This window comes from Cervus elaphus, chromosome 31 (genome assembly GCF_910594005.1).
Source record: "Cervus elaphus chromosome 31, mCerEla1.1, whole genome shotgun sequence".
Taxonomy (NCBI): domain Eukaryota; kingdom Metazoa; phylum Chordata; class Mammalia; order Artiodactyla; family Cervidae; genus Cervus; species Cervus elaphus.
This window is the reverse complement of record NC_057845.1, coordinates 4,707,021-4,851,199: the sequence shown is the minus strand read 5'-3', so window position 1 is coordinate 4,851,199 and position 144,179 is coordinate 4,707,021. Positions and strand designations below refer to the sequence as shown.

The 144,179-nt window shown below is 47.2% G+C and overlaps 1 protein-coding gene across 2 annotated transcripts; it reads left to right on the top strand.

The window, feature by feature from the left end:
- The first annotated feature begins 110,607 nt into the window (after positions 1–110,607).
- Positions 110,608–114,156, top strand: OLIG2 (oligodendrocyte transcription factor 2). 2 transcript variants are annotated; one of them, XM_043893180.1, is made up of 2 exons: positions 110,608–110,753; positions 111,708–114,156. In XM_043893180.1, exon 2 carries the CDS (start codon positions 111,779–111,781, stop codon positions 112,757–112,759), a length of 981 nt encoding a protein of 326 aa, XP_043749115.1. In that variant the 5' UTR covers positions 110,608–110,753; positions 111,708–111,778; the 3' UTR covers positions 112,760–114,156. The 2 variants fall into 2 exon arrangements, with proteins under 2 accessions (XP_043749115.1, XP_043749114.1); XM_043893179.1 differs by having other exon boundaries at positions 111,705–114,156.
- The last annotated feature ends 30,023 nt before the right edge of the window (positions 114,157–144,179 follow it).

Sequence of the window (144,179 nt, the reverse complement as noted above, 5' to 3'; positions counted from 1 at the left end):
AGGGGATAAAAAACGCTTCTATCAACCACTGCCTAGACTCCAGATACATACCTATTAAGACGAGGAAAAGCAAACAGCAGGCCTGCAGCCAAGAAAGATCTGGCCAACTTACCAAAAGACTCAGTGACTAGACCTGCAATATTCCCAGTTATCTTCTTAGGATAAACTCTCTCAAAACCTACTGTAAGATGTAGTTCTGAACTGGAGACTCTAAGAGAGCATGTAGAGAAAACATTCCCCCCCACCCTGCCAACACACCGCAGAAAGGGAGTGGTGGGTACAAAGCCACTGCAGCTACAACAGAATGAAACAAAAATTAACTAACTCTTGAAGTTATACCAATTCAACAAAACTAGCAATCAGGAGATGAGATCACTTTAGAGAAAATGAAAATAATAGTGCAATCTGAAAATGATTTTTAAAATTACAATGCTGAATTCTTCTAAGAGGTAAAGGCAGAAGTAACAGGGATTCAAAACAACAACAACAACAAAAACTAAGGAGATAAACCAGGCAGAGATGAGAAAAGAATAGATGGGTATGAAAAAGAACCACTTAGAAATCCTGAAAATAAAGCACCTTATCACTAAAATTTACAAAGCCTGATAGAATTGATTAAAGTTTAAATTGGAAGGCTAAAGAGAGACTTGATAGACTGGAAGACCATTATGGAGGAACTTGTCTAGAACAATGAGTGACAAGTTATCTAAATGATCAACAACATGAGTGAGTATTTGACATCAGTATTCTCAGACTAGATTTTTTAAATATAGCTAGATATTGGTTACAGCCCTAAAACAAAATGAGGTAGAAATGTTGAAAATATGAGGAAATAATAAGTTACTACCTATATTAAGGTTCTCCAGAGAAACAGGACCACTGGAATGTAAATGGACAAAAAGATTTATTATAAGGAGCTAGCACACATGATTATGGAGGCTGGTAAGTCTGAAGATCTGCAAAGTGGGTTGGCAAGCTGGAGACACAGGAGAGATAGCAGTATATTTCCAGTCTGAACGCTGGTGGGCTTGAGGTCCAGGAAGAGCTAACATTTCCATTTGAGTCCAAAGACAGGAAAAAGCCAATATCCCAGTTCCAAGACATTAGGCAGGAAGAATTCTTTCTTACTTGGAGAGACTCAGGTTTTTGGTCTATTCATAACTTCAACTGGTTGAACAAGGCCCACCCACACTAGGGAGGGCAATCTGCTTTAAGTCTACCAACTCAAACATTAACCTCATCCAGAAACACTCACATAGACAGACCTGGAGTGATGTGTGACTAAATATCCAGGAATTCTGTTGCCCAGTCACACTGACCTATAAAATGAACCATCATACATGCTCTTGGGTAGACTGACCAAGCACAGAATCCTGGTCAGCCGGGAAATACAGGGAGCAATTGTCCTTTCTTTATGGAAAGAGAGGTGAATGACAGGGATCTCTGCAGATGTCTGGATGTCTGGGTGCTGTCATGGAAAACATGGACCTTGAAACCAGAGAGACCTGGGTAAGACTGTCTCCTCCCACTAGCTGTGTGACCTTGGACCTGTTGCTTAATTCCTCTGGGCCTCAGTTGCCTTATCTCTGAAAAGAGAGCAATAGTAGTGTCTATCTCAAAGGGGTATTGAGAAGATTTTGAAAGAAGATGTAAAATCCTTAGCGAAATACTCAATCTACAAGAGCTCTGCCACGGTCAGCACTGGGGATGTAGACAGCACCCCCACCTCTGGTCATGACCAGATCCATCTTCATCACAAAACAGGGAAGATTGTGCAACAGATGAGCCAGGGCATGCGATCTGATGGACTTGCATCTAAACCCTGCTCTGCCTCCTCTGTCCTAGCTTCAGGAGTTCGAGTTCCCCCTCTACACACTCAGCATTTGCTTCTCATCTACAACCAGAGGGTGACATGTCTATCTCTAGAGCAGATGTTTCTGAACCAGACACCACTTTTCCTCCAGGAGATATTTGGCAGTGTTTGGAGATGCTTTTTGAGTATTGCAGTTGAGTTGGGATTACTACTGGTAACTGACGGGTGGAGCCTAGGAGTGCTCCTCAACATAGGACAGCGCGCCCCCCACCCCTCGCCAACACACAGCAAAGAAAGATCTGGCCCCAGTTGTCAACTGTGCTGAAGTTGAAAAACCCTTAGAGAAAAAACTTAAATGAGATTATCTTTACAAAAGTCTTGACTTAAGAAATAAAAATAAAGGTCATCATCATTAGCATTCTCATCATCACATGAAGTGGGCAGATAGACAGTGGTGGGTTTCTGCCCTGATTCCTTTCCTTCCCCAACCTTTTCCTACAGCTGGGCATTCATTCACTAGGAGAGGAAGTGTGACTGCTGGCAGGCAGCACTCCCCCTGCTCAGCACCTCCTATAAAGACAGCCGGGGGCTGCTGGTCCTATGTACCAAGTTCTGGAATGCAGCATCCAGACAGCCATATCTAGGATGATTCCTGGCTCTCTCTGCAGACCCCCAGCCTCCTGCAGCAACTCAGCTGACCTAGGGAGACCCTCAGGCCAGTCAAGATGCTGCAATTCACCCCAGCCCCCAGATGGCCCTCTTCTCCAAAGGACTCCCACCCACCTCTGAGATGCTTTTGGTGGTGGGGTAGGGGTTGGCTCCTGGGCACAGCCCTCAGCCTCAGCCCTTTGCTGGAATCTTAAAGTGGCTGTTTCCTTATGATCCTGTATGTGCTTGTCGTGGAGGAGGAGACAGCTAGGGAGCAGGCACCGAGGAGCACCGTCCAGGCTTCCCGCAGGACTGCCATGCCCACGCCCTGGACTCAGCCTCCTGAAACTTCCCGGAAGTTCTTCCTCCTGCCTGTCTGCAAGGGAGGCCAGGGGGAAAGACCCAACCACACACCCTCAGGCAAAAAAACCAAACCGAACCAGGGAGCACCTCCAACATACACGTGAGCCCTCCGGCCCTCCCTCCGAGCCCTCCCAGGGAGCCCAGTGTCCCCAGGCTGTCCTCAGCTGGACTCCAAAGGCGGGGACAGCAGACCACACTCACAGCCTCAAGTGCAGCATGGCAGCTTCTCATCTGTTTAGCCACAGTCGAGAAAAGTCTAGTCGCAAAACTCCCCCTGCCCCCATCCAAGGCTGCAGGAGATTTCGCCTTTGAAGTCGTTCCCAACGATAACACTGTAATCGGAACAAAGCCCGCTCTTCTCAGGCGGGATATATTTCCTCCTGGAGAACCCCAACTGGGATTGCCAGGATAGAGCAAGCCGCCCTTCCCAGAATTTGCTTTCCTGGACTGTGATGGGTTGAACCTTTTTTTTTTTTTTCCATGAGAGAACCATAAACACAGAGATACCAAAGAGTTAATTCGCGTTTTTTAAACCTTCCTTCCCAATGCCCGCTCTCATTCCTGCATAAAATCCTCATGTCCAGACATCAAATCAGTAAGCCCTGTTGCCTGTCAGAGAATACAATGTCAGGCCATTAGTATGTTAATAAGTCCGGAGGGCGACAGGTGGCCTACTAGACAGCTCAATTAAGCTGCTCATTAAACACACGCTAACGAACAGCCAGCCAGGGCCTGAGCAGCACCATTCTGTAATGACATGATGTCAGAGTGAACAAATGAGGAAAAATAACAAAAACATTACAGCGGGGACAGACGCCACTAATAAGGACCCCTCACACTACATCAGCCCGCAAATCAATGAGCCACAGGGATCAAAAACTCAACCCAACATTCTCAGGAGACTGAATGGAGCAAGATTTTTTTGGTCAGTACTTAAAAAAAAAAAATCCACCCCCCCCAAACTGAAAATTATTGCGGAATATCCCAAATGAACCACTAAAGAGAAAAAAAGAGAGAGAGCCAAAGTTTGACACAGAGCTAATCGCAAAGTCTGAGAAATTTGTGTTGTTAAGTTTGAATGAAAATCATTTTTTAATGGGATCATCATTTACATTTGATTGACATTTTTTTTTTTTTTAAAACCCACACGTTCATCATTTGCCTGTTCTTCTGCTCGGCCAGCATAAGGGCAGAGCAGAATGTAAGAGAGCAGGAAGCCAAGTTTCTGGGGTGAAGATTCTACTTGTTATCATTTGAAAAGAAGAGATTTCCAGAGGTTGCTGGAGGTTTCTCTCATTTTCAAGCAAGGGGCCTCCTGGATAATGAAAAATCAGATCGCCGCCAGGCAGGGCTCTGACACTGGGAACACAGACTGCTAAACTAACAGGCTGGTTCACCATTAGAAGGTCGTGACCTCAGCTCTGATCTTTGGCAAGTTAGCAGCTGACACCTCCTCTGCGTGTAGACTTCCTCCAGGTACCGCTCCTCTCGAAGGCAGGGATGGTGACCTGAGGGCAGGCAGGAAACCCCTAACCAAGGCTGCCAGGTTTGCTTTTGTGAACTGGAGCAGAGCTCCCTGGAAGCAAAGTCTTTTCCCCGCATCTATAGTCCCGTTCTGCGATGGGCCAGCAAGGCTTGAACCTGCGCGTCTCTCAGTGGGTCGTTGTACCCCCCGACTCTATTTATCTCTCCTATTCATAAATGAAATTAGACTGGCAGGGCCTTAGTATAAGATGCTCGTGGAATCTGCCATTTGGTTGGAAAGACAAAGCTAATATAGTAACTGGAGATAATCTGAATTTAAGAACAAAGTACAGGGTGTTTCCTAGAGGTACACTAAGAATTAAAAACTGGAAGACACCAGCGGTTTGTAAGACTCTGTGTCAATTGCCCCCAAGTCAGTTGGGCCTGAGTGGACTGAGATGATGCAGGGGATGGGGTTCTGCTGGCTCCTCAGACAAGAGCAGGACCAGGAAGTGGACAGGCGGGAGCTATTCCAAGGTGATGCCTTTTTTCACACACACACACTACTATCAATAAAAATAAGCTAGAGTACACCCCCAAATGTGTGTGCATGCTCAGTCGCTTCAGCTGTGTCTGACTCTTTGCGACCCTACGGTCTGTAGCCCACCAGGCTCCTCTCTCCATGGGGTTCCCAGGCAAGAACACTGCAAAGGGTTGTCATGCCCTCCTCCAGGGGATCTTTCCAACCCAGGGATCAAAACTGCATCTCCTGTATCTCCTCCATTTCGAGTGGATTCTTTACCCACTGAGCCACCTGGGAAGCCCAACACCCCAAATATGTGTATTTAATTTACAAATAAGCATCTATTACTGTATTAGTATATTATTAACATATTAAAACAAATAGCAGAACAAAATAATTTTGAATGATGAGATTAAAAATAACAAACAGAAGTCTAAACATTTTTTCTCTACATTTCAGATCATATTGGGCAACTCCTGGGGATGCACACGCCCCGGTAACAGAGACCACTCTTCCAGGTGTGAGGAGGGAGGGGAAAGGATGTCAAAGATAGAGTTTGGAGGCTGCATGTGCATGTGTATGTGTGTGTGTGTGTGTGTGAGGTGTGTGGGGGTGATGGTGATCAGGCCTCATGGAGAAGCAGCAAACAAGAGGTGGGGGGGCATGTGTCCAAGCCTCAGAAGACAACGTGTGTGAAGATAGAGGTGGGGGGCTTGGCGAGTGAGACTGGGGAGCACAGATGTCCCGCTTTTTGTCTCAGTGCTGAGGTCGGTCCTCAGGCTGGGAGGTGTGAGAGCAATCCATCAGACGTTTGTTGAAGTTCCCTCTTTGCTCAAGGAGCTGTGGGGGATACACAAATGAGAACATTTCATGCCTGCCCTCAGGGGGTTTACAGGCAAGTCATTCATTCAACTAACATTTATTCCGGAACTGCTCTTTGCCTGTCTCTTCTCTAGGTACCAGGAGTAATAGCAGATGACCCTGCTTGGTCCCACCCCCCATGTGCTTATGGTTAGATAGGAGAGACAGGGCTATCACCTAACTGACTCCATTTAAGTCAGACTGTGATGGATGTTGCCGCAGAGGTGGGACCACGACTTGTAGCAACATGGGTGAGATTGTGGCAACTTCTGTCTGGGAGAATCATCTGGGCACCAGTAGGGGCTCAGGCAAGTGCCGTCCCACGGAACTTTCTGCAGCAGAGGGAATGTTCTTTGTGCTATCTGATGTGGTAGCCGCATGTGGCTAGAGTTAACTGAGAAACTGGATTTTTAATTTTATCAAATTGACATTTAAACAGTCACACATGGCTTCTTGTTGTTTAGGCACTAAGTCGTGTCCAACTCTTTTGTGACTGTAGCCCGCCAGGCTCCACTGTCCATGCAATTTCCCAGGCAGGAATACTGGAGTGGGTTGCCATTTCCTCCCCCAGGGGATCTTCTTAACCCAGGGATCAAACCTGCATCTCCTGCTTGGCAGGCAGATTCCTTACCACTGAGCCACCAGGAAAGCCCCCACACATGGCTAGTGGCTGCCTTATTCGACAGCACAGTTGCAGAAGGTCATGGGGTGAAATTACTGCAGGTGAGTTTCATGTGGATGTTACATCTTCTTTCTTAAAACTGGTACTTCCCCTTTGTGCAGGGTAGTGACAGCCGAGAAGCTGGGAAAATAGTCTTCCCACAGTAATGCTAAATCCCCAGTGATAGTTACAGGGCCACACACAGGGGTGTACTGATCGATGCTGGCATGGACATATTGATTGGGAAGAAATGCCGAAGTTTAAACTTAGAACATCCTTCCCCCTCTTCTCTTCTGATCTGAGTTCAAATCTCCCTTCCTCTGGCAGTAGTTACCAGGACTTCACATCACCATCTTGGAAAGCGGTGATTTTAGGGAGAGCCCTAAAAGCAGCTACCAGCTTGTCCACCAGGGGGCAGTGCATGTGCCTCAGGCGCACACAGATCAAGGTCTCTTGGACCTTTAAACTACTTGTTTTCCAGAAAAGGGAGAGAACTGCCTCAGTCCAACTTCAGGCTGTTTTCCCTCTCTTCTCTACTGGGCTGAAAGTGAGCCGTGGCCTACTCTTTGTGGGAGACCCCGGTTCGATCTCTGGTCAGGAAGATCCTCTGGAGAATGGAATGACTACCAATCCTGTATTCTTTCTTTTTTTTAGAATTTTTTTTAAACACCAGAACATTTTGTGTCAGTGTGTAGCCAATTAACAATGTTGTAAGTTTCATCTGAACAGGGAAGGGACTCAGACATACATATGCATGTAGCCATTCTCTGTGAAACCCTACTCCCATCCTGCCTGGCACATAACACTGCGCAGAGTGCCATGTCCTATAGAGTAGGTTCCCCTTGATTATCCACTCTAAACATAGCAGTGTGCACATGATGTTTCCTAAGTCCCCACCCCAGTATTCTTGCCTGGAGAATTCCATGGATGGAGGAGCCTGGAGGGCTAAAGTCCATGGGGGTTGCAAAGAGTCAGACATGACTTAGTGACCAAATCACATCAACAATACCAACTCTATCTCAATAAAACTGGAGAAAAAAAAATACGATTCTAATAAAAATCATTCAGAGAACAAATGAAAGCACTTGGAAGAGCTGAAATGAAAATGTCAAGGACAGCACTCAGAATGGGTAGTAAAAACAAAAAGAAAATATAGGAGAGAAGTAATGAAATTATGGGGCCACACCAGAATGTCTAACCCAAATTTGGAAAGCAGATACAGAGACAATGAGAGAAAATTGCCCAAAGAAATAATTCATGAAAACTCAGATATCAAGACCCTGAATTTCCCAATTATATTCAGCGCCACAGATGAATACTGATTCACCAAGACACATCATTGTGCAATTTCATCACACTGAAATAGAGAGAAAATACTGTTTCCAAGGAGGAAAAAGAAAACATGATTTCTGCAAAGGGTTAAGAATTAGAATGGCATTGGACTTTGCAACAATAAGAAGATAGAAGACAGTGGATAAATGCTTCAAAATCCTGAAGAAAAAATATTTCCAAAGGCAAAATTCTATACCCAACAAAACTATTAATTAAATGTGAGGGTGTAATAAATATGTTTTCAGATATACAAGACCTTATTGAAGAAGCTGGGCTTCCCTGGTGGCTCAGTGGTAAACAGTCTGCCAATGCAGGAGAAGGAGGTTAAATCCCTGGTCAGGAAGATTCCCCAGAGAAGGAAATGGCATCCTACCCCAGTATTCCTGCCTGGAAAATCTCATGGACAGGGGAGCCTGGGGGGTCCGTGGAGTCCACGGTCCACGGGGGTCGCAGAGTTGGACACAACTTAGCGACTGAACAACAACAAACTGAAGAAGCTACTGGAGACATTTTTATTTAAAAAGAAGTAAAATTTTTTAAATTTTAAAAAGAAGAAGATGTGGGATCTGGGAAACAGGGACTCCTTCACAAAAGAGAGGTAAAGTTACCTCTAATACATAGTAGACAGAGTTGCCTAGTAGACAGAGAGCGTAACCAATCCAGAAGGTTCTTGAAGAAATTTCTTCAAAAAGATGGATTTAGTGTGTGAGCACATTGAAAGGAGGGGAGAGTTGAGGGATAAATGATTAAAACAGACTAAAAATATAAGGCAACTGTTAACTTCAGGAAAAGCATAAGTTGTTGAGGAACACAAAAGCATAATATATAGAGTTCCACTATTGACAGCATTTACAGAATTATAATAATATAAAAGCTTAAAATTTCAATGAAACTATAGAGGGAGAATGGAGAAAAGGCATCTGTGTGTGTGTGTGTGTGTACATGCATTTTATGTAAAAAGAGTAAAATCCTTTTCTTATGTAGAGGACATCAGCTCCCTAAAACTGAAAAACCAAGAACTAGCAATACCCTGGTGGCTTAGATGGTGAAAAAATTGCCTGTAATGCAGGAGGCCTGGGTTTGATCCCTGGGTTGGGAAGATCTCCTGGAGAAGGGAATGGCAACCCACTCTAGTATTCTTGCTGGAGAATCCCATGGACAGAGGAGCCTGATGGGCTATACAGTTCATGGGGTTGCAAAGAGTTGGACAGGACTGAACGACTAACACTTCAACACATGTTATATAGGATGTAAACATCAAAAGAAACTGTTAAATTGAAAATGATTGCCTAGGATTAGGAATTGGCAGAGGAGAAATGAATCATAAAATGTTATCTACTCAAATTTGGGGCCAGAACACATTAGCAGTGGTTTTCTGTAGGTGTTGGGATTATAATTGTGATTTTTTAAATGCTTTTTTTTTTCATGTATTCCAAATTTTTTACAAAGAACACGTATTCCTTTTATTATTTATTTACTCAGTAATTTGACAAATACTGAATGATTCTATGAGCCTGTCTCTATTCTGGGTACTGGAATACAATGACCAGTAACAAGGCCAGTCCTTCCTTTGGGGAGCTGTTGAAAGTGAGCCTTGGGGACAGAGCAGGTTTTTCTGAGTCTGAATCAGCACGCTGGTCCTGGGAGGGGATCACACCCACCTCCACGCTGTGAGGAGCAGCCCTGGTGAGGCGCCTCCTGCATTTAACTCCCAGTGCTGCAGCACTCCAGCTGTGTGGCCTTAGGCGAGTCCCCTAACCTCTCTGTGCCTCGGTTCCCTCACTTATAAAATAGGTAGAACGATAATCATACCTAGTTCTCGGGGGATATCTGAGCTGTGCGTGTGTGCTCAGTCGTGTCCGTGACCCCATGGACTGTAACCCACCAGGCTCCTCTGTCCACGGAGTTTTCCAGGCGGGAATACTGGAGTGGGTTGCCACTCCCTTCTCCAGGGATCTTCCTGACCCAGGGATTGAACCTGGGTCTTCTACATTGCAGGTGGATTCTTTACCCACTGAGCCACAGAACATTTATGAGAAGAATACTTCTGTGGGTCCCAGGGCCATCATCTTAATCTTGGTATGCCTTTGTGAGGCTCCCATTAATGGAAGAATCTAGGCAAAGGATAGCTTGGATCACTTTATAATGATGGTAATGATTTTATGTGATTAAGATGCTGGAAGTCTGGGATAAGGCAAGACAAAAGGGATAAGATAAGACAGAAGCCAATGATCTGAAAGAGTAGTCTTCACACTTTGATTTTTTTTTTTTAAAAGCTCACCAGTTTATTATTTTTTAAAAGATTGTTTTTTCTTTTTACAGCTCAGTTACAGCTCAGAGTTTTATCTGGCAAACGAAGGATAGTACACCCTTGAGGCGTGAGGGTAGGCCGACCCCAAAGGAGAGGCCTCAGTCTGTCTTGGCGTCCTCTTTTTATATGTTTTGTGTCCTCCACTGCCCTCCTCCCCGCCCCTGCCCCGTCCTGAGTCTGCTGTATGCAAATTGGGCTAGCCAGGAAGGCTGTTTGTTTCACCTGAGGTTCTCACTCTGGTCCGTGGATTTTCTTTTGTTCCATTTTTTCGGACTTTTCCTTTTCTTTGTCTCTTAGTCACCACCATTCTGGACTCCTTTTTCCTATTCTAACTACCTAACATTTCCCCCTCAAGAAATGGGAGGCCCAATTCTTTGGTAACAGGGGTGTCAAGGTCTCTCTGGCTACTTCCTCATGAAGGGGCATTGGGCCTCCCCCTCTTGCTAGTCTCAAGCCTCAGTAAAATATTTTTTAATGTGACCCATTTTTTAAAGTCCTTATTGAATTTGTTACAGGATTGCTTCTGTTTTATGTTTCGGTTTTCTGGCTGTGAGGTATGTGGGATCTTAGCTCTCCAGCTAGGGACTGAACTCCCACCTCCTGCGTTGGAAGGCAGAGTCTTCACCATCGGACTGCCGAGGAAGTCCCGAGAGGAGCTTTCAAGTTACCTGAAACGTACTGAATCCAACACCAGAAGATGGGTCCGAGCACCTCTCCTGGGCTATGCCCCTGGAGCAGTCTGAGACAGTCATGGCTAGTTATGCTCTGGGCAGGAGCATGGGACTTCAGGCTTGGTTTCCTGAGACCACCTGATGCATCTTGTCTGTCGCTCCTTTCAAAAGTGAATGTCATACGCTATGTGTCTTTCTCTGATATCACTCATATATGCAACCTAAAAAAAATGATGCAAATGAACTTATGTACGAAACAGAAATAGACTAGCAGATATAGAAAACAACCTTCTGGTTATCAAAGTGGAAAGTGAAAGTCGCTCAGTCGTGTCCAACTCTTTGCGACGCCATGGATGTAGCCCTCCAGGCGCCTCTGTCCATGGGATTCTCCAGGCGAGAATATTGGAGTGGGTTGCCATGCCCTCCTCCGGGGCGTCTTCCCAACCCAGGGATGGAACCCATGTCTCCTGCATTGCAGGTGGATTCTTTACTGTCTGCGCCACCAGGGGAGTCCCCAAAGTGGAAAGTTTGGGGTTCAGTTAGGAACTTGGGATTAACAGATACACACAACTGTCTGGAGAATAGGTAAACAGCCTGAAAAAGAACATACATACATATATATGCGTGACCGAGTCACTTTGCTGTACATCTGAAACACTCACCTACACTTCAATTTTCACAAAGGAATGTCCCCTCTAAGTGCCCACTGACAGATGAATGGGTAAAGAAGACGTGGCACACACAGACAATGGAATATTGCTGGTGGTGGTTTAATCACTAGGTCGTGACCAACTCTTGCAACCGCGTGGACTGTAGCCCGCCAGGCTCCTCTCTCCATGGGATTTCCCAGACAAGAATACTGGGGTGGGTTTCCTTCTCCAGGGGAGAAGTGGGTTCTCCATTTCCAGACCCAGGGATCGAACCCGGGTGTCCTGCATTGGCAGGTGGATTCTTTACCGCCGAGCCACCTGGGACGCGGGGGAAGCGGGTGAGACCCAGCGGGGAAAACTCCAGGCCCCTTTGCAGGCCCACAGAGAGGACTCTGGCTGCATGAAAGCGCCTGCCTCCTTCTGAAAAAGGATTAGGTGCGACAAAGTGCTTGAGCCCTCAGCTCTTTTGAAAAGAAGCTCAGTCTTAAGTGTTAAGCTCAGATTCCGGGAAACCAGGCCCATGGCCTCCGCAGCTGCTAGCAGCTCCCGCGGGTGGATTTGCACCGGCTCTTGGGGTGGGGGCGGGGGCAGACCAGATGTTTTAAGGGGATTAGTGCCTGAAAGAAAAGTCCAGTCTTCCTGTGTGTCACCCACTGCTCAGGGGCAATTTTTCCATCTAGTGCCACCAAAATTGGAGGGAATGGAAAACAAGAGTTTGCAACTCCTGATTGCATCAAACACCCCAAGCATCAAGTGTCCTATCTGATTAACCCTCACAATGACCATATTACCTCTGTTAACAGCTGAATTGTGTCCCCGCAGATTCCTGGGTTGAACTCCTAACCCCTCAGGGCCTCAGAATGTGACTGTATTTGGACATAGGGCCTTTAAAGACGTAATTAAGTTAAAATGCGGTCATGAGGGTGGGTCCCCAATCCAGTGTGGCTGGAAAGGGAATCAGGACAAGGACGCACGCAGAGGTAAGACAACAGGACACAAGGAGAAGGCAGGCAGCTGTAAACCAAGGTGAGAGGCCTCAGAAGAAGCCAACCCTGCCGACACCTTGACCTTGGACTTCTAGCTTTCAGGACTGTGAGACAATGAATTTCTGTGGTTTAAGTCATTCAGTCAACAGTTTTCATAAAGCAGCCTTAGAAAAGTAATACAACTCCCATTTTACAGATGGGCAAAGCAAGGCTGAGCCAGGTTAAATAACTGCCCAGAGACAGAGTGCTCCTAAGTAACCCACCTTGGGTCCAGGTTTGGTTTCCAGACTTATTTGCAAATTAAACTGTGGGAGCAGTTTTGAAAAAAAAAAAATCAAGAACCACTTTTCTGGGTTAACTAAGAGCTACTTGGGGTGGGCACCTGAAATCTGCATTTCTGACAGATGATTCTAATGCATAGTCTAGTTTGAGAATCAGCTCAGCAGAGAAAGTGCTCACAGGGCATAGCTCCTGATGGAGAACGATTTTCGCATGTGAAACCTCGTTTATGCAAAGCCACTTGACACCCCTGTCCCTTCTCACGATGGGTGTGGTCTGGAGTCTGTGAAGGGACATCAGGAGCTCGAGAGGGCCTCTGCTGGCCTTCAGAGCCTCCTGCTAGAGTCAGGGTCATCCCATCACAGGGCGGAGCCACCACAGGCCTGACAATGCATTCCTGGTGAGCCGGAACCCCCAGCTGGCTTCCGTGCTTGAGGGCGACATTACAGATTATGGTGCCTGCCAGCCCTTTCTCCCCCTGCCTCTGGCTGCCCACCTCCACCTGCATGGGTTCACATCCCTGCTGGAGTCAGCCCTAGCTTCTAGCAGGATCTGTGCTGCCCGCCTTCCAGGCAGCATATACATGTTCCTCGAAAATCGCTGTCCTCCCTAGGAGAACCCCAGTGCAAGTGCTGCATACCCTGGTCTCGACCCTCCCAATGTGCCTCTGAGTCGTTAACATAATTACCAGGTGGTAGGCCAAGCTCCGCCGCTGGGCCTGGACGCAGCTCCTTTGGCTCAGAGCTTGCAGTTGGCTACTTACTTAGGATTTAGAAAATTACCTGGTGCTCCGGGCCCTGACTGACTAAACCTCACAGCCTCATAGTAAAGGGGTTCTGCTCTGCTGAAGTCCTTTAGATTGGAAAGGGCCCTTTGGGTTCTAACTGCAACCCTGAGGGGTATTTTCTCACCGGTGAACGCAGTTCTACCTGCCTCATGGCATTGTGGGTAACTGTATTAGTGACCCACGCCCATGTAACAAAACACCCTAAAACTTAGCAGCTTCACACAGTGACAAACGCTTCTCACCTTGCAGTGCCAGTCGGCCAGGAACTCTGGAGCAGCTTAGCAGCGTGGGTCTGCCTCAGAGTCTCTCACCTGATTGCAGCAAGATGTCAGCTGGGGCTGCAGTCATCTGAAGACTAGACTTGGGCTCGAGGACCTGCTTCCAAGGGGGCCCCTCACATGCCTGGCAAATGATGCTGGTGGTTGGTGGGACATCCTCCCTTTTGGGCTGCCCACAAGCTACCTGGGTGTCCTCAGAGTGTGGCAGCTGGCTCCGGCCAGAGATGGTGAAGGGAGAAGCCTCAAGAACTTTTATGACCTGGCCTCAGATATCACACTGAACTATTCTGGCTACACATTAGGGCTTCCCTGATGGCTCAGTGGTAAAGAACTCACCTGCCAATGCAGGAGACACAGGTTTGATCCCTGGGTCAGGAAGATCCCCTGGAGAAGGAAATGGCACCTGGTCCAGTACTCCTGCCTGGAGAATCCTATGGACAGAGAAGCCTGGTGGGCTATAGTCCATGGGGTCACAAAGAGTTGGACAGACTGAGCAACTGAGCATACACCCACACACGTCAACGTGACTCGTATGGCAGGCCAACACAAGAGTGTGAACTAGGAGGTGGGAGGCCCTGGCAGCTACCACACCACTGAGACGGGCGGGCAAGAGAATTTGCCATCGGGCAGTACAGACAGTCAAGTGATGACGGTGTGGCTACCAAAGGCTGTGCTGGGTGGTGAATGCTTCTGGCCCAGCGGTGAAGAGCCTTACTACCTCCATTTTGAAATCAGCATTTGTGACTGTTTCCATCTGGGGAGAATCCAGGAGAGCAGTGGGTGTCTGATAGGAACAGCTAGACAGTACAGAAAAGGCATAGTATGTCCATCCTGTATCCAGCTACCAGAAAAGAAATCCATAACCATGTACCTGGCTCTAGCACCAACTGGGTCAAATCGCCCAGGTGTGTGCCATTCCTGCAACATTTATGCCCATTTGCTCGCCAAACAAACCTGCCTCTTTGTTTCACAGAGGGATGGGAAGCAAGGGACAGTTTCTGTTAATTTCTACTTCTTTCCTTCTTGAATGTTGATGGAAACAGGCCAATGTCTCAAATGCTTCCTCACCCTCAGTTCAGTTCAGTTCAGTCACTCAGTCGTGTCAGACTCTTTGTGACCCCATGGACTGCAGCACGCTAGGCCTCCCTGTCCATCACCAACTCCCGGAGTTTACCCAAACTCATGTCCTTTGAGTTGGTGATGCCATCCAGCCATCTCATCCTCTGTTGTCCCCTTCTCCTCCTGCCCCCAATCCCTCCCAGCATCAGGGTCTTTTCCAGTGAGTCAACTCTTCGCATGAGGTGGCCAAAGTATTGGAGTTTCAGCTTCAGCATCAGTCCTTCCAATGAACACCCAGGATCTCCTTTAGGATGGACTGGTTGGATCTCCTTGCAGTCCAAGGGACTCTCAAGAGTCTCCTCAGCACCACAGTTCAAAAGCATCATTCTTCAGTGCTCAGCTTTTCTTATAGTCCAACTCTCACATCCATACATGACTACTGGAAAAACCATAGCCTTGACTAGATGGACCTTTGTTGGCAAAGTAATGTCTCTGCTTTTCAATATGCTATCTAGGTTGGTCATAACTTTCCTTCCAAGGAGTACGTGTCTTTTAATTTCATGGCTGCAATCATCATCTGCAGTGATTTTGGAGCCCCCCAAAATAAAGTCTGCCCTGTTTCCACTGTTTCCCCATCTATTTGTCATAAAGTGATGGGACCAGATGCCATGATCTTTGTTTTCTGAATGTTGGGCTTTAAGCTAACTTTTTCACTCTCCTCTTTCACTTTCACGAAAAGGCTCTTCGGTTCTTCACTTTCTGCCATAAGGGTGGTGTCATCTGCATATCTGAGGTTACTGATATTTCTCCCGGCAGTCTTGATTCCAGCTTGTGCTTCTTCCAGCCCAGCATTTCTCATGGTGTACTTTGCATATAAGTTAAATAAGCAGGGTGACAATATACAGCCTTGACGTACTCCTTTTCCTATTTGGAACCAGTCTGTTGTTCCATGTCCAGTTCTAACTGTTGCTTCCTAACCTGCATACAAGTTTCTCAAGAGGCAGGTCAGGTGGTCTGGTATTCCCATATCTTTCAGAATTCTCCACAGTTTATTGTGATCCACACAGTCAAAGGCTTTGGCATAGTCAATAAAGCAGAAATAGATGTTTTTCTGGAACTCTATTGCTTTTTCGGTGACCCAGCGGATGTTTGCAATTTGATCTCTGGTTCCTCTGCCTTTTCTAAAACCAGCTTGAACATCTGAGAGTTGACAGTTCACATATTGCTGAAGCCTGGCTTGGAGAATCTTAAGCATTACTTTACTAGCATGTGAGATGAGTGCAATTGTGCGGTAGTTTGAGCATTCTTTGGCATTGCCTTTCTTTGGGATTGGAATGAAAACTGACCTTTTCCAGTCCTGTGGCCACTGCTGAGTTTTCCAAATTTGCTGCCATATTGAATGCAGCACTTTCACAGCATCATCTTTTAGGATTTTAAATAGCTCAACTGGAATCCCATCACCCTCACTAGCATTGTTTGTAGTGATGCTTCCTAAGGCCCACTTGACTTCACATTCCAGGACATCTGGCTCTAGGTGAGTGATCACACCATCGTCATTTATCTGGATTGTGAAGATCTTTTTTGTACAGTGCTTCTGTGTATTCTTGCCACCTCTTCTTAATATCTTCTGCTTCTGTTAGGTCCATACCATTTATATCCTTTATTGTGCCCATCTTTGCATGAAATGTTCCCTTGGTATCTCTGATTTTCTTGAAGAGATCTCTAGTCTTTCCCATTCTATTATTTTCCTCTGTTTCTTTGCATTGGTAGCTGGGGAAGGCTTTCTTATCTCTCCTTGCTATTCTTTGGAACTCTGCATTCAAATCAGTATATCTTTCCTTTTCTCCTTTGCTTTTCACTTCGCTTCTTTTCACAGCTATTTGTAAGGCCTCCTCAGACAGCCATTTTGCTTTTTTGCGTTTCTTTTTCTTGGGGATGGTCTTGATCCCTGTCTCCTGTACAGTGTCATGAACCTCCTTCCATAGTTCTCCAGGCACTCTGTCTATCAGATCTAGTCCCTTAAATCTATTTTTCACTTCCACTGTATAATAAGGGATTTGATTTAGGTCATACCTGAATGGTCTAGTGGTTTTCCCCACTTTATTCAATTTAAGTCTGAATTTGGCAATAAGGAGTTCATGATCTGAGCCACAGTCAGCTCCTGGTCTTTAATTATCCCCAAACATGCCAAACACTGCAAGGTCGCTGGCATAATCTGTTAGATTTAGAGATGAGCCCTAATACTTCCTGCTTGCGGTGAATTTTATGTCCCACTCAAAAAAACTTGTTGAATTCCAATCTCTCAGTATCTCAGAAAGTGACTTATTTGTAACTAGAGTCATTGCAGATGGAATTAGCTGAGCTGAGGTCATACTAGAGTAGGGTGGAATCTTAATCCTTATAAGAAGACAATCAAAAAGGAAGAAAAAAGCAACAGTGAAAAAAGAGAAGACTACCAGGTGACTGCACAAAGACAGACTCAGGGAAGGAAACACACGTGGAGACGGAGACAAAGCCTGGAGTGCCGCTGCCATGAGCCAAGGAGTGTCTGCGCCCACTGATGCTGGGAAAGGCAAGGAAGGGTCCTCCAGGAGAGGCCTTTGAGGGCCTATGACCCTGCGTGCGTGCTCAGTCACGGCCGACTCTTTGTGACCCCATGGACTGTAGCCTTCCAGGTTTCTCTGCCTGCGGGGATTCTCCAGGCAAGAATACTGGAGTGGGGTGCCATTCCCCTCTCCAGAGGATCTTCCCCATTTGGGGATTGAACCCAAGTCTCCTGCATTGCAGGCAGACTCTTTACCACCTGAGCCACCAGGGAAGCCTCTACTATGACCCTCAGTTCAGTTCAGTTCAGTCACTCAGCTGTGTCCGACTCTTTGCGACCCCATGAATCACAGCATGCCAGGCCTCCCTGTCCATCACCAGCTCCCCGAGTTTACTCAGACTCATGTCCATCGAGTCGGTGATGCCATCCAGCCATCTCATCCTCTGTCATCCCCTTCTCCTCCTGCCCCCAATCCCTCCCAGCATCACCGTCTTTTCAAATGAGTCAGCTTTTCCCATCAAGTGGCCAAAGTATTGGAGTTTCAGCTTCAGCATCAGTCCTTCCAATGAACACCCAGGACTGATCTCCTTTAGGATGGACTGGTTGGATCTCCTTGCAGTCCAAGGGACTCTCAAGAGTCTTCTCCAACACCACAGTTCAAAAGCATCAATTCTTCGGCGCTCAGCTTTCTTTATAGTCCAACTCTCACATCCATACATGACTACTGGAAAAACCATAGCCTTGACTAGATGGACCTTTGTTGGCAAAGTAATGTCTCTGCTTTTTAATATGCTGTCTAGGTTGGTCATAACTTTTGTTCTAAGGAGTAAGCGTCTTTTAAGTTCATGGCTGCAATCACCATCTGCACTGATTTTGGAGCCCAAAAAAATAAAGTCTGCCACTGTTTCCACTGTTTCCCCATCTATTTGCCATGAAGTGATGGGACCAGATGCCATAATCTTAGTTTTCTGAATGTTGAGCTTTAAGCTAACTTTTTCACTCTCCTCTTTCACTTTCGTCAAGAGGCTTTTTAGTTCCTCTTCACTTTCTGCCATAAGGGTGGTGTCATCTGCATATCTGAGATTATTGATATTTCTCCCGGCAGTCTTGATTCCAGCTTGTGCTTCCTCCAGTCCAGCGTTTCTCATTATATACTCTGTATATAAGTTAAATAAGCAGGGTGACAATATACAGCCTTGACATACTCCTTTTCCTATTTGGAATCAGTCTGTTGTTCCATGTCCAGTTCTAACTGTTGCTTCCTGACCTGCATATAGGTTTCTCAAGAGGCAGGTCAGGGGGTCTGGTATTCCCATCTCTTTCAGAATTTTCCACAGTTTATTCCAGATTTCCAGCCCCCAGAACTCTCAGATAATAGCTTTTTTTGTTGTTGTTTTAACTCACCCATTTTGTGACACTCTGTTACAAGATCTCTAGGAGACTAATACTCCACCATTACAGTAAAATTGTTCCTCTCCATTTTTAATAAAATGAGCTTGAGTTTCCTGATTATGATGGTCAGCTTTTCTGCCATTGCTGCTCCTATGATTACTATCATTATTACTATAACAAAACACTTATCAGATGAGATTGGGCATGTTCAGAGTGATATGGATGTAGACGATAAGCTACTTATCAATCAGGGAAATGAAACAATTGTTGCAGCCTCCAGAGTGGGTTTTCACTCTAAAAATGTAATATAACTGCTTAGGAGAAAGCATGCAAGATCTATACAGACAGAAAACAATTATGGGAACTGGGAACTTCCCTGGTGGTCCAGTGGCTAAAACTCTGTGTTCCTGAGGCAGCGGGCTCAGGTTCGATCCTTGGTCATAGGATTAGATACCACATGCAGCAACTAAGAGTTCGCCTGCAGAAACCGAGAAAAGAGATCCCGAATGCCACAACAAGACGTGGCACAGCCAAATAAATAAATAAATATCAAGAAAGCTGAGCGCCGAAGGATTGATGCTTTTGAACTGTGGTGTTGGAGAAGACTCTTGAGAGTCCCTTGGACTGCAAGGAGATCCAACCAGTCCATCCTAAAGGAGATCAGTCCTGAATATTCATTGGAAGGGCTGATGCTGAAGCTGAAATGCCAATACTTTGGCCACCTGATGTGAAGAGCTGACTCATTGGAAGAGACCCTGATGCTGGTAAAGATTGAGGGCAGGAGGAGAAGGGGAAGACAGAGGATGAGATGGCTGGATGGCATCACCGACTCGATGGACATGAGTTTGAGTAAACTCCGGGAGTTGGTGATGGACAGGGAGGCCTGGCATGCTGCGATTCATGGGGTCGCAAAGAGTCGGACATGACTGAGCGACTGAACTGAACTGAAATAAAACCAATTAGGTGACAGTTTGAGGAACTAAAACAACTGTCGAAACAGCCTCTTCCAAGGATGTGTGGCTATTAGCTAGGGAGCTGGCGGTTGCATCTGACAGCCAAGAATTACAGAGAGCCAGGAGGCACCTTCACGGGAGGGAGGCCCAGCAGTTGCTCAGCGTTTTGCTTCTGCATCTCCTAAGCCACAAAATAGTGATAATGGTTTATCCCTCGTGGGGCTGTTGTAAGGCTGACGTGAGACGGGGCCTTAGCTCCTTGCCACGTACAGAGCAAGCTCTCCAATTATGTTGGCTGCTACTGCCACTCGCTAAAACCACTGGCTATTAGTCACAGCAATCTTCGGTGGTCACCCAGTGTCGCAGCGCAAGATGACAAGATGCACGGCTGCCAGCCAAGCTCAAGGGCGTGAAGGGTGAAGGGTCATGTACTTGGCTTTGAATTGTGGAAATGGACACCATCAATAACTAGTTCCTCCCCTCGGTCACTTTGATCAGGACATTCAGTCCCTCTAATGTCGAAATATGGAGAAAACAATCAAGGAGTGTAATGTCTAGCCTGTAGGATTATTTTGAGAATTTAATAAGAAACTATATGAAAAAGTGCATGCTTGCTCTGTTGTGTCCTACTTTTTGCAACCCCATGGACCATAGCCTGCCAGGACCCATGGGGTTATTCTGCAAGAATACTGGAGTGGGTCGCCATTTCCTACTCTGGAATAAAATAAAGGCCCTGGAAATAATTTTTGAGTATAAATAATAAATTTGTGGCATTAAATATATGTGTAATATGTAATTAAAATATATATTATGATGTATGTATACACACATATGTATATTTATAATATGTATTTATAGTTATACGTACATATTTATACAAATTGTATATATTATATAATACATATATATTAAATATATGTATAGTGACTATTAATACATGTATATACACATGTGTTTGACACATATCATAGAGGCTTATATTGTAACAGTAGAAGAAAATTGTGTTCTGTTAATTGGACCAATGGTATCATAATAAGTTAGAATCTGATTAATTAAAAATGCAAAAATAGATTAAGTATGGCAGCCAAAATAAAAGAGAACTCTATGATGGATGACTTCATTTTCATGGAGTGAAAGATACTTTTTTTTAATGTAAGGAGAACTGTGTTATCAACGGGGAGATTTTTACCCCTCACGTACACTGGACAACACCTGAGAACATCTCTGGCTGTCACGTTGGGGAGGAAACGCTACTGGCATCGCGTGGGCAGAGGCCAGGGGTGCTGCAGAATGTCCCCCACACACGGGACACCCCCACCCCGAGGAGGAGCTGCATTGTGCATCCTCATCGTGTCCGACTCTTTGCGGCCACGTGGGCTGTAGCCCACCAGGCTCCTCTGTCCGTGGGATTTTCCCGGCGAGGATACAGCAGTGGGCTGCCATTTCCTACTCCAGGGGGTCTTCCCACATCTCTTGCATCTCCTGCCCTGGCAGGCGTATTCTTTACCGCCGTGCCACCTGGGACGCCCACACCAAGAATGACCAGGACCGCATGTCAATGTCAGTCCAGGACCAGGACTGAGAAACTGGCTGTAGAGACTAACCCAGCTCTCACAATGGGCCCAGAAACCGGAGTCAGAGTTGCATTCATGTGTGTGTGTGTGTGTGTGTGTGTGTGTGTGGCATGGCTTGATGTGAGAGTGTGGGGAAAGTTAGTGGAATATGGACAAGCTTTGTATATATAGTAGCAAGATTCGAGGTTAGAAACAGTGCTGGGGCAGTTGGGAAAGTAAACTAAGATCTGAGTTCAGAACTGCTACCTCCGTGTCCTTGGAGAGTTGGAAGATTCTTAACAGATGAGTTCTTCTAGCTTTCTAAAGGAAGAAACTGTGAGTGACTTCAGACCTTTGGATGAAGTCAGACAGACAGACCTTTGGACTGTTGAATGAATTCTGTTGTCATGACTTCAGAACACCAGAGGGCGCTCAGAGAGGATGAGGTGGCCTGTTGGACCACCAAGGTGCTCTGGTGTTTGTCTTTAGATGGTGTATCCAAGAGCTGGGGAAGAAGCTAGAGAGTTCAGCCTGCCCTTTCATCTCCGCTGCTTCCCTTACCAACACTGGGTCCTCCCAGACTTCTGCCCAATTTGGTTCATCAAACCTTCCTGAATGAATGAATTTAGTTGCTCAGTTGTGTCTGACTGTTTGCGACCCCATGGATCGTAGCCTGCCAGGCCCCTCTGTCCATGGAATTCTCCAGGCAAGAACACTGGAGTGGATTGCCATTCCCTTCTCCAGGGGATCTTCTCAACCCAGGGATCGAACCTGGGTCTCCTGCATTGCAGGCAGATTCTTTACCGATTGAAACACCAGGACATCAAAGCTAAACAAGGCTTTGCTGCAGAGAAATCTCCTGGCTGAGCGGCTGAATCTTGGTCACCTTCATGTTCTCAGCACTTCAGTGCTAGAGAAAGAGACTTTAATTTAAAAAGAAGCCTTGGGGAGTGATGCTGCAATGATCTTTCAAGGCAAGGCTCAGGTTATTTCCTTTGGCAGTGAGATGATGGTACAATAATGGAAAGATAGTTGACTGTAATCCATGTTCTAAGAAGGCTCAGTTTTTCCCTAACTGCTTATTTCTATGGGACCCTCAGGACTCAGAGGTTCATCTGTAGACTTGAATGGATATGTGTATTAATTCCCCAGAGTTGCTGTAACAAAGCACCACACACTGGGTAGCTTAAACAGCAGAAATGTATTCTCTCACAGTTCTGGAGGCTGGAAGTTCAAGATCAGGGTGTCGGCAGGGCTGGTTCCTTCTGAGCCTGTGAGGTGCACGCTGTCCCCAGCCTCTCCTCCAGCTTCAGGTGGTTTGCTAGCTACCTTTGGTGTCCCCTGGCTTGTAGGAGCATCACCTTGGTCTCTGCCTTCATCTTTAGATGATACTTCCCTGCATGCCTGTTTGTCCAGCACCCAAATTTCCCCTTTTCATAAGGACATCAGTCACACTGAATCTCGTCTTAGCTTGATCATCTGCAGAGACCCTATTTCCAAGTAAGATCATGTTCCTGGGTGCTGGGGGTTAGACTTTGGCGTCTTTTGGAGGTATGTAATTCAATCCATAACAGATGGCTTCTAAAGACTCTCCCGGTTTCCTGCCATTTTGGCTATGGAGTCCCGAGACTAGGACTGATTCCACGCAGTGCTATCTGTGTCCAGAGAATGCTTCCGAGGAGGAAGGTCTAGTGGTTTCAGGCAGGGAAACCCAATTCCAGCTCAGCGGCCACTGGAATCTTCAAGTTGATTGGTGACAATCCTTCCCAAGGGGTTGTTACCGCTGTCTATTGCCACCCTCAGTGTTTCAGAATCACTTTGGTACCAGTTGGAATGAATGGAAAACGTGTTAAACTTAAAAAGCAAAGCGCACAATGCTATCGTATTGCACAAGCAAGCGTGCAGTGGGCCAGGGGGCAACTACTGTTTCAAGATGATTGAAGAATTTGATCCAAGGACTGGCTGCACAACTGCCTGCTTTGAAAGGCACCTCACAGATGGGTTTCATAATTGAGAAACGCATTTGTTCTTTGTTGGTGTGTAAAAAATAACGTGATTCAAAGCTCAGGGTTGGATGTCTTTCTGAAAGTGATTGCCTTCTATCATGCACCCAACTACTAGTATCTTTTTGCAGAAATGACATGCAGGTGGAAAGGTGGGGATCTTGCTGTAGGCTTTAGGAAGGACTGCACATCCATCAAAAAAATAGAAAATAAAAATTAAAGCATTTGTAAGCAGACACTGCAAAAGGAAAACAAGAGCCAAATAAAGCATCTTGGAAGCCTTGCTTTGTGTTTAGAAAACTAGCTACAGAGAATTAAAGGTGTGGCATATTCTTGATGCTGAGAGCATCACAGAGGCTGGAAAGCCATAGGCTTGATGAATTTTCAGGTTCTGAGACATTCAGTATAGAGCAACCTTTTTTAAAAAAAAACTTATTTCTTTAGTGAGTTATTTATTCTGGGGGCCCTTCTGGGTCTTCGTTGCCACACGGGCCTTTCTCTAGTTGCAGGGACTGAGGGCTCCTCTCCAGCTGTGATGTGCGGGCTTCTCACTGCGGAGGCTTCTCTTGTGGCAGAGCACGGGCTCCAGGGCACACGAGCTTCAGTAGTTATAGTGCGTGGGCTCAGCAGGTGTAGCTCCCGCCCCCAAAGCACAGGCTCAGGAGCTGGGGCCACGGGCTCGCTGCTCCACAGCATGTGGAGTCCTCCCCGATCAGGGATGGAACCCGTGTCTCCTGCATTGGCAGGTGTACTCGTTACCACTGAACCACAAGGGAAGCCCAGAGCAAGCTTTTATTGTAATTAATTATTCCACATTCAGCATTTTCCAAAGCCCGTAGTACATGACCAGCTTCACACGATATTTCAGTGTCTCCATCAGCCAGCTGGACCATAAACAAAACTGAGTGCTGAAGAATTGAGGCTTTTGAACTGTGGTGTTGGAGAAGACTCTTGAGAGTCCCTTGGACTGCAAGGAGATCCAACCAGCCAACCTAAAGGAAATCAGTTCTGAATGTTCATTGGAAGAACTTGTAGTGAAGCTGAAATTCCAATACTTTGGCCACCTGATGCGAAGAACTGACTCATTTGAAAAGACCCTGATTCTGGGAAAGATTGAAGGTAGGCAGAGAAGGGGACAACAGAGGATGAGATAGTTGGATAGCATCATTGACTCAGACATGAGTTTGAGCAAGCTCTGGGAGTTGGTGATGGACAGGGAAGCCTGGTGTCCTGCAGTCCATGTAGTCACAAAGAGTTAGACATGACTGAGCAACTGAACTGAACTGAACTGAACTGATCATCCAGTGAAAACAAATTATTTACTTTAGAAAGGAAGAAGTAAACTTGTCCAAGAATCACACGATTAGGACTTCCTACTGGTACCTGGAAATTGGGACATTTTCCAAAGCCCAGTGACTCTTAATCCCATCCTGTTTGGCTGGTTTTGGATCCCAAGACATCACATGGCTTTTCAATGTTCCCAGGATTACTGACTTTTTCATAGAACTAAAAGGAAACCTGTGTGATGTTTTCTTTCTTGAAAGACCTACATACAAGAAGGCTCTGCGGGTTTTTCTGGGATGGGAAACACATGGGTCCTGGTTTTCGAATACCTTCCTTTGATCTGAGCAATTTCCTCAAATCACAATTAGTATCTAAACATGTTCACAATGGGCCTCGCTTGAACCCCTGTCAGCTCCAAGACACAGGACCCACTGGGTTACTGACTCACAGTGGATACAAGAGCTGAAAGGGTGCTGGTGATTCAGTTACCCAGAGCAGAGGTCCTCCAAAGCCAGCGAGCAGGGGAATGACAGGCAGGGCTATGAAAGCAGACTGCTGGGCCTCGCTCTGGACTTTCTATTTCCACAGGACTTGGGCGGGTCTGAGACTTTGCCTCTCTAACAAGTTCCCAGGTGATGCTGCTCTGCTGCCTGGGGACCGCACTTGGTCGGCAGTAACAAAGAGCCCAGGGAAGGGTGCTAATCTAATGCCTCCTAAGGATCTCGCACCAAAGGTCTCACCAGAGTCACCATGCCCACTCTAAGACTGCCAGCCCAGGTTTCCCGTCTCTGCCTGGAAGCCAGGCTAGTGTGAGGGATGCTGGAAAATGATGCAGTGACAGGCTACTTTACCTGGATGACTTAAAAACAGACACATTTACCTCTGGTTAACTGCGATCTGGCTCAGCATCTGATGCAGTCAGTTCAGTTCAGTCGCTCAGTCATGTCCGACTCTTTGCGACCCCATGAATCGCAGCATGCCAGGCTTCCCTGTCCATCACCAATTCCCGGAGTTTACTCAAACTCATGTCCATTGAGTCAATATGCCATTCAACCATCTCATCCTCTGTCATCCCCTTCTCCTCCCACTTTCAATCTTTCCCAGCATCAGGGTCTTTTCCAATGAGTTCTTTGCATGAGGTGGCCAAAGTATTGGCGTTTCAGTGTCAACATCAGTCCTTCCAATGAATATTCAGGACTGATTTCCTTTAGGATGGACTGGTTGGATCTCCTTGCAATCCAAGGGACTCTCAAGAGTCTTCTCCAACACCACAGTTCAAAAGCATCAATTCTTCGGCGCTCAGCTTTCTTTATAGTTCAACTCTCATATCCATACATGACTACTGGAAAAACCATAGCTTTGACTAGACAGACCTTTGTTGGCAAAGTAATGTCTCTGCTTTTTAATATGCTGCCTAGGTTGATCATAACTTTTCTTCCAAGGAGCAAGCGTCTTTTAATTTCATGGCTGCAGTCACCATCTACAGTGATTTTGGAGCCCCCAAAAATAAAGTCTGTCACTGTTTCCACTGTTTCCCCATCTATTTGCCATGAAGTGATGGGACCAGATGCCATGATCTTAGTTTTCAGCATCTGATTAGGAGAGTGTAGTAGAGACAGACCCTCCAGGAGGAGCCATGACTATCAGATGTCAGAAGAGGGTAGGATATAAGGTGGGATGTCTGTGGCTGAGTCAGCTCACCTGCTACAGGGAGAGAAGTCCTCTAACTTCTCCTAGAAAAGGGGGTTTCAAATACTGTTTGAACAGCAGATTACTTAAAGACATGCAAAACATGGAGACAGAGCTTCGCTGGTTGAAGCGGGAAGAGGGTGAGTGAGGACCCTGGAGGCGGGAGAAGGTTACAAGAAAGACCCCCACCACCACCACCACCACAACGTGGCACTGCCCTTCTCTCTATCCCCCAGGGCTGAACCTTGCAGTACCCGCAGGGACCACCCGAATTCCTCAGAACAGTTTGGAAACCACTTAATGGTTCTTTTCCTTCTCCTCCATCCATGCATCTTCCAAAGACTTTCCAAGCTCCTCGCTTGGAGGAATATTCGAGGCGCTATGAGACACGAAAATGCCCACATCATCCTTTCCACCTTGAGTAGAGCAGAGGCTGTCTATCTAGAAAAGGCTGGATCAGAGCTTTGTTGGAGAATTGCTGGGTGGGGGGGCCGCGACAGCAGGAAGTAGTTGTTCTGTGTGGGTTTGCTGAGGAACAGCAGCTCTGTTCCTCAGAGAGGGAGAAGCTTAACCAGAGAGGAGTAACACCAGGCCCTGGGAGAAACCTACATGAGTGAGTGTGTATGTGTGCATACACATGGTAGGGGCGACATTTCAGATTACTGGACTTCTGCACATAGCAGACCCTCAGGAATAAGGCTGGGACTGTTCCCTTGGCCTGCTCATAGGCCATCGTCTCTGCTATGTTATAAGGAGACGGGAGAGCCTCACAGTTGAGAACAGAGGCTCCAGGCTGCACTAACCAAGTTGAAACCCCAGCTCCACTGTTTCTGCCTGCGTGAACTTGGGCAAGTTACTCAACATCTCTGACCTTGTTTGCTCATCTGTGAAAATGAGACTGACGATGTTAACAGTGCTGGCTTCATAGGTTTATTGAGAAGATTCAATGAATTAATATATTTCAAGTACTTTGCAAAGACCTTAGCGTGTGACAAGGACTATATAAATATTTGATATTTTTATTTTATTACAAAAGGTTTTTTATGCTTACACATTAAACTCTCAATAAATATGTTATTTTTATTTTTAGGGGGCAGGGCAGGGAAAGCGTTGGAAGCTGGCTTCTTAGAGGTCTGAATGTAACTTTTCTCAAAACTTAAAAATCTTTTGAAGGTGCAGGTGGCACCTTCAAGGCCAGATGTGAGCATTGCTGGGTGGTATAAGGGCAGAGTAGTTCTGAAGAGAAGCAGACACGGTTGGGGCCCAAGACTGATCCCTGATCTCTAGTTTTCTGCTCTCTCTACCTCTTTCTCATAATTCAAGAATTCATGATTGAGGTGGGGACCACTGGGGCTGGGAGGGTGGTGATGGGGGAGGGGGCGACGGCAGGCAGCCCTGTCTGGTTGGGTGTTGGGAGTCACAGCACGGCCTCCATCCTCAGGACCGTCCTGGCCATCATGGGTCCCGTGGAGGATGTGGAGAGCTCAGGGCTCCTGGTTGGGCCATGGCTCGGCCCTGAGCATTCAGGTAACACGGGGGTGACAGTGCTTATAAATTCAAGCAATCAGAGGAGAGAGTTCTGGAAGTTTCCAGCCCAAGCTAGAAGTCACTATGGCTTCTGGCTGCTAGACATCCAGACCCAGGTGGTGGGGTGATTTGGAGATGGCAGCCTGCCTGTCCTATAGAGTGTCACATGCATGAATTGGTGCTGGGGGTGGGGGACTCAGTGCTGGACCAGCATCCTGGTGGACCTGATGTGAAATTTTTGTCCAATAACAAAGCTTTTAAATGGTTTGCTAGGATTATTTCTGCATTGAAAGTTTCTAATTACACTTTAAAAAAATACTGAAAATAAAGTTTAGAAAACAAAGTTGTTTTTCAGTCACTCAGTCATGTCCAATTCTTTGCAACCCCATAGACTGCAGCACGCCAGGCTTCCCTGTCCTTTACTACCTCCCGAAGTTTGCTCAAACTCATGTCCATTGAGTTGATGATGCCATCCAGCCATCTCACCCTCTTTTACCCCCTTCTTCTTCTGCCCTCAAACTTTCCCAGCATCAGGATCTTTTCCAATGAGTCAGAAAAGAATTAGTGCTAAAAACTGAGGGTCAAGTGGGAGAAGAGGAGGGCATCCTTCAGAAGCTTTGGTCACTAGGACAGCAGAGCTAGTATCAGGTGCTGTTTAATGAACACATACGATGGGCTCTGGGCCGTGTTCAGAGCCTCACCTATGTTCTGCCCTAAGCTAGTTTTCCCAGGGGACCAGAAACAAAGGTTCACGTGCCAGCAATTTATCAAGGATAAGCTCCCAAGGGAAATGGGTAAGGCGGTGAGAAAGCGGGACAAGGAAGGAGAAGAAAGTAAGCAAGGGTATGATCTCACACAAGACTGTTCAGAGGCTGCTTCCACCCACTCCTACAAGGGGCTGGGGGGTGTCAGTTACACCTCAGAGTCATCCCCAGTGGAGGCAGGGAAGCTGGGCCTTTCTTAACCACACATCATCAGTGAGAGGATAAAAGCCACCCTGAAGTCAAAGTGTCAATCGTTCAGTCATGTCCAACTCTTTTGTGACCCTATGGACTGCAGCCCACCAGGCTCCTCCGTCCATGGAATTTTCCAGGCAAGAATACTGGAGTGGGTTGCCATTCCTTTCTCTAGAGGATCTTCCCGACTCAGGGATCGAACCCAGGTCTCCTGCACTGTGGGCAGATTCTTTAGTATTTGAGCCACCAGAGAAGCCCAAGAGCCACCTTGGGGGAATAGAAATTCTAAGACACTTCAGCACTTCAGCTCTGAGCAAAGTGGGCCTCCAGCAGCCACAGGAGGCTGGCTGTGGGAAGCAACACAGTCTTTAGGGGGAAGACTGGGAAAATAAGAAGGAGAGATCCAAGAAGATCCCAGAGCGGAAGGACTCAAACAGCCCAGTCCTTCTGCAGTGGTGGGACTCTGCCCCAGAAGATAAGACCTAGACATCGTGATCTTGACCTCCACCAACCCTCTGTCAACAAGTGCCAGCTGAGGCCAAGTGGTGCCTGGTTGTCTCTTGACTTAGATTCAAATCCTCCTTCTCCATTTACTCCCCATGTGAACCTGGTCATCTCTTTGACCTCAGTTTCCATATCTGTCAAATTGAGACAATAATAGAATACATGACAACTGTCACTATGCGGATGCAATGTAGGCACATCAGGATAGGCACAGTGAGAGAGGGGCTGGCTAGGAAACAGTGAGGTCAGGCACTAGCTAGGCAGACAGGGGCTGACAGAATGAACAGGACATTAGTGCAGGGAAGTCAAGTCCAGGCAGGAAGGCTTAGGCACCAAATGCAGAAGGGGGAAAGGCTTTTGGACCCATAGCTGGGAGATGAGGCAGTTAGCATCAAGAGTCCTGGGAGAAAAAACCCAGATGGTGGGTCCAGGCTCTTTGCTCTTGGGCCCATTTCATTTTGGTTGCTGGGTCGACCCCACTTCCCTTTTAAAAAAACATCTTTATGCTTTTTCCCAAAAGTATTCTATTAATTTATTTTGTAAATGTTTTGATCATTGGACTAAAAGGAAGTAACATAACACTGAAAATATTTTGGTAATGAAAACTCACAAATAAAAATCACATGTCAGCTAAATGTCAAATGAAAAACATCTTTATTGAGATGTTTAATTTGCACACCATAAAATTCCTGTGTTTAAAATAGACAAGTCAAGTCAATGGTGTTAGTATATTGGCAGAGTTGGATAACCATCAGTTCAAACTTGCTCAGTTGCTCAGTCGTGTCCAACTCTTTGTGACCCACGACCTGCAGCACATCAGGCTTCCCTGTCCTTCACTACCTCCAGGAGTTTGCTCAAATTCACATCCATTGAGTCAGTGATGCCATCCAACCATCTCATCCTCTGTCGCCCACTTCTCCTCCTGCCCTCAATCCTTACCAGCATCAGGGTCTTTTTCCAGTGAGTCAGCTCTTCACATCAGGTGGCCAAATTACTGGAGTTTCAACTTCAACATCATTCCTTCCAATGAACACCCAGGACTGATCTCCTTTAGGATGGACTGGTTGGATCTCCTTGCAGTCCAAGGGACTCTCAAGAGTCTTCTCCAGCACCACAGTTCGAAAGCATCAATTCGTTGGTGCTCAGACTTCTTAATGCTCCAACTCTCATATCCATACATGACTACTGGAAAAACCATAGCTTTGACTATACAGACCTTTGTCAGCAAAGTAATGTCTCTGCTTGCCACTTCAAACTAAGTTTAGAATATTTGCATCATTCCCCCTAAAAAAATCCCATGGCAGTCACTTCCCATTCCTGTTTCCCGCCAATACCTGACAAGCACTAATTTATTTTCTTTTTCTATAGCTTTGCCTATTCTGGACATCTCATATAAATGGAATCATACAATGTGTTGTCCATTGTGACTAGCTTCTTAGACTTCATGTGTGCGTGCTCAGTCATGTCTGACTCTGTGGCCCCATGGACTGTAGCCCACCAGGCTCCTCTGTCCATGGAATTTTCCAAGCAAGAACATTGGAGTGAGTCACCATTTCCTATCCCATTCTCCCACTTACCATAATGCTTTCAAGGTTCTCCCATGTTGGAGTATGTATCAGTACCATATTTTTTTTTATTGCTGAATCATATTCTTCTGTATGTATTATATATGTTACTTTTATTTATCCATTCTTTAGTTGATGGATATTTGGGTTGTTGCCACTTTTTAGCTAATATGAACAATGCTGCCAGGAACATTCATGGATATGTTTTGTTTGGATATAAGTTTTCATTTCTCTTAGATATATACCAAGGAGTAGAATTATTGGGTCATATAGACCATAGTTTTTAAGCTTTTGAAGAACTGTCAAACTTCTTTCCAAAGCAACTTCATCATTTTACATTCTCTCCTGCAGTGTAGAAAGGTTCCAATTTCTCCAAATCCTCACCAACACTTGTAATTAGATACCTTTTTTATTCTAACCCATTCTAGTAGGTGCGAGGCAGTACCTCACTGTGGTTTTGATTTGCATTTCCTTCATGGATAATAATGTTAAGCATCCTTTTGTGTGTTTATTGGCCATTTCTACATGTTTTCTGAAGAAATACCTATTCAAATCCTTTGTCCACTTTTAATTGGATTGTCTTTTTATTATTGAGTTATAAATGCTCAAACTACCGCACAATTGCACTCATCTCACATGCTAGTAAAGCAAAGCTCAAAATTCTCCAAGCCAGGCTGCAGCAATACGTGAACCGTGAACTTCCAGATGTTCAAGCTGGTTTTAGGAAAGGCAGAGGAATCAGAGATCAAATTGCAAACATCTGCTGGATCATCAAAAAAAGCAAGAGAGTTCCAGAAAAACATCTATTTCTGCTTTATTGACTATGCCAAAGCCTTTGACTGTGTGGATCACAACAAACTGTGGAAAATTCTGAAAGAGATGGGAATACCAAACCACCTGACCTGCCTCTTGAGAAACCTGTATGCAGGTCAGGAAGCAACAGTTAGAACTGGACATGGAACAACAGACTGGTTCCAAATAGGAAAAGGAGTATGTCAAGGCTGTATATTGTCACCCTGCTTATTTAACTTATATGCAGAGTACATCATGAGAAACGCTGGGCTGGAAGAAGCACAAGCTGGAATCAAGACTGCCGGGAGAAATATCAGTAACCTCAGATATGCAGATGACACCACCCTTATGGCAGAAAGCGAAGAAGAACTAAAGAACCTCTTGATGAAAGTGAAAGAGGAGAGTGAAAAAGTTAGCTTAAAACTCAACATTCAGAAAACTAACATCATGGCATCCAGGCACTTCATGGCAAATAGGTGGGGAAACAATGGAAACAGCAGCTGCCTTTATTTTTTTGGACTCCAAAATCACTGCAGATGGTGATTGCAGTCATGAAATTAAAAGACGCTTACTCCTTGGAAAGAAAGTTATGCCCAACCTAGACAGCATATTAAAAAGCAGAGACATTACTTTGCCAACAAAGGTCCATCTAGTCAAGGCTATGGTTTTTCCAGTAGTCATGTGTGGATTTGAGGGTTGGACTATAAAGAAAGCTGAGCACCGAAGAATTGATGGTTTTGAACTGTGGTGTTGGAGAAGACTCTTGAGAGTCCCTTGGACTGCAAGGAGATCCAACCAGTCCATCCTAAAGGAGATCAGTGCTCATTGGAAAGACTGATATTGAAGCTGAAACTCCAATACTTTGGCCACCTGATGAGAAGAGCTGACTCATTTGAAAAGACCCTGATGCTGGGAAAGATTGAAGGCGGGAGAAGAAGGGGACGACAGAGGGTGAGATGGTTGGATGGCATCACCGACTTGATGGATGTGAGTTTGGGTAAACTCTGGGAGTTGGTGATGGACAGGGAGGCCTGGCATGCTGCAATCCATGGGGTCGCAAAGAGTCAGACACGACTGAGCGACTGAACTGAAGAGTTCTTTATGCCTTCTGGATACTTCCCTTATCAGGTAAATGATTTGCAAATATTTTCTCCCAATCTCCCGCCAGATTGTCCTTCACTTTCTTGAAAGCAACATCTGTAGCACAAAACTTTTAAATTTGATGTAGTCCAACATGTCTATTTTTTCCTTTGGTTGTTTGTGCTTTTGGTGTCATGTCTAAGAAGTCATTGTCTAATCCGAGGCCACAAGGATTTACCCCTATATTTTCTTCTAAGAGTTCTCTATTTTATCTCATATTTAGGTGTATAAATCCATTTTGAATTGAATGTTATGTATGGAGTGAGGCGGGATCCAGCTTCATTCTTTTGCACATAGAAGTCCACTGTTGTTGCATGTAGGTGTGCTCATTGATTCAGTGGTTTATACATGTTCTTTTCACCAGTGAAAGCCTTGTTTTTATTGTGGTAGAAAACATGACTTTGGAAGCAAAACTCTTGAATGTATGTCCTTTCCATTTCACAAAAGAAAATTAGTGAAGTTGAAAATATTTACCATTTACCTTTGGAGACCTCTAGCCTTTATTATTTATTACTTATTTTTGTCCGAAGGTGTTTGAAGCATCTCCCTTCCTAGTATCTCTAGGGCCTGTGTAACCAGATAAAGAAGTAGCACAAAGCTACAACAATGGCAGAAAATAAAAAAACAGTTGAGAATCAATTTTTTTTATCTATACAACCATCCACCTGAAGGACCAGTGTTCCTGGGTGACTTGGCTTCCTGTAGGGACAACTCTGGGCTTCCCAGGTGGCTCAGTGGTAAGGAATTCGCCTGCCAACTATCAATCTCTGGGATGGGAACAAAGGAAATGGCAACCCACTCCTGTATTCCTACCTGGGAAACCCCATGGGCAGAGGAACCTGGTAGGCTACAGTCCACGGGGTCACAAAGAGTCAGACACGACTGAGCGACTGAAACAAGAAAACAAGGGGAGCTTTTGCTCACAATAGCGTTCCGACCCAGACAACTTGTCACCCGGGGCTGGATTCCCTTGGAACCCATTTATCTTTTCGTTTTGTCATTCCAGTTGAGTCCAGAGATTCAGATTGAAATGCATGTTATCGAACTTTGATCTAGACTTGGCAGAACAGAGAATTCCCTGCGTGCCTGCATTTGTTAGAAATAAGTTCATCTGTGTGAAACCAAGGCCTCCAAATTAAAGTGGCTTGAAAAAGACCTGAGATCACTTCTCTCTCATATGTCCAGAGGTGGTGGGATGTCTCTGTTTTCTTGGTCATGGGGGCTGCTTTGCCTCCTTATCACAAATTCATAGAGTGTGAGGCATCCAGCCATTTCATCTGCAGTCAGCAGGAAATAAAGGAGAGCAAAGAAGGGAATTTCCTTTCCTTTAAGGAGTCTTTCTGGAAGTTGTACACCATTCCTACCTTCAGCCTTTAGCTGGAACTTAGTCACAAGATCACACTTGGCTGTGAGCAATTCTGTTAAATATGGTGGTGTTTTTCCAGGCTGATATGTACCCAGCTATGAATTGCCATCTCCATTGCAAAGGGAGGGCTTCCCTGGTGGCTCAGACGGTAAAGTGTCTGCCTGCTACGTGGGAGACCCAGGATCGATCCTGGGGTCGGGATGATCCCCTGGAGAAGGAAATGGCAACCCACTCCAGTACTCTTGCCTGGAAAATTTCATGCATGGAGGAGCCTGGTAGGCTACAGTTCATGGAGTTGCAGAGTCGAACACAACTGAGCGACTTCACTTTTTTTTCACTCTCAGAGGGACCAGAATAGAAGGGACACTGCAGGGTGTCTAGACTTCTCTATCAGAACCCAAGGGCAATCTTTCCTGAGACTCAGGGAATCTGCTTCCAACTGCAGTTCTGCAAATGATTTGTCAGCCCTGTTGGGGAGCTGGCTGGGTCAGTGTGTGCTGCTGCTGTCTTGCTCAATTTAACCCTCCTTCATTCCTACATTTTCATTTCATATATTTGGATTTAGTACAGAGTGGGAGACTAGAGTTCTAGACACTGAAGGAAAGGAAATCTTCCTTTTTCAAGCAGCGATTTTGCTGCTTGAAATATGGTTGTACTCTCCACTTTCAAACGAAAATGCTGACATTGTTTTCCAGAACAATTGCACCGTCCAGACCAAGGGACCCACAAAAATGTCAATTCACTGCATGTTAGCTTTTTCTTTTTTTTTAATATATGAAACTAATCGTAACAAGTGTTTGCTGTGAAAACAGCAGGCTCCCTAAGGCTGCCCTTCCAATGACCCATACCCTGACCTGGACAGACCACCTTCTTCCCAAGAGAGGAAAAGTTTTGTTCCTAGATCAGACGAAACTCTGGCTTTACCCCTGGTGACCAGCAGGATTAATCAGACACCAGTAAAACAGCCGACAGACACGCTAAACCAACAGACAATAATGAGCGCACACACCAGGCAACATCCATCCAAGAGGTTCACTTGGTCCCTGTCTTTGCCCTAAAATATAATACCTGCTCCGTGGCTTGGCTCCCCATGCTCCATAAAGAGAGCACTTGTAAGCTAAGATGCTGCCCATTTTTAGGATCAATATGGTACTCACCCGAGCTGGTTAGGAAACACAATGCGAGGGACAGAATTTGCAGTGGGGGCTTGTGTGGGATTAGGCTGTTTCCTCAAGATTTCCATCCCAGTGCACAGCCGGCGTTGAAACCTTCATGGCCCGCCCTGTGGCTCCTGACGAGGCGAAAGGCGGTCTCTTTGGGTTTTGGTTTTTTCAGAGTAAAAATCTTCCCAACGTGAAAAAAGCAGCCACTAACACTGAACCACATGCAGATACAGAGAAAGAGTAAAAGTCAGCAAAAGGAAAACAAATTTCTGAAATTTTACCTGGGAGGTTCCTCTAAGAGTCTCAGAGAAGCCGTCAGGCTTGGGATGTCGGCAGCAGTGTAAGGGTCAGAACTTAACTTTCCAAAGCCAATTTCTTCTTCGCCTTCCTGCCTTCTTCACTCAGTAACTGTTTGGGTTCTGTTTTCACTTTTCTTCTTTCATTCTGTTCTCTAGGGCAAAGCAGAACGCAAATGAAATCTCATTTGTGCTGAGAACTTACTATCAAATTGGTTTTATTTCCAAGTGATTCCCCTCCAATTGTACTTTAAAACATGTTTGAAAAGAAACTTAGGTTTTATTTCTGGTCCAAAATATGGCTATCTCAGATATTGTTATGGAAACCCTGGGGGTGTCACAGAAGGATGAGCTTGAAGCTTAAAAATATGGTGACTTTAACAGACAGGGAAAGACAAGAATCATACAGTATTGCTTATATTTGAAATCTAAAAAGAAAAACACACACACACAGAAAGAAGCTTATTTATCCTTATAAAATAAATAAAAAGATACAAAGCAGAAATCAAGTCACAGATGTAGAAGACAAACTTACGGTTACCGAGGGGAAGGGAAGGCGGGATAAACTGGGATACTGGGACTGACACACACACGCTGCTAGGTATACAATAGATAACACGGACCTACTGTATGCACAGGGAACTCTGCTCAGCGCTCTGTGACAGCCTATGCGGGAGAAGAATCTAGAAAGAGTGGACATGTGTACACAGACACCTGATTCGCTTTGCTGAACAGCAGCAACTAACATAACACTGTAGATCACCCAATTAAACAAGATGGAATTCTGTAGTCAGGAAACACACACAGACAAAACAAAGTGACTTAGAAAGGAGGGCAGAATATCACTCAGTGACTGTTTCTGAAAGTGTTATACTGAGGACAGGAGAGACAGTAAAAAACAGCTCTATCTGAGGCATAAAGATGAGAGGTAGGGAAACGTGGTTCTATGCGAGAAACGACTTAGTGAATTTAAATCAGATGCCAAAAAAAATCATTCTGGGGAAATGAAATCCATTTTTCTGATGTGTGCTCCGGAGGAAATGACTCAAAGCAAGACAATCTCTATTTCCAAATGCCTTCTGGAAATAGGTTCTCCCCCAAGGACACAACACCAGTGCTATTAATCTTGACTTAGTGAATGAAAGTATTATACTGACTTCAATCCAGACCTTCAAGCCTTAAAGAGCTCTGAAGAGCCCAGATAAAGCGACCTGCTTTTCACTTTGGCGATTCCATGGAGGTAACTCACTCTAATTTCCCTTTCATCTCTATGGGAGGGACTCGAGACTTGAAAAGCAAACAGGTTTCCTTTTCTAATTCCTGGAGAGAAGTCTTCTGTTGCTTTCTTACGCTGCAAGGCTGAAGGTGGGTGACCCGTCTTCATCTGTTACCCTGGAAGACGTAGAGAAGCAGAAGTAAGTCCGGAATAATAGGCGACTGGTAGATTCCTCCCATGTTCGAGAAAAGTTATTGCCCTTCCGAATGCCAGTTTGTTTTTTGATTTTCCACGGTCCAGCCCTGTATTTAGCACAGAAAGCCACGACACTGATAATAACCCCCCAACATACACGAGGACAAAGCCAGAAGGCCTGGCCGTTTTGTTCTGTCAGGCAAATTATGATCTAAGTTTTCTGCCAACAGCAGTTTTCCTGGTTTATTTACAGCAACCCCAGCGTGTGTGTGGAGATTGTAAAATGCAATAGAATTTTCTGAGATTAAAAAAAGAGACTGTGCGCTTATTATGTAGAAGTAAACTGTTTCACATGGAAACACTTCCCATTGTGGAAAAAAAAAGTGTTGTGGAAAAGGATACCAGGTTATCCAAGCTGAAGGAAAGATTTGAAACTTCCCTGGGTGTCTTTTTAGGGACCAGAAAGAAAGGATATAATAGGAATTGTGTGAAAATAAACAACTAAACCAAGATGCAGGAACTAGGTTTTAGTCCTATTAGTCCTGCTGGATCCATGCAAGGTCGTTACTTTCCAAACAAATGCCCAGGGGGAAAATAGCTCCAGTAGGTCAAATTTCACATTAAATAAGAAAACAGGACACATATCAGCATTTCCCCCCACTAAGGCATTACTAAAAGACACCAACTTATCTAAAAATGGTATGAAATTGAATGGTATTTTTAATTGATGCCTTGTGTTTTGTTTTTCACTGTGTCCAAATCCTGGGCTAGGCAAAGAAAAATAGAACTTGGAGCCTCAAATAATTTTTTTCTTTTTTTGCTTTGAAGATAGTTGTCACATGAGTGTGAAAATATGGTAGGAAAGGGTAAAAAAATTTGGGAAAATCTGGCATTTTTAGTTATGGAAAGAAACTCTGAAACTGTTAACATTTATATGAGAGTAATATAAATCAGATAGCTAAATCACTAAATGCTGATCACATCATGGGGAAAAATGAAAATGAAGTCAATTTTAATGAAAAGTCATTTAAATTAAAAGATACTACTTCTCATTCGTTAAATGTGGTTTGGCTATGTGTATATTTTTTCACCCAAATAAAGGGATTTCTCAAATATTTGGCCCACAATCATGCAAGGAATACCAAAACATAGAGATTGTACAATAACACAAAAAAATAGTTTTTGTCTGATTTCGTTAAACTCTAAAAGGCTTATTTTTTATGTGAATTAATCAAAGGGTCTACAGTGCTCTCTTTCCACTCACCAAAAATATCTGTGAATTAAATTCTGTAAACAGGGGATCCTCAAAAGCTGAAGTGTTGCTATGCTCCCCTCCCGCACATGAAGTAGTCACATATGAGTTTCCAGAAGAGCCTGTGTGTGCATTTTTCAGCAAGCAGAGTCTTCTCTGGGTGGACTCGGAAAACAGCCCCTTCCCAGCGACTTTATGAGATGTGCCAGAGACCAACACATGTGACCAAGAGGTCTCTGAAGTTGTAGCCTTTTGTATTTACACTTTTGAAATATCTCTATTGTGATGCAAATCTTGATTTTCAATCAAAATTGGCTGGAGCCAAAAAAAAAAAAAGAGAGAGAGAGAATCTTTCTCTGGAAACCATGGTAGGAAGTAAGTAAGCCTAAATCTCAATTTTCTCCCTCCTGGCTTCCTATTAAGCCAGAAAACAATGATAGGAAACACAAGCATCTTTTGCAAATGCTGATGGAAAACTCTACTGTGTCAACCAAGGCTTCTAACTGACCAGTGTTAGTCTCCAAAGACACCGAGTTTATGCATTTTAAATGACTAAAGTCTTTTTCTACCCCACGCCTTTTTCTAATTTGGGTGCTGATGTAAATAGCACCTAAGAACATTTTTGCTTTTGTTGACTGTTTAAAATCAAATCCATTTTAGAGAGTTGGCCTTTCTGGGCCTGGATCCTTTCTTTCAGTCTAAACAAATAAAATAAAATGGAAACAAAAGGATAAGCATCATCATTACCAAGCAGGCCTCCCCCTTTAATTTGTTTTTAAAGCTGAATGTTGAAATACCAAATCCGGTACTTCCGCAGAAAGTCGGAAGACTTTTAGGACGGAGGGCCTGGTCTCCTCGTGGAAGCTGTTCATCCACTCAGGTTAAAGTGGTTTGTGTCTGTGTGTGCACGCCTGTGCCTCTGACTGTACCCTTCGAGATGGAGTTCTGAGGAAGCATTTCTCCTGCCAAAATACACACACAGCCTGGGATTAAAAGGGCTGAAACCTACCAGCAAGTTCTTACCGCCCTCCCACAATCATTAGACCAAATCCACCATCATTCTAGATTCATTTTTCCCTTATTCATCTGTCCAACTAATTCCTGCCGCATTCACCAGGCTTATATCTTAATCTTTTCTGTTACATAGAGAATACATAATGAAAAGCTGCATTTTCTGGGTACATGCACACATTTGGAGCGGATGAACCATATGTGAAGTGACATACAATGCTGAATGAAGCCTGAATGGTGTCCAGCGCTAAAAACACTGCGAAGACAGGAACAAAAAGCAGCGAACAAGAGCCAGAGCGGGGCCGGGCTCCACTAGAACACCAGGGGATTCGCCGCTAAAACATGGGTATAATTTCACTGTTTTCACTCACACAAGCTGTGGGAAAGGAGTCACCATCTGATGTTTGATTGTGTGGGATATGTTTTTGGCAGTGGCCTTGTATTCCGCATTGACAAAAAAAGAAAAAAAAAGGAAAAAAGGGGCAAAAGAGGGGGTGGGAAGTGTGGGTCGGGGGGGAAGGAAAAGAAAAAAGAGAATAGAGCTACATTTGCTGTTTTTAATTTGCCGTCTGGGGTCCAGGCACAGCTGACAGAGCTCTGACCAGTGGTCACCTGCAAAGTAGGGCCCGGGCCTGGCTAGTGGCCCCACCGCCTGCACCCTCCCGGGCCCCTTTATGCTGATGCTAACCACCAGGGGACTTTTAACTGCCCACCCCTGTCGTCCGGTTAACTTATTCCTGAGCGGTGGGGTTGACGTTTGCCTGATTTAATAAAGCCTTTTATCTGAGATAGTGACTGGGGAAACACGCCCAGGGAACCAGGCTCCTGCCCACCGACCCTGACATGGCGGTGGAGGTGGAGAGGCCCAGACTTCAAAAGGAAGCATTGCCTGGATCTCAATGGGCCCTGGGAAGTCCTTCTGGGTTGCCAGCTCAACCTCCAGGTGGCTACAGGGGTCTCTCAGGAGGACCTCAGCTTCAGGGTTTCTCCTGTGGGGTTTGTGGCTGGAGGCAGGCGGGGTCCCCTACCCCAAACAGAGAATTGAGAAAGACATGTCCTTTGTCCTCTTCTCCATCCTCTTCTCATCCAGGAAATGCCAGATGGAGCAACTAAAGAAGGATGCCCAGTTCAATCTGGACTGCAGTTAAAGAACGGGTACTAAAAAGTGATGTGAGGTTTGTCAGCACCCCACATTTAACTGGATGTCCTGTATTTTATCTGGCAACCCCATCCCTTCCCCTCTGGGGCCCCGGAGCTGGCCACTCCCTCCTACTCCCCCAGCCCCACCCCCTCACCTGTCAGGGAGGCAGCCTCTTCGGCCTGCATCCCAGAGTGTTAAGAGGATAATGAGAAAATAGATGGGTAGCTGCTTTCCAAAAAAATGGCTAATTAGCCTGGCTGGTGAACATGTGGTTCCCATGCCCCAGCTGTGCAAAAAGACTCTCCTCTAACTTCCAGCTTAAACTAGGAGACAACAGCAGGGCTGCCAGACAGAGAGAGGTTGTCCTTACTTCCTGGTCTCCACAGCATCTCCTCCAATGGATTTGGGCATCATTTTATTGGGACCACGTTTCTAAACCAAACTCCTCAGAGGTAGATCCTGCGCTTAATGGGAGATTTGGGGATAAAGCCACTTCTTCCCCAGTTGAGAACATGCACCCTCTTTGTCTGCCCTGACCCCACCCCTGTCAAGGCCCCCACCTGCAGCAGCAGTCACGGCTACAGCTCCTGTTTGCCCAGGTATTAGATTGCTATTTTGGTCACTGGTGTTTGTTTGTTTCTTATTTGTTTAGTCGGCTGTGGTATGCAGTATGTGCGACCTAGGATCGAACCTGTGTCCTCTGTATTGGATGCTTGGAGTCTTAACCACTGGATCACCAGGGAAGTCCAGGGTGTCTTTAAATAGGCTGCTTCCAGGATTTGCCCCAAGATGAGCACTCTGCTGTGAGGCTCCCCTTTGTGGGACTGTGACGCATATCTGATTAAGGATAGAGGGAAAGAGGAGCTCTCCTCTGCAAGTGGTGGGTGGACAGGACGGGGAAGGCAAATCTCTTGGCTGGCCATGGCCTGGGTCCACGTTGTCCTTTGTCTGCCGGTGGGCAGGTGGAAGCAGGTACAGGCTCCCTATGGTAACCTGGTCCAAGCTCTGATCCTCAAAAGTGCAGCTGGAAAGATTTCCAAAGGAGTGCTGCTCTTTTGAATCCTTCAGGGGCTGGAGACAGGAATGGCTGTGTGTACTGGCCAGGATGAGAAGTGTGGTTTTCCCCATGTGGCGGAATCGCTCTCATTTCCAAACATGATACAGGGCATAATGGCCATTGGTAATGACCACATTAGCATCATGGAGCAATATATCTACAATAAATTAAGACTGCTTTGCAATTAGTACTGATGATCACAGCTGTGGAGACAAATGGCATATGTGCTAATTAAATAATTTGTCACTTGACTGTTAAACAAACAATTCAGGCTCTTTACATTACAAATTGCCATCTCCAGAGCACCACCATGGGCTGTTAACCCCAGGAAGGAATGGTGTGCCATGCCTACAATGATGGGGGAGCCCGGCCTCAATGGCAGGATAAAAAGGGACAGAGGAAAACTCAAGTGGACTAAAACTCTTGGGAAGAAGAAAACTTTGGAAGTTTTCTTGGAAAACAAGTCCCAGGGGGACAGAACACTCCCTGCCACTCAGGAAATGTTTGGAAAATAGCCCATCCCAGTGTTAAGGTTTCTCAGCTCTGTCAGATGCCTCCTACTGAACTAAGTCATTGGATTGGTGGGAGCCAATAAACACAGTATCACATCATGTCTTGACTTAGTCTTGTGTCTTTAGCCACAACCCCTCCCCAATGGCAACACATTATTCCTGGTTCCTCTTTTCCCCCATCAGCCTTCCTTTTTCTACCTCCCACTCATATGCTAATCCTAAAGCTGAATTGTGGAATATGTCTTTAATGGGGAACGCTGCTAGCCCATTAAATGGCTCTGTAGGAACTATAGAGGTTTCAGCCCCATGCAGAGCGTAGGGTTTCGGTCTCTGGATTTCAGTCCAGAGATTTCACTCTCTGCTTACCTCCTTGGTCCAGGACTCTTGTGCAATGAACAACCTGCCCAACCATATATGCAAACCTATTCTCTGCTGCCTCTGAAAGCAGGAGAAGTTTTGGGTAATCTCAAGCCCCAGAAAATCCCCAAACCAATGGTCATTATTATTCTTTCTTCCTTGTTCTTTTATCAGAGTTGTTAACTAGGAGAACTTGATTATGCCTTCTTGTTCCTAACTTTGCTGTTATACAAGCAGCAGTTTGGTCAGACAAGAGGAGAAAGAAAGCAGTGAGGATTTTGTGTTATTATCCATTGATCAAATCATTCCTCAGGTGCCACATTTCCAAGGAGCTTTCAGCACTAGGGTAGTATTGAGTGTAAGGAATCATGTGATGTTACCATTTGGGGCAAAATACTCTGGCATGTAAGTTTCTTGCAAAGTGACTCAATTGCAGTAAATTTCTACAAGGCAGGAAAGAAATCAAATGAAGCTGGAAAGTTGAGTCTTTTGGCAGGAAGTTGAATCCTTGAATAATTTCAGATTAGGGCTTAATAGCTACTTTTGGGTAGAATATGGGAGGAACAGAGAGGAACCCACACTGTGTTCAATTGTTTTGAGAATCTGTTTGGACAAAAAAAGGCTGTAATAGAGCCAAAGCCAAGTTTGTCAGCAGATGATGACTTATGTACCAAAAACCCATTCCATTTCTTTGATAAGGTGAAATCTAGCTTTATCCCAGAAGGATTTGGGCACAAAGAATCTCAGCTAGCATCACATAGGAGAAAGCTGGGCACATGGAAAGTGCTCAGTAAAAACTAGCTCTTATGAATGGATAAAGAAGATGTGATACACATATACAATGGAGTATTACTCAGCCACTAAAAAGAATGAAATAATGCAATTTGTAGCAACATGGATGGACCTAGAGATTGTCATACTCAGTGAAGTAAGTCAGACAGAGAAAGAGAAATATTGAATGACATCATTTATATGTGGAACTAAAAAGAAATGATACGAATGAGCTTACAAAACAACAGAAAGAGAGCCACAGATTTAGAGAACGAACTTATGGTCACCAGGGGGAGGATGGGGGAAGGGATAATTAGGGAGTTTGGGATGGACACGGACACACTGCTATATTTAAAAGGGATAGCCAGCAAGGACCTACTGTACAGCACATGGAACTCTGCCCAGTGTTACATGGCAGCCTAGATGGGAGGAGAATTTGGGAGAGAATGGATATATGTATATGTATGGCTGAGTTCCTTTGCTATCCACCTGAAACTATCACAATATTGTTAATTGGCTATACCCCAGTACAAAATAAAAAGTTTTAGAAATAACTAGCTCTTATTATAATTGCTTTTATCAATTATAACCGAATTTTGTATCATTGAGTTTCTTCACCATCTGTTAACATTGCATATCAGGTGTGTGCAGAGTGGGGGGAGGCAGATTCCCATGAAGCAATGTTGTTTATTTTTTTAGTAAATTTTTTCAAAAAGATTTTTTTTGTTAGAGCATAGTTGCTTTACGATGTTGTGTCAGTTTCTGATGTACAGTAAAGTGAATCAGCCATATGTATACGTGTATCCCCTTTTTTGGATTTTCTTCCAGTTTAGGTCACCACAGAGCACTGACTAGAGTTTCCTGTGCTTTACATAGGTTATCGGTAGTTATCTATTTTATACATGGTAGTGTATATATGTCAACCCCAATCTCCCAATCCCTCCCACCCTTGTTCTCTACGTTTGTCTCTATTTCTGCTTTGCAAATAGGTTCATCTGTACCGCTTTTCTAGATTCCACATATATGTGTTAATATATGATATTTGTTTTTCTCTTTCTGATTTACTTCACTCTGTATGACAGTTTCTGGGTCTATCTATGTCTCTGCAAATGGCACAATTTTATTCCTTTTTGTGGCTGAGTAATATTCTATTGTATGTATGTGCTACATCTTCTTTATCCATTCCTCTGTTGATGGACAACGGCTTTAAAAGAACTGTTTCCTGAAGCCTGTTCACACATCAGGAATTGTGGGGGAGTTCAGGGAAACTCAAGAGGCCTTTGAAGCATTACCAGGACATAACATGCTTTTCCTATAGCCACAGTTCAGTTCAGTCACTCAGTCGTGTCTGACTCTTTGCGACCCCATGGACTGCAGCACACCAGGCCTCCCCATCCATCACCAACTCCAGAGTTTACCACAAAACACATTATTCTCTTCACTGTTTTCTTGGCAGCCTCCCACTTTCTGGGACTAACTTTCATCTGCCCGAATAGGACTGAGATATGAGTATGGAAGCATCCAGACCAGCCAGCACCCTGTAAGTGATGGCGAATCCTTAGAGTTTCAAGACAACCCAGAGACTAACTCATTCAGCCTCTAATTTCTCCAGAGAGAAGAAATGGAAGTAAGTGTGAGAAAACAGTGACCCTAAATCCTGCTGCTCTGACCCTCCTCTGTGTGTGTGGTGTGCCTCTTCCTCCCACCCCAACTCCACTTGCTGATGTAAGATAAAGAAGTCCAAAGAGTGTCCTTTCCTCCCGATATTAATCAGGACTCAGATATTTCACCAGCCATTGACTTCTTTCTGATATAAGGTATATTTGGTCATGTAATTTTTTGACTCTTAAAGGAGATCTGTGGTGAGAAACCTACTGGGGCAGGGTCTTGTGTAACATCAGTGAGAACAATGCAGGAGTCTGAAAAGGTCATTAGGAAATAAAAGCTTAGATTCCTGAATAGATTCTTGACAATTGTTCCAGGGCATGCAATCTGGGACACAGAGGGCACCAGCTAGCCCCTCACCCACTGGCCAACCCAATTAGACCACATTCTATCTTTTATGAAAATTCACTAAATTTTGTATCAGTCTAGGCTCTCATTCACTTTGAGAATCAAATTAAAATTTTTAATCTTCAATGTCACTTAGTCATACTGAGTCCCTAAAGCATATACAGTAAGTGCATGTCTAACTTAAGGGTATATTAACTTTTTAGTCATACATTTCTAGAATCTTGAAAAATATTGTCAAGCACTTTAAAAAGATAACTCATTTTCACAAATATATATTCTCTCATTTGAAAATCAAATAACACTTAAATGGATTATAAGGAACGAGCACAATGTTCTGTTCCCACTTTTGGAATCTCACTTTCATGCCCATGCAAGGAATTTCAACTATTTGATCTGGGGTTTTCTTCTTCTGAAATTTACCCCTATATTTCTAGATGGTATGATTTTAGATTTCCTTGGTTATATTTTTCAACACTTTCTTACTTTTTATTTTTAATTCAGTTATTTTATTTTAATTTTCAAGAACTCTAATTCTCTGACTGATCTATTTTTATATCTTCCTGTTCTTGTTTCATGAATGAATATCTTCTTTTGTATTTCTGGAAAAGTCACAGTTTTATTACAACAATGTCTACTTGGTTAGAAAAGTTTACTGAATTGTCTCTTTTTCCTCTGGGCTTATCTTTGTTTATTTTGTCTTCATTTTTCCCTTTGGAGCATTCCTCAGATTTAAGAGGGATGCCTTAGACAGCCCATTGGATCTCTGGGTACATGATGAGACAGAAGCCAGCTTTCATATCACGAGCAATTATTAAAGTTTTCCAGCAAGGGTCACCACCTGACAGAGCTACATATTTATTTCTTTGTTGTACATTTCCTCCTGGTCTTGAGTAAGTGCCATGAGAATAGAAGTTGGTTTGAAAGAAGAGCAGAGAAGACTCTTGAAAGTTCCTTGGGCTGTAAGGAGATCAAACCAGTCAATCCTAGAGGAAATCAACCCTGAATATTCATTGGAAAAATTGATGCTGAAGCTGAAGCTCCAATACTTTGACCACCTGATGTAAAGAGCTGACTCACTGGAAAAGACCCTGATGCTGGAAAAGATTAAGGGCAGGAGGAGAAGGGGACAACAGAGGATGAGGTGGTTGGATGACATCACGAACTCAATGGACATGAGTTTGAGCAAGCTCCAGGAGAAGGTGAAGGACAGGGAAGACTGGCACACTGTAGTCCATTTGGTTGCAAAGAGTTGGATGTGAGAACTGAATGACAGTCTGCTCCCAGGTGGTCTTATCTGGGATGAAGAATGCTGACATCTTCCATTTGTTGGGGGGCTTCATTCTTTAAAGAGCTGGAAGATACATTCCTGTGTGTGCCCTGAGAAGGAACCAGGACCCTGCCCCACGGCTGCACTATTGTTTCTTGGCTGCTCCTCCCTTGTCTCAGCATCACCCCCCCCCCCCCCCCATTCTCTGATCAGCAACTGTTCAAACCTGCCCTTTGGAACTCAGGAAAGGTCATAGAAGTTGGAGACTATTCCCTGCAAACAAGAAATGGGGTGCTTGGAAAGGCTTCTGTGCCCAGGAGCCCCACACATTGCTTCTCATTTCCAACTGAACCAGAAACATGAAGAATGGGTAGATCAATGTCAGGCAGGGTAAGAGGAGAGAGGAGAGAAAGTGGTCTGAAAAGAGGCACAGAGAAGTTGCCCTCTCAGTGCCTTAAAGATCATCCATCTGATACTCTTCAAATTGGGCACCACTAACCACTCACATATCATGAGATCAGTTTAATGGGTCTTGACTAGCATTTTTTAAAATGGAAATAGACTATATCATAGATAGCTAGGTGAGTTTGGTGAAATTTTATTTCAGGAGCAAATGTATATATGTGTGAATATAAATTTCAGTTCAGTTCAGTCACTCAGTTGTATCTGACTCTTTGCGACCCCATGAACCACAGCACACCAGGCCTCCCTGTCCGTCACCAACTCCCAGAGTTTACTCAAACTCATGTCCATCGAGTTGGTGATGCCATTCAACCATCTCATCCTCTGTCATCCCCTTCTCCTCCTGCCTTCAATCTTTCCCAACATCAGGGTCTTTTCCAATGAGTCAGCTCTTCGCATCAGGTGGCCAAAATATTAGAGTTTCAGTTTCAACATCAGTCCTTCCAATGAACACCCAGGACTGATTTCCTTTAAGATGAACTGTTTGGATCCCCTTGCAGTCCCAGAGACTTTTAAGAGTCTTCTCCAACACCACAGTTCAAAAGCATCAATTCTTCTGCGCTCAGCTTTCTTTATGGTCCAACGCTCACATCCATACATGACTACTGGAAAAACCATAGCCTTGACTAGATGGACCTTGGTGACAAAGTAATGTCTCTGCTCTTTAATATGCTGTCTAGGTTGGTCATAACTTTTGTTCTAAGGAGTAAGCGTCTTTTAATTTCATGGCTTAATCTAAACTAAAATTTTAAAAAGTTTGAAAAGTACTGCTCTAGAATGAACCTTCCTCCAAATCTAGGATCTTTCTCTTTGGGGTATATGCCTCCCTGCCACATATCACCCACCTCCTCTTCTCTAGGACTGCTACTGAGCACAAAATGCCTCACTGGAAGGCCACTGATAGCATCAGCTGCTAAAATCCAGCCTAGATCCTTTTGTTCAGTCTGGGAAATTACGTAAATAGGCCCACTGTGTCTTTTTTATTTTGAAAAGCTTAAAGAAACCAAGAAGTCCACAGAATAACACCTGAACATCCAGAATTCACAACAGTTAACATATTTTCAAATTTGTTTTCAGTGTTTCAGGATATAAAATTAACATACAGAAATCCCTTGCATTCCTATACTCTAACAATGAGAAAACAGAAAGAGAAATTAAGGAAACAATTCCACTCACCATTGCAACGAAAAGAATAAAATACTTAGGAATAAATCTACCTAAAGAAACAAAAGACCTATATATAGAAAACTATAAAACACTGATGAAAGAAATCAGAGGACACAAATAGATGGAGAAATATACCATGTTCCTGGATTGGGAGAATGAATATAGTGAATATGAGTATACTACCCAAAGCAATCTATAGATTCAATGCAATCCCTATCAAGCTACCAATGGTATTTTTCAGAGAACTAGAACAAATAATTTCACAATTTGTATGGAAATACAAAAAACCTTGAATAGCCAAAGCAATCTTGAGAAAGAATGGAACTGGAGGAATCAACCTGCCTGACTTCAGTCTCTACTACAAAGCCACAGTCATCAAGACAGTACGGTACTGGCACAAAGATAGAAATATAGATCAATGGAACAAAATAGAAAGCCCAGAGATAAATCCATGCACCTATAGACACTTTATCTTTGACAAAGGAGGCAAGAATATACAATGGAGAAAAGACAATCTCTTTAACAAGTGGTGCTGGGAAAACTGGTCAACCACTTGTAAAAGAATGAAATTAGAACACTTTCTAACACCATACACAAAAATAAACTCAAAACGGATTAAAGATCTAAATGTAAGACCAGAAACTATAAAACTTCTAGAGGAAAACATAGGCAAAACACTCTCCAACATAAACCACAGCAGGATCCTCTATGACCCACCTCCTAGAATATTGGAAATAAAAGCAAAAATAAACAAATGGGACCTAATTAAAATTAAAAGCTTCTGCACAACAAAGGAAACTACAAGCAAGGTAAAAAGGCAGCCTTCAGAATGGGAGAAAATAATAGCAAATGAAACAATTGACAAAGAATTAATCTCAAAAATATACAAGCAACTCCTGCAGCTCAATTCCAGAAAAATAAAAGACCCAATCAAAAAGTGGGCCAAAGAACTAAACAGACATTTCTCCAAAGAAGACACACAGATGGCTAACAAACACATGAAAAGATGCTCAACATCACTCATTATCAGAAAATTGCAAATCAAAACCACAATGAGGTACCATTACATGCCAGTCAGGATGGCTGCTATCCAAAAGTCTACAAGCAATAAATGCTGGAGAGGGTGTGGAGAAAAGGGAACCCTCTTACACTGTTGGTGGGAATGCAAACTAGTACAGCCACTATGGAGAACAGTGTGGAGATTCCTTAAAAACCTGCAAATAGAACTGCCATATGACCCAGCGATCCCACTGCTGGGCATACACACTGAGGAAACCAGAACTGAAAGAGACACGTGTACCCCAATGTTCATCACAGCACTGTTTATAATAGCCAGGACATGGAAGCAACCTAGATGCCCATCAGCAGACAAATGGATAAGAAAGCTATAGTACATATACACAATGGAATATTACTCAGCCATTAAAAAAAAATACATTTGAATCAATTCTAATGAGGTGGATGAAACTGGAGCCTATTATACAGAGTGAAGTAAGCCAGAAAGAAAAACACCAATACAGCATACTAACGCATATATATGGAATTTAGAAAGATGGTAATGATAACCCTGTTTGTGAGACAGCAAGAGAGACACAGATGTATTGAACAGTCTTTTGGACTCTGTGGGAGAGGGCGAGGGTGGGATGATATGGGAGAATGACATTAAAACATGTAAATTATCATGTGTGAAATGAATCACCAGTCCAGGTTCAATGCGTGATACAGGGTGCTCGGGGCTGGTGCACTGTGATGACCCAGAGGGATGGGGTGGGAAGGGAGGTGGGAAGGGGGGTTCAGGATGGGGAACACACGTACATCCATGGCGGAGTCAAGTCAATGTATGGCAAAACCAATACAATGTTGTAAAGTAAAATAAATTAATTAATTAATTAAAAAAAAATAAAGGAAGAATCGTTTTCACTGCTCCCATCCCATTCCTCTTCCAACTTCCATATTTGCTTGTATACTTCTTGGTAATTTTTTTAAAAAATTGGGGTATAGTGGCTTTACAATATTGCATTCGTCTCTGCTGTACAATGAAGTGAATCAGCTATATGTATACATATATCCAGTCCCAACTTGACCTCCCTCCCACCTCCCCCATCCCATCCCTCTAGGTCATCACAGACACATCTCCAACGAAGACACACAGATGGGCAAGAGGCACATGAAAACATGCTCAACAGCATTAATTATTAGAGAAATGCAAATCAAAATTACAATGAGGTGTTGCCTCACACAGGTCAGAATGGCCATCGTCAAAAAAACTCTACAATAAATGCTGCAAAGGATGTGGAAAAATGGGAACCCTCTGTTGGTTGGAATATAAATTGATATACTCCCTGTGGAGAACAGTATGGAAGTGCCTTTAAAATCTTGTTTAGTTTTAATACTTTCATATGCATCTGGGAACATAAGGTGTTATTTGGTTGAGTGCTTTGAGTTCTTATCAGTGTGTGAATGTATCAGTCTGGGTCTTGTTTTCTTTACTGAGAACTGAAGTCTTGAGATCACAGGCAAAGTTCTCAATCCAAAGGAAGGGCACCCAGACTTCAAGAAAATAATCTGCCAACCGATTGTGCTCAAGGGAGCCATCTTCTGTTTCTGAAACTTGCAGATGTATCATCTGCTTGCATCTGCAGAATGAGATTTCCTTCTTATTCCATGGAATTTCAAGGTTGCTTCCAGTAACTCAGGCAGGGAAAGGAACAGTTGAATTGCACTCGACTCCACCTCTCTACTCTTGCCTGGAAAATCCCACGGATGGAGGAGCCTGGTGGGCTACAGTCCATGGGGTCACTATGAGTCGGACACGACTGAGCGACTTCACTTTCACTTTTCACTTTGATGAATTGGAGAAGGAAATGGCAACCCACTCCAGTGTTCTTGCCTGGAGAATCCCAGGGACAGGGGAGCCTGGTGGGCTGCCGTCTGTGGGGTCGCACAGAGTCGGACACGACTGAAGTGACTTAGCAGCAGCAGCAGCCACCTGAGGGAATGTGGGCATCCTCCCAGCCTGGGGGTTTGCACCGCCCCAGTCCTTACCCTGAGCATCTCACTGGGAAAATCTGGAGCCTGAAAGGCTAAAAACCAGTTTTGGCAAAGAAGGAACAGTAGCTTTAGGATGAGCTCACCTAAGTCTGAGTTTCTTTCACAACTTAGACCGAGAGCTCTCCTATAATGCCAAGACAACTGCACGGGTGTTTTTCAGGCTTCTTTTATTCAGCCTGCCAACGTCTGTTGAGCACCTACTTTGTGCTCTGAAGCAGTGTGACCAGGTGGTTAAGGGAACAGGATTTGACCTCAAGACATGACCTCTCACTCTGGCTGTGTGTCTTTGGGCAAGTGACGTACCTCTCTGAACCTCAACTCCTTTACCACTATAAGGAGAGTTATCACAGTACATACTTAAGAACGGCTTTAACGACCAAGTGAGTTGATTAGTGTAAAGAGGGCTGGGCACAGAGGAAGAATTCAGTAACTATTAGCTGTTTTCGTTTTATGATTGTTGATTTTAATCAGACATTGCACTGGCCACCTGCCGTCCCCAAGCTTTTTGGCTCCAGGGAGCAGTTTCATGGAAGACAATTTGTCATGGAAGAGTGGGATGGTTTGGGGATGATTCAAGTGCATTACATTTATTATGCACTTTATTTCCAATCTAATGCCGCTGCTGATTTGACCAGGAGGTATTGGTGCCTGGCCAGGAGGCTGGGGACCCCTGCACTACGCTATGGAGACACGGAAATGAATAAAACCTGTTCCTGCCCTTGAGCTTCATAGACAAGTAGGTTTCCTCTAGACTCCTTTCTTCCTTAATATCTCATGACTTTTTTTTTAAAGGCAGGAAGTACAGACTACCTCCATAGGCTGTCAAAATGATTCTTGGAGTTTTTTGGAGGAAGCGGGTGGGAGTGGACAAGGATTCATATGGGCAAGGACCAGCAGAGGAAAAGTCTACAGCCTCTTCCCTAGGGACTCTGGCTGTGCTGGGGCTATAAACAGCAGAGACTTGCTCAGGATCTAAGACAACACTTCAATCCCAAATCTGGTCAACTGTGATTTTCCTTAGTGACAAACTCTATTGATCCTGGTGGGGAAAGGTGGTAAAAAGACATTGCCACTCACTCCTACATTAGAAAAGCAAACAAGTTCCCTCCTACATGGGGATTAGAAATTTGGCAAAATTGAGAAGAATGCTTCATTTTCTCCAGGCTTCTACTTGCTCCCAGTCTGACCTTGTCTAAATATTGCATTATTATTCTTTAAAAGGATATTTTTCAAAGATAGAATTGCTGACTTTAAAACATAATAAAAAAAAAAAGTCCATTTTCTTGGTTGTTGTAGCAATCCCTACATTTTAAAATGCATTTTCATTTGCATCCGCACCCAACCTCAAAATCTACAGCACATATATCCATCCAGGAAGGCAGCACAGAAGTCACCAGACAAGGAGAATGGTGAAGCATCAATTATAATTCATAGTTATGCAAATCTATTTCTGCTTTATTGACTACACCAAAGCCTTTGACTGTGTGGATCACAACAAACTGTGGAAAATTCTGAAAGAGACGGGAATACCAGACCACCTGACCTGCCTCTTGAGAAACCTTTATGCAGGTCAGGAAGCAACAGTTAGAACTGGACATGGAACAACAGACTGGTTCCAAATAGGAAAAGGAGTACGTCAAGGCTGTATATTGTCTGCTTCTTTAACTTATATGCGGAGTACATCATGAGAAACGCTGGGCTGGAAGAAGCACAAGCTGGAATCAAGATTGCTGGGAGAAATATCAATAACCTCAGATATGCAGATGACACCACCCTTATGGCAGAAAGTGAAGAACAACTAAAAAACCTCTGGATGAAAGTGAAAGAGGAGAGTGAAAAAGTTGGCTTAAAGCTCAACATTCAGAAAACTAAGATCATGGCATCTGGTCCCATCACCTCATGGCAAATAGATGGGGAAACAGTGGAGACAGTGTCAGACTTTACTTTTTTGGGCTCCAAAATCACTGCAGATGGTGATTGCAGCTGTGAAATTAAAAGACACTTGCTCCTTGGAAGGAAAGTTATGACCAACCTAGATAGCATATTAAAAAGCAGAGACATTACTTTGCCAACAAAGGTCCGTCTAGTCAAGGTTATGGTTTTTCCAGTGGTCATGTATGGATGTGAGAGTTGGACTGTGAAGAAAGCTGAGCACCAAAGAATTGGTGATTTGAACTGTGGTGTTGGAGAAGGCTCTTGAGAGTCCCTTGGACTGCAAGGAGATCCAACCAGTCCATCCTAAAGGAGATCAGTCCTGGGTGTTCATTGGAAGGACTGATGCTGAAGCTGAAACTCCAATACTTTGGCCACCTCATGCGAAGAGTTGAGTCATTGGAAAAGACCCTGATGCTGGGAGGGATTGGGGGCAGGAGGAGAAGGGGACGACAGAGGATGAGATGGCTGGATGGCATCACCGACTCAATGGACATGAGTTTGAGTAAACTCTGGGAGTTGGTGATGGACAGGGAGGCCTGGCATGCTGCGATTCATGGGGTCGCAAAGAGTCGGACACGACTGAGAGACTGAACTGAACTGATGCAAATAAAATGTATGGTATTATGTTTTCTTTATGAGTTTTATACTTAATTTTACAGCTTACTATTTTAAATAAATCAGTGCCAGAATTTGCCTGTTGGGAAGTCTGTTTTGTAAATAAAATGGGCCCAAATATTTATGTCAGTGGTAGAGAAACTGAATCAAACCAAAAAAGATTCAGGTGCAGAGGTTGGCGAGGTAGGGGGCAGGTGGGAACACCTTCCCCAAATTTTGAGTCAAATCTTTGGTCCAGACCCCAGCTGCACACACAGTTTCCATGGCAGTCAGACACCTTCCTGTGAGGGTACTGGGAGGGGAGGGATCGTTGAATGACACTCATGGGTCACTTTCAGATGGGATCAGAACCCAGGGCACAGAAGGAAGGGAGGGAGACAAAAAAAAGTTAGAATATTCTGATGGAAGCAGCCACTAAATTCTTGATTTCCTAGTGTTATTTTACTTACAAGGTTTTCATTTTTGAAAAGAAAAGTTAAAAAAAAATCATCATCAAAAGCTGAAGGGGGCTTTCCTGGTGGCTCCGTGTTGAAGAATCCACCTGCCAATGCAGGAGACACGGGTTTCATCCCTGATCAGGGAAGACCCCACATGCTGCGGAGCAACTCAGCCCATGCACCACAGCTACTGAGCCTGTGCTCTAGAGCCCGGGAAGTGTAACTACCGAGCCCACGTGCTGCAACTATCGAAGCCCGGGTGCCCTAGAGTCCTGCTCCGCAGCGAGAGAAGCCACCGCAGTGAGAAGTGCTGGCGATGCAACCAGAGAGTAGCCCTCACTCGCAGCAACAAAGACCCAGTACAGCCAAAATTAAGTGAATGAATGGATGAAAAATCATTTTTAAAAAGCTGGAAAATAGAGGCCATTTTAACGCAATCGAAATACGACCATTTTAATGTTTCTGTATTCCCTCTAATTTGTTGGACCACATGCATCCATAACCTTTATAGTTATAATTATATCGTGCATAACAACTTGTGATCTCCTTTCCCCCTGAACATTGCCAGGCAGCTCCAGAGTCTTCCAAGCAATTATTTTAATGGTGCATAATACTTTATTGAGTGGATTTATCATCACTGAACCACTTCCTTATCGATAGGCATTCTAAAGGAGGAAAAATAATTCCCTTCTACCTTTCTGAGTTGTTAGCTGAGGCTTCTGTAAGGAAAGACAGAATGACAAGAGAAAAGCAAACAGAAGTTCATTCATGAGTCTACCTCATGATTCATGACAGATAGGAGGGGAAAATGAGCCACTCTCAAGGTGGTTTAAAATTCAGGATTAAATGACACCTTAATAAGGATAAAGGAGGAGGGAGGGCAGCCTTTTAGGGGACAGTAAGTGGTTTTTAGGAAAGATGAAGGGGCTCTTAAAAGACAGGGTAGAGGGTAGGATATTTGTGACAAGAGTTTGTCTGGGTGTGGTCCTGACTTCCTGTCTCTCCTGTGGTGAGTCATTTATCTCTGGTTGATGAAAACCCAAAGGAAGAGACTGATATATTGTGTTCCTTTTGGAGGATCTGTCCAGATAAAAAGAGTGAGTTCAGAGAAAGCCTCTTCCTGCCTTTGCTGTTTATCCAGTGCTTCTAAAACAAAAGTGAAAATGAAGTTGCTCAGTCGTGTCCGACTCTTTGCGACCCCATGGACTGGAACCTACCAGACTCCTCTGTTCATGGGATTTTCCAGGCAAGGGTACTGGAGTGGGGTGCCATTTCCTTCTCCAGGGGATCTTCCTGATGTCCCCCTCAAATCCAATTCCCTTACTCCGATTATGATTTATCTGTCTCCAACACTGTATTCCCTTTCTTGTCCTCTCTGACCTCAATTGTGTGCTTGGGTGCATGGGTGCCTGGTCACTTCAGTCGTGTCCGACTCCATGCACACCTGTGGACTGTAACTTGTCAGGCTTCTCTGTCCTTGGGATTGTCTAGGCAAGAATATGGAGTGGGGTGCCATACCCTCCTCCAGGGAGTCTTCCTGACCCAGGGATCAAACCTGCATCTCTCTGTCTCCTGCACTGGCAGGCGGGTTCTTTACCACTAGCACCACCTGCAACCATGTGCTGACTGAACACTAATCAACCAGAGCCAGGTGACTAAAATTGCTCTTGCCAATAACACGGTTAATGTACTAAAACTGTTAGTGTAGATCTCATCATGAAAGCACACACTCAGTTTGTTTCTCCAGGACAAGCGGAACTCACAGACCTCCTGACCTGAGAATTATAAACCAGGGACAACCTGACTCCCAAACTACGATTAAAACATGTCACAAGGCAATGATTAATCCCAGCTTTTGTGTTTCTCCTTTGTTAAAAAGAAAGAAAGAAAGAAAGAAAAATCCTCAGAGACCAAGTGGGAGTGGATCTGATGCTTGTCTCCCTCTCCCTTGCTTAGTGAAAGTGAAGTCGCTCAGTCCGACTCTTTGTGACCCCATGGACTGCAGCCGGCCAGGCTCCTCTGTCCAGGGGATTCTCCAGGCAAGAATACTGGAGTGGGTTGCCATTTCCTCCTCCAGGGGATCTTCCCAACCCAGGGATTGAACCCGGGTCTCCCACATGGCAGGCAGACGCTTTACCGGCTAAGCCACCAGGGAAGACCCCTTGCTTAGTGCCTGGCAATAAACACTGTACTTTCCTTCACCACAGAGCTGCACCAGTAGATGGGCTTTGCTGTATGTGGGGTGAGCAGAACCAAATTTGGTTCAGTAACACCTACAGCTCAAAATAATCAGTATACCAAGGAGGTGTATTTTGGGGTGACATGTCTGCTATCATGTGGCACTGAGATTTCTTCTAGTTTTCCCCAATTACAAATAAATACACTGAAGGTTATATATGTATGCACATATATATGTAGCTACATGGGGTTGGCCAAAATGTTTGAGCTTTCCATAACATCTTATGGAAAATCCCGAATGAAAATTTTGGACAATCCAAAATCTACATACACATATGTTTGTGTGTATTCATGTGTTATTTGCATATATTTATATATATACACACACACAGTTTTCAACTAATGGGGAGCTTCTTAGCTTTCAGTGTTGTTGTTTAGTTGCTCAACTAACAAGTCTTTATGACCCCATGGACTGTAGTCCGCCAGGCTCTTCTGTCCATGGGATTTCCCATCACAAGAAAGGTTGTCATTTCTTTCTCTGGGGGATATTCCTGACCCAGGGATCATATCTGTGTCCCCTGCAAGTCTCCTGCATCGCAGGCAGATTCTTTACTGCTGAGCCACTAGGGAAGCCCAGGTTTCAACAGTCATCCTTCCACAATTAGCTCTTACATGGATTTGCTCATTTAACCTTTTTTAAAATTTTATTTTTATTTTTGCCTGCCCTGGGCCATCCTTGCTGTGCTCAGGCCTTCTCCAGCTGCGATGCATGAGCTTCTGATTGGGGAGGCTTCTCTTGTCGGGGCACAGGCTCTGGGGCACACGGGCTTCAGCAGTTGCAGCTGGTGGGATCCAGGGTGCAGGCTCACAAGTTGTGGCATTCAGGCTTAGTTGCTCCACAGTACATGGAATCTTCCTGGGCCAGGGACTGAACTCATCCCCTGCTTTGGCCGGCAGATTCTTTACCACTGGACCACCCGGGAAGTCCTGCTCATTTAATTTTGACAACCACCGTAAAGATAGGTATAACCAAAATCCTCTTCAGAGCTCAGAGGACACAGGTTTAAGTAACACACTGACAGTCCACAGCAAGGAAGTGATGCTTCAAACCCCAGTCTGACTGCTGAGCCCTTTCTCCTTGACCTCAGCACTCTCCATTCTGTGAAAGTCTGTACTTAGTGCAGTCAAACAGAAGTGTGGCAGAAAATTCACACCTTCCTCCTGTCGTTGCCCCCCACCCCACACACAGTGTTTATACTCATACTCCTGAATTTTTTCCCTACAACTGTGCTGTGACAGGACTTAAAAGTGAGCCGAATGCAGGGGGAGGAAGCCGGGTCTGTATTTTCATTTTTTGTTCCAATCTGTGAATTAGAAGTCCCCATTTTCCCATCCTAGTCACGGAGTAGTCCCAAATGGTCCCTGAGTAGAAGAAGGGAGAGATTTACCGGGCTGAATCCTGGTCCAAGTCAGAGAGAAAAGTATTCTTTAGAAAGACATCTTCTGATGATTATTTTGAGAGACTTTCTGGTAATCCCCAGCAAATCTGCATGTTAATAGGAATCATTTACTCAAAGCAGGGGTCCAAGAAAATAGCTTTACATAATAACAGTAGCTTGATTTGATTACTTCAATTTGGTTCTTGCTTTGGAATTAAAGGTAAAGCCAAGCTTTTGGAAGTTTTACAGGATGATAAACAAAGCGGGAATAGTAAATTAAGACAAACTCTGGTTTCAACCTGCACATCTTTATTACTTCTAATGAGCAGGGAGATGTACACAGGCTCGGAGAGTAAAACCCATTCATAATCTCCTTAGCATTCTGGATAATTTATCAGTTTCTTTCCCACACTGAGGGCTCTAAGCCTGTCTAATATTCGTTAAGGTTTCTTGGCAGCTTCTCCATAAAAGAAGCGATTTTCTTTCTCATAAAAGCGATGTAGTTTTGTTCAGTTGCTCCCCAAAATGCTGATCGACATTTCCAGTAGCATTTGGCCATTTTGAGTCACAGCAGCATTTTTTTTTTAAATGATGTTTTACTCACAGAAGAGTGGGCTTCCCAGGTGGCGCTAGTGGTAAAGAAATTGCCTGCCAGTGCAGGAGACAGGAGAGAAGCAAGTTCTATCCCTGGGTTGGGAAGATGCCCTGGAGGAGGGCATGGCAACCCACTGCAGTATTCTTGCCTGGAAAATCCCATGGAGAGAGGAGCCTGGAGGGCTATAGTCCATAGGTTTGCAAAGAGTTGGACACAGCTGAAGCGACTTAGCATGCTAGAATGCACAGAAGATTTGCAAAAATAGAACAGAGGGTCCTGCCTGCTTCACACTCGGATTCCCTCTAGCATTTGAAATAATCTTAGAACAACCATCAAAATTAAAAAACTAATATCTGCATGATATTATTCTCTAAAGTACAGAACTCATCACATCTTCTGTTTTCCACTTACGTCCTTCTTCAGTTCCAAGGTCTGGTTCAGGGTACCACATTGCATTTAGTCATTGTATCTTCTAAGCCTTCTCCAGTCTATGACAGTTCCATACTCTTTCCTTGATTTCATGACCTCAATCCTTTTGAAGAGTACCAGTCAGTTATTTTTTAGAATGCCCCTATTTTAGTTTGGGCAGCTCTAACAAAGTACCATAAATTGGGTGGTTTACACAACAGACCTCTATTTATCACACAGATCTGGAGGTTAGAAGTTCTTGGTGAGGACCCACTTCTGGTTAACAGTCACCCACCTTCCTCTTATATCCTCATATGTCAAGAGGGATATCGTCTCTTTCATAGCCCTTCTTAGAGGGCACGAATCTCATTCATGAGGGCACCACCCTCATGACCTAATCACCTTAAAGGCCCCACCTCCAAATGCCATCACATGGGGGGCTAGGGCTTCAATGTATCACCATCAGTTCAGTTCAGTTGCTCAGTTGTGTCTGACTCTTTGCAACCCCATGGACTGCAGCATGCCAGGCCTCCCTGTCCATCACCAATGCCCGGAGTTTACTCAAACTCATGTCCATTGTGTTGGTGATGCCATCCAACCATCTCATCCTCTGTCATCCCCTTCTTCTCCAGACTTCAATCTTTCCCAGCATCAGGGGCTTTTCCAATAAACCAGTTTTTTGCATTCGGTGGCCAAAGTACTGGAGTTTCAGGTTCAACATCAGTCCTTCCAATGAACACCCAGGACTGGTTGGATGGACTGGTTGGATCTCCTTGCTGTCCAAGGGACTCTCAAGAGTCTTCTCCAACACCACAGTTCAAAAACATCAGTTCTTTGGTGCTCAGCTTTCGTTATAGTCCAACTCTCACATCCACACATGACCACTGGAAAAACCATAGCTTTGACTAGACACCTTTGTCTGCAAAGCAATGTCTCTGCTTTTTAATATGCTGTCTAGGTTTGTCATAGCCTTTCTTCCAAGGAGCAAGCATCTTTCAATTTCATGGCTGCAATCTCCATCTGCAGTGATTTTGGAGCCAAAAACATAAAGTCAGCTGCTGTTTTCATTGTTTCCCCATCTATTTGCGATGAAGTGATGGGACTGGATGCCATGATCTTAGTTTTCTGAATGTTGAGTTTTATGCTAACTTTTTCACTCTCTTCTTTCACTTTCATCAAGGGGCTCTTTAGTTCTTCTTTGCTTTCTACCATAAGAGTGGTGCCATCTGCGTATCTGAGGTTATTGATATTTCTCCTGGCAATCTTGATTCCAGCTTGTGCTTCATCCAGCCCGGCATTTTGCAAGATGTACTCTGCATAAAAGTTAAATAAGCAGGGTGACAATATATGGCTTTGATGTACTCCTTTCCCAATTTGGAACCAGTCTGTTGTTCTATCTCTGGTTCTAACTTTGCTTCTTGACCTGCATACAGATTTCTCAAGAGGCAGGTAAGGTGGTCTGGTATTCCCATACTTGAAGAATTTTCCACAGTCTGTTGTGATTCACACAGTCAAAGGCTTAGGTGTAGTTAATAAAGCAGAAATAGATGTTTTTCTGGAACTCTCTTGCTTTTTTCAATGATCCAGCGGATGTTGGCAATTTGATCTCTGGTTCCTCTGCCTTTCCTAAATCCAACTTGACCATCTGGAAGTTCATGGTTCATGTACTGTTGAAGCCTTGCTTGGAGAATTTTGAGCATTACTTTGCTAGCTTGTGAGCTAAGTGCAATTGTGTGGTAGTCTGAACAATCTTTGGCATTGTCTTTCTTTGGGATTGAATGAAAACTGACTTTTTCTGGTCTTGTGGCTACTGCTGAGTTTTCCAAATTTGCTGGCATATTGAGTGCAGCACTTTCACAGCATCATCTTTTAGGATTTGAAATAGCTCAAATGGAATTCCATCACCTACATCAGCTTTGTTTATAGTGATGCTTCCTAAGGCCCACTTGAGTTTGTATTTTAAGATGTCTGATTCTAGGTGAGTGATCACACCATTGTGACTATCCGGGTCATAAAGATCTTTTCTGTACAGTTCTTCTGTGTACTCTTGCCACCTCTTCTTAATATCTTCTGCTTCTGTAAAAGTATGTTTTTTGTAAAATAAGGATATTCTTACTGGACAAGAATTAGAAATGAAGGATGAGGAAAATTATTAGAGAATGAACAAACAAATGGGGACAATGCAAGCCCAGTGCCCCAGTGGAGATCCAGCTGGTGGTTGATGGAGCCAGGGCTGGGAACCTCCTTGTTTGAAATGCAGGTAAAGAAAGAAGGAAATAAGAAAGATGTCTTCCTTCTCTCTCCATCCTTTTTGTTTCTATCTTGTGATAATAAAATGATCTTTCTCAGGGTTCTGCAAAAGGAGGATACTGATATTTTGTTGTTTAGTCTCAGAATTGATTCTGGCACATCTGTTTATACAGCCTTATCCTTCTTTACCAGGGGTACCCAACTAGAATCACGATGAGGTGAAGAAGGAAGAAGAAGAGAAAAAGAAGAAGAGGAAAAAGAGGAGGACCCAGTCTAGAAAAATAAATAGATATTTGTACAGAAGGTAGCAATACACACACACACACCATACCATATGCCATGGAATCTTCTAGGCAAGAAAATTGGAGTGGGTTGCCATTTCCTTCTCCAGGGATCTTCCCGACCCAGGGATTAAACCCATGTCTCTTGTGTCTTCTGCATTGGCAGGTGAATTCTTTACCACTAGCATCACCTGGGAAGCCCCATGTACATATATTGGGTTGGCCAAAAAGTTTGTTCAGGTTTTTCTGTACCATTTTATGGGAAAAAATCTGAACAAACTTCTCAGCCAACCAAATGTATACATTGTATATACATCCTTATGTTGCTAGAATCTTTTACATTCTCTCTGATAGCTACCTTTTGTTTGTACCAGACCAGTGATACCACACATAAAGTATCTGTTTCTCTATTTGGATACAAAATATGCAGTCCAGGAGATCTGGGTGAGGCCCATGGTATTGAGTAAGTTGCTAGCCGGCCACTTAGATCTATATGACCTTCACGACCAGCAAAGATCTGAGCAGTGGGGTCCATCTGTGACCTCCCAGCCATTTGGCTGTAGTCAAATAAATATTTGATTTCTATGTGTTCTCCTCATGGTGAATATCTCACATTATGCCTAAGTGCTTGACTGATGGGTTCAATGTGTGGCTGCTTTTGAATAAATAAAAGGTACAGTTTTTCTTCTCAAAATATGAGAGAATAGATCCAGGTGCTATACGAAGGAATAGATGATAATGAGAGTCGGCAGCATAAAAACAGGAGAAAAAAAAATAGAAAAACCATTCCATAAGACAAAAATCTGGCTATTCACATATGAATAAATAAGTTTAAAATTCTAGTGAAAAGCCGTCAGCTAAAGTTGAACCTGTGTTTATAAAACTCTGATTAAGAAGGCAGGGACAGGAACTTCCCTTGTAGTCCAGGGGTTAAGACTCCACCTTCCCACACAGGCTGTGTGGGTTCCACCCCTGGTTGGGGAGCTAGGATCCCACATACCTTGCAGCCAGAACCCCAAACAGGAAGCAGAAATAATACTGTAACTAATTCAATGAAGTCTCTAAAAGTGGTTCATATAGAAAAAAAAAAAAACAGGGCAGGACATATGCAAACTTTTTAAAGTTGTACTTTTAAAAGTTGTTTTTGCCTAAAACTGTTAGTTTTCAAACAAATTTTGGCACCATCTGAAGTTAAGTGTTGGAAAGGAAATGGCAACCCACTCCAATGTTCTTGCCTGGGAAATGCCAAGGACAAAGGAGCGTTAGTAATTTAGAAATGTAATTAATGTGAAACTCCTTTTGCTTTTATTATGCAGATAATCAGGTATTGTTTGGGGTTCCCCACAAAGTCCATGTAAATATCCCTGCTAACCAAAAGGCAGTAGGAACTCTCTACTTATTGGAGCAAAGTTGTGGACGATTTTTTTTTCCCTTGCAGATAGGCTGGCTAGATGAGGTCCCCAGCAGCATCTGGCCTCGTCCTCCACCACATACACACATCTGTGTCCCCCACTTTGCAGGCACCGACACAGACGTCTCCACAGCAGCTGGTGGGCTGGACCCAACCAGCCAGTGTGGGACAAACAGAACGTGTGATTGATGAGAACAGACCCTGGGTCTGCGAGGCAAGCAGTTCCTTGCACAGAGCAAAGGATAGGGGTGGACAGTCAGTTTGGGGGCAAGAAGCCATATCCCAGCAACTTGCGACGCCTTTTCTCTTCCTACACAGCCTGGCATTGTCTGTGTTATAAAGCTGCTCAGTGCCCTTGCTGCAATATACAAGGCCCAGTCCTGTCTTCTGTGAACAACTCAAATATGAATTTTGAGAGTAGTGGGCGTCATTCACCCACCAACTCATAACAGAGTCCCAGTCGATGAGGGGAGGAAGGAACAGAGACTGAGATTTTGACGCTTTTTGTTTGTTTGCTTTAAACTTGGTAGCTGGGTCTTCTTGCTTTTAAAATAAGCTTATCCGGGAATATTGAAAACCGAGACCCACAGTCCCTCTCCTGGGTGAAGGCCACAAGGTTCAAGAAGCCACGTGGGTCAGGCGGCCAGGATGTACCATAATTTGGGTGTAGAAGAAGCAGGGCTGGAGAAGGAATGCATTTCACTTATTTCACCCATGTTTATGGTCCTTCATGAGCTATATGGGCTTCCCTGATGGCTCAGATGGCAAAGAATCTGCCTGCAATACTGGAGACCTGGGTTCGATCCCTGGGATGGGAAGATCCCCTGGAGAAGTGAATGGCTACTCACTCCAGTATTCTGGCCTGGAAGACCCCATGGACAGAGGAGCCTGGCAGGCTATAGTTCATGGAATCACAAACAGTCGGACAACACTGAGCGACTGAGCACACATGAGCTATTTGAAGGGACCTCCCTGGTGGTCCAGGAGTTAAGAATCTGCCTTCCAATGCAGGGGACTCCCGTGTGATCCTTGTTCAGGGAACAACTCCCCAGGGCAACTAAGCCTGGGAGTGCTGCAACTAGAGAAAGCCCGCATGCGGCAAAAGAGACCCAGTGGAGCCAAAAGAAAAAATCCAAGATGAGCTTTTTTTGCACAAAGGCCAAACCTATTTTGTTCTGATTAGAGTCTCTTTATTAAAGTAATCATTTAATTTCCAAACTAGGAACCCAAGTTACTTCACAAGGTATAAAGATTAAGATAAACAGATCGGTAGGTGAGTGAGGTAACAGAAACACTTAATTAAAGCTGTGCCAAAGAAAGTGTCTCCGAAAATAATACTAACGTTTCCTGCTAGATAAAAGTGAAAACGCAAAAAATAGCCACTTTCAATTTAAATGAATTTTTGGCCCATATTTCTACTATCTTATGTGACAACTGTTTTCATTTACTCATGTTCGCACGCATCTTCCCAGGTGGTGCAGTGGTAAAGAATCTGCCTGCAACGCAGGAGACGCAAGAGACGTGGGCTCGATCCCTAGGTCGGGAAGATCCGCTTCTCCAGGCAACCCACTCCAGTATTCTTGCCTGGAGAATCCCTATAGACAGAGGAGCCTGGTGGGCTACAGTCCGGGGTCACAAATAGTTGGACATGACTGAGCGACTAAACACACACACGTATATTTTCATTGGATTTCTACTTACAAAAGTAATATTGTAACATCATTTCAGTCATTCTGTAGATATATTGTTCTTTTCCATGGCCCAAAAAACTTAGCAACTTTATCATTCCCAGTAGTAGAGAATATTCCAACATATCAACATTTCATGTTTTGTTTATCCAGTGCCTATTGCTAAATTTTTAGATTATTATATTCAGTTTTTCACTGTCATAAATAAAACTGCTATAAATTATCAATACATGCATCATTTCTTCTTTTAAATTACTTCATTGAAATAAATTCCAAAGAATGAGATGACAGGGTCACAGAGCACAAGCGTTTTTGTGACCTTTGACTCTCATTGATTGGCAAACGCCCTCCAAAGGCATTGTATGAGTTTCTAAAGAGTGAAGTATCTGCTTCCCCATGGTCTTATTAGCACTGAGTTACAGGATTTTCCTGTATTTTATTTCTCCAGTCTCAATGGATTGAGATTAAATACTATGCTCACGAGAGTAATATTATAAGTATTAATAGCTGCATAATTTATTGATTACTTAATAACACTTAGGCTATAAAGAAAGGAAAAGAAAACAGAAAAAGCAAGCCAAATCAAATACTTGCTTAGTATTGCTAAATGCCTTTGCACATTAAATATCTGTGAACACTCCAAGCTTCAATACTGAGAACAAAGGAATTGGCCCTGAAAGACTTAGAATCACTTAGGTACCCCAGAGTCAGATAACTCAAATTTAATTTTATGAATACCTCCATACACTCACAAAGCTTGAAACTTTGCTAAAAGATTAAGACTAAGGGAAATGAATGCTAACTTATTTTATCAATGTCTAATGTACTAATTTTAAGCAGCAAAGTATTTTACTCTCTGTGACCTCTTGCAAAGACTTCCAATTACTTCACAGTGGCTTTTCTGTTTTGTTTTGTTTTTCCCACTATGTCTCAAGTGATCTTGAATAGGGAGAGGAAAGATAAACGGGTGAAAGTAAAATAACAAGGGCAAGAGTCTCTGGTTCCTTTTATAAATTTTGCATCAGCCCTGGCCCTGTTTTATGAAATACTGTGCAAACACAGAAATGGGTCAATGCACCTTGCGGATGCCATGGTTAAAAGAAAAACCCTTAAACATCTAATTCTTTGTGACCAGTCCAACTCAAAGACAGTTCCTTCTTAAAAGTGTGCCTTAGGATTTCTGTGACAGCGTGGCTTAGGGCAGTGTGTGCCCATTTCGTTCAGTCGTGGCCGACTCTGCGACTCTATGGTCTGCAGCCTGCCAGACTCCCCTGTCTACGGGATTCTCCAGGCGAGAGTACTGGAGTGGGTCGCTGTGCCCACCTCCAGGGGCTCTTCCCGACCCCAGGGATTAAACCTGCGTCTCTTACGTGTACCTGCATTGACAGGCAGGTTCTTTACCACTGCTGCCACCTGGGGAGCCTGGCTCAGAGTAGACATACTATTAGATATACTGTTGTTATCGTAGAGAGAAACCTGCTTCAGCTGCGTGGGCATCTCTTACTAGCCCCAACACATCACAGCCCGTGGACTTGGTGTTTGTAGCTAGGAGGACAGGAGAACAAGAACATGTAGGTTCAATACTTTAAGGCCCACCCATATTGGTCATGGAAAAGTATAAAGCAGGAAGCACAGAGGGTAACTCAGATCCACCCCTACCTTCTACCAGAGCTACCCAGGAGGAAGGGCTGGAACCGAGCCCAGGGCCATTGGAACAGGAAGAGACTGGCATTTGTATTCACTGTTAGATCTCAGGGTGGACGGCTCAGCGCAAGCTCCTGGCTGGGCCTGGATGCGCTGAGTCCAGTGGGGCTGTGAATTTCTACCCCCACCCCTCGCCCCCCATCTTGCTTGCTGCTGAACTGTGCCATGGGTGGTGACCCCCCCCCCCGCCCCAACCCCAGTGAGGGAAAGCCTTTCCAGGCACCCTGGGGCTGGGTTAGGGGACAAGCGGGAAGGTCAAGTACTGGGAAGGGTGAACTAGAGAGGCGTGGTCATTTGCCAGAGTGGACCCTTCACTCGGAGAGAGGAATTGTGTGAGTGAGGCCCCTCGGGCTGGGAAAGAGCTTGTTCAAGGAGAGGATCCATCAGTGTCAGGGGCCGATTCAGAACATGGCAGCTCACTGATTTCCATGCCTTAAATTACACGTAGTGGCTCATCGCTGGGAACCCTGCCTTACAGGGTAATGAGCATTAAGCTGAAGTACCTTTATTTAGCTCTTAAGAAACCTCCTGACCAGGTCTGCCTGTGAATGGCCACGGGGAGGAAGAAATGGGCACAGCTCCGCTGGAGGCTGCTGGGAACCAGTAAGTGTTTGACTTCACTCCCTCCCCTTTGAGTATAAACGGACACTGAATTCTAACTCAGGAAAGATGGTTCTCTGGGGCATGAGCCCACTATCTTCTTGCTGGCTAGCTGGCTTCTTGCTTCTAGCTGCTTTCTGAATAGAGTTGTTATTCCTTGCCCCAGTGATTCGTCTCTTGATTACTGGCTCTAGCTTAATCACCCTCATTTCCATAGTCCCTTTCAAGGCTTGGAAAAGGCCCTACCACCAACTCGTTCACATGGTGGTGATTTTGTAAAATTTGTGTCTGTTCGATGTTTTCACCAGAATTCCCAGGGACCACTGTCTTTTTCTTCTCTGCCCCTTCCCCACTCGCCTGCGCCTGTCAGTGTTGGAGTGGCTGAGAACACCTGGAGAGAGGACTAAGGGGCCCTTGACTTGGAGGGTAGGTGTAATTCCCCAGGATAGACTCGTGCGCTTGGTAGTCACTTCTCTATAGTGAGGTTACCAGTACCTGGGTTATGGAAATACCTTCTAGGGAAACCCCTGCTGCCAAGTCCCCAAGTGTGGAGTCCCCAAGCAGAGTGACAAGAGAGGGCAGAGCCAGAGACCACGTCATGATACAGATGCATCCTTGGTCCCCAGAATCTCGTTGGTGGTGGAGGAGAGACAAGGTTTTTTTGGTTTCTTTACATTCTTATTTATTTATTTATTATTTGGCTGGGCTGGGTCTTTGTTGTTGCACACCAGCTTTTTCTAGTTGCAGTGAGTGGGGTCTGCTCTCTAGGTGTGGTGGCTTCTATTGCTGTGGGACACAGGCTCCAGAGCATGGACTCAGTGGTTGGGGCACATGTGGGATCTTAGTTCCTGGACCAGGGATGGAACCCACGTCCCGGTGGACTTTTAACCACTGGACCACCGGGGGACGTTCCAAGACAAGGTCTGAAATGTATCAAGCTAGAACCGGTCTGTGGAAAAGCGTCGCAGAGGGGTGCCCTAACTTTGCGTTCATGTTTTACACAGTCTTCTCATCTGTACAAGCTAGATTTGCTTAGCCTGCTCAGGGCTTATCCTGGAGCATCCGAGGGGGACGCCTGCATGCAGAATGCCATCTTTGTGCTTCATCCCAAAGTGCTGTCATGGAGACACATCCCTGGGCTGCGGGGACGCTGGCTCTGGTCTCCTAGCAGGAGACGTCCCCAGGGGAGCAGCAGCTGCTTGGTCCCCTGGGGACACTGGGACCCAAGAGCCTGATACCTGTGAGCTGTGGTCTGCCTGGGCGCCTTCCTTCCTGGCCACATGGCTGCTTTTGGCCAACAGCTGCCTGTGCGCAGTCCCTCTCCCGAGAATCTGTGTGGCCATTCACCACAGGCCTCCTCTTGGAAAGGCAAAGAAGGTTGCATTATATTAGGTAAAGCTTATCTTTCGCATCTGCCAAGATCCGAGAGTTTCCCCTCTCTCTCTCCGCCCCCAGCTCCCAGCCCCTCTCTCCTCCCTTCTTCTTTACCCTTTCTGGTGGGTTTTCAATAGTGTGTGCTTTTTTCCCCCCTTTCTCCTTTCTTTCTAGTCAAGACAGGGTTGTCTCTCTGGGTGGAAAAAGGCCGTGTGTTTGTGGAGTGCAGCTGCATTTCAAAGGTACTTTGTTGGCCAGTTATGAATTTGCCTTCGCTAATGTGGGGAAACAGGGAAATGCTTTAGCTTCCCTCCTCCCCCCCCAAACTGAAATTGATGTTATTTCTTTGCCAGTGGTACCCAAGGAAATGTTTTGTTCCATTTCCTCCCCTTTCAGGCTGAGCCCTATTTATGTTCGGAGCTGGGGCCCTGCCACTAAGAATCATTGTCGTTACCACCAGGGTTTGAGGCTGGCCAAATTCAGCAGCTGTGGTTTCATGCCTACCCTCACCAAGGTTTATTTCCTTGACAACATGTTCTTGTTTGGACCAACTTTCTTAGTCTTTCTCTTGCTGTTTTTTTTTTTTTTTCTCCTTCTTTGCAAAACCCCCCTTACAGTTTTGTGGGGCTTAAAATTAGAAAAGAAAAAGCGTGTATATGTGTGCCTCTGTGTGTGTATCTGTGCATGTGTGTGTGTGTGTGTGTGTGCTTTAGGGGCAATGGGCAGAGGACTGGAAAGGAGATAAAGAGTCTGAAAGTTGAAGAAAGGGTACACGGGGCCGGAGCAAGGGGCTAGCGGTGGGAAGTTTTCACCATAAATAACGGCATTAAATTTGTTATCAGTTTGATGGCCCCCACTCTTCTCCAACCCCCACCCCTGTCAAAACTGAGTAAGACTCACCCTCGGCCCGCCTCACCCACCCTAGCCTTTCAAATGGAATACCTAGGTGGCCCAGGGGACCCCTGACCCCTATATCCTGTTCCTTTCTTCCTGCCCTGCTACTTTTTCTCTCCGATAAAAGGAGAGAGTGAGAGATAATTAACAAAAAACATGGCCCCAGGACAATGAAACAACTGGCCTTGGCCGGCCAGAAATTTATCCTGGTTTTCTAGGTGAACTTTCTTCCATCAATCTTTCCTTTAACCTCCATGTTAGTGGAAGCAATAGGAACACCCCTCCCTCCCCTGAGCAAATGCTTTCTTTTGAAGGGAAACAAAAAAGGGGGCTCAGAGAAGGCTGAGGTGAAATCTGGGTGGTATGGGGCACAATGGGGCCGCTGTGTTTTACAACAGGGGAGGGGCGGGTGTGACTGGTCTGATGATGGAAACAGTCCCCCCTTCCCCGATTCAGGCCTACAAACGCATCTTCTGTTCCACACGGAGCTGGACAGAAAAGAGAAAAGTGACAAAGAAAAGGGGTGGGGGCGGAATTCAAACAAAACGCGTGAGGCTGAAAAATCTCCCTGCTCCTACACGGCCCGAGAAAGGAAATGCATCAGAGAGGCTTCGGGACTCCTTGGGGCCACATCTGAATAGCTCTAGCTGGACTCTGATTTATCGATGGAGCTTAAGCGACACGTTAGAGAAAGGCTCGGGGGATCCTTTGTCTTCGGCAGAAAGGACAATGGGCCACAAGGGCCCGGATCTCTTGGGACGCTCTTGGGGCATGCCTTCCTCTTGCCCTCTCCTCTCTGCAGACGCCAGCGGCAGTAAAAACGATTGGTGGTGTGTCCGGGAGAGCTGGTGACAAGGCCGGGCCACTTGAGGTCTCCTTAAGAGGGTATTATGGTCAGGGAAAATATTTGTGCTGTGAAGATGGCACACTCCATTTTGTTAACGGCTCTTATCCGTGTGGGATAATCGCTGCCCCCCGCCACCCCCCGCCGGCTGCCTGGCTGTCAGGGGTGCAACCGTGGCCAATTCACGGCGCCCTCAGAGAAAGCCCCTTCTCGGCCGCAACCAAGATGGAAACATTGTGTTCCCCTCCTTGAGCCGAGGGGAAGGTGACCACGAGGGCAGCCCGAGTTGTAAATTACCATTAAAACAAAACCGCACAGAGCCTTCTCTGCCCTGGGTGGGACCCGGTCCAATAAATGATGGCTGGACCAAGAGGGGGACTCCAGGAGAGACCGGGCGCTGGGGCGTCCCTTCCCCTCGGGGCTGGGAGTAGAAACGGCTGAGGGATAGGAGTCTGGGAGGATAGGCTGGAGAGTCCATGAGGTCCACAGGTTGCCCTGGAGAGTCGAGAGGGAGACCGTGCCACCTCACATGGTTGCCAGGTCAATTAAGTCGGGCCCTTTGTGGCCCAATGCCTACCTCTTCCCGCATATCTTCATCTGCCAGGCTCCAGCCTTGGCCATCATCCAGGGGAAAGGAGAGAGTGAGGGAGAGGGGAAAAGGAAAGAAAAAGAGAGCCAGATAGAGGCGGGAGGAACACAGCGAGGGAGGAAGAAAGAAGGCAGGAAGGCAAGAGAGAGGCTTGGAGAGAGAGAAGAAAAGAGAGAATGAATGAGAATGGAAAGGTGGCAAAATGCTAACAATTGGTCAATCTAGGGGAAAGACAGAAAGTGAGGAAAGAAATGTTCACGTATTGAGATGTAAGTAGGTCATCCTGGCTTATACATGCATTAACTGGAATTTCATGCTAACTAAACCAGCCCCTTTGTGGTCTAATCAAACACACATTGTACATCTTCCCTAATTATTAAAGAAAAGGGCACACTCACCAGAGGTTAAAAAAAAAAATGTCCATGTTAAAAATAAAGGTTAACTGCCTCCCTTCCTGGGACACCAAGGCTGATGCTCCTTCAGTGATAAGACTCCCTTCCCCGGTATCAAGGCCATGCTGACTCAACTGTGTACATGCTGGTCTGTTAATGCTTTTAAACCCTGAAGGAATGTATCCCCGACTTGTTTGATATTCCTTCTCTGACAAGATAGAACACAGAGCTTCTTTTTTTTTCCCGATTTATTTTTATTAGTTGGAGGCTAATTACAATATTGTAGTGGTTTTTGTCATACATTGACATGAATCAGCCATGGATTTACATGTATTCCCCATCCCGATCCCCCCTCCCACCTCCCTCTCCACCCGATTCCTCTGGGTCTTCCTAGTGCACCAGGCCCAGGCACTTATCTCATGCATCCAACCTGGGCTGGTGATCTGTTTCACCATAGATCATATACATGTTTCGATGCTGTTCTCTCGAAACATCCCACCCTCGCCTTCTCCCACAGAGTCCAAAATTCTGTTCTGTACATCTGTGTCTCTTTTTCTGTTTTGCATATAGGGTTATTGTTACCATCTTTCTAAATTCCATATATATGTGTTAGTATACTGTATTTGGTCTTTATCTTTCTGGCTTACTTCACTCTGTATAATGGGCTCCAGTTTCATCCCTCATTAGAACTGATTCAAATGAATTCTTTTTAACGGCTGAGTAATATTCCATGGTGTATATGTACCACAGCTTCCTTATCCATTCATCTGCAGATGGGTATCTAGGTTGCTCCCATGTCCTGGCTATTATAAACTGCGATGAACACTGGGGTGCACGTGTCTCTTTCAGATCTGGTTTCCTCGAATACCGGACTTCTCGGAGCGGCTTCTCAGAGTTATCTAAGAGGCTGTCTTCTGGTTATGGTCCTCTGTTTGCTCAAATAAAAGTCTTTTCTATCCACATCATAGGTTAATTGGTCATTTTTGTCGACAGAAGAAAGGAAGGAGGAGAGAGACAGAGACACAGAGAGAGACAGAGAAGGAAGGGAAGGAAGGAAAGGTCACCATTCTTAGCTAAAAATGACAGAGAACCAGTTTACTAAAAGAGGTTCCTCATCCTTGCTCTGAAGACGTGAGCTCTGTGTCTATAACATGCTAATACCAAACAGACGCTGGCCGTCAACAAATAATGGCATCACTGTGTACATGTCAGACTCATTATAACCAGCACCTGTATTATATTGTTTATCCAAATTAAGTCCAGAGTAATGGATAACATTTTCTCCTCTGTCAAAGCAACAAGTTCTCAAGACTGTCAATCACTCTTCCTCAATTACATTGCATACATCCTTGGTTTTAAACAGAGGATACTGAATTGAAATGAACTCTGCTTGTTGGCTCAGGGTCAAGTGAAATAGAACGAAAAATGCCCTGTAAACCATACAGCACCAGGTAGGTACAGGCCAGTTTTCCTTCCGGTGACTGTCCCCAGGCTGCACGAGCCAGGCCACACTGGCTTGGAAGGTCTGGTGTCTGCCGTCCCTTTTGCAAGCTACCTTCACTTTGCTTTGTTGTCCCTGTTGGCTTGTGAAACCAGATTACCATGTCCGTCGAGTGACTGTCAAGACTCTGGCTTTGTGACCCTGGACAAATTATGTAAGGTCTCTGTGCCTCAGTTTCCTCCCCTGCAGAGTGGAAATGGAAACAGTACTTACTTTGGGGCATGTTGAGAAAATGACATAAAATAACACATCGAGTGCTCAGAGCGGGGACTGAAGTATAGTAAATACACACTAAAATATTAGCTATTATTAAAATGATAATTTAGCCTAACTAGGAAGGAAGTTCCGTCTAGTCAAGGCTATGGTTTTTCCAGTGGTCATGTATGGATGTGCGAGTTGGACTATAAAGAAAGCTGATCGCAGAAGAATTGAAGTTTTTGAACTGTGGTGTTGGAGAAGATTCTTGAGAGTCCCTTGGACTGCAAGGAGATCCAACCAGCCCATCCTAAGAGAGATCAGTCCTGGGTGTTCATTGGAAGGACTGATGTTGAAGCTAAAACTCCAATACTTTGGCCACCTGATGCGAAGAGTTGACTCATTTGAAAAGCCCCTGATGCTGGGAAAGATTGAGGGCAGGAGGAATAGGGGACGACAGAGGATGAGATGGCTGGATGACATCACCGACTCAATGGACATGGGTTTGGGTAAACTCCGGGAGTTGGTGATGGAGAGGGAGGCCTGGCGTGCTGTGATTCATGGGGTCTCAAAGAGTCGGACACGACTGAGCAACTGAACTCAACTGAACTGAACTGAGGAAGGAAGGAATTGTCTGATGAGTAACGGGCGCAGATTTCAGTCCCTGCATTTTGTATAATAAGAAAGTCTTTAGTATTAGCTGGCTTGCTTCTGACTTCTTTGCTTGGTTCTCTTCCATATGGTTACCTAGGTAGCTGCCTTCAGAAAATTCAAAATCGTCGTCTCAGCCCTCCGGGGCTGGACTAGTCTCATCAGCTGAGGATGTTTTCTAAAGTGCACCAGCTCAGACCTGTACCCCTCCTGTGCTCCACCTGCACTCACCCCCACATTTGTGTCTCACCACAAGCAGTAAGAATAACAATGATCACAATGACTGTGCCTCATTTAGCACCCGCACGCACGCCGGGCACGATGCTCAATGCTTTATCTACATCCTGAGTTCTGCAGCTTCACCGGTGGGTTTTCTCTTTGAGTCCATAGATGCTGGAGACACATTCATTTTCCCATAAGAGTCTGACCCCTGGGAGGTAGACAGACATGCTTGGCATCACCCAGCCGGTTATGAGCACCCATGTCTCCTGACTCGTTAGGCGCTGTGCTATCGCATGATGTCATATTCTTGGTCGGCCTCCTGGTTTCACTTGTAGTCTCACTTGTGCTGTGTGCAAAGTTGCCTCAGTCACGTTTGACTCTTTGCAACCCCTGCCAGGCTCCTCTGTTCATGGGATTCTCCAGGCAAGAATACGGGAGTGGGTAGCCATTCCCTTCTCCAGGGGATCTTCCCAACCCAGGGATCAAACCTGTGGTTCTTACGTCTCCTGCACTGGCAGGCAGGTTCTTTACCACTAGCGCCACTTGGGAAAAGTCTCCTCAGCTGTTTCCAGTAGTCTCACTCAAGGCATCTTTTCTGAGCACTTTGGTAAAGCAAAGCAGAAGGCACATGGGGATGACTCAGGGTTGGGAGGGGCTGGCTGGAAAGCTGGAGCTCAAAGGTAAGGGGATCATTACCCCAACACAGAACACAGACTCCCCTGCCTCAGGGCACCCGAAGGATAATTCCCAGAGGAGCAGAGGAGGGTGACCCAAGTGACCTTCACTTTTCCTCAAGCTTATTTTTTAATTGACTAAATAATTTGATTTTACTGATAATGCATGATTGCTCTAAATTAATCTCAAGTTCCAAAAAGAACCACCGGTGAAAGCTCCATAGATTCATTCATATATATATATATATATATATATATATAATAACACACAAACATATGAAAAGGATCATGTACTTGAAAATCCTTTGTTCTATTTTGTTTCATTAGCAACAGACTGTGATGTTCAATAACATGGACTCTGGAGTTTTTATGTCCTCATAGGGCTCTCATAAGAAGTGAGTGAGTTAATATCTATAATAAAATATTTACAATAGCATCTAGCATAGGGACAGTATTATAAATACAAAGGGAATTTTGTCATGAAAACAAAACAAAACCTGCTTTCATATATCAACACATTAGTTTTCATCTTTGCTTGATTAACTGCATTAATTTGTCATTAACTTGTCATTATTTATTGGATGAGTTTCCTAATGATGGACATTTAGGTTTTTCCAACCGTTCTGATTATAAACAATGATGCAATGAACATCCATATATATAGATACACATTTTAATTCTTATCCTAGTATTTCCTTTAAGTAACTTCCTTAGAGACAGAGATACTGAATCAAAGACAACAATATTGCTAGATTATAATCCAGAAAGGTTAGATGAAATGGTATTCTCACTATGGACTATGAGACCATATTTTCAAATCCTCACCAGTCATGTCAACATCATTCTTTGTCATCATTGGTATCCTACAAGAAAAAAAAAATGAGGTCTCATTTTGACTTGTATTCAGTTGATTAAAAGAGTTGAGTATATTTTCATGTTTTGTTTATATCCTCTGCCCATTATTCTATTGAGGTGATTTATTAAAATTACTATCACTTTGTCCCATACGCTGCAAGAACTTTTTTCTAGCTGGTAGTCTGTCTTTTAATTTTGTTTTCTGTTCCTTCTGCCATATAAAAGCAAGATTGGTGGAAATGTCCTGGAAACAGCACCACTTCAGCGGTGATAAATGAGCCCAGTCTTGATTCATGAGTGTGCATCTTCTGAGCAGAGAGCATGGAGGGCAAGTGTCATTCCAAGCAAATAGAAGATCAGGTTGGGTTCCAAGTTGATTACAAAATAAACTGAAACTAATTTTTCCTGTCATTGAAAGTCAGATGAAATATATCACCCGAGTCCTTGTACAGAGATGCTAGGTCCCCTTCTGTTCCCATCCTCTTCCCTACCCGTCCCCCCTCCCATCCCACGTGGGGGTGGCAGCAGCAATGTGCCTGGTGTCTAAGACACTGGGCACCGTGGGTGGGGTGGGCGGTGGGTGTGGTAAGCAGGGAAATTTGCCCAAGTGGTGTTGAGACTGGTTACACTAACCCAGTATGTTAAATGATTGAGCAAATAAGCAAATGCACTGAGGATGGTGGGAAGCTGGTTTCTCACTATCAGAGAATGGATTTACAAAGATGTTACTGGAGAAAGCTAGAAATAACTCTGGGGTGTTGGAGGAGAATTAGAATTCAGTTCAGTTCAGTCACTCTGTCTGACTCTCTGCGACCCCATGAACCTCAGCATGCCAGTTAGTATGTATATTTACATATTTTACTCATGTATGTATAATACAAACATACAATATATATGTATATTATATATACACACATATTAAAAGGGAAATAGTTATAGACGTATATGTACCCTTGCACATGTATATACTTAATAATTCTTCCCCTGAGATAATGACACCTCAGAAACAATAAACCCACCGAGTACCCAGATCCTAGTTGGTAAATACTCCTACACCAAAAAGGAACAACATCTCCATGGGGAAGGAGTGATTCAGGGCTGGAACTGAGAAGGTGTAAAGTGAGCCTGGAATAGCTTATTGTCCCACAAAGTAATGAAATGCTCAAAAAATGATGAAAACAGAAGTCAGCTTGAACCAGCTCCCAGTTGGCCAAAGCTAGGACAACTGAGGGTCAAAGTAAACAATGAGATTATCACATTAGTATCCACTGAATAAAATACATTCACTGATATAAATAAATGAGCCAATAAACAAATGAAGAAGAGAAAATAGAATGCTAACTAACAAATGTAGAAGGAACAAATCCTCTATCTGGCAAGGGGATTATATCTAGAACATATAAAAAGCTATTGTAACTTAATAATCAAAAAGACAAATAACTCAACCAAAAAATATTTGTAAACTATATGACCAACAAGGGATTCATCTCCAAAATTTACAAACATCTCATGCAGCTCGATATTAAAAAAAATAAAAATAAAAAATGGGCAGCAGACCTAAATATACATTTCTCCAAAGAGCACATACAGATGACTAAGAAGCACATGAAAAGACACTCAACATTGCTAATTACTAGAGAAATGCAAACCAAAACTACAATGAGATATCATGTCACACCAGTCAGAATGGCCATGATCAAAAAAAAAAAAAACTACAGACAGTAAAATGCTGGAGATGGTATAGAGAAAAGGGAACTCTCCTACGCTTTTGGTGGAATGTAAACTGGTACATCCACTACTGAGAACAGTATAGAGGATCCTTAAAAACTAAAAACAGAGCTACCATATGATCTAGCAATCCCACTCCTGGACCTATAAAATAGAAAACTTTAATTCAAAAAGATGCATGCACCCCAATGTTCCCTGCAGTACTGTTTAAAATAGTCAAGACGCTGGAAGCAACTTAAATGTCCATCAACAGATGAACAGGTAAAGAGGAGATGGTACATACATACAGTGGAATACTACTCAGCCACTAAGAATAATAAAATAAAGCCATTTGCAGTAACATGGATGAACCTGGAGATTATCATATTAAGTGAAGAAAGTCGAAGACAAATATCATCATATGATATCATTTAAATGTATTAGAATCTAAAAAAAAAAAGATACAAATGACTTTATTTCCAAAATAGAAACAGACTCACAGACTTAGAGAATAAACTTTTGGTTACCAAGGAGAAGGGGAGGGGGAGGGATAGACTGGGAGCCTGGAATTGACATATACACACTACTGTATTTAAGATAGATAACCAACAAGGACCTAAGGTATAACACAGGGAACTCTGCTTAATGTTCTGTAATAACTAAAACAGAAAAGGAATGCATAACTAAATCACTTTGCTGCACATGTGAAACTAGCACAACATTATTAATCAACCAATATAAACTAAAAAAATAAAGGACAAGAGTAGATTTTTGTTATGAGTTGAATTGTATCCCTCCAAAAATATATTTTGAAATTCTACCCCCCAGGACCTCAAAAATGTGACCTTACTTGGCAACAGGTTTGTTACCGATGCAATCAGTTAAGATGAGGTCAGACAGGAGTAGGCATCATATGCATGCTCAGTTGCTCAGCCGTGTCTGACTCTGCGACCCCATCCATGGACTGTAGCCCACCAGGCTCCTCTGCTCCCATGGATTTATCCAGGCAAGAATGCCGGAGTGGGTTGCCCTTTCCTCCGCCAGGGGATCTTCCTGACCCAGGGATTGAGCTCTCATTGCCTGTGTCTCCAAACAGGAGTATGGTGGGTCTTAATCCGTCTGAGTGGCGTTCTTATAGGAAGACAGCCACACGAAGACATAGACCCAGGAGAAGGCCGTGTGAAGCAGAGGCCGTGGTGAGTGACAAGCCGAGGGATGCCAGGAGCTGCCAGGCATCACCGGAGCTCACAGAAGGCTCAGACTCTCCCTCAGAGTCCTCGGCAGGAGCCACGCTTCCCAACTCCTTGATTCAAGCCCACTGTCACTCTTGACTCTCACAAGCACTCTATGGGACGGATGCACTTACCGTCTTTGCTTCACAGATGCATAAAAGGAGGTTCAGAGAAGCTAAGAAACTTGGCCAAGGTCACACAGCTAATGAGTGAGGGACTTGAGATGCAAAGGCAAGGCAGCTTGGTCCAGAACCAAGTTCATTGCCACCACCACCCAGCTCTTGATGCAGCAGTTCAAGAAATTATTTGCATCTGTAGAATAGTTTGCTGATTATTAACCATGCTCCCAGAGCCAGGCTAGGATCAAAGAATCCTATGATGGACCCAGCCCTAAATAGAGACCTAACTCTCTAGTTGAAGAGATTAGTCAAGGGTCCAAAGGATTCCAGGGCTCCCTTCCCTCCATTCCCTGCAACTACATCTCTGAAATACTCAGTCTGGGCAGCTCTTGGTCTTTAGAGTTCTCAGGCTGGAAGGAGAGGGAGTGGTAACTCCATGATTTTCACAAAGTGGTTGATTCTGTGGCAATGACAAGCCATAAGCTTGGTTTTAAACCATCTCCTTCAAAGCAGTATGCTCTACTTAGTCATTCAGTTGTGTCTGACTCTTTGAGACCCTATGGACTGCAGCCCACCAGGCTCCTCTGTCCATGGGATTCTCCAGGCAGGAATATTGGAGTGGGTTGCCATGCCCTCCTCCAGGGGATCTTCCCAACCTAGGGATTGAACCCAGGTCTCCCGCATTACAGGCGGATTCTTTACGAACTGAGCCACCAGGGAAGCCCAAAGTAGTATGAAGGCTGGACTCTTCCTGGAGCAGATGTACTCTTGGAAAAAGCTTCCTGGAGCTGTGGGAGTGGTTTGGCAGGATTAATAAAAGATACAGCCAAAGTGTGGGGTAAAGAAAGATGGTGTCAGAAGCCTTCTTGGGAAAGGAACAAGGAAAGGGGTAAGAATGCAAAGAAGAAGTGGAACCAAAGAGTTCAGATACTGTAACCACCCAGGCTTTCAAACTGTGGTGCCGAAGTCTTGAGAGTCCCTTGAACAGCAAGGAAATCAAACCAGTCAATCCTAGAGGAAATCAACCCGGAATATTCATTGGAAGGACTGATGCTGAAGCTGAAGTTCCAATACTTTGGTCACTTAATGCGAAGCGCCAACTCATTGGAAAAGACCCTGATGCTGGGAAAGACTGAGGGCAGGAGAAAGGGCCGACAGAGGACGAGATGGTTGGATGGCATCATCGACTCAATGGACATGAATTTGAGCAAGCTCCAGGAAATAGTAAAGGACAAGGAAGCCTGGCAGGCTGCAGCCCATGGGGTCACAAAGAGTTGGACACAACTTAGTGACTGAACAACACAACTGCCCAGGCAAGGGGACCCTGGGTTTTCCAACGAGCATGCCGATGAAACCCTCAGATTCCCTAGGTCAAAGACCAGGTCCTCTCCAAATGCGCTTTTGGTGCCTCACACCCACCTCTGCTTTATCACACACGGGTTTTTGCTCTTTTATTCACTTCTCTCCATCGAATCTCCTCCCTGTTTTAGAATAATATATTCCAAACACAGGAGAAAAAAATCTCAGAAAATAAAATAACAAAATCTGTGAACTTGACATTGAAATGTAAAAAAAATAGTTACATTTTGGGCTTCCCTGGTGGCTCAGTGGTTAAAGAATCTGACTGCCAACACAGGAGACACAGGTTCCACCCCTGATCCAGGAAGATCCCACCTACTGCGAAGCAACTAAGCCCATGAGCCACAAAACAGCCTGGGAGCCAAAACTACCAAGCCCATGTGCCACATGTACTGAAGTAATTACATAAACTTATTTTTTAAATGGTGGCATTTTGTCTCATTGCTGGAGATCTTTTCAAGATAAGGAGCATTCTAGATCCTGTGGGTGCGTCTCTGGAACCCCTCCTTGGTCTTGTTCTTGCTCCCTCCCCACCACTCCTCCAATCTGCAGGCTGCTATGTGTCCTCACTACTTTGGAGAAATTCTGCTGCTGTCTCCTGATATCCACTTCTGCTAATGTGATGTCTATTCTCAGCCTAAGGTTTTTTGTTTTTGCTTTTTGGTTTTTTTTTTTTACTATTTTATTTATTTATTTATTTTTGGTTGTTCCGGGTCTTGGTTATTGTGTGAGCCTTTCTCTAGTTGCAGAGAGTGGGGGCTACTCTCTAGTTGCAGTGCGTGGGTTTCCCAACGTGTGACCTCTCCTGTTGTGGAGCATGGACTCTAGGGCGTGTGGGCTTCGGTCGTCGCAGTCCTGGGGTTCAGGAGTTGTGGTTCCTGGCTCTGGAGCACATGCTCGTAGCTTTGACTCACAGGCTTAGTTGCTCCACTGCATGTAGGATATTCCCAGATCAGGGATCAAACCTATGTGTCTCCTGCTTTGGCAGGCAGATTCTTTTTCACTGAGCCACCAGGGAAGCCCTATTCTCAGTCCAAGTTTCATTCCTATTCACCTTCTTTCTAAAATCTTGTAAGACTCTTCTCTTTGTCTCATCATATTACACCTACGCGGGGATTTACTGATGGACGGATGCTGGTACAGCATGTACTGTGCATGTGCTGGCTGCGGATTTATGTCTCTCTTTAATTGTAAACAGTCTCCCCTGTATTCTTCTGAAACACCCATGAGATACTCATTGGGGCCTCCCAATCTGTTTTTCAGATGGCTTAATTGCTTTCACATATTTATATTATTTTTACCTCTCTGAGATGCATTCTTCGCTGACTTCTCACAATTGCAATTTGAAGTTGTTGATTAAGAATAACACGGGAGGCTTTCCTCTTCTGGTAAGCGGCCTGAGGTGACCTCAAAATATGGTGTGCTACTCACTTGACCCAGAAAACTCCACAAAATCATGCAAATAAAGAGGTTCAAATCTTCATATTCATTTTAAGAACACTCATGAAACTGCCCAGGCCATTAAGTGTATGCATATCAGAAGACCCACCAAGTATCTGAAAGATGTCACCTCAAAAGGCAAGGTGTGCTATCCCATTGTTACTGTGGTTGAGCTGGTAGGTGTACTCGGGCCACTCAGCGGGGCTGGACCAGGGTCGGTGGCCCAAAAAGAGTGTTGATTTTTTACTGCACATGCTCAATTTGCAGAGAGTAATGCTGAATTTAAGGGCTTAGATGTAGATTCTCTGGTCATTGGGCACATCCACGTGAACAAAGCCCCCGAGATGTGGTGCAGGACTTAACCGAGCTCATGGTTGGGTCAACCCATACAGAACTTTCCCTGCCGCATTGAGATGATCCTTCGTGAAAAAGAACAGGTTGTTCCTAAACCAGGAGAGGAGGTTGCACACAAGAAAAAGAATCCCAGAAGCAACTGAAGACACAAAAACGTCTGGCCTGGGAATAAATGCAGTAAAAAGCAAATGCAAGTAAAACTAAAAAAAAAAAAAGAACACAGGAGGTGGTTTAATCCACTTGCAGTGTTTGGTGGCAATTGTTATATAGCAATTGCTATATAGTCAGATAAAGCATTTTTCACAGAAAACAAGAACACTAAATAATAATCACATTGGAGACCTAAGAATATTTCACTTATACGTGCCAAACAATATCTTAAGATGTGTAAAAGGAAAGTAAATATAAGGAAAAATATAAACTGAAATATGTCTATAGCTGAATGAAAATCCCAGAAAATAAAAAGAATTAGGCAAACAATTGTAGAAATCATTGAATAAGACAAAACTGACACATATATTTGTGTCTGTGTGTTTAGTTGCTAAGTCATGCCCAACTCTTTGGAATCCCGCGGACTATAGTCCGCCAGGCTCCTCTGTCCATGGGATTTCCCAGGCAAGAATACTAAAGCAGGTAGCTAGTCCCTTGTTCAGGGGATCTTCTCAACCCAGGGATTGAATCCAGGCCTCCTGCATGATTCTTGACCGTCTGAGCCACCAGGGAAGCCCCACTGCTTGCCCAGTTGGCCCCTAGATCCTTTTTTTTTTTTTTTTAATAGACCTGGTAAATCTCCCTGATTCTACTCTGTCAATGAACTCTGAAAAGTCACTTCCCTTCTGTTTGGAATTTGAAGGACCAGTTGGTATCTGATCATCTTGAGGGATGCTAGTCCTGGGGACACATTTATTTGCCCAGCTTAGAGAGCCACAATCTGGAGAGCTTTGCCATTCATAGGCTGGTAGAGAGATAACAAGGGACAAGAGGGAAAACAAGAGGGAAGTCTTAACTCATGCTCACATCCGAACAGATTTTTTTAAATCACAAGTAACGTCCATTCAGTTTCTCTAATCAGCTTCAAAGGCCTTGCAAGGCTCCCTCTACCATTGTGGGGCTGGTAATTCTGCGTCACAACTAATTACCGCTTAATAGCCATCGTGGGTGCAAAGTCTCCAGTTTAAAAGCCAAGTCGATTTCTTCCTGCATTCAGACCTCAGCTGCCCCTGAATGGTGGAGATTACAGGAGGTAATACCGGCGTTATTTCTACCTGCTGTAGCCCATCAGCTCCATCTCCAGCTGAGCGAGCTGCCCTCCTCCCCCTTGGACAAAGATTACTTGTCATTAAAATGCTCAGGCTCACGTCGGCTCTCTTTTACAATCTGGATGTTGCCTACACTTTGAGAAAGGTTTTTGAAGGCAGATTAGCAGGATTAGGAAAGGTTCACATATGTTCAGCCTCACTCTTGGTATTCAACACATCACAACCCTGCACCACCCAGGAAGCTGGAGAAAACGGAGTGAGCCCAGGCAGGCATGGGGGAGGGGAAGAGAAAAGGGAAGGGAGAGGGGGAGGGAAGCAGGGCAACTCTCCCCCAACAATGCAAAGCTGGTGTCAGATGCAAACCTGGGAATATTGAATATTAGCGAATTCCCAGGCAGTTCACCAGAATTTTGGAATTTAGCTCTGTTTTCCCTTCACTTCTGGTGTGGTTTTTTTTTTTTTTCTTTGCTTGAGAACCTGGCTAGTGGAGGGGAGGGGAGGTGTCAGAGGCAGAAGTCAGCACTGTGGCCTTTATGCAGGTTCTAAGAGCTGTGCCTAAACTGTTGCTGTTCCTTGGCATCCCCAGTCCACGTTTTCTCACCTTACCTGCTTCCTGAAAACACTGGATGGGACAGGAGTCATGGCTCCCGTGAGAAAGCGCAGCCCTGGGCTGGCCTGTTTCATCCAGCCGTTGTTACTGTTGTCCAGTGGCTCAGTCGTGTCTCTCTGCGACCCCATGGACTGCAGCGCACCAGGCTGTCCTTCACCATCTCCAGGAGTTTGCTCAGACTCATGTCCATTGAGTCGATGATGCCCTCCAGCCATTTCAGTCTCTGTGGATCTTTCTCCTCCTGCCTTCAATCTTTCCCAGCATCAGGGTCTTTTCCAGTGAGTTGGCTCTTGACATGAGGTGGCCAAATTACTGAAGCTTCAGCTTCTGAGTCAGTCCTTCCAATGAACATTCAGGGTTGATTTCCTTTAGGATGGACTGGTTTGATGTCTCCTTGCTGTCCAAAGTGAAGTCGCTCAGTTGAGTCCGACTCTTTGCAGCCCCATGGACTGTAGCCCACCACGCTCCTCTGTCCATGGGATTTTCCAGGCAAGAATACTGGTGTGGGCTGCTATTTCCTTCTCCAGGGGATCTTCCCGGCCCAGGGACCAAACCCTGGTTTCCCACTCTGTAGGCAGACTCTTTACTGTCTGAGCCACTGGGACTCTTAAACTCTGATTAACCTGAACCGATCACTCATCTGCTCCCTTGGGATGTCATGCTGGGTACCAAGAGGAGGCAAAAAGCGTATGAATAATAGCTGGGTAGTTTTAGAATCTCCCCAAATGTCCCCATAAAGTAGAACTAAATTAGCAGAGCTAAAGAGCCATGGAGAGGATCTATAACAATGATGATGCAATCCCCCCAAACACCAAAAGTAACAGGTCTGGACAGAGCCACTAAAGGTCAAGAAATATGTGCTAGCAGTGAGGCAGGAGATAGATGGGCCCCCCCAAGCTAAAGCAATTGGGGATTCCTCCCCTAAGGACTGGGCTTCCCTGATAGCTCGGTTGGTAAAAAGCCACCTGCAATGCAGGTGACCCCAGTTCTATTCCTGGATTGGGAAGATCTGCTGAAGAAGGGTAAGGCTACCCATTCCAGTATTCTTGGGCTTCCCTGGTGGCTCAGCTGGTAAAGAATCCACCTGCAACGCGGGAGACCTGGGTTCAATCCCTGGGTTGGGAAGATCCCCTGGAGAAGGGAAAGGCTATCCACTCCAGTATTCTGGCCTGGAGAATTCCATGGACTGTATGGTCCACGAGGTCGCAAAGAGCTGGAAACGACTGAGCAACTTTCACTTTCACTTTCCCAATGGACTGAAACAGAGAATAGCAGGACAATTAAGGGAGGAGGCTGGGCACAGCCCAGACCACGTATTTTTTCATTCCCAAAGTCAGGAGACCTCCTCAACCACACATACTCAGAAAAGCTCCATGCAGGTCAAAGGTGAGTGGTGCTAAGGCCAGGCCACTCAGACGCCTTTTTGGTGATATCCACCTTGGCTAAGAGATGAATGTGCACACATGGGAGGATCCTGAGACACACCAAATATGGACTGTGAACCGGGCAAATCAAAATGATTGGCCAAAGAAACCCGAAATAAATGCCCAATAGAAGTACTTCAAACTTCCACAAGGGCGTGACCTAGGGACTCTCTCTCTCTCTAAGTCTGCCCATGTGTCTACCCACGTGTATGGTACATTTTTTCCTCTTGATGAATACTCTACTTGATTCACTACTTTCTGTCTTTGTGGAATTCTTTTCCGCAAAGGCAGAAGCCAGGACCCTTGTTACTGATCATCGGTCTAGTGGCCAGGATCTGGTGCTCTCACCGCCAGGACCCAGTCCCATCTCTAGCTGGGAATCCCAGCCCGGCTCCAAGGCCTTGCAGGCCGAGGCCACCCAGGACCTGCAGCATCAGTGCTGGGAGAAAGAAGGGAAGAAAGCTGTGGTTCTGCAGATGAGGATGGGGAAGTTACAAAGCCACCAGTGTGTTTACTAGAGGGCACAGCAAGCCAATCTGAGAAGAGCAACTGAAACCAGGAGCGGGTTCTACAAACTCAGTAAGAGGCTAAGTATGATGGGCCCTGATCCAATAGCCTGACGGGGTTGGAATGGGTTGGGTCCTCTCTACTCTCAAAGTGACAAACCTCCATCTCATTCAAAGCCTTGCCCTGAGGAATATCTGCGCAGAATGACAGAGGCAAGGAGCAAAGATCCAGACAAATGGGCTGAAGTCGCAGAGCAGAGGAGGGAGCTCTGGAAAAGCTGGAAGATTTTTATTTTCTTATTTATTTGGGAAAAACCAGAAGAGACAGCTCTAGAGCCTGAGAAGTAGAAAGGCTGTCCTGGCCTACCCTTTGCTCCTGAAAGTAGAGGAAAATTCATTTCACTTAGAAAATGAACAACAGAGAAGCACTGTGGTAGAAATCCATAAAAAGTTAATTTAAGAGAAAGGAAAAGAAAACATAAAAATAAATTTTCTACAATGAATGCCTGCTTGGAAGAAATGTTCATGGAACTTTTCAAATATTCCAAAACGAGTTAAAGGAAATTTAAGAAAATGATAAACGATATGAAAAGACAACATACCTCAGTGTTAGAGGAAAAAAACTCAGAATTAAGGTGAATGACAAAAAGAAAATTTGAAAAAAGAGGTGACAGAATTTAGAAAATAACTAGGAATAAAATAAAAAATGATTGGAGAGATATTGACACACAAATTGGCAGAAACACAAGGGACAGAGAACATTCAATGACATAATAGGGATGAAATGAACAAAATCCAGACGGTGAGAAACTCTAAAGGACAAATGATTCAATTTCTTCAACAAAAACAATAAAAATTTTGGAAAAAGAAATAAAAAGAAAAAGGAAGAAATTAATATAGATAAATGAGATTTGGAAATTGTTTCAGAAATTGCTAAGTAGCGAACTTGTTTGGATGATAATTCAAACATATTTACCATTTAAAAATTGCAAGACAACTAGGAAAATATGAATGTGACAGTATTTAACGATATTAAGAGATTAATGTTATTTTAAAGTCTGACATGATGATATCGTGGTGATGTTTATTCAAATAACAATTATCTATTAAAGCATATACTGAAATGTTTGCAAATAAAGGTACTTAATGTCACTATAAAATTACCCAGAAGGAGGGGGGTGGGTGGAGGTGCAGATGAAACAAGGCTGTATTTTACCGATATATGGTGAAGCTGGTTGATGAGTCCTTAGTAGTTCTTTACATTACACCAGATGTGTATATTACTGTAATATACTTACATTACTTATAAGTCTTATATTACTGTAATACAAAGCTTAATAAAAAACAAACAATAAAGGAAGCCTTAGAGCTTGGTACCCGCGAAGCATGAACAGCCCATGATTCTCTTATGAGACAGCAGTGACGTCTGCAGAGAATTTCAATAGGTGGAGACATACTGTGTAACCTGTCCCCTCAGCCTGTCTTCCCTTTTGAGTTTTGTAGTGTTATCTCTCCCTAAACTGACCTGGAGGCGCTGTTCCATCACTTACTAGAATGTAAGATCTAGCAAGGATTTTGCTAATTTTATTGCTGCTATAATGATCTTAGAATAGTACCCAGCAGGTAGTAGGAAATATTTGTTGGTTAATTGAACAAATGCCCATATGTAATTCTAGTACACTATTTCAGACTCTAATGATCACTTCTGGTAATGAGGAAATTAATTTCTTGGATACAGGATGAGAATTCTTCACTGTGTAATGACCTAAGCGTGGATTAGCTTCTGATATGGCCTGCAAAGATAGTCGACGTCTGATGCTGCCGCCACGGAGGCCTCTGCGCAGCTGCTGAGCCGCTGGCGGCGCCGCAGAGAGCGAAGGACTGAGGACCGTGGGCAGCGCTGCTCTCACTTTGCTGGGCGTCCGGGATCAAGCAATCAGCCAGTGGGCATTGCTTAAAACGCAGCACTATATATGTTGGCAATTGATGGGAATAAGTAAATGGAAATCTTCCATATGATTTATTTACCTTGTTGTTTGGTTCGTTTATTTCATCAGTGAAGATACTTAAAAGCTAAGTGCAGCCCTTTCGTCTCCTCAGTTGAGAAGCAGTAGACTGTAGTGGAAGCATGACAATTTTCAAAATATATAGACCCGAGCTGAAATCCCAATCGCAGTAGCCTTTAAAAAACAAAATTGGCCAGCTGATGCCTTCTCCACCGTCAACCTCTGTTTCTTTCTCTCTCTCTCTCTCTTTCACACACACACACACACACACCTTTTGTATACATATTCACAAAGAGAGGCCTGAACTTATTTATAGCAAATATTAATGGCTATTTCTACTAGCGGAATTTTGGGTGATTTTCAGTTTTCTTTTTCTATTTTAATCAACCTTAGAATGACAAAGAAGTAAATATTGAACTGAAGATGCCCCCAGGGAACTCTGTATAATGTTCTTATAGCAGCCAGGCAAACTCTCATCTCTTTCCATATACTGAACCATTTGGGATGGAGTCAACCAGTGATTTCCCTCATTGAAAAGATGAAGCCGTGTTGTTAAAATAAATCCCTGGACAACAGAAGTCAAACAACTGTTTTGTTATCAGTCACTAGGAAGTTGAACCCTGCTTCTCTGAGAATGGAAAATGCCCATCAATGACTGCCATTCTCTCCAGGCTGATGTAAGAGTTCAGTTTATGTCTGGCCAAGGCAACAGCAAACTGTACCAATATGACTTAAGTCACGAAGGGGGTCACTTTCCTCACAAAGCAAGAAAGCGGGAGGTGAGCAGTGGAGGCTTGGAGTGGCCGCTTGACCGGCGGCGCCCAGTGTGACTCAGATGGGTTTGCTCTTCCTGCTCTGTCACTCTTGGCTTTCAGTCTCTTAACTGCAAAATGGCTGCTGTGCCTCCACACAAGATGCTCACATTCCAGACACCAAGAAAGGACCACAAGGCCTGTTTTCCTCAAAGCTTTGTGTTTTCTTGTGGGAATGCATGCCATTCCTAGATTTCTGCCAATATTGCTTTGGCCATATGGCCATCCTTAACTGCAAGAGAGCCAGGGAAGATGGCTATTTTAATATGGTCAAAATGACACAAAAATCTAACAAAATTAGATCTTTGTTAGAAAAGAAGAGGGCTCTGGTTTGATTCCTGGGTCAGGAAGATCCGCTGGAGAAGGCATAGGCTACCCACTCCAGTATTCTTGGGCTTCCCTTGTGGCTCAGCTGGTAAAGAATCCGCCTGCAATGCAGGAGACCTGGGTTTGATCCCTGGGTTGGGAAGATCCCCTGGAGAAGGGAACAGCTACCCACTCCAGTATTCTGGCCTGGTAAATATACAGTCCATGGGGTTGCAAAGAGTCAGACACGACTGAGTGACTTCCACTTCCTTTATTTCAATGAGGTAGATGAACCTAGAGTCTATTATAGAGAGTGAAGTAAGTCAGAAAGAGAAAAACAGCTATCACATATTAACGTATATATATGGAATCTAGAAAAATGGTACTGATGAACTTATTTGCAGGACAGAAGTAGAGATGGAGACATAGAGAACAGACTTCAGACAAAGGAGAGGAAGGAAAGCGTGGGATGAATTAAGAGTAGCATTGAAAATATACATTACCATACGTACAATGGATAGCTAATGGGAAGTTACTGTATAACACGGGGAGCTGGAAGTGGTTCTCTGGGACAACCTAGAGGGGTGGGATGTAGCTGGAGTTGGGGGCGGGGGGTTCAAGAGGGAGGGAACACATGTGCACCTATGGTTGATTCACGTTGTTGTATGGCAGACACCAACACAATACTGCAAAGCAATTATCCTCCAATTAAAAATACTTTTCTACAAAGTGGGGGAGGGGCGGAATCTATGTGTGATTTTCAAGCTTGACTGTAAGCAGTTACAAAGGCTTTGCCGGGCAGGATCCACGGGGGAAGAGCTGCCTTCCGCATACTGGACTTGGTGACGGCCAGCCCCTGCATATCTGGAGTGTCACACAGATACCGGTGCTTTTGCTCCTGGTCTCCCTTAAGCTGAGGCCTCCAAGCTCCTCTGCTGAGACATGCTTAGGAAGGCAGGGAGAATAACCTAAGAATTTTATCACCAGTGCATCTCCGGATCCTAATCCCGCTCTCACATCTGGAATTCACTTCAAGATCATCTGAGGCCAGAGGAGTTGGAGTGGGTGTAGACCGACTGTGAGTTGATAATTGCTGAAACTGGGTGACTGGCATATGGGACTTCACTCTGTGAGTCTCTCAATTTTTGTAGGTTTACCACTTTTCATGATCAACAATTTCGTTCTTTTTTTTTTTTCCCTCTGTTCTCCATTCTGACAAAAAAAAAAATAGCATAACAACGTGTTAACTCTGAGTCTCTGGAAAGTCACGACCGCTCCCCCCAAACCCAACTCATTCCCTGTGGACCGTGGCCACACAGAGGTGTTCGTGAGCACTGTAAGATCTGAAAAACATATATTAACAGACCAGTCATATTCAAAGAATGATCACGAGAAAACCCTGAAACAGGTACATATCGCTTTTGATTCTGAATCATTAAGAAGGAAATTCAGCGGCCCTTGAACTGAAAAAGACCAGGAGGGCAGGTGCCGGAGGAACCATCAAGGAGCTTTTGCCACTGGTCGGGACAGGCAGCGACAGTGTTGGGCGGTTGGGGAGAAAGGCCAAGAAACGCAGGTCCGATCCCGACTCTGCCGCTGGCTTGCTGTGTGGCCTCGGGCCAGAGCCTTCACCTTCCGAAAATCAGCTGCTGATCTATAAGGTGGGCAGCTGGGGAGCAACCGACGTCTAACTTTCAGCTCTTTTAGCCCGGATGTGCTCGAGGCAGTGAAGACAGAGCTGAGGACACAGACAGCGGCCACCCCAACACACTAACCGAGCAATGAACCCAGCCACACACACTGGGAGTGTGGGAGATGTGGCCGGGGGGTGGGCCGTGGGGCGGTGCTGGCCCAGCCAGAGGGGGGAGCCCGAACAAGGACGCGAGTCCTCCTGGGGCGGGGGCGGTGCTCCGGGGCGGGGGCGGTGCCGCTGGAGCGGGGGGCGGTGCCCCTGGGGCGGGGGCGGTGCTGCTGGGGAAGCCCCTCCCTCGGCCAGCAGCACAGAGGAAATGGTCAGCGGGTTCCAGGACACGTGTTTCAACCTAAAGGGAAAAATGGGTGAACTCATGGCCCAGACCAGGAAGAGCCAGCTCTCCAGAGATCTACAGGTCCGTCCCAAGCGTGCATGAGCCAGAGCTCCAGCCCTCAGAAGAATCCATAGAGGAGCTTGTTGGAAGGAGAGGCTGTCAGGACCCACCCCCACTCTGATTCGGTGGGTCTGCACTGGGCCCTGGGTCCTCCACTTTTTAACAAGCTCCTCAGCTATCCTGATGGTGGCGCAAGTGGTAAAGAACCCGCCTGCCAATGCAGGAGACATAAGAGATGAGGGTTCGATCCCTGGGTCGGGAAGATCCGCTGGAGGAGGGCATGGCAACCCACTCCAGTGTTCTGGCCTGGAGAATCCCATGGACAGAGGAGCCTGTCAGGCTACAGTCCACAGGGTCGCAAAGAGTCAGACATGACTGAAGCGACTTAGCACACACACGCACAGCCGTCCTGATACAGGTGACTGGGCCATACCTCAGTGTAAGAAACGTAGCTCTGAGGGATGTTGCCTGCCAACGAGGAGGAGAGACAGGAGCGCTATTTGCTCACCACATCTGGGACAAATGACCCGAGCGCCTTGAGATTCTACCTCGACTGTCTCCAGGTTTGGTGGCTGGAATTCTATTACCGCACTGCCGTGAAGGACCAGCTCAAGGGACAGGCTGCGGGGAGAGGAAGTAAAGAAAGGTGGTTCCCTGGCACACAGTCTCCAAGGATAAAGCTCCCCGTTTTTGCTCCTGTGTGTAGACAAGAAAGAATTGAACGTAAGACAGAGTGACGAGGAAGCTGGCGAGGATGACCCAGTTATGGGAAGTGTGGAAGCTGATCTCCAAGGATGGCTCCAAAGGAACCACACCTCCTGGGACCCATGCCCTTGTGTGCTGCCCCCTCTCACATCGGCCCGGGCCGGCCTGTGACTCACTGACCAAAAGAATGCGGTGGGACTGACATCATGTCATCTGTGAGGCTGAGCCCTAAGGGATCCACAATGTCTGCTTTCACTTCTTGGAAGCTTTCTTCTTCTTTCAAAATTTTTATTGGAGTATAATTGCTTTTGGGCTTACCAGGTGGTGCAACAGTAAGGAATCTGCCTGCTAAGGCAGGAGACACAAGAGACGTGGGTTTGGTCCCTGGGTCGGGCAGATCCCCTGGAGGAGGAAACAGCAACCCACTCCAGTATTCTTGCTGGAGAATGCCATGGACAGAGGGGCCTGGCGGGCTATGTGTCCACGGGGCTGCAAAAGAGTTGAATACAACTTAGCGACTAAACAAACATCAGTTGCTTTACAATGTTGTATTATTTTATGCGGCACAGCAAAGTGAATCCGTCATACACATACATATATCTTCTTTTTGGATTTCCTTGCCATTCAGGTCACCACAGAGCAGTAAGTAGAGTTCCCTGTGCTATGGGCTAGGTTCTCATTAGTTATCAGTTTTATACATAGTATCCATAGCGTGCATATGTCAATCCCAATTTCTCTCACCTCCTCTTTCCCTCCTTGGGAATGTCCACACATTTATTCTCTACCTCTGTCTTCATTTCTGCTTTGCAAATAGGTTCATCTGTACCATTTTTCTAGATTCCACATATATATGTTAATATACCGTATTAGTTTTTCTCTTTCTGACTTACTTCACTCTGCATGATGGTCTCTAGGTCCATCCATGTCTCTGCAAGTGAATCTTTCTTCTTCTTTTTTTTTTTTTTGAATCTTTCTTCTTGAACCAAGCCGCCACATTGTGAGGAAGCCAAGGCCGCTGGGTGGAGATGCCCCAGCAGAGCAGAACTGAGGCCTGGGTCAAACAGCCCCAGCTGAGCACCCACTGTGGACCTTCTAGCTAACCCTGCATCTCAGCCAGCACCAGGTTAAGCAGAAGAACTGCCTGGTGAGCCCACAGACTCATGAGAACTAACACACTGTTATTGTCTGAAGTCACTAAGTCTTGGGGTACCCTGTCACACAGCAGCAGATAAATAAAGTGAGGAGTTTCCCCCAGAACTGATATCAGATTTAAATTCTGGGCTTCAGCAAAATTGGAATGGTTCTCTACTGTGTCCTGATGCTTAGACCTGTTTGCAAAACTCTTTCCAGAAACAGTGGTTTATTCTCAAGCACATGACTCGGGTACCACTTACTAGAAAACAAAAACAAAAAAAACCCTACCATTTTTCCTACCAGTTTGCCAAACAATAGTATAAATTTGAAGGATAATGAGAATTAGGAAGTTTTGACATGTTCATGTTGGTACATACTTACCACTAACTGTAAAATAAATGAAATTATTTAATAATAAATGTCTCCAATTTTAACACTAGTAAACTAGAGCCAGGACTGTGTATCAGACCATCCAGTTATTGCAGGAGAGTTCGGAGGACTCTGTGGAAGGCATATGTTTATAGAGCTCAGTAGAAAGACACCATTATTGTCTTCAGGTTGCCTGGTCCCCTATCCTTATAATGAGTAAGATATTTAAAGTCCCAAACTGTTGATGTGACATTTCAATAAGTAATGCAGAGATTCGACAACATTTCCATATTCCTCTTTTAAAGTCTGGATGCCTCTGCCTTAATCCAAGCTCCTTGGCATTTATTACTGTTTGTTACACTAACAAGTAAGATTACGAGAATTCTAATGAAGGCTTCCAGTGAAAAAGTCTGTGATTAAAATGCGGTAATAACAGTTGCATGCATTTATGTGCCTGATTACCATAATCTATTTAGCACAAGTAAACACACAAACAGAAGGAGAAAAGCAAGCCCACTGACAGTCCAGCTAAAGGAGAATTTGAAATGCGAGAGAGAGACAATGTAAATATGTAAATGTCTTTGTGCATTCTTTTCATCTCTCTCCTTTCTCATCCTTGCCTGTGGTTTTTTTTTTTTTTTTTTCTGTTTGCTAATGAGAAGACTATACCATCCCATGTGGTCCCTGCTTAACCAGGCTGAGGTACATTTAGGGGCCATCTGCTGGGGCCAGAATCCTAAACAATGCCACCCAGGGAGCGCTGGATATATCTGTGGCCACCTTTGACATCCTGGACGGGAAGGAATGGACGCTAGTCTTTGATGCGCTCAATCTGAACACTTAGTTCAGCTGTTACTCCATTCATGCAAGGCCTGGAGGAGCAGGGCCATGTGCACCCTGCCCTCCGCCTCCTCCCGTTGCCCTTCCCCCACAAACACCACACTGTCAACAAATTATTACAGCAGCGATCACGCCAGATTTCTCAATTAGCCTCCCTCTGCATCTCTGTTGGCTTCCTTATTTTTCATTCTTAGTAAAATGTCAGGCAGGAGAGTCCCTGGGATCTTCTGCTTGGTGAAGGATTTTACAAAACTTTTTAAAAGTGGAACCGAATACTTTAACAGTGGGATAATGGTGACGGGCCTGGTAGGGAAACAAATTACAGAAACTTGCCGGAATCCCAAGCGTGTTGTGCTAAGGAGATGGCATAGGCGTGTTCTTTGCTCAAAAGAGGAAATTCTCAAACAGGAACAGGAGGGTAGTTATCTGGTCTTAACAGAGAGAGAGGAGCAGGTAACTTCACATGGAAAAGCGTCAGAGAGGACACAGATGTAGAGATCAGACGTACGGGCGGTAAGGGGAGAGGGGAGATCGGGAGACTGGGATTCAGTCTGTTCAGTTCAGGCGCTCAGTCGTGTCCGACTCTGCAACCCCATGGACTGCAGCACGTCAGGCTTCACTGTCCATCACCAACTCCCAGAGCTTGCTCAAACTCATACCCATCAAGCTGGTGATGCCATCCAGCCATTTCAGTCTCTGTGGATCCTTCTCCTCCTGCCTTCAGTTTTTCCCAGCATCAGGGTCTTTTCCAATGAGTCAGTTATTCGCCTCAGGTGGCCTAAGTATTGAAGCTTCAGCTTCAGCATCAGTCCTTCGAATGAATATTCAGGACTGATTTCCTTTAGGATAGACTGGTTGAATCTCCTTGCAGTCTAAGGGACTCACAAAAGTCTTCTCTAACACCACAGTTCAAAAGCATCAATTCTTCAGCGCTCAGCTGTCTTTATAGTCCAACACTCACATCCATAGATGACCACTAGAAAAACCATAGCCTTGACTAGATGGACCTTTGTTGGCAAAGTAATGTCTCTGCTTTTTAATATGCTGTGTAGTTTGATCATAGCTTTTCTTCCAAGGAGCAAGTGTCTTTTAACTTCATGGCAGCAGTCACCATCTGCAGTGATTTTGGAGCCCCCCAAAAATAAAGTCTCTCACTGTTTCCATTGTTTCCCCATCTACTTGCCATGATGGGAGACTGGGATTGACATTTGTATACTAGTGATACAAAATGGATAACCAATGAGAACTTACTGTGTCTTTATAGCACAGGGAACTCTACCTAATGCTCTTTGGCAACCTAAATGGGAAGGAAATCCAAAAAAGAATGGAGAAGTGTACACACACATATACACACACACACACGACTGATTCATTTTGCTATGCAGCAGAGAATAATACAACATTGTAAAGCAACTATACTCCAATAAATTCTTTTCTTTAAAAAGCCTAGGGGAGACAGTTGGTACAGATCTATTGTAGAACATCAGACAAATATAGAACCTATGGGTTTAGATGAGACACTGAGGCCCAGTGATAATCATACTGGCTTTTGATTTTAAAGGTTTTTTTGTAGGGACTTCAAAAATAATTTTGAGCTGTATACAAAAAAATCTTGGCACCCTCATATATAGGGGGCACTTACAGCCAACATTTATTGATCTGTTACTATATCCAGTCCCTGCTCTAAATGCTTCCCACACATCGTTAAGCTTGACTCCCACAGTAAGCTTGTAAGGAAGATCAACCACAGATGACATCTCACAGAAAGGGTAAATAGCTTGCCTGTGCTCACTCACTCATTTGTGTCTGACTCTTTGTGGCCCCGTGGACTGTGCCTAGGAAGGTTCTAGTTTAATAAGTGAGCAAATTGGAATTCTAGCCCAGGCAACCTGAATCCAGAGCCTATACTTTTAAATGGAAACCTAACTTAAAATTTTGCATCCTCCATAGTTAAAGAACCACATGTCTAGTGGCAAGCGATATATCCTAAAAACAATATAGTGTCTGCTGTGTAGTAATCCTGTAATACAAGGGTCGCCAAGTCCCCGGCCTCGGCATATTAGGAACTGGGCCACAGAGCTGGAGGTGAGGGCAGGGCAAGCTAGCGAAGCTTCATTGGCATTTACAGCCGCTCCCCATCGCTCACATTATTGCCTGAGCCCCGCCTCCTGCTCAACAAACTCAATACATATAATGCCTTTAAATCATCCCGAAACCATCCCCTGGCCCACCATCCATGGAGAGACTGTCTTCCATGAAACGGGTCCCTGGTGCCAAAAATGTTGGGGACCTTTTTGGTCTGCTGTAATATACACTCGTTACAACCATTCATAGAATCAGTATCATCACAGGAATAGCATTGTTCTTAGAAGAGAGAGCTCTTTCCACTCCTACACTTCTCCAACACGTGCACATTTTTCAAATGAAAATGTGCATTTTCAAATGAAAATGATACACATTTTTCAAATGAAGAGATCTTTAAAGTAAGGAGGCCCGCGGAGTACAGAGAGGTAAGGACATTTATCACGCAAAGCGAAATAGCCCGTTGTTTGCCCACCCAGCCCCACCCTTACCTGCCCTTGTGGTGGCCCTTGGGAACCAGCAGGCTAAGCCCATTGAGCACCAAATAATCATCACAAGGGCAGGTTAAGGAGACAGTCTTTCCCCTAATTTGACCAATTTAGCATTTGGGGAGTAGTCTGTGTCTGTCTTGGGAATTTTGTAAACAATGGGTTGAAAGAGAAATTAGGGGAGGCAGAAAATATTTTGGAATCAACGTAATAAACCCGAGCAGCTGCAGTGCAGACCACCCGCTCAGTAAATGAGGGGCCCGTCTTCGAAGATGAAAATCAATGTCAGCCTCCCCAGGGGCTGTCCTCCATCAGCCGCTCTGGGCCTGGACAACCTCCTCTACTCACAGGATGGTTTACACTCGCCCCAATGCGCTCTTAGTTTCCCCTCCAGCCCTCTTGCTTGATCCCCTGGAAAACATCCCCCCCTGGCTCTAGTCATCCTCCCTGGGGGTCCCTCTTGTACCTCCATCTCAACTCAGCTGAAACACCTGTTCCTTCCCCATCGCTCTCCATCTCAGTCAATGACCTGGAATGACAGCCCATCCAGCGAGCCACCCAAGTTAGAAAGCTATTAAGATCCTAGACTTCTCACACCCGTACTGTCCATCAGGCTGGCCAGTCTTATCCCCTGAGAACATCTTCCTCCATCACCCCTTCTCCGCATCCCTGCCACTGCACCCACACTATTAGTTTGCTAGAGTTTGCATTGCAAATACCACCCAGAAACAGTAAAAAGTCATTGTCTCACAGATCTGGACACTGGAAGTTCAAGACCAAGATGCAGGCAAGGTTGGTGTATTTTTTTTCAACTTAAAATCCATTCACTTTTCTATTTTATTTTTGGCTGTGTCTTGTCTTAGCTTCTGCACATGGACTCTTTCCACTGTGCTGTGTTGGCTCAGCTGCCCCAAGGAATGTGGGATCCCAGTTCCCTGACCAGGAATCGAACCTGCATCCTTGGCATTGGAAGGCAGGTTGTTACCTACTGGATCACCACGGAAGCCCCGGGGTTGGTGTCTTCTGAGGGCTTGTCCCCTTGGCTTGTAGGTGGCTGTCTTCTCTTTGTGTCGTCACCTGCTCTTTCCTCTGTGTGTCCATGTCCTAATCCCTTCCTCTTATAAGGACACCCTAATGACCTCGTTTTAAGCTGATGGCCTCTTTAAAGACCCTATGTCCAAATGCAGTGACATTCTGAGTTAGAATGGGGTTAGCATGGGGTTCAAGTTCAACACAGGAATGGAGGGGCAATTCAGCCCCTAACAGGGTCCTTGTCACCTTTCATAGCATATAGCCTAGTTAGTCACTCAGCCATGTCTGACTCTTTGCGACCCCATGGACTGTAGCCCACCAGGCTCCTCCGTCCATGGGATTCTTCAGGCAAGAACACTGGAGTGGGTAACCATTCCCTTTTCCAGGGGATCTTCCTGACTCACGGATTGAACCCAGGCCTCCTGCATTGCAGGCAGATTCTATACAGTCTGAGCCACCAGGGAAGCCTTGTCACCTCTTACTCAACTACAATAAAACCCTGAATTCTCCAAGTTTTCTACAGTTATGAAACCTTTATTTTCCAGGTTTTTCTAACAAGGTCCATGTCTTACTTCTGTTATCGGAAAACAATGATCCATGCATCATTTTGAAGAAATCGGTGTTGAACTCAGGGAAGCCTCCGAGGACACTGTGTCCTGCTTGATGTCTCTTCTCTCCTGCCACGCCTTCCTGTTTGCCATCCCATGACCTCGCATCGGGGTCTCTTACACTGATTTCCTTTTAACAGACTGACAAGTCAGCCAGACGGTCAGCTGGGTTTTGGGGTGAGGACACCCTCCTCGGTATCACATGCAAACAGTCGACAGGCCACAGAAATCCCTCAGGGAACACGGTGGGGAGTCATGGTTGAGCCCTTGTCAGGGAACAAAGAGACCCAATTTGAAATCAAAGCATGGTCTTCTGTTCTATAGTGGGTGTCAGGATCTTTATCCTAATTCTGGGATTTAGAAAACTGTGCTTGACTACCCTTCCTAGGGAGGAGGAAATGGCAACCCACTCCACTATTTTTGCCTGGAAAATCCTATGGACAAGAGGAGCCTGGAGGGCTACAGTCCATGGGATCGCAAAGAGTAGGACACAACTGAGCTATACACACACGCCCTTCCTGGGGAGCTAATGGAGACACATGACCCTCCCCTTCTCCATCCATGTTCCAGCCCCCCATTCCCCCCGGCTTTGCCAGGCAGGTGGAGCCTCACTGTGGCTGCTCCTCCAGACCTGGAGGGGTGGGGTGGGATGGTGGAGTACCTGAGTTCCCAGTTGCTTCTCTCCTGTCCAATTCTTTGGGACCCTATGGACCATAGCCTGCCTGCCAGGCTCCTCTGTCCATGGGATCCTCCAGGCAAGAATACTGGAGTGGGCTGCCATGCCCTCCTCCAGGGGAACTTCCCAACCCAGGGATTGAACCTGCATCTCTTGCGTCTCTTACCTTGGCAGGCAGCTTCTTTACTACTAGTACCACTTGGGATGCCTTCACAGGGGGAGGGGCAACAACGGCACCTCTAGGCTCCAGCAGGGGTGGTCCTCTGGAAACTGGAGGCTGGATCCCAGCCCCTGAGATAGAGAGATACATGGGACAGGGACAAGAAAGCCTCTGCAGAGCCTGTCCCTGAAGCCCTCCCTTCCCCCAGCCTTTCCAATGTGTAGCTCTCCCCACTTGGAGGGCTCTGATCCTCAGGAAACTGACCCCACCTCCTGACATTCTGCACTGACTCCCACCAAGGCCTCACCTCCAAGCCAATAGCTGCGTCCAGAGTGGAAGTGTTTCCCAGGGCTGTAAACAACAAACTTGGTGGCTTAAAATATCATTAGATATCGATTCTGTCACAGTTCTGGAGGTTCCAAGTCTGAAATCAAGGGGGTGACAGGGCCGTGCTCCCTTCAAAGTCTTTGATAACAATTCTTGCTTCCCTCTTCCAGCTTCTTGCCACGTCCAGTGGTCCTTGGCTGTGGCTGCATCACTCCAGTTTCTGCCTTCGTCTTCACGTGGCCTTCTCCTCCTTTCTGTGTCAAGTCTCCCCCATCCGTCCCCGGTCTTGCTCTTAAAAGGACACTTGTCACTGGATTTAGGGTCCACGTGGATAATCTAGGATGATCGCAAGATCCTGCAATGACTTTTTTTTGTCTTTCCAAGTAAGGCCACATTCACAATTTTCAGGGGTTTGCACATGGACATGTTTGGGGGGTGGGGGTACTGTCATTCAATCAGGAAGAAGCTTTTTAATTCTTGGAAAATAGTCCTGGAAGGAAGCCCCACACCATCAGGAGATCTGCTGGCTCCTGCTGAAATCCATGCCCTGAGCCCCAGGAGGGGGGCTCTGGCGGCAGGTTCTGCCTGAATCAGTGTCACAATTAGGGACCAAGGGCAGCTGAATGGACTGGGTTGCCCCTTGGGAGCAGCTGCCTGCCTCACCGAGGCAGACCTAGGCAGAACTCAATGAAGGCACCCACATTATCCTGGGGGGCCCAGGAACAGCCCTTCCTCGCATGAGGGTCCAGGGCTGGCTTCCCACCAGCTGTCTCCTGCCCTCATCTCATCAGGGATGCCCATCTCCTAGAAACGCACGCTGCCCACTTCATGCCAGCTTTCTGCCCAGGGTTCTGCCTGTCCCCTCCCCCTCCCCCTTGGCCTCAGCATCACCGCTTCCTGAATGACACAGTGAGGGACCAAGACGGGCTCCTTCAGAGTATCTCTGAAGGGAGGATGGCCTCAAAACATGGTGAAATCTTATCTGGTTAGGATTGTGCCCCATCAATCCTAAGGGAAATTAACCCTGAATATTCACTGAAAGGCCTGGTGCTGAAGCTGAAGCTCCAATACTTTGGCCATCTGATGCAAAGAGCTGACTCATCAGAAAAGACCCTGATGCTGGGAAAAATTGAAGGCAGAAGGAGAAGGGGACGACAGAGGATGAGATGGTTGGATGGCATCACCGACTCGATGGACATGAGTTTGAGCCAGCTCCAGGAGATGGTGAAGGACAGGGAAGCCCAGTGTGCTGCAGTCCATGGGGTCGCAGAGATTTGGACACGACTGAACAACTGAACGACAGCTATGTTAATTAAAATTCAGCCTCAACCAATAGAACAAAGATGTCTGCAGTGGAGAGATGCCTCTTCAGACATCAAGAAAACCCAACACAACAATGGATTTAACAAAGCAGAGGAGTTTTGCTCTCATCTAGAGGACAAAGGCTTGATCCCGGGTGGGCCTGGTGTCCCCTCCCTGTGCTGTCAGGAGATGTACCCAAGGCACATCTCTTAAAGCTTTTTCATATGTGTCCCCATCCTGATGGCTCTTACAGCCCGACCCATCAGGTCGAGATTCCAGCCAGCAGGAACAGAATGAGAAGGACGCCACCGGAAGCCACACGCACCACTTGTGTCTGTACCCTCCTGGCCAGGACTTGGTTACAAAGGAGGCTGGGAAATGTAGTCCTTGTTCTGGGTGGCCATGTGCATAATCAGAAGTTCTGTACAGAAGGTGGAACAGATTTGGGGCAACAACTAGCAATGTTTGCCATACGAATCGGGGGGCAGTGGGTTTATCACATACATCCTACTGTAACCACCTTTCAGGGCTGTTGAGAGAATCCAAAGAAATTATAATAGTAATCATGACAGTAATTACTTTGTTACCATGTTTGAAAGCAGAGATGTGGTCTTGTTTTTTTCACTGCTGGACCCCTGGTACCTAGGACAGCTCCTGGCACAGGAAACAAGCCCAGGAAGTATCTATTGGATTATATGCTTGAAGATAAATATTTCTCAGCAGAGATAAGGCACTAGCATACTTGAAACATTCTGCCCAACCACTTGGAAAAGTCATTAGTAAATCTTTGAAAGGACTGAAAATGGTACCAGATGGCGAAATCTATTATGATTTGTAGCTTGATGTTTTGAAGGGGGAAATGGCATTTTATTATTCTACCCTGAAGAGTCACAGAGGTCAGTTTATCACCTATTCTGACATCCAAATTAAAGATCACGTTTTCCCTGCATTCAGGAAGATAAAGACCGTGCCCTTTAAGTTAGCTATTAACCAGGCAGACTCTCTTCTACATTGTGACATAAGTCGGGACAACACTTGGGTGACAATTTGGCAACATCTTTCAAAATTACAACTGCAGAGGCTGTCTGACCTAAAGCTTCTCATTCCGCATATTATGCTCATAACCACATATTATGTTACATATATGAAAATGACAATCTATAAGATATTTTTTGCATCCTTGTTTGTAATAGTATAAGACTACAAACATTATAAATTTGTCTTTCAACAGGAGAATAGTTAAATAAGTAATGGTAGAGCTCTATTACGGGATCCCTATTCCTTTTTTGGGCTTCCCAGGTGGCTCAGTGGTAAAGAAGGCACCTGCCAATGCAGGAGACTCGGGTTCAGTCCCTGGACTGGAAGATCCCCTGGAGAAAGAAATGGCAATTCACTCCAGTTCTCTTGCCTGGGAAATCCCATGGACAGAGGAGCCTGGTGGGCTGCAGTCTATGGGGTCACAAAGAGTTGGAACCACTTAGGGACTGAACAGCAGCCAACAGTAGCATTCCTTTATTTTAAGGAAGAAGTGGCTGTCAATGCACAGCAAAGAAGTGACCTCCAAGACAGTAACTGAAAGAAGCAAGGTAGAGAGCCAAGTGTCTCATATGCTACCATTTGTACCCTTTTAATACAAATGGTAAACAGAGAAAGAGAGAACGTGTGTGTGTGTGCTTGCTTGAATTTGCATAGAATACCTCCGGAAGAATAAGCAAGAGATGATGACTAAAGAAGGGAATTGAGGGGCTGCCCTCAGCCCACACAGGAGGGAAACAAACTTTTTAAGATATGCTTTAGAATTTTGATACTGAAGCTGAAACTCCAATATTTTGACAACCTGATTCATAGAACTGACCCATTGGAAAAGACCCTGATGCTGGGAAAGACTGAAGGCAGGAGAAGAAGGGGACAACAGAGGATGAGGTGGTTGGATGGCATCACCGACTCAAAGGACATGAGTTTGAGCAAGCTCCAGGAGTTGGTGACGGACAGGGAGGCCTGGTATGCTACAGTTCATGGGGTCACAAAGAGTCTGACACGACTGAGCGACTGAACTGAACTTAAGAGTTTTGAACTATGTGAATACATCATTCATTCAACAAATAATAACTAGTTTCATCTCACATGTTGCATTGTTGCATTGCATGTATGCTCAGTTGAGTCAGACTCTTTGAGGCCTCATGGACTGTAGCCCACCAGGCTCCTCTTTCCACGGAATTTTCCAGACAAGAATACTGGAGTGGTTTGCCATTTCCTACTTCAGGAGATCTTCTCAACCCAGGGATCAAACCTGTATCTCTTGCATCTCCTGCATTGGCAGGTAGATTCTTTACCACTGTACCACCTGGGAAGCGTTCATTTCATGGTCTTATACGTATTTTTTAAAGTATGTCTTCCTGTATCTTTCTGGTTGATGGTCCTTCAGACAGGACAAATGATTGCTTTTGCAATTAGAAGAAGAAAAAGTGGACACCCCTGCAAGTTTTTGGCAGTGGCTAAAAGTACCATCCTGGGGACATGGTGAAGAAGCTCCACTGCTCAGTACAGGGATCACTCCCTTGATCTCTTGTTATCTTTGGTTCAGAGTGTCCTAGCTTCTCTGTGACCGAGAGAAGCAGAAATATACCATCAGGATCCTGTGTGCCCAGACTCCGATGCTATAATGCTCCATTTTGAGGTGGGGGTATAAGAATAAGGAGAATTTTCTTACCCTCTCTGACTGCTCTGATGAGCATTTAAGGAGCAGGTGTATTATTGTAAATATGTGTGTGTGCATGCTGTAAGGTAGAGTGTTCTCTATTCAGGGGGAAAAAGTTAAAATAGAGAACAGTATACAGAGTATGTTACCACTTGGGTTCAAAAAAGAAAAGAGAGAGATCTTTAAATATATAATTTGTACTATCAAAGAATATTTCTGGAATACACAAGAAACTGGAAGAACAGTTGCCTTTGTGGGGAGGTCAGTTGTACCAGGGAGACTAACTTTTAACCAAATGCTCTTTGTGATATTTGAGTTTTATTTTAAGCATGTGCTATATAGCATCTTTGGCCACCTGATGTGAAGAACTGACTCACTGGAAAAGATCCTGATGCTGGGAAAGACTGAAGGCAGGAGAGAAGGGGATGATAAAGGATGAGATGGTTGGATAGTATCACAGACTCAATGGACATGAGTTTGAGCAAACTCTAAGAGTTGGTGATGGACAGGGAGGCCTGGCGTGCTGTAGTCCATGGGGTCGCAGAGTCAGACACGACTGAGCGACTAAACTCAACTGAACTGACTAATATAGCATCTATTCAAAACATGTAAAAAAGAGAGAATGCAGTTTATATGATATAGTTTCTTTCTATTCCCACCTCCCCCGCCCCCCTTTTCCTGCTCCCCTGCTCTTTCTTTCAATGGAGACTGTAAATTCTACCTGAACAGACCAACCTCTTTGCTTACACTTAGCATTAAGATCAACCCAGAAGTGGATGACCTTTTCCGGTTGCTGTTGGAAATGTGGAAAGAAAAAGGAAATCGCATATTTAAAACGTCGGCATCTTCCAAAAATGACAGAGTTTCCGCCCTGGTCTCAGTCCCAGGCCATGGGTGTTCTGTTTACATTTCAATCATTCTCCCTGAGCCGGCGGGAGCCACAGACAGATGGGTTAGCGCTTCCTGTACATCTGAATGCAGGCGAAAGGGGGGCCAGTCTTTCTCACTGTATCTGCCAGAAGGGACTTCTCCAAGATGATCCAGCAACTGCCAGGGAGCCCAGCAGGGGCCAGGAGGGGAGCTAGCCTTTGGGTTTGCCAGGCAGCAACCCTGACCCCATGGTCCTCCCACCACCAGGGCACACATACAAGAAAACTCTTTTCAGGGTTTCTGGCTTTGATGTGCTTTTCAGGGCTGGACAGGCAAAGGAGGGAAGGATCCAAAGGGGATAGATTGATGCGGCCTTAACTTGTTAAAGGGGTCAGGTGGATCTTACAATGATGTAGGAAGATGTTCACAAGACGCTAAGAAATGAAAGAAGCAGGTTGCAAAGCCTGCACACAGCCTGGAAGGACTTCACTAAAATCCACTGTGACTTGTGGGGGAGGGGAGTTGGTCAAATGGTGCCTTCCGCTTCTGTATGGTTTAAAAGGTCTTGTTTTATTTTTTACAATTGGGCATGCATCTTTTTTTTAAATCTTTTAATGCTTATCGAATTTTATTTGACAGATGGTTAAGGGAGTGAGAAAAACCATTCAAATACTGGGGAGAGACCGTGGAATCTCCAGAAAAAACAGCATTTTTTCAGCCCCAGAAAGGATCTGTGTCTGTATCTGGAAGTCCCAGGGACCCTGGGGAGAGGAGCATACCTGCGCCCTCAAAAGACCGAAGACTCTGCTCGTGAATCACGTGGGGACCTTGGTTAATTTCGATGCTGTCTCACTGGTCCGGAAGCGCCTGAGACTTCTAACGAGCTTCCTCCCAACGCTGATTCTGCGGGCCCCAGACCACCAGAATCTGGAGAGGGGCGGGTGTGGGCCCATGTAGTCCAGCCGATGGTTCCGGCTCTTCCCAGCTCTGCAAGAGTCATTTCAATAACGTGTCTGTGTATGTGTCGGGGGGCGGGGGTGAGTCGGTGGATACAAGCTTGCGCGGGCGCACTGTATGCGTGTGAGGGGAATGAGAAAAAAAAAGATAAAGGACAGGAAGGGAGACTCACAGAAGTGAAGAGGGCGCGAGCTGGAAGGGAAAGAAGACCGGAAGACGCAGGAGATCATGCCCAGCTCCTGTGCCGCCGCCTTCTTCAAGCCCAAGCCCACGGCCGTGAGCGCGCCGCGGAGGGCCCCGGGCTCTCCCTGGGCGCCGCCCGCTGGTCCCCACCCGGCGGAGGTTGCGGACGGCCGGCCCCACGCGATGGCCAGTTTGCTGGGTCTCCCGCTTCTCTCTGCGCTCCACCGCCGAGAACGACTGGGGGATCGCGGCGGGGAGACGCGGCTAGGGAGACCCACGCCGGCTGGGCGTTCCGGAGAAGCCGGGGGAAGGGCGCGGCCCGCTGGAGGGGCCCTGTTGGGATCCCCGGAGCGATGCTGGCCCCCGCGAGGCCTCTCGCCACCCTGAGCCCACCTCCGGGACCTCGCACTTGATAAGATAACCCGTTTGCCTTGGGGGGGTGGGGGAGAATCTGTGACCCTCTCCCCACGTGACAAGGAGTGACCCAGCGTTGTCAGCATCCGGCGGTTTTGAATTGGGTTTGACAAGGGGGAAATCTTGTACCTCTGATGCTAGGTTATTTTTGTCTTTTGTGGTATGTGGAAACTCCAGGGAAATTCTCTGGGTGTAACTGTCCTAACACCAACATTGACTTGGATCTACTGAGCCCGTCTGGGGCTGCCCCTTGCTCTGGGTCCCCCGGGGTGCAAAGAGAGTTGGGGCACAGTGAGGACCCACAGGGACTTGTCCTGATGCGAGGAAGCCAGACCCTCACCACAGTAGAGTGGACCCTGACTGGGAGCAGGGAGTGAGCTCTGCTCTAGGGGCTCAAGAAGGAGGTGACCCCCTGGAAGGGTGGCACAGGATGGGATGGACAGGGATGCAGGGGAAGATGAGGGGAGAGCAGAGCCCCCCCAGGCGCTCCAGGTCCTGAGAGGGTGGGAAGGGAAGGAGGAGCGGCCAGTGGAGGCCAAGTCTACTGGGCACTTGGCCTTGAACTACCAACCGGAGGATCCTGAAGGCAGTGGGGAGATACAATTCTGCTACATCTTCCATGATAACAAGGCAGGCCATCCATCCGGTGCTCAGAGTAGGGCTTAGCCCCCGCCCCCCACCCCCACCCCTTTGCACTTGGAGCTCACCCAGACCACACTTAAGCTATGCAGGAGTGGGGGAGTGCATGCACTTTCTGTCCCATTTCTGGAACCTGGCTTTGCAGACTTGTCACCTGTAGCCTGAAAGAACTTCTCCCACGCTCAGAAACCCACTAATGTCAGGTCTGGGCCCCAGGCAGGGTTAGGGGCTTCCTGGGGCCCTTTGTCCATGTCACTCTGTACCCGCATGGAGCATACCCCACCTCAGGACTGGCTCTCTGGATTAATCTCTCTGTTCAGCCCACCCCCACCTTCCAGATGAATCTCAGTGGGGAGAGGGGGAGATGCCTAGTGTCTCAAGGACGGCAGGAGAGAGTGGCTGGAGGGGTAGGACCAAGCCACGGAGGCCCCCGGGACTGGGGACCTGGGGGGCCAGGGGCTGAACTCAGCCCCTGCCCTGACTTCAGTCTTCAGTCTCTTCATTTGTAAAGTGGGAACAAGGCGCCCTCTTCTAAACACTGAAGGGCTGCTGGCAGAGCTTGGGTGAAGTTTGTAAACTAAGATCTGTGTAAGCTGGCTCCGGGTCACCTCTCAGTTCCGATTCCAGCTTTACTCCCCTGTAGATTGGGGAGGCATATTGACATCAATGGCAGGGCTCCTCAGGAGCAGGTGATGGTCACAGACTTGATGGGAAGGGGGTGCTCCAGATGGAGGGACTGACTGGAAGGAAAGGGTTTTTAGTTTGGGGTTTTGTTTGACAGTTTTTTGTTTGTTGTTGTTTCCCTTTAGCTGACACCCAAGGGTGAGCCAGGCCTGGGCAGGGGTCCTTCATTTCTCAAACCCTCACAGTCCCTCAAACAGTATCAGCAGAATAGAGAAATCACAAAGGGAAGGTATCGTCCAACCCTCCCACTCCCTCCTCAAATCTTACAGCAGATACACACCCTTAGAGACCACAGGTAGCGTCTAGAAACCCATTTTAGGAACGAGAACCTGAGGCCAAGAGAAGACAACCCGAGGTCCCACAGCTTCAGATCCCTAAGTTTCAGATGCCCACCACCACGTTCTCCATCACCATGCTGTCTTCCTGGACCTGCCTCTCTGCTCAAGGGATCTTGAACTAATGCCCACATCCCTCTGAGGGTCAGTTTCCTCGTCTGTAATATGGGAGTAAGTAATCCTCCCTCCTAGGTCAGGGAGAGATTAAATGAGATGAAGTCTACTCAAGACCCACTAGGCACAGCTTCGGTCACCTCTAAGTGGTCATCCCTTGTGGCTCAACTGGTAAAGAATCCGCCTGCAATGCAGGAGACCTGGGTTCGGTCCCAGGGTTGGGAACATTCCCTGGAGAAGGGAAAGGCTATCCACTCCAGTGCTCTGGCCTGGAGAATTCCACGGACTGTATAGTCCATGGGGTCGCAAAGAGTTGGACGCGACTGAGTGACTTTCATATTCACAATTGGTCATTAGGTGGAAGTCATTCCACCTGTCATTCTAAATGCTCCCATATCCCCTGCAATCCAGATTACAGACCTCCTGGTTTACTGTGTAAACCGAAGACATACACAGGCACCGCCCACCACATTTACAAGAATGTTACCAGCTTGGTTTCACACCAGTCCACCTGCATATCTGCATGTGAGTGCATTCCAAAGTATTTACCAAGCCAGCTCCACGTGTCAGGCCTTGGGCTGGGGGCTGGGGCCTGGGACCCAGAGGTGACCTTGGACGACTCCGGTAGCTGAGTCTCAATTGCTCAGTGGTGTCCGACTCTTTGCCACCCCAAGGATGTAGCCCTCCAGACTCCTCTGTTCATGGGGATTCTCCAGGCAAGAATACTAAAGTGGATTGCCACGCTCTCCTCCAGGGGATCTTCCCAACCCAGGGGTCGAGCCCGGGTCTCCTGCCCTGCAGGCAGATTCTTTACCCTCTGAGCCACCAGGGACGCCCAGAGTCTTGCAGGGAAGACAGGATTTGTTTGCAGAGTTCTGCCTCCTAAGCGGTCTGGTCGCTCACGTCTGGAATCCAAACGCTGGCATTGCGCATCCCTTCTGGTTTCCGGACCAGGATGGCTGAAATGCTTTTTTCTTTTCTTTCCGGGAGCCTGGCCTTCCACCGCCAGCCCCAGTCCGCCCGGCGCAAGGGCGCCGCTCTCCGTGGCAGCCGGGCGGGTTCGCTGCCTGAATGTGCGCAGGAACTCGGAGAGATGGGCGAGGCGAGGACAGGCCAGAAAGGCCCGGGAGGAACCCGGGAAGCCGTGGGAGGTCTGAGCCTTTGCAGCCCCCGCGCCAGCCCGCCCCGGCCCGTTTGGCACAAGCGCCTCCCGGGACGCCAGGCGGCTGAGCAAAGGCCGGCCCCGCCACGCACCCGGTCTTTTGTGGGAGCGAAACACAAAAGAGAGGGAAAAAAATACGTCTTCCGTTTCGACGGAGGAGGCCAACAGCGCCAGGACTCCTGGGCCAGCCAGGAACCCCCGGAGCCCGGCCCATTAGCCCCAGCAAAGGAGCACTCCATTTCGCGGGAAGGGGCTGTGTGCGCGCGGGTGGGAACCGCGGTGCCAGGGACACTCCCAGGATGCGCACACCAGGCGCCGGGCGCAAGACCTGGACAAGGGCCGGGACGCCCTAGGGCCCACGGGAGAGCAAGCGCCGGTGGCGGACTCTAGTTTCAGATTATCCCTGGAGGGGATGGGAGGACCCGGAGACACACTCGGGAGAGTTTGGCTACCGACCAGCCCCAGGGCTAAAGAAGCCCAGGGCACACAGACCGCCCCCCACCTCGAGCAACTGGCAACTGGAGGATGGGGTCCTCCATGGGGATGTTGGGGAAAGGGTCCGCAGCGCTGACCTGCCAGCCCGAGCTCCGGGAGTGCGCAGTGAGGACCGCGAGGCTCCGCTGCACCGCCCCGGAATGGCCACCACTGCCTCAGGTCGGTGGCGCGGGACCAGAGCCCAGAGCATCCTTACGCGCCTCCACGCGGGAATCTGGCGAATAAGCCAACTCTCCTGACTCCGGACTGTGCCTTCCCAGGCTCTAAACTCGCGCAGTGCCAGGATGGGCCCCTCGAGTTTCGCCCCTGCTTCCGACTCCAGGCTCTGAAACCAGCGCGTAAAGAACCGCGGACTCGCGCGGACCCGGGCGCAAGGACTGTCGCCGGTGGCAAGCCACGAAAGAAGGAACCGGGGCTCCAGGACATGTGCCACCGTCTGGACGAATCTCAGCGGCTGCGACCCAGGCGCGCACTCTTTGCGCCTGCTGGCGTTTGTGAGATACAAACTGGCGCGCTCACAAGACCACGCCCCGGCTGGGGGCCCGTAGCACACACCCCCCACGAATGTCCTCATTGCCGGTGGCCCAGGATGCCCAAAGGAATGGTACTCAAATACCCCAGCCCTGCCATCCCCAGCTCCCCATCCCCACTCCCTGCGTTCTTACAAGTGACAGATTCGCCTAAGTGAACCGTTGTGGGTCATCCTCTGGAACCGTTGGACGACACATCTCCACGCTTCAGTACTTCATGTTTTAAATACATATTTAACGGATGGCTGCAGAGCCAGCTGGGAAACAGGCGGATTGAAAAATAACGCCCCAGAAGGCACGAGCAGGGGGCAAGGGGGAGAACCCGCCTGGCTTTCTGGTGTAGACGGGACTGTAAGACTTACCCCCAAACCTGGGGTTTTGTTGGTTTATTTCATAACTTTGCTGTTTGAAGGTGAATTACTACTAGCCAAGTTTGTCTGTTGTTGTGTTTTTAAAACCGTGAATACAAATTAAAAGCTCCCAAATAATGTAGAAAAGCAAGAGGCTGATAACACCCCCTTGGAGAGAGGGCTGGGGCTGAGTCTCTGCGGCTGCAGTGTAAAAGCACTAGTAGGGTCATGGATTTGAAGAAACAAATCTCTGTGCTCAAAATGTATGGCTGTGAGAAATTCAACCACGAGAAAATGTCTGAGGGTAGGGAGACGGGCCCCTACTATAAAGTAACCACCAGAGCCCCCCATCTGCAGTTTAGGCAGAGGTGCGCAGTAAATGGTTGATTTTTTTTTTTTTTTCCCCCTGTAGGCTTGCTACAGACACAGTCTCTCGATTTTCCCATCTGTAAAATGGGCGGAGGCGTCGGTACCACAGAACTACTTCAGTTGGGCGCTTTCCCAGGTCGGATTTAGTTCCTCGGAGGTCAAAGATTTCCAGGTTTGGGAGCCAGGCCGCGACTGGTAAAACGCAATGGATCTCGGCCACAACGGGTTGGATCCCGCGGTCTGGCCCGCGGTATGGAGAAGTCTTGGCCCAGGTTTGAGACTTCTTTCTGCAGACAAGCCAACTTTGCCCCTCTACGCCACGGCGTGGTGACCGCCACAAAGATGGTGCAGAAAATACCGTCCTCTGGTTCCCGGTGCTGCGAAAGGATGCCTGACCCTGGGCTCAACTCTCCGCCTGCGTTAGCGCGGTTTCTCAGTGCAAACGCCTCGTCCCGGCGTCTGCGCCATCGTCAGCTTCCTGAAGAAGGCGATTTCTTTCAAAGCCCCGTCTTGGTAGCGGGTCCCCTGTTGCCTTCCCCGCCTTCCTCCTCGCCAGGCCCGGCGCCCAGCTGGGGGCGCTCCTGGCCGCCGGCCGAGCTTCAGCCGCAGCCACCTCTCTGAGGCGCGCTTCGAGGGCAAAGAAAGTAGGAGTTTCGTGCCTGGTTACCGTGTACATTTGGGGCTCAAAATGCCCACATGCTGATGAAACCCACGAAGTGGGAACAGGTGGCGAGAACACACACACACACGGGGGTGGGGAGGGAGGAGACTCCAGCCCAGCTCCCGAGTAGCCAGGGTTATTTGCGAAGATCGCCAAGGTCCCAACGCCTTGAGCATCAGGTTAATATGTGCGCACAGCACCCCCGCGCACCTCCTCCCCCAGCCTGACTCTGCGTTCCCGTATTTTATTAGAAATTTGACAGTGTCCCCTCTCTCCCTCGGTCCCAACCGCGGCGCTCTGCATTTCCCCCGCGAGCCCGCCCTCCTCCGGCTTTGCCTCTCACTCGCCCTCTCGGGGTCCACGCTGCAGTCCCTCCGGTAAGACTCTCCCTGCCGCGGGCGCCCATTGGCTGAGCGCTGGGAGGAGGCGTGTGCCGGCCCGGCGAGTTTCATTGAGCGGAATTAGCCCGGATGACATCAGCTTCCCACTCCCCCCACCCACCCCCACCCCGGGCCTGCCCAGCTCATTGGCGCGGCGGCCCCTCCAAGACCCGCACATTGTTCCCCGCCCCCGCCGCGGCCACCGTCGCCGTCGCCGCCGCCACCCGGCTATAAAAACCCTCCGAGCGGGGAAAGGTGCGGATGCTCATTATAGACCGACGCGACATCGGCGCCCGGACCCGGTTCTCTGCGGCAGCCTTGGGGACCGAGCTCCTCTAACCGCATCCGCAGTAAGTATGCCTGCCCCTCCCAACCCCCCGTCCCAAGTAACTCCAGCCTACACCCCAGGGACAGAGGCCCCTCACTTCGGCTGCTACCGGGGGAGCTCCGCTAAAGTGGATCCAGATCCCTCCCCTACCCGCCAGTTCTCCTGAGCGGCTTCGCTGCCCTGACCCTCCCCACGCTCACCGCACCACCCCTTTTGCTCCAAAGCGAGAAATCGGGGCCACAATAGCGGTCTTCTGTCCCAGCACCAGTCATCTGGGCGAGCCCCCGGCCGCCCCAGGCTCAGCGCGTGGAGTCTGGGCTCCGTGGCGGGCGCTGGGTGCGCAGGTCTGTGAACGTGTGTTTGCCGAGCGGTGTCGATGGAGATAAGGTGGATGCGTTTGAGGAACCAAATACTTCTCTATTTTAGATCTCCACCCTTCCCAAAGAAAAGCCCTCACTTGACACTTTTATTCCAGCCCTGGAGATCCAGCCTCCTCATTCTTAGTGTGTTAGTTGCTCAGTCGTGTCCGACTCATTGCGACCCTATGAACTGTAGCCTGCCAAGCTCCTCTGTCCGTGGCATTTTCCAGGCGAGAATACTGGAGTGGGTTACCATCGCCTTCTCCAGGACATCTTCCCGTCTGAGCCACCAGGGAAGACCTCATTCCTACCAGAAGGCATAAAAACCGTAGAATGCCACCCTCCCAGAGGAGCGCTCCATCCTCCCCGGATTAAACAACCTGTGGATGAGAGCGGCGGGGAGGCGGTAGGGTGGGAAAGAGAGGTAACTTAAGCTTACCTGCATGCCAAGGCCAGAGACAGCGACGTGGACCCGAAGCGAACGGCCACCAGCGCCTGAACCCCGCGCTGCGGTGCCGGCGGGAGCAGGTTCTCTCTCTCACTGACCCCAGTGCCGCTCGATCTCGATTTCGATCTTCTGTTTCTTTTGTGTTTCTCTCCTCCTCTCTTCGCAGTAGGCGTCCTGGAACAGCTCTGAGGACCCAGGGAGGGGAGGACCCCGCGAAGGCTGCGACGATCCCTCGGGGCCATGGACTCGGACGCCAGTCTGGTGTCCAGCCGGCCGTCGTCGCCGGAGCCCGATGACCTTTTCCTGCCGGCCCGAAGCAAGGGCAGCGGGGGCGGCGCCTTCACGGGGGGCACCGTGTCGTCGTCCACGCCGAGCGACTGCCCGCCGGATCTGAGCGCCGAGCTGCGCGGCGCCATGGGCGCGGCGGGCGCGCACCCGGGGGACAAGCTGGGCGGCGGCGGCGGCGGCTTCAAGTCCTCCTCGTCCAGCACCTCTTCGTCCACGTCGTCGGCGGCCGCGTCGTCCACCAAGAAGGACAAGAAACAGATGACGGAGCCCGAGCTGCAGCAGCTGCGCCTCAAGATCAACAGCCGCGAACGCAAGCGGATGCACGACCTCAACATCGCCATGGACGGGCTACGCGAGGTCATGCCTTACGCGCACGGCCCGTCGGTGCGCAAGCTCTCCAAGATCGCCACGCTGCTGCTGGCGCGCAACTACATCCTCATGCTCACCAACTCGCTGGAGGAGATGAAGCGACTGGTGAGCGAGATCTACGGAGGCCACCACGCCGGCTTCCACCCGTCGGCCTGCGGCGGCCTGGCGCACTCAGCGCCCCTGCCCGCCGCCACGGCTCATCCGGCGGCCGCGGCGCACGCGGCGCACCACCCGGCCGTGCATCATCCCATTCTGCCTCCGGCCGCCGCGGCCGCCGCCGCCGCTGCGGCCGCCGCCGCGGTGTCCAGCGCCTCCCTGCCGGGCTCCGGGCTGTCGTCGGTCGGCTCCATCCGGCCCCCTCACGGCCTGCTCAAGTCTCCGGCGGCGGCGGCGGCGGCGGCCCCGCTTGGGGGCGGCGGCGGCGGCGGCGGGGGCACTGGCGGCTTCCAGCACTGGGGCGGCATGCCTTGCCCCTGCAGCATGTGCCAGGTGCCCCCGCCGCACCACCACGTGTCGGCCATGGGCGCCGGCAGCCTGCCACGCCTCACCTCCGACGCCAAGTGAGCGGGCCCGGGGGCAGACGAGTTCTGGCGAGCCGGGAGGGTGGGAGCCCCGAGGCTGCGTGGGGGCGGGGGGTGGGGAAGCCAGGACCGGCCGGCGCTGGGGCCTGGGAACTCAAGTCTCAAGGAGGAGCGCAGTTCCGTGAGCTGGGGGTGGGGGGCAAAGGTGAGGACTCCAGTACCCGGCATCCGATGCAGCAGAGGCGGCGTGCGCTGAACCGTGGGCAGTGAGAGGTTGCATTTGCTCTGGGACTTGGTTCAACCCTCTCTGGCTTTAAACAGCAGCGCTACTCCCTTGGACATCCTTTTATAAGAAGGCGCAGCTATCCGCATCCTGTCTTTCAACCCTCCCTCTCCTGCCCACCCCCCCACCCAGAACCCTAGGAAAGAGGTGATTCTAAAAACTGCTTTCCCTACGAACTCGGCCTCATTCGGCCCGGGCAGCACTTCGTAGTAGCGAGGAGGAAGGCAAGGAGGGGAGCGTTGGGGACTACCTCGCCTCTCCGGGCGGGTAGGAGACTCTGGAGCCGCAGTCCAGAAGCGGCCGTCCGGACTCGCCCTCAAGGGTCGTCCCCGGCCCAGGGACTTACGGTCGTGCCCAGTCTCCGTATCTGGATAAACCCACAGCGGTCTCGGACTCTTCCTCCCTGTCGCTTCTAATTAGTTTGGGGGTTCGTGATTTTCAAAGGTTTGTTCTTTTTCAGCCGTGCGATCAAGCTTTATAGACAGTCAGAATAGAACCACTTGTGGATTGTTAAAACCTACAACTGTCGAATTTGGGCGCGGGTGTTTTTTGTTGTTGTTGTTTTGTTTTAGTTATTTTAAAATAGAATTTCCCTCCCTCCCCCTTCTTTCCGTCTCGGAGCACAAAGTGGTTTGGTTTCCTACCTGGCTGGGGAGTCATTTGGGTACCCGAGGATTTGACAGAAATCAAAGGATGTTGCTGTGAATATAGTTTGGGTTATTTGGGAGTTCTGTTGATTTCTTAGTTTTTTTTTTCTCTTTGGAATGTATAAATAGGTCAATAATGAGGTAAGTGCGTGCTGCTAAGCTGATTGCTCACGTGACTGCCACTCCCCCCCCACCCCACCCCCCCCCCCCCCCCCCGCCCAAGCCGGGTTTCTTCTATATTGGTTTCTTTTTGCTAGCTTAACACAAATGACAAACTCTTTCCACGTGCTTCCTCCCTCCGCGCGAATCGCCTCGGCTTGCAGAGTTGCAATATGGGCTTCACAGCGTCGGCCACGTAACATCCCCTCTCCGATCGCTGCCCCTTGCAGAGAGTGTATCATCTGTTTTATTTTTGTAAAAAGATAAAAGTGCTAAATAATATTTATTACTTGTTTGGTTGCAAAAAAAAAAAATGAAATAAATGACTGAGTGTTGAGATTTTAAATAAAATTTAGAGTAAGTCGGGTGTTTTCCAGCCTTGGGGGTGGAAGGAGGTGTGGGGAGCCGCCTGGGAAAAGCGGGCGGCGGGACTCCATCCTTCTGGGCTGGATTTGGGGACCGCTCCGCTGGTTTCGTCCCAGAGAAAGATTAAGATGGTTGTTGGCCCATTTTTCTCCCCCCTAACATTCTCTTTAAAATACGTTCTGAGCACCTCCTCGGCGTGCTCCTCACTTGTTTTTATTTTTATTTTCTGAAGCCTAACCTGGAACTCCTTTTCTACTGGGTTGAGAATTAGGTTCATTGAAAGGGAAAAATATTCCTCCGTGCAGCGCCGAACTTTGGGCCTCCCGGGTGAGACCCGTGCCTCTGGCTGGGAGTCCGGGCGCTTAGGTCCCCGTGTTCTGAAGCGATTCCATTTTCTCTCTGCTGAGAGGCGGTTGTCCACCCGCACCCGTCTGCGGACCAGCGACGCGAGGCCCTCTCGGCCGGCATCGCCACGTGGTTCCCGGCAGAGCGCTGCGGGCGCTTGTGGCACGGGTTCCACTCACCCTTCGCTCCCTTCCCTGCGCTACGCACGGCCTTCCCCCGGCTCCCCCACCGGCCTTGAACCGCAAAAAGTCAGGTGCTGGGAACCCCCGGGAGCCAGGCTGTCTCCAGCCGCGCTTTGGTCTCCCGCTTCCTAACCCTGACTCCCGCCTCCATTTTCTCGCTGCTATCGGGTTCCTCACAATCCAAAACTGCAAGGCAAATTTAGGACGTGGCTCTTAAGAGAGATTTGGGGATAAAAGTTTAAAAGGCTTCGGCCTGTCCGGATCAAGGAAGAGGAGAGAACGTTTTGCCATCTTCCTGTTCTCCGGCTCACAGCAGAACGCGCATCCGTGAACGCTGCGAAGTGCAGACGTGGTGGATGGTCCCCGGCCCTGGGCCCGCTCGCTCACGATACCTTTGGTAGCCACCGGTGGAAGGTCCCAGCGCCTAGAGCACCTGGGGCGGAGGTTTCCCTGGTTGGACCACCACCGCCCCCGCACCCCGTGCCCCGTTTCCTGAGATCGCCCCTGATCTCCCCCCAGCCGGGCCCACGATGACTGGTCCTTCAGGGGAGGGAGGTAGTTTCTGGGTCCGCCAGCAGGTACTGTCAGGCGACTGGCCTAAACGAGCGGGCGCCCCCGGGCATCAGATGCCTCCTACTGGGCTTCACCTCTCACCCACGGCGGGGATGAAGGCCGGGGGGCTGCAGAGAGTGGAATAAAGAGGTCCGGCCCAAACCGCGCCACGGGAATCCCAGAAGAGGGTAGGGCAGGATCTAGTAGATTTTGCTTTCAAATTCCATTTGAAACGGAATTTGTCAAGGATTTAAAACTGGGTCCTTCTCCAGCCAACAAACCACACAGAGGACCCCGCGGTGCAGATTGGGTTGGGGGGGCCTCCCTGTCGCAGTCTCGGCTTCCTACACCCACCCCAAGACTTGGCAGATGCAGGCGGGGCTGCCCGAGGCGCAGTGTATCCGTAGAGGGGCAGTTGTTGAAAGAAATCAAGTCTCCCCCCCCCCCCCTTTTCCCGTCCCCCATGTACAAGCTGTCGGTTCGTGTCCAGCCACCAGTCAGACTAGACCTTGGCCCCCAAGGAAGGAGGGCCTGGATTCAGCCAGGCTCCGGATGCTCCCCAGAGCCACCCGCCTAAACCCAGCCAGGGATCTGGGCCACCACGTGTGAGAGCGGAGCGCGCTCGACGCCGCGGAGGAGGCGCACACGGCAAGCAGGGCCGCTCAGGGCAGATGGCTCCTTGCGGAAACTGGCCCTTGCGTGGCGGGGGGCCTGGGTGAGGGACTCAGGTCAGCGGTTGGGCTTCGGAGTAGAGCGAGAAAGGAAGTTAGGCTCCCACGCTGACTTCCAAGGACAACCTCCGCAACCCCGCCCCTACACTGAGAGAGGCGGGCAGGGAGAAGGCGGTGTCCAAACAGTTGGGCGCTGGGCAGTGACTCGATCCTCGTGGCACTGGCTCCTAGGACCCCCTTCGCAGCCGCATTAGGTTCTGTGGGACGCCGGTCCACAGCACAGCTTCCCCATCCCCGCACGTGGCCCTGAAAGTGTCTCAGCTCTCAGCTGGGCGCCCAGGCTTCTGTCACCAGCTCCCAAGGTCTTCCAGATTCTCCCCCACCCTCTCCTCTGCATAAAAACTGACTGATTTGAGGTTGAGGGGGCCTCCTCCTCTGTGGTCTCTTTCCTCCAGGGCACGGTCTTCCCTCCCCAGTCACTCCCTGGGCAGGAGACAGAGGAAGGAGGAACCCCTGGTTTGATCCTGTGTTGGAGGGCACACGGGAACCCCTGGGGCGGCGCTTGGCCCAAGCCTCCAGCGCCCAGAAAGTTGAAACTCTGAATTCTGGCAACTGGAAGTCCGCCAATGAGCAAAGCAAACCCTCACATGTAAAGCGCATCTCGATTGGAGAATGTGCTGCTGAGGCCCCAGGGAGGTCACACTCCCAGCAAGGACGGCTGGAGAAAGACTCAAGTACCAGGGAGATGCATGGGGCTGGGGCTGGGGCCTCCTCAATCCCAGATGGGAAGGCAGGAGAGGGGGAGGGGCCCCCAGGCCAGGACATTGGATTTTTAAAAGCCCCCTAGACACTCTCAGTGCTGGAGAGCCATCTGTCTGCCTCCCTTTAGGATAGAACTCAGCTAACAAAGAGTCTGAACGCCTATCAAGTAAATACCTTGGTGCCCCCTAGAAGTTCATCGATGGCAAAAGATACCCGCTATACAGGCCTACCTTTCATTTTAAGGCCCTCTTTTAGTACAGACTTCGGGCCAAATCTGGGCCTCTACACAAGGGCCTCACAGTGCCAGTAAGACTCTTGGGGGTCTCTGACAGCCGCCGTACACCCAAAGTCTCTTGACAGGCCCCCTAAGTCTCTGAGCACTTGCAAGAGAGGCCAGAATCAGGCCTGGCTGTTTTCAGGGTAAGTGGCTGCTACACTGAGTCCTACCCTGGCTGGGGAGAGGTCAGCATCCCACAGCTCAGTTTGGAGGGGGCAGGCAGTGTGACCCCTGGGGTGAAACCTTCCATTCCTGGTCAGAGTAATGGGCCAGCAGGGCAGAGACGGGGCTCACCCCTCATCAATTCCTCCTACCCTCAGGGGCTGCCTTGTTGCTGCAGGGCCACATGCATTGTGGGTTAATGGGGTGAGGGGACACTCCAGTGACCAACGGTTGTGGCAGATCCTGGAGCCTGCAGGCGGTGCCCAGCTGTACCCAGGAAGGTCAGGATGCCAATAATAAGCGGAAGAGGCTGGAAGAGGAGGCACCAACATTTACAGAAGGCTAGTCTGCGATTCATGGGGTCGCAAAGAGTCGGACACAACTGAGCAACTGAACTGAACTGAACTGAGTCTGTATAGGGCATCACCCTGAGAGCTTTGGTTGTTAATCATTCATTCAATTCTCCTGGTAGCCCTTTGAGGATGGTGCTATTATTTATTATATTTATTTAATTATGATTTTACAGGTGAGGAAATTGAGGCTCAGCGAGGGTAACTGGCTTGCTCAAGGGAAGACACAATAAATGGAGGCAGCAACGTTGGGATCCTGGGGTCTGGCTCCAAATCCAACCTTGGGAAAGTCGCACCATCCATACCCAGGCCGCCCTAGCAGTCTCTCCTCCGCTCCAATCTAGTCTCTAGATTCTGGGGAATCCTTGAAGCTCCCACACTGCTGCCCACCCCCACCCCCACCCAGGCCCCAGCCCCCTTAGGTGACACTCCTAGCATTCTCCCTGTGCGCCTGGACCCCATCTGGCCCCGACGCCCCCATCTGGGCAGCGGGCGGTGCGCGCGGCGCGGGCGACCGCTAATGAGGCGGCCAGCGACGCTGAGGTGGACCGGCGTTCGTGGCGGGACAGCTGCCGCCCCCCGCCGGCCCGCGGACCGCATCTCCTGCCCAGTGGCGCAGTCCACACCGCGTGCCACAACAACTCGGGAAGGAATCGCAAACTGAAACGCCTGCAGGGGCCCGCAGGACACGCGCGCGGTCGGGACGCGGGTCGTCCGTGCAAACGGTGGGGGCGCGCAAGCTGGGAGAGCGCAGTGTCCTCCCCAGGGACCTTGGGCCCCACTTTACCACACACTGAGGGCCCCCCGGACACTGGGGGAGGGGGCGGTGTGGCACGAAGTGGCCGGCGGGCTTCCAGGCTGCAACCCCTGAGAGTGATGCGGCTGATCAGGACGGCAGATTTGGGTCGTTGGCGCTGCTGGGGATCTCAGGCCGCGAAGCCTCCGAGAACCCAGTAACTGCGCGATCTCCTGCCGAGCTGGGCGCCGCGGTCCCCTGGCTTCCCGGATCTCGAGCAGGCAGAACGCAGGCCGCGGGGGCCCCGGCCTCGCAGGCACGCCCGGTCCGCCCGCCTGCTGGAGCCCCAGCGCGTCCCGCTTGGGCTCGGGTTGAAGCAGCTGCCTGAGGCGGCGCGCGGCTTTCCTTTGCAGAGCTTTGCGTCCCGCGGCCGCAGGGCCTCTGAGTCCACTAGCTGTGGGAGGGATTGAGAGTCCCCCACCCTCCACCCCGCCCCGAGAGGGAAACAAGCGGATTTCTCCGGAAGCGCCTAAGTTCATGTGGAGACCAAATAGCATCCCTGACCCCACTGGGGGTCAGACACCCTGATCCGTGCTCACGCACAAGGACTCAGGCACCGGAGCGCACCTCCCGGGGTCCACACGCACACTGGCGAGTCTGGAACCTCGAAGCCTTGGCCTTGGTCTGGAAGCCCTTGAGGTCCCGTGAGACAGCGATGGTTGGCCGGGGAAAGCTCGGTTTATCTTCCCCTTCCTCGACTATCCTCGGGAGCCTGGGAATCTATCCTCTCCCTGCCTCCTTCTAGGCTTTGTGGGCTGGCCCACCACCCTTCCCTCTGCGACACTCCCCCCCACCCCCAGTCCCAACCCGCTCTCTGAGACCTCAGCTTTCCAGGCTAAAGTCTTGGATCTCCAGCGAGAGTCTGTGGAAGAACAGGACGATGAGCAGTTGGCTCCCTCTTCATCCTCGGATCTTCTGGGCAGTGGAGGCTGGCCTGGCACAGCAGAGCTGGAGTGGCCCCTCAGAAGCCCGGTGGGCGCTCTCTGACCTCAGTTTCCACACCTGTAGAATGGAGCCAGGTAGGGTGATCACAAAAGCTCTGTGGGAGGATGAGGCTTGGCTCTGGGTGCCCTGGTCCACCTTTGGGCAGAGGTTCCCAGAGCCCCTGGTTGGCAGGGAGAGTGTGATGGGTGAAAAGAGTTCCCCTTAGCGTCCTGTGTAGGCAGGGACCAGTGCTTCCCAGGTGGCACAGTGGTAAAGAACCCGCCTGCCAATGCAGGAGACTCAAGAGATGTAGGTTCAATGCCTGCCTGGGGAAGATCTCCTGGAGGAGGAAATGGCAACCCACTCCAGTATCCTTGTCTGGAGAATCCCGTGGACAGAGGAGCCTGGTGGGCTGCAGTCCGTGGGGGTGGCCTAGAGTCAGACACGACTGAGCTACTGAGCACGCAAGCACATAGGGGCTAATGAAATTCACAGCCTCCACTGAAAGGGGAGTGTAGACAATTCCAGAAACAACTACTATTTGTCCTTGACTTTTCAGCTCCCCAGGTAGAAACTGGCTTAGATACCTTTGTATCTAGACTTCTATCTGGACTTGCCTGCTTGATGTAAATGAATGAATGTGGATGGTAAATGGAGGACTCAGGGAAGGAAGAGGTTTCCAGAGTGTGGGGGAAACACGACTGTGAGAGGCCAGGAAATCATGCACGGATACATGCCACTGGGGCCTAGAGGCTAGAGGGCAACTTTGATTCTACCCAGACCTCCCACGCGACAGAGAGCCAGGCTATCAGACCTCCCAGAGTGCCTGTCTCTTTTTATGTAAATAGAATCATTACTAGTAGCACCTCACAACTGTGTTACTGCCAAGAATAAATGAAATGGCTTCCTGCCTGGTTCTAGCTGTGAATGGATGCCCTGAGCCCAGGCGTCTGGCCAGAGTGCAGCCAGCAATATGTAGGTCATGTGTTGGGAAGGTCAGGAGTGGGTGGGGGTTGCAGGGTGTGGATCAAGCGCCATGAAGACCATGTTTTGCAGTTGGGTGTGGGGCTGTGGTATGCTGCCTTGGCCGGGCTCCACCAGCTGTGTGACCTGGAACGAGAGACCTGGGCTTTTTGAACCTCAGCTTCTTTATCTGTAAAATGGATGTGATACTAATACCATTTCCACAGGGCATCAGGATTGAAAGGGACAACTGGGCCCTGGGCCTAGCATACAGGGCGAGTCCAATAAGCAGAGGAGTCTACCCACCTGGTGGGATGTCATCTCACTGAATCCTCTGGGAGGTCCTGTGGGGCAGGGTCTCTGTTACTGTCACATGACCTGCCCTGCAGCATCTGGAGGGGGCCTGTTTGACCCAGGACCCTAGGAGAGGCCCAGAAGTCCCCTGAGCATGATATACAGAGTCGAGTCACCCCCGCCCCACGCAGGGCAAAGCGCATCACCTCTGCATGCCCCAGGGTACCTGATACAGGCCTTGATACGTTCGTAGCCCTTGCATTGCCTAACTGCCTTGCACTGGAGCAGGGCCCACATGCTGCATAGAAAACAAAATGTGCGTGTGCGCTAAGTCACTTCAGGTTATGTCTGACTTTGTGTGACCCTATGGACTGTAGCCCAGCAGGCTCCTCTGTCCATGGGAATTCCCAGGCAAGAATACTGAAGTCGGTTGCTACGCCCTCCTCCAAGATGGAACCCATGTCTCTTACATCTCCTACATTGACAGGCAGGTTCTTTGCCACTAGTATCACCTGGGATGCCCAGAAACCAGAATAGAGTCCTTGTAAGGGCGGGAGACCTGGGTTAGATCCCTGGGTTCGATCCCTGGGTTGGGAAGATCCCCTGGAGAAGGGAAAGGCTACCCACTCCAGTATTCTGGCCTGGAGAATTCCATGGACTGTATGGTCCATGGGGTTGCAAAGAGTTGGACACGACTGAGTGACTTTCACAAGGGCAGGAGTTAGGATCAGGGAGGACTAATTGAAGGGAAATTTACCTGTGAAGCCGAGGCCCCACCCTCACAGTTCTCTGCCCCCCACCCCCGTCTCAGGGCCTGGCCTCTATCCATGCCCCTGGGATGCCCAGTGCAAGGGGGCAGCTGGACAGTAGAGGATCCTTCCCTCTCTAGGATTGCAGCTGGGCGCCACAGGGTGAGCTCTGGTGAGAGGGACTCTGGAGAGTGGAACGAGGAGCTCCCCATCACCCCGCTTCTGAGCTCGTCCTGCTATTCAAGCCGGTCCAGCTAGTGAAGACACCCGAGTTCTGTGTGGCTTGGCCAGAGAGGAAGAAAGTGACCTAGTGCAGCCCGGACGCCGGCAAAGGTTGCTGCAGTGGCAGGGAAGTCAGGGAACTGTGGAACCAAAAAAGCCAGGAAGACACCTCCACCCTGGGCTTAGGCTGTCTGCCCCTCCTTCCCAGTCTCTCTTCCATCAGGCCCCGCCCACCCACGGGCAGACCTGCTTGTCTTTACCCCACGTTTGCTGTTTCACCCATCAGTTCCTCTTACTCAGATACTTCTTTTTTTAATTTTTAAAAATTGTTATCGAGATATAATCGATTTACAATGCATTAGTTCCAAATGTACAGCAAAGTGATTCAGATATATACATATACACACACACACACACACACACACACACACATATATATATATATATATTCTTTTTCAGGTCCTTTTCCATTATAGCTTATCACAAGATATTGAGTTCCTTGTCTGGCTATACAGCAGGTCCTTGTTGGTTTCAGTCACTTCTTTTTTTTGTTTTAATTGAAGTGAAATTTCCATAACATGAAATGAGCCATTTTCAACTGAACAATTCAGGGGCATTACAATGTTATACACTCACCATTTCTCTCCAGTGCCAAAACTTTTTTTTTAATCACCGCCAGAGTAAAATCATGCTCATTAACCACTTCCTTTCCCTCCAGCCTCTGGTAACCACTAATCTGCTTTCTGTCTCTATGGATTTACCTACTCAGGACATTTCATATATGTGGAAACATGCAATATGTCACTTTTGCATCTGTTTTGTTTTTCACTCAGTATAATGATTTTGAGGTTTATCCATCCTATTGCATGTGCTTCACTCCTTTTCAAAGCTGAATAATATTCCACTGTGGGCTTCCCTGGTGGCTCAGCGGTAAAAAACCTGCCTGTCATTGCAGGAGACATGGGTTCAATCCCTGAGTTGGGAAGGTCCTCTGGAGAAGGAAATGACAACCTACTCCAGTATTCTTGCCTGGGAAATCCCGTGGACAGAAGAGTCTGGCAGACTACAGTTCCAGGGGTCACAAAAGAATCGAACATGATTTGGCAACTAAACAATGACAATATTCCATTGTATAGATGGACTGCATTTTGCTAACCCATTCATCTGTTAGACCTTCCCTGGTGGCTCAGACAGTAAACTCTGCCTACAATGCAGGAGACCTGGGTTCAATCCCTGGGTCGGGAAGATCTCCTGGAGAAGAAAATGGAAACCCACTCCGGTATTCTTGCCTGGAAACTCCCAGGACGGAGGAGCCTGGCAGGCTACAGTCCATGGGGTTGCAAAGACACGACTGAGTGACTTCACTTTCACTTTTCTTTCTTTTTCATTCATCTGTTAATAGTTGCATTTACTCCTGAGTAATGCCCCAGGTCATTGCATGTGACCTTCCATAGTGAAAAGAAACCTGGGCTAGGAGTTAAAAATCTAGAGCAGGCTGGGCATCCTAAGACAAGTTGCTTGACCTTTCTGGACTTCAATCTACTCATCTATTGCAAAACAGAAATTGAAAAGTTTGGCAAGGCCCATTCCAAGGTAAGGTCCTCTTTGACTTTCCACAGCTCTGACATTCTCCCTGCCAGTTGTACAAAGAAGCCCCCTGTCTTTCCTGCCAGCCACAACCCTGTGTCAAGGATCCCATTCAAAAGAAAGCCCTGGGATTTGACAGGCACCCCCAGTGGATCAGGTCCCCCTAACAAGTTGGTAACTTTGGGTCTTAAAGGGCCAAATCTTAGTGAGAAGTCTGGCTGAAGTGGGCAGTGTTTTGTGAGTCATTCCCTTTTTAAACATCTAGCCAGACTCTCATCAGTTTACCTACACAAGACATTTCATATAAATGGAAACGTGCAATATGTCACTTTTGCATCTGTTTCGTTTTTCACTCAGCATAATGATTTTGAGGTTTATCCACCCTATTGCATGTGTCAGGTCACCTAGAGCAAGTTGTGACTTGGTGATGAGACGGCCAGCTTACTTGTTGTATGTACAGGACCTCGTTGTGATATAGATAAGAGTCACATTTTAAGAAGTGGACATTGAACTAGATCATGAGGATTCAACATAAATTGGGGGAGTGTACAAATTGATATCCTGACTCCTGTAATCCCCATCTTTCATTCAACACACATTCACTACCCTTCACCCCATCTCCTGCTTTGGGTAAGTTGGAAACATACAGACACAAGAGTTAAGAAACATGGTCTTTCTTAGCATTTCAGAGCTTTGAGACCTATTTAATTGGAGTCAACTGATTCCAGTTGGTTGGTCAACTGACTTTTTCTAATTAGAATTGAACTTGGAGGAGCAGGGGGCTATAATGTAGGGGAGGTACCATTATCTGAGGATGCTCTACATTTCTCTTGGGAATATGGAAGCTCTGTCAATTGAGATAGAAATATCACCTCCTTCCTTTTTAATACTCCAGCCTTCCCTGGGCACTTTCAACCCCCTTACTTGGCTCACTTTTCTTTCCTTCTTGCTATATTTTAAAAAATGTCTTAAATTTGTTGTTTATTGTCTGTCTTCCCCAACAGAACATAAGTTTCATGAGGCAAGGATGTTTTCCGTCCTGAGCACTGATACGGAGCGGTGCCCAGCACACAGTGAGAAGTCAGTGGGCAGTGGCTGCATGGAGAAATGAATGAATGCACACGTGGGCACACACGTGTGTATTGAATGAGTGCACACGTGATGGGCACCCACGGAGGGTCTCTGCCACCAAGCCCTTTTCTGAGCGGTGCGGAAGCTTCGCTGGGGCTTCCACACGAGGAATCACTGGCAGAACCTGATGCTTCGGAAAGTGCATGCTTGAACTCTGCCCTCCCCTAAGTGCTTCTTAAAACGTCAACCAAGTCCTGGAGGCTGGTCTTGTATTGGTCTTGGGGTGAGAGGCAAATAAGGAGTTTCCTGAAGTAACCTACCAGTCAGGATCAACAAGTAAAGCTATAGCATCTTAAAAACTTACTAAAGCTGTAACACTTAACAAACTTAACAAAACTGTACCATTCTCCTCTTCTTCCTTGAGTCCCTTGGTTAGTTTTTGAGCATAATTAGGATCCAGACTCAGTCGTGTCCGACTCTTTGCAACTCCATAGACTGGGCCCACCAGGCTCCTCTGTCCATGGGGATTCTCCAGGCAAGAATACTGGAGTGGGTTGCCATTTCCACCTCCAGGGGATCTTCCCAACCGAGGGATCAAATCCATTGCAACTGCATTGCAAGTGGATTCTTTACCAGCTGAGACACCAGGGAAGCCCATGAATACTGAAGTGTGTGGCCTATCCCTTCTCCAGGTGATCTTCCTGACCCAGGAGTTAAACCGGGGTCTCTTGCATTGCGGGTGGCTTCTTAACCAGCTAAGCCACCAGGGAAGCCCTGAAGCCTCAGACTGACCTTTAAATTAAGTGGATTCATAGTTAGACAGTTATCTTAATCCTTTGGGAGACAAACTCCTTGGGTTAAAAAGAAGTTATTTAAAAAAGGCCAAAGATTCAGTTTGATGCATATCTGAAAGAGGAAAAATATTTCCTGGTACCTTAGCAGCTCCCGAAACCATCCACGTCCAAGGGTAGGAGGGAGTGGCCGCAGCTTTTCAATTCAGACAGTCAGTGTAAACCTTCACATTACATGTCCCAAGGGCGGGGGTGGGGGTGGGAGGGGGAACAAAACAAAACTTCTCAGTGGTTGTATTTATCCCGAATGCAAAAACCGTCCCCTTTGTTGAGGTCGGCTGAACCAACTCGTCCCAGAGAACAATGTCCAGTCTGCTGGCGGGCCATGTGCTAATGTGCTCATACATTACAGGCCGCAACAGATGGCTGTGAGCACGCCCGGGCGGCGCCTGCCCGGGTCAGGACGCAGTGCCCAGAGCCTGCTTCCCAGTTCTGTCCGGTTACAAAACACTGCTCCTCTTTGGAGAGATGATGGCTGTCCACCGGAGCCAGGCTGGGCCCCTTCTGCAATGCAGAGCTTGATGGGAGAGCAAAGATGCAAAGGAATCATTGTTGGGGGGCAGGGTGTTGTTGGTTTGTGTGAACCATGTTGTAGATTGGAAAAGTATATTCATACGATTGATAGTCAGAAGAAGGGAGACACATGCTGTATTGTTCCAACACGTTAGCTCATGGGTACTGCTCACATTTCTCATCTTCTTCTACACCCAGGATTTGGCGTTTGAGGTATAGTTCTAATTTTTCTCCCGTTCCATCTGAGAAGTCTGTCTTCCCTCCTGTCCCACATCTCGGTAAACCACTGAGGAAAGAGAGTAACCCACTTCCTAAAACAAAACCAAAAGCCAGTTCAGTCATTCAGTCGTGTCTGACCCCATGGACTGCAGCACGCCAGGCCTCCCTGTCCATCACCAACTCCCAGACTTTACTCAAACTCATGTCCATTGAGTCGGTGATGCCATCCAACCATCTCATCCTCTGTTGTCCCCTTCACCTCCTGCCTTCAGTCTTTCCCAGCATCAGGGTCTTTTCCAATGAGTCAGTTCTTCGCATCAGGTGGCCAAAGTATTGGAGCTTCAAATTCAGCAGATAAAACCCAGCTTTCTTGCAACTGGGCTTCCCTGGTGGCTCAGATGGTAAAGAATCTGCCTGTGATACAGGAGACCTGGGTTTGATCCCTGGGTTGGGAAGACCCTCTGGAGAAGGGAATGGCAACCCACTCCAGTACTCTTGCCTGGAGAATTCCATGGACAGAGGAGCCTGATGCACTACAGTCCTTGGGGGTCACAAAGAGTCAGACACAACTGAGCGGCCAACACTTTCACTTTTCTTGCAACTACACAGAAGAGTCCAAAGAAATCCCTCTGGAAACATAGCTAAGTGGGGTGCACCTAGCCTCCTCTAATTCCATACCTGCCTCTCTGTCCTTGAGAAGGAAACCCACAGAAGCTACCACGTTCACTCTTTCCATCCTGACCTTGAAGTGAAGGCTTGAGTAGTTTGGGCTGCGCCTTCGTCTTGAGGCTCACGGTTTTCAGGAGAGGAGGCAGGACCCTCACTGACTGCTTTTGTCTCCCCATCCGTGGAGCCAGGCCGAGCGGTCCAGCCAACACTGCCCCCCTCTCCTGCCCATGTCCCCAGGGCTGGGCACCGGGACTCACCCTGAGCCAAGCCTCCCGAGATGGAGGCAGTACTGTGCTAAGTCGCTTCAGTCATGTCTGACTCTTTGCGACCCCATGGGCTGCAGCCTGCCAGGCTCCTCTGTCCGTGGGATCCCCAGGCGAGAATACCGGACTGGGGTGCCATGTCTCCCTCCAGGGGGTCTTCCCGACCCAGGGGTTGAACCCACGCCTCTTATGTCTCTTACATTGGCAGGTGGGTTCTTTATCACTAAGCCACCTGGGAAGCCTGAAAGCAGCCCATGGAGTCAGTATCTCAGATTCACCCCAGCTCTACGCAGGGGCAGAGAAGCACCCACAGGGACAGAAAGAGCCAGAAAGGACTCTGAACCGCTCTCCTCTGACTCTCTGAAACAGACAGGCAGGCTTACCCTTGCCATTTGGTCTTCAAAGTCGGTCTAAGCTTCATAGTGTTCATGGGGGGAGCCCTGAGGAGCTGGCAAGCACCCCAGCCTCTCCCTACCAGCTACCAGTGGCACTCAGCATTCCTCCTGCTACTGCCAATGTCTGGGTAAGCGTGGTGTCTCTGGGAAGCCCTATAAGAACGCCCATTGCCTGGAGGGAAGACAGGGCAAGCTGTGAGCAGAGGTCGGTCAGATGAACCTATTTGCAGGACAGGAATAGAGACGCAGACATGCGTGGAGGACATAGGAGGAAGGAAGGAGAGGGTAGACTACTGGGGCGAGTTAAGAGAGTAGCATTGATGTATATACACGACCACGTGTGAAATAGACAGCTAGTGGGAGGCTGCTGTGTAGCGCAGGGAGCTCAGCTCAGTGCTCTGATGACCTAGAGGGGTGGGGTGGGGGGATATGGGAGGGAGGGCCAAGAGGGAGGGGACATAGGTATGCATATAGCTGATCCACTTCGTTGTCCAGCAGAAACTAACACAGCGTTTCAAAGCAACTGTACATGCATGCTAAGTTTTTTGCTTTCCTACTGTTTCTTTTCTTCTTTTTCTCTCTTTTTTCTCACCATATTTAAAATTGTCCGTTTTCAAATTAACTTTTCACTTTGGAATGTGTTTTAACTCAGAAAAGTTGCCATGATATGAAAATGAAAGAAGTGAAAGCATTAATCTCTCAGTGTCCAACTCTCTGTGACCCCATGGACTACTGTAGTCTACCAAGCTCCTCTGTCCATGGAATTCTCCAGGCAAGAATACTGGAGTGGGTTGCCATTTCCTTCTCTAGGGCATCTTCTGGATGCAGGGATCGAACCTGGGTCTCCTGCAATGCAGGTGGATTCTTTAACCACCAAGCCACCTGGGAAGCTTCCATGATGTAGCACAGAGGACTCCCATACCCTTCTGGCAGCTTCCCCTATAATATCTGACATAACCTTGGAGCATGTGGCACAACTACGAAATTAACACTGTTACCCTGATATTCGCTGACCTACAGATTCTGGTTAGATTTCACCAATTTTTCCATTAGCATCTCTTGTTGGTTCCAGAGAAGAGTGGAGGGTATACAATCTATGATAACTCATTGCATTGAGTTCATCTTTATATTTAACAATGTTGAACAAAGACTCACTCAATGTAATTCTAGGTATTGCTCCTATAGAACATGTGACACAAAAAATCCACTATTGTGAAAAATGGACCCAGAGAAAGCTAATGATCTTTGGATTAAGTTTTGGTGGAAGGAGATTTATGAGATTAAGGGGAAATCAGGTGAGCATGGTATGCTGGGAGGAAGTATTAGAATCACTGAGAGTGGAAAAGGACTGAACCATCCTAAGGGACCACATAATTAAAGCACAATAGATAACGATTCCCCTGGAAAAAAAAAAGGGTGCAAGGAAAAAGAAGTGCCACAAAGACTGCTCAGAGCAGAGAAGGCTCCATTTTGCAAAGCGAGGAGAGACTCTCCCTCTTTTTTTAAAAACAACTTCTTATTTTATGTTGGAGTATGTTGTGATGATTGTGGTACAGCAAAGAGATTCAGTCATACATATATATGCATGATTCTTTTTCAAATTCTTTTCCCATTTAGGTTATTATAGAGTATTGAGTGACTTTCCCTGTTCTATAACCTTGTTGGTTACCCATTTTTAAAATTGGGGTACAGTTGTGACCATGGGGTCACAAAGAGTCAGATATGACTGAGCAATTGAACTGAATTGAACTAATAGCTGCTTTTGGGCTTCCGTGGTGGTTCAGATGATAAAGCATCTGTCTGCAATTCAGGAGACCTAGGTTCAATCCCTGGGTCAGGAAGATCCCCTGGAGAAGGAAAGGGCAACCCACTCCAGCCAGTATTCTGGCCTGGGGATAGAGGAGCCTGGCGGGCCACAGTCCATGGGGTCACAAAGAGTTGGACATGACTGAGGGACCGACGCACGGATAGTTGCTTTACAAAGTCGTGCTGGTTTTTGCTGTATAATGAAGCGCATCTGCCACACGCGTACCTGTGTCCCCTCCCTCCTGGCCCGCCCCCCCCCACACCTCTAGGTCATCACAGAGCAGCAGCCTGACCTCCCTGCGCTATACCGCAGTGTGTGCGAGTCAGCCAGAGAGGATCTCCCTCTTAAATCCTTCTTAGCAAGAGTCTAATTTCCACTCTGACTAATGCTGCTGAGTGATGGCGTTTACCAGGGGAAACGCGAGAGGAGAAAACAGAGATAGGAGTCTATGCGTGGATGTGTCTAGATGCCGCAGAAGAATCACGCCTACTTCAGAGCTGCCAACAAGGCCTCACTCCTATAGTTAGAGGGAGCCTGGTTGCTTTTACACCAAATCTGCGATGTAAACATCCAGACTCCACTTTATCAGAGGCACTGGATAAGGAACCTTTACTTAAAGGCACCACCAGCACGCCTAGCTGAATCACTGAGAAGTTCAGTAAGATTTCTGCTAGAAAATAAGGAACAAGCACTGGATTTAGAGACACGTAAGAGGACATACAGCTTAGGTCTCTCTGCACACCGCTCAAGCAGGCATCCACCTGTCCCCACCACATCAACATTAAAACTGGCATTACTGTGATTTTTTAAGGACCATGAAACGATATCGGAGAAGAGGAGAGAGATCAGGAGATTGAAAAACAAGGAAACATGATACACTGGAAGCAGACTTTCTCCATCTGGCACTGCTCTGCCCCCCGACCCCCACCCTCGAGTCCTCCCCTCACCCCCAACACTCCCAACTCTATCTCTGCCTTTCTCCATATGTAAGTTCCTAATTTGGAGTATTCATTCCTTTTTTTTTTTTTTCCCCGAGATGGAAGAGTCTACTTAACAATGGGTAAGAAAAGCATGACTCTTACCAGGAGAATGGATGTCACAGTTTTTTCCAAATCAGGGCAGAGAGGTGCCAAGAACACATATCACTGGAGAAATTTAGCAAGCTGTGGAACAAACCTAACCCTTTAGGCTAATGGAAATCACAAGGAAGAAATGTACAGGAGATTTGCATGAAGGCGACTAAAATGAATAAACTCGAACACACCCCACTGGAAGGATCAAAGAGCAGACCCTAACTTAGCTGAACTGACAATAAGCAAAGCAATGATTAGCTGCTCTGTGATGGCTCCCTGACCCGGTCAACACACCTGAGTGGTCCAGCTGAAGTCAGTAACCACAGTGTCAGGGCGGCTGGGAGACAAGGACCGCCCAACGAGGAGCACGCCCTTCCGGGAAGGCCAGCTAGCAGGAGAATGGGCTGCATGATTGCAACAAGTCATGTTGTTCCACGTGTTCCTAGACCCCTGATGCGTCACGGGTAATTGTGGAGGTGGAGAAAGCAAGAACAGGCCAGGGATCTGAAAGGTGGGGAAGACTTCAGGAAGGACAAGGGACATAAACTGGCTCTGAAAGGTGGATCCAACTTGAGCATGGGATTGGGGGATGTTAAAAGTTAGTACACCCTTGGGTTTATTCTGCCAAGAGAACTCTGGCATCCTTCCAACTATGGAGGGAGCGACATCAACTTGTAGTAAAGAGTAAGATCTCCACTCTTGGGTCATGGCTCACAAACTAGAGCAAAACCAAGTGGGTGTTTTGTTTGTTCATTCTTAAAACATCCACCGTGGGCTTCCCCAGTGTCTAAGTGGTAAAGAATCTGCTTGCAATACAAGAGGGGCAAGTTCCATCCCTGAGTCAGGAAGATCCCCTGGAGGAGGGCATGGTGACCTACTCCAGTACTCTTGCCTGAAGAACCCCATGGACAGAGGAGCCTGGCAGGCTGCAGTCCATAGGGTGGCAAAGAGTCGGACATGACTGAAGCGACTTAGCATGCACACGTGCAACACCCACAGCAGGCTTTGACCCCAAACCTACTGAGTCAGCATCTTTGGGGGCGGGTGCCAGGGATGTGTGTGTTTGTAATCACCAGGTGATTCTGACTCAATGAGCTATTCCAATGAGCCTACCTCAAAGACAAGAAACTGAGGCCCAGACAAAGGAGGGAATTGGCCCACAGGACCCATAAGAGTGAATTCCTTTGACAGGTGAATTTCCAAGCATTCTCCCCTAGCCCTTCTACCCTAGTGCTGTGCTTGGAAACCCCACTATGGTGGCAAGCAAGTGTGACCCTAACATCTTCTGGGCCAGGTCCTGACTCCCCACTGGGTGCCAGAGGATCTGTATATTGAAGCTTCCATACCTTGCAGTTGCTTCTTGGCTAACAACCCACTCACCTGGAGGAAAAAGAAGCAGCTTCTTGATCCACCTCTGGAATTGGACCACTTGTCCCTAGAGAGCTGGGGGAGGGTAAAAACAATATTGTAAAGTAATTAGCCTCCAACAAATAAAAATAAATGGAAAAAAAATTGCTGATGTTGCTTTTTTTTTTTTTGGCTTTGCCTTTGACCTCAATCTCAGATGCTGCCCCAGCTGCAGACACACCATCTCTGAGTAAGTAAGCGTGCTCTCTGGCCCCTCAGCCCAAACCTCATTCCTTCCAGACTGTCATCCTGGAGGTTTCCTTGCAAAGGCTTTTAGGCTCTTTTCTCATTTTTAAAAAAGGATGTGAATGAGCATGCAAGTCCTGCTCTGTCTTAGAGAAAACAAATAGGTTCATATTCTTAAATAATGGTGCATCTCCCCACTTCTCTCATAATTTACCGTCTGACCCAACCTCCAGATTTCCTTCCAGATGTCTCTGAATCCCTAAGCCAGACCACTGTCAGGTTCTGTCCTCCTGCAACACTTCCTCCCATGAGGCTTTGCAGCTCCTGCCAGCCCTGCCCAATCTGTTGCCCAACCATCTTCCTCATCTAGCACCCTAGGGGCAGCACTCAGACCAACCCTCAGCTGCTTTTAAACCGCTCTGACCTTTTTGCTAGATGCCCCACCCTCCATTTCAGTCCTCCCTGGGTTTTTCTGTTTCCCAAGAGAGTCTTTTAGCTCTCCTTCCAAAGGCGGGTCCTCCCAGGGTAGGGGTTTCTGGCCATGTGCACACCCTCAGCCCTCCCCGTCCTCTGCACACTGCCCCGACACCCCATCAGCTTTGCTTTGAAGGATGCTCTCTGGCAGGGGACTGAGGCCACTGGCATAAGTGGGGTTTAGGGATTACATGATTTCATTTATTTTTGTCCCTCCTCATTAATACTGAAAAGACTTTCAGTGACTCATTTGTTCACCAAATATTTATGAAGCACCTGCTGTATATCAGGCACTGAACTAAGCTCTGGGATAGCTGAGAGACTACAAAGATGCTGTTCAGTACAAAGGCTTAGAGATTATTTAGCAACCAAATCCAGAGTTGCCCTTCCCTGGTGGTCCAGTGATTAAAACTCTATTTCCACTGCAGGGGGCAAGAGTTCAATTCCTGTTTGGTGAACTAAGATCCCACATGTGCTAGCAAAAAGAAAAAAAAGAAGAAGAAGAAATGGATCAAAGAATCCAAGTGATTCAAAAGTTTTTCCCCCTTCCCCTCCTTTTCTTTTTTTAAATGGATAGGTATCAGGAGACAGCGAAAAACATGTCACAAAATTTGTGTGGGGCCCAGGGACTTGGTTGGGTCATACACAAGGTCTTAGTTACACAGCTTAGTGTGGTCCCATTCATTTAATGACATTTATTAAGGACCTCCTGAGTTTGATGATCTTTCCTCTTCAGATGCCCGCAACCATGACCGTGGAGTTGTGGTTGCTGCTGTGGTTCAGTCACTAGGTCGCTCCAACTCTTTGCAACCCCACAGACTGCAGCACGCCGGGCTTACCTGTCCTTCACTATCTCCCAGAGTTTGCTCATTTCATGTCCATTGAGTCCGCGATGCCATCCAACCACCTCATCCTCTGCTGCCTGCCTTTCTCTTGCCTTTGCTGAACAGGTGCAAAAATGTTCTGGCAATCAGCTGACAACAATATATATATCATTAATGCCACTGAGCTGTACACCTAAAAATGGTTTAGATCTTATGTTTGGTGTTTTTCTAGCAAAATTAAAACAACAACAACAACAAAAAAAAAAACCCTGACATCTCTTGCAATATCCTGCCCCTGAGGAAAACTAGCCATTTCCCCACGGACAGTGGTTTCTGGGCAGGACCAGACGAGACCATTGCCCTGCAGGAGAGACTCATGGTGAGGGTGGGGGTAGACCAGGGCCCAAGAATGAGGAGGCATCTTCATCTGTGTTGGGTTGTAGGGACACAGCAAAGGAGGGACAGACAAGCCACAAGCCGTCACACCCCACCTGCTCTGCCAGGCAAAACCCAATGGCAGCCAGGGTGCCCAACATCTGGGCGAATGCTACTCAAGGCTTCTATTTCTCATTTTTCTGGAGCGGGCAGGAATTTTCCATCTCTGCTTTCTCTCCAGAATTCTGACCGTTTCATCAAATGCATAGTTCTTTACAGAGCTCGTTCTCTGAACTGATAGAATCATGAGTGAAAAGGGAAAGAAAAAAGCAGCTTTACACTTGGAAAGACAAAAGCACAAAAATGCCTTTAGAACACAACTGCTAGTGTTGAAGGCCTGATCTGCTCTTTAAACGGACTTCCCAGGTGGCACAGTGGTAAAGAATCCACCTGCCAATGCGGGAGACTTGAGTTCCATCCCTGGGTTGGGAGGGTCCCCTGGAGAAGGAAACGGCAACCCACTCCAGCATGCTTGCCTGGAGAAGTCCATGGACAGAGGAGCCTGGCAGGCTCCAGCCCACGGGGTCCATAAAAGAGTCGGACCCGACTGAGTAACTGAGCATGCACGTTCTCTTCAAGTTCACCTGGCCAGGACGGGCAAAATAAATTTGAAATCGTTTTTCACTTCATTTCATCTTGACTGAATTTCTCTGGGCTCATGGGCTGTATAAAATTTGGATTTAATGTCACCTCCTCTCTCCTTGTCCTCTTTTCCTCTCTTCCTTATAGAGGACAAAAAGGGCTCTTGGCAGGGCCAGTTTCATGGGTGTGGGACCCCTGCAGTCTGTCACCCAAGTTCCGATGCTCAGTAGAGCTCTGTGGTTGGTTTAATGTTCTGCTGTCACCCTCTAGAAGTCCCTAATGATTTTTAAATGAGGGAGCCCATATTTTCATTTTGCACTGGACCCTGCAGATTAGGTAGCCAGTCCTTCTCTTGATGAAAAACTCTTTGAGGTGGTTTTCACAGTTTCTCATACCCCAGCCAAGCAACTTCTCAGAGTGTCCCCACTTCCATCAGAGTTCCTTCCTGGCCATGACAGTAGAAGAAAAGGTAATTTTTTAGGTCCAAAACCAAGAAAAGGGGCTTCTTAGGTGGCTCAGCAGTAAAGAATCCGCCTGCCAATGCAGGAGACACGGGTTCCATCCCTGGGTTAGGAAGATCCCCTGGAGGAGGAAACAGCAACCTGGTCCAATATTCTTGCCTGGAAAATCCCATGGACAGAGGAGCCTGGTGGGCTACAGTCCACAGGGCTGAGAAAAGAGTTGGACACGACTAAACAGCAACAACAAAACCAAGACGAGGGCTTTTCTCCCTGTTAAAAATTACGCTCCATCTTAAAGTGGCAACATAAGTCCTAAGTAGGGGGTATAGAACTTTGGTTTGATATTCTAAAATGATTTGACTTTAAAGAAAAGAAAATTTCCTTGTGGGTCCCACATATACTAAAGTAATAGAAGACTAACTTAAGAAAAACATATTCACTCCTTAAGCTCAAAGATTTTGGCTCCCATGGAACACATGCAAGCATTTCTGTTAATATTGAGCAAAATACAACTCCCACTCTTAAGGTCCTAACTTATTCATGAAAAACAATCATTGCAAGTTACACTGAACATTGTAATTAACCAACCAATATATACCAAGAGCTTTCTACCCCGCCACCCCCAGCCCACGATCTTTTTCCTAGTTAAAATAGGAGTTAAAATATATAAAAATAAATATTTAAATGGGATCAAAACTATTTCTGTGAAAATGGCATTTGCTGTGTTTCTTTAAGGGGTGTGGGATCTAAATCAATTCTAATATATGTCGAATATATTCATTACCGTGCCCTGAAAGCGAATTCCCATTTTGTGGTTCTCAGCGGAGACTGACAGAGCCTTGTTTGTGACAGCCCCGGGCATAAGCAATCATTGTGCAGCTTAATTAGATATTCCCTGTGCTAGTGTGAGGGACATATGTCTATTCACTGTGACAAACTCTGAGAGTGGCGGGCGCTTTCAGGCTCCTGCTATATGCAGATAAAGGCAGCACAAGTGTCAGCTCTCCCAAGGACCCGCGGGCCCAGCCGGCCCCTGCACTCCCGGCCCGCATTCACCGATTGGTTCCAGTTTATTAACAGCCTATGAACTTCTCATCGGCTCCCGGACCGGTCAGGACTGTCACCTGCAACTGCCAGGCCCAGAGCCGCCTCTCTGCTCCTGGGAAACTGGGCGGGTCCGGGTGTGCCGTGCCAGACGCACCGTGGTTTTCCACACAATGAACGATGTGCAAAAGTCATTCATTTTTCACGTCAAACGTGAAAAAGCAGATCCACCAGGAGGCAGTTCCAGCTGCAAAGGCCACCCCATGGGGAACCAGCAAGTCTGAGCTCACTTAGACTTGGCGAATTTTAAAGCAACTTAAGTCCCTACATTGAATTAAAAAGCAGAGACATTGCTTTGCCGACAAAGGTCCATCTAGTCAAAGCTATGACTTCTCCAGTGAGAGTTCAACCGTAAATGAGGCTGAGTGCTGAAGAACTGACGCTTTTGAACTGTGGTGTTGGAGAAGGCTCTTGAGAGTCTCTTGGACTGCAATGAGATCCAACCAGTCCATCCTAAAGGAAATCAGTCCTGAATATTCATTGGAAGGATTGATGCTGAAGCTGAAACTCCAATACTTTGGCCACCTGATGCAAAGAGCTGACTCATTTGAAAAGACCCTGATGCTGGGAAAGGTTGAAGGCAAGAGGAGAAGGGGACAACAGAGGATGAGATGGTTGGATGGCATCGTTGACTCAGTGGGCATGAGTTTGAGCAGGCTCTGGGTGATGGTGATGGACAGGGATGCCAGTAGGACACTACTGAATGACTAAACAACAACCATGTTTAAATATATCATTACAAAATTGGACTTAGAGATGATCATACTAAGTGAAGAAAGTCAGGCTGAGAGAGACAAATAGGACATGCTATCACTTAGATGTGGAGTCTAAAAAACAATGCAAATGAACTTATTTATAAAATGGAAATAGACTCACTGATATAGAAAACAAACTTAAGGTTAGCAAAGGGGAAAAGAGGGTGAGGAATAAATTCGGAGTACTGGATTCATAGATACACAGTGCTGCTGCTGCTAAGTTACTTGAGTCGTGTCTGACTCTGTGCGACCCCATAGACGGCAGCCCACCAGGCTCCCCCGTCCCTGGGATTCTCCAGGCAAGAACACTGGAGTGGGTTGCCATTTCCTTCCCCAATGCATGAAAGTGAAAAGTGAAAGTGAAGTCACTCAGTCATGTCCGACTCTTCAAGACCCCATGGACTGCAGCCTACCAGGCTCCTCCGTCCATGGGATTTTCCAGGCAAGAGTACTGGAGTGGGTTGCCATTGCCTTCTCCAAGATACACACTGCTATATATGAAATAGATAAGCAATAAGGATTTACTATATATCAAAGGGAACCATGTTCAATAGCTTATAATAATCTGTAATGGAAAAGAATATCTATATCCTGAATGTATTATATATGTAAATGAATCAATTTTCTGTACACCTGATTTACATAATACTGTAAATTAACTATGGTTCAAAAAAAGAAGAAAAGGTGATATATATACATATATCACTTCAAAGAGGAAAAATATATATATATATCCCTTCAAATTAACATGGATGGGGGCAGTACCACGTGGAGGAAAGTCAGCCCGTGTCTCACCTTCTCTTTGGAAGTTAGAAAATGGCAATGAGGGACAGAAGCCGGAACGTCCCTGGGTCCCCATGGTGTTTGTCTCCTGTATCCATCATGTGGATGGATAGGGGGCCCTTACTGCCTTCTCAGAACCAAATCCAGTTTCTGTCAGCGGGAAAGCCATCTTACCCTGCACATCAGCTTCCCAGGGCTGCCACAGCAAAGCCCCAGAAACTGCGTGGCTTAAACTATGCAGAGAGATTTACTTCCTCACAGACCTGGAGGCTGGAGGTCTGAGACCAAGGTGTCCACCAGGCTGGTTCCTTCTGAGGCTGTGTGGGAGCATCTGATTAGAGATGGTCGTCTCCTCCCTGTATCTTCACATCGTCTTCCCTCTATGTCTGTCTATCTCTGAGTCCACCTTTCTGTGAGGACACCGTCACATAGAATTGGGCCCATTGTAATGACCCTATTTCAACATGATTAGCTCTGTAAAATGCTTAAGAATCTGCTTGCAATGCAGGAGACCTGGGTTCCATCCCTGGGTGGAAGATCCCTTGGAGAAGGGAAGGGCAACCCACTCTAGTATCTTGCCTGGAGAATTCCATGGACAGAGAAGCCTGGTGGGCTACAGTCCATGGGGTCACAAAAGTCAGACACGACTGAGTGAAACAGTGACAGACCTCTGTAAAGACCCTGTCTCCAGATAAAGTCACATTCTGAGGTACTGGGGGTTAGGACTTCCGTTTATCTTTTTTTGGCAGATGCAATTCAATCATAACACACAGTTTAAGGGACATAACAATAAAGCACCATTTCCTCCAACACCCACTTCCAGAATGATGAGATACTGGAGTTTGTGGACACCATGAAAATACAAAACTCTGATTTCCCTTCAGTTGTCAAAGAATAGCCACAATGGAGCCACAATGGAGAGCTGACCAGGTAGGTGCCTGGCCAGGTATCCTTAGAGACTGCTAGTGTGATTGTGAAATAAATCAGTGTCCAACAGAAAAGGGCACCCTCTGTTTTCGTTCCCTACTCTTCCATAGGGGCCAAAGTGGTGGAACCTGACATGTTCTCTAAGAACATGGCAATTCTATTGTGGAGTCAGAACTTGAAAAGTCCTAATGAAGGAGTTGAACCCCTATGTGAGTGGGTCCCAGAGATGTGATGGCCAAAGGTGACCCAGCCAGTGGTGGTAGAACGAAGTCTGCAACCCGGGGCCTCAAAGGCCAGCCCAGTCCACTAGTGAGGGGACAGGGTGGAGGGGCATCACCTCCTCCGATGGCCCCACAGAGCAGCGGCAACGCGGCTTCATGCCAGCCTGTGAGGGCCAGTCTTCAGTTGAGCCCCCTGGAGGCTGGGGAGCACCTTCCTGGTCAACTTTGGCAGGACGATGCCCCTCTTTGGGGAGAGGGTCTCGGGGAGTCTAGGAGTCCAGTCTGGATCTCTAAAGAAAGGCACATTATCAATGAGCAACAGGCCAAGGCTTCCAAAAACTAGACAGCTGCAGAATTAAGGTGCCAGGAGAGAGAGAACGCCTCCATCAGCTGAGAGTTGATGCTCTAGCTCCAAGTTTCTGCTGTTTTATGACTGTTTAGTCACTAAGTCATGTCTGACTCTCTTGCGACCTCGTGGACGGTAGCCCGCCAGGCTCCTCTGTCCATGCAATTTCCCAGGCAAGGATACTGGAATGGGTTGCCATTTCCTTCTCCAGAGGATCTTCCCGACCCAGGGATTGAATCCATATCTTCTGCATTGCAGATGGATTCTTTACCACTGAGCCACCTGGGAAGCCAAGTTAATACCATGGGGAATAGCTGAGTTCTTAGAGTCAGGTATATCCTGGTTCAAATCCCAGCACCATCTATGTGTTGTATACCTGGCACCCACTCCTTAACTTTAATTTCTTCTGGAAAATTCCTACCTCTCCAAGTCACCATAAAGATCAACATTGATCATGCATATCCTGGATAACAAACCAACACAGAACTGACCTTGAAAAGGGTTCTTCTCATTTAGTTAGTGCTCTTGGACAGAAACAGAGTGGTTGCAAGATGGATTCAGGGATAGGACATTGATTTTATTTATTTATTTTTTAAATTTTTTATTGCTTCATTTATTTTTATTAGTTGGAGGCTAATTACTTTACAATATTGTAGTGGTTTTTGCCATACATTGACATGAATCAGCCATGGATTTACATGTGTTCCCCATCCCGATCCCCCCTCCCGCCTTCCTCCCCATCCCATCCCTCTGGGTTTTCCCAGTGCACCAGCCCTGATTTTAACAGAAATTAGAATACAACTTTATTTTCATCTTATCCAGAATTCTTTCAGAGCGAGAGAGCTGTGTGGAAGATATGTCTTCCTTCCCCAAGGTATCACTTTATTCCTCTCCTATAGGTTATAAGTCAGAATTTGTCAGCAAGAAAAATTTAAGAAGCCAGCTATAGTGACTCCAGTCAGCTCCTCAGCTTCATCAATCATCAAGAGCCGCTCTCCTAGGTCAGAGGAAAACAGATGGAATGTCAAGACAAGAGCCTATTTCTACTGAGAAGTTTCTGGCAAGCTAAATCATCACTGTTGCTCAGTCGCTCAGTCATGTCTGACTCTTTGAGACCCCATGGACTGCAGCACACCAGGTTTCCCTGTCCTTCACCATCTCCTGGAGCTTGCCCAAACTCATGTCCACTGAGTCAGTGATGCCATCCAACCATCCTGGTCATCTTCTCCTCCTGCCTTCAATCTTTCCCAGCATCAGGGTCTTTTCCAAACCATTAGCCTAAAGGAAAGCCCAGTGTGTCATGAGGATCTGGTGTCGCATTTCAGTGAACTTCTTTCAAGGGGGCAGGTCCCACTGAATGTTTCGGTTTCCGTTTCCCATAATTGTTACCTCCATGAGGTCAGCAGAGTGGGTTACCATCGCTTCAATATGGCAGGGGAAGAAATCAAGGCTGACTGGGTCAGGAGAGTCTCAGGATTACAGGACAAAGCCAGGGTCAAGACCAAGAATGGTCTTCTCCACTGTTCTAGACAAAGCAAGGCATCCCACTCCAGTGTTCTTGCCTGGAGAAGCCCATGGACAGAGGAGCCTGGCAGGCTACAGTCCATGGAGTCGCAGAGAATTGGACATAACTGAAGCAACTTAGCATACATGCACTGTTCTAGATGGTTCCAGACTGTTCAACACTATTCCACACAGTTCTACAGTGTTACACACTGTCTGATTGTATCTTGGGACCCAAAGCAGGGAAACTTGAATGACTTGCTATTTTCAAGCATACTCCAAAAGTCTGAGAGATTGGTTGAGCCATTTCATCTTTGCTATTAATGAGGGTGACCTCCCTCTGACCATTTTCAACCTCATTAACGTCTCTGGATCTCTTAAACACAAGAAAGCTGGGTGGTCCCCTGCATGAGGTTATTACAGAGTTACCTGAAGGTCCTCCATCTACTCATCTCCCAAATAATAACTCCCCAGCTTCTTATTTCCTCATTTGTTTCAAATAGCTATAGAGCCGAATGCAAATGTTTATAGAAAAAAAAACACAAGGAGCCTCATCTGTCATTAATGTCCTTCTGTGTGAGTGAGCTGATTAGAGATGTGTAAGGGAGAAAGGTCCCAAAGAGGTCACAGTGCAGCCCCTCATTTCCCAGATGGAAAAACGGAGGCCCAGAGCGGCCGTGGGCAGGATGGAGCCGGGGACAGTCTCTTCACTTTGACTTTGGTGCCATTTCCAGGAAATGGGGTTCCTCCCGGGCCTCTTTCTATGAACAGGCCCAGGATACAGAGTCCCAGGACAGCTGTGTCCCCAAGGCTGGCAGAGTGAGTCTGCCTGTGCGCAGGACCAGCTGGGAGCAAGTCACTTCTCTGCCTCAGTTTCCCCACCTGAGAAAGAAGGAAATATAACAACACCACCGACCAGGACTGCCCTGGAGGTCCAGCGGTGAAGACTTCACACTTCCAAAGCAGGGGGCGCAGGCTCAATCCCTGGTCGGGGAACCAAGATCCCACATCCTGCACGGCATGGCCAAAAAAAGTAAAAATTAAAGAGCCAAAAACAAACCAAAAATATTCACTGACCTCATAGGGCTTTGGGATGAAATGAGGCTGTCTGAGTCAAAAGCTCGGAACAGAGCCTGGCGGGCCATAACCACCCAGCAGACACGTTCAATCGCGCCCTCCACCCACCCACCTGACTCCGAGTTTTCACCTACATTAAATGATATTCTCAGACACTTGGTTTCCCCAAAATAATTCACAGCAAAAAGGGGAAGATTTTCTTCTTCCAGCTGATCCCTCCCCATCCATTCATGTCTGGGCAGTGGCCGCCATTACCCCCAGAGGTCCTGGCCACCCTGGGGGTCTGGACCTGTTCCCCTGGGAAAGCGATGGTCCTGGCGGCTCTGGGAAAAGGGGCTGTTCTGTGGGCCATCGGCAGCCAGATACGTCTGTGAAGATGGTGCTGTCCTTGGTTTCCTGAACAGCTCGCAGTCTGGCCAGCGGCCGTCTCCAGCCCTCTCCCCAGCTCCCTGTCACAGCCCCTGCCCCTTTCCCTTTAAGGAGGTAGATGTGCCTCCCACCCCCAATTTGAAGCAATTGGAGATTCATTCCCTGAGGACTGAAACTGCAAGACAAAAATAGCAGGACAATTAAGGGAGATGGCTGGGCCCCGCCCAGACCACAGATTTCTCTTTATCGGAGTCTGGAGACCTCCCTGACCATACGTGTGCAGAAAGACTCCTTGGAAGTCAAAGGGGAGTGATGCTAAGCTACCCACAGGCCTTTGCGGTAGCATCTAGCTACGCCAAGAGATGCGTGCGCATCCACGGAAGGATCCTGAGATATACCAAATATGGACAGTGACCCAGGCAAATCAAAATGGTTGGCCAAAGGAAAACTGGAAGAGATGTCCATTTTAAGTGATTTTAAACTGCCATGAGGGTACAACTCAGGGACTTGCTCTCTGATTCTGCCCGTGTGTCTATCCACTCATATTGTACCCTTTTCCTCTTAATAAATACTTTACTTTCTTCACTACTTTCCAGCTTTATGGAAATTCTTTTCTGTAAAGCTGAAGGGCCACACTTGTCACTGATCCCTTGTCTAGTGGCTAGGATCTCATGCTTTCGCTGCTGTGACCTGGCCTCAGTATCTGGCTGGGAACCCAGACTCTGCTCCAAGCCACTGCAGGCCGAGGCTACTGCAGATCAGACAAGGCCACTGGAGATCAACAAGCTCCCAGGTCATTCTCTCCATGAGGGTGCCGCCTTTGGTAATAATCTGTTTCCCCACTGGAAGAACCATCCCTCCCCGAATTTTCCCACCTTTTCAGGTGACCAACTACCACAGGACTCAAGTCTGTGAGTTCCAAATCTGTCCCAGGGATTCTAACAGGGTAAGAAAAGCAAGATGCAAGAAGTGTTATTCATAGGTCTTTTATTTTGTGACGTAAACAACAGCCCCCATGAATCACAGCACCTTTGGTTCAGCTACACTGGTACACACAGAAGCCTGTTAGAGCTCAGATTATTAGGTAGGGGACAGATTTGATTGTGATAGACAGTAGGTAACTTAGACAAAAGTGAACTGGAGCTCTGTCTACTGTCTTATTGGGGCTTCCTCGATGGCTCAGCAGGTAAAAGAGTCCCCTTGCAATGCACGAGACACAGGAGATGCAGGTTCAGTCCCTGGGTCAGCAAGATCCCCAGGAGAAGGAAATGACAACCCACTCCAGTATCCTTGCCTGAAAACTCCCATGGACAGAGGAGCCTGCTGGACTATAGTCCAGAGGGTCGCAAAGAGTCGTCGGACACGACTGAGCGACCAAGCACACAGCACTCCTGTCTTATCGGAACGACCAATGATCATCAGGTGAAATAAACGTTCACAGCGTAGAGGAGCCTGACTGGCCATGTGCACGGCCTGAGATGCTAGCTCCCCTAAAACAGACACAAAACGGAACACTGAGGTCCAGCGCCAGCTTCTCTGAGGGTTCCCATTGCCCTTGGCCCCCAGGCTGGATGGGTGACCCCCCTGCAGCTGCACCTCTGCCCCTGGGCCACTCTGTCTCCCTCTCCACTGCTGGGAGGGTTCAGCTGCCCAGTCCCTCTCTCTGCACTCAGAACCACGGGCCTTCGAGCCTGGGGCAGGCCCTCCACACTCCTGCGGAGTGAGGGACTGGCATGAGGCTGAGCCCTGGTGGACAAGGCTGGGGAGATGGAGTGTCTTTGCAGAGACAGGCCCTGGGCGCTGAGAGCAGAGACCTGCCTTCCCTTCCCACAGCTCCACCCCCTACAGAGAAGCTAGGAGCAATAGCACAGACCCCATTTCCTTCCTCTGTCCCAGTGTGGGCGGCCTGAAGGTACTCACGAGTCTTCTCCCCATCCCCACCCAGCAGTAGAGACCTATTTAAAACATGTAAGCCAGACTACTAGCAAAGAATCTGCCTGCAATGCAGGAGACATGGGTTCAATCCCTGGGTCAGGAAGAGCCCCTGGAGAAGGGAATGGCAGCCCACTCCTGTATTCTTGCCTGGGAAATCCCATGGACAGAGGAGCCTGGTGGGCTACAGTTCATGGATCTGCAAAGAGTCGGACACCACAGAGCGACTAAGCAAGCAGAAAAGCAAGCTGGACTTACATGCGAAGCCCAAGGACCACAGGAGGAGAAGAGAAAATAGAGTCAATCACATACAGCTCGGGTTCCATGACATGGTGCCATCCCGGGGGCCCTGGCAGTGAAGGCCACCTTTCTTTCTCCTTCCAGGAGCCCCTTCCACCCACTAAGATCCCTCAACACCTAAGGGAATAGGGGAGGTCGGCTGTCCTGCCGGCCTGTCCAAAGAGGCTTCTGGGTCCTAGCGTCCGGCCCAGGAGGCCACTTCCCCAGATGACCGAGAATGGGCGGGTAAAGGCTTAAGCGGGGAATCCCACCAGGGCTGTGGTCCTGCCCTCTGGTTTCCACAAGACAAGCACAACAGAATATGACAGAAGGAGCCCAACGATGACCTAGAAAAGTTTAATCAAACTCACGCCGCAGGACTGGACCCCCTTTCCCGGCTGAGTGCAGCTGAGAGGCTGATTTTGTTGTTCAGTCGCTCAGTCGTGTCTGACTCTTTGTGACCCCATGGACCGCAGCACGCCAGGCCTCCCTGTCCATCACCAACTCCCAGAGTTTACTCAAACTCATGTCCGTTGTGTCAGTGATGCCATCCAACCGTCTCATCCTCTGTCGCCCTTCTCCTCTTGAGGGAGCCTGACCCCACTGGGGCAAGAGCCCTGCAAGGCTTCACTGCTTCCCTGAGGGC

What these genes read in the sequence shown, in the direction of transcription:
- OLIG2 (XM_043893180.1), top strand. Translation starts at nt 111,779, where the DNA reads ATGGACTCGGACGCCAGTCTGGTGTCCAGCCGGCCGTCGTCGCCGGAG.